This window comes from Pithys albifrons, chromosome 5 (genome assembly GCF_047495875.1).
Source record: "Pithys albifrons albifrons isolate INPA30051 chromosome 5, PitAlb_v1, whole genome shotgun sequence".
NCBI lineage: Eukaryota > Metazoa > Chordata > Aves > Passeriformes > Thamnophilidae > Pithys > Pithys albifrons.
In genome coordinates this window covers 28557114-28701292 of record NC_092462.1, presented here as the reverse complement: position 1 = coordinate 28701292, position 144179 = coordinate 28557114, and the positions used below count along the sequence as shown (strand labels likewise).

Below are 144179 nucleotides of genomic sequence, written 5' to 3'. Positions count from 1 at the left end.
CAGGAAAGCAAAGCAGCACAAACAGCAGCAGATGAGAAGCCCTTTTGGAGAATGTCTCATTTTTCCTGACTTTGTAATCAGTTCTTTGTGAGCACCTCTTGAGCCTCTCCAATTCCTAATCAATGAGGACTGTATAGAGCAGTGGAGAAGTGGCTGGTAGATGTATTGTAGTGGGTTTTTTTCCTACTTTAAAAAATTGCCCCATATGCTGGAATGATAATTTAGGAGAAAGGAAAGTAGGATTCTGTGGGAAGCAGGAGGAAGTCTTAGAAATTTTGTACAAATGCCCAGTAAGACAGGTACCTACAGGATGTCAAACTCTCCTGATCTTCAGCTTATTTCCTGCTACATTTGCTATCAACATCATTGTTATTTCTTGGCTGTGGCTCTGACTGGGAAAGGTACTCATGCAGGCACCTCATTTTAACACATGAGAATTCCCAAAAGGATTAACCAGGCAAAGAAATATTTGGTGGCAGTGCTTGCCCTCCCAGACTGCAAATGGTGATTCTCACTGCATCCTGTGGAGCTTCCAGTTTATTTAAAGAACGGTTTAAAATTGAAATAATTGCCTTTTCATTTCAATTCTCCACTGCACCTTTTCCCACAGCACCAGGCACTGAGCATCTCTCTATGTCTGATCCTGGTTACGCAGTTTGGACAGTGCTACATAGGAAAGAATTTTAAATACTGATCTTAATGAGCAAATATTAACTAACCACAGAAAGGCATTTTTAATCCCTTTGGATCTATCAATATAATCAACAAGACAATTAATACTTTTGCCTACTTTTTCATGTACACTAACAGGAAATAGTGGCCAAGAGACTTTTCTGGTTTTACTTAGCAATGCTATAGAAAAATGCTTGTTCATTCCTCTGATGCAGTCTCTACCGGCATAAGTAAATACAGGTCGGTTTTCAGAAATCATGACATAACCTGATAAATAACTGACAGCACTTTCTTTACGATATTTTGAATGAGCAATTTCCAAAAGGTCAGGAATCACTGTAGAAATTAAAAAAAAAAGGTCAAATTATAAAGAAAGCTTTTGCCTGATTAAACTACTTGAGAAAATGTGTATGGATAGGTGAAAAAACAAGGCTTCAGAGAAACACTCCACTATTTCTTAGTGTTATTTTTTACTTCCAGTGTAATGAAAATGTGCTGCTAGAAGTTATTGTTTTTTTCCTTACACACTTCAGCCTGCTATCTTAAGACAGATTTTAATGCCAAGTGTTGACTTTATGGAGCAGATTTTGGAAAACAGAATGCAAACACAGTCATAAATAATACTAGTGCATTAAGCACAGTTCTGGCTTTCCTTTTGGAACTCTACCTTTTTAACCTACAGAATTACCCAAAGCTGCAGTGATTGGCATTAGCTGGCATGCCTGAATACAAAAACATAATATTTGTTGCTTCTTTTAAAATGGTTAACATCAGTCCACTAGTAACAAGGAGGAAGAGAAAATCCATCCCAATGTCGATGTGAAAATGAATAGCAATACAGGAGAGAGGCTGTCATATTTGATTTAAGGATTATAGCAGGCTGAGCTACCTGCTGGGGAGCCCATGATAATGAGAGGGGAGAGAATTTCAATGATTTTTCAAAAGCTCCTGAGTAACTGAATAAACTTGACTGAAACTCAGTGGGTCCTGGGACCCCAAGGAGCCAACTGCTTTTGAAAGCTTTCCCCCCCCATCAACTCCAATTTTCAGCAGCAGCACTTTCCCATGTGCTTTGCTGCAGTGCTGACAGCCACAGAAGGATTAGATGCTAAAGAAAAATTAAATATTTGGCTAAAAACTCAGTCCTTCTGAAAATATATTGCAAAGCTAATCACCTCCCCTTTAGCTAAATAGTTGCATCATCTTTGCTGCAAGTATCCCTCTCCCCTCTATAGCTCCCTTTTTCTGCAGCCTCCTAAAACTCCTCAGGTCTCATCTCCTGAAAATTTCCAGCATTTCTCCTTTGGTAACCTGTGTCAGTAGCAGCTTCAAATTTGTCTCCCGGGTTTGCCTCCCCCAGGACTTTGCCTGCAGATAGCTGTGTGACAAAAGGAAACAAGCAGAACAGCCCATGAAATTATTATCCAGCCACGCTCCCTCCACCTGAGATGTGGAAGTCTCAGCCTGTCTTGAAATTCCCATAAAGCAGGTGCAGAAACTCTAAGAACTACTAAGTGGCAGATAGATATAATTACTCTCCATTTTGAGTGCATCAGTACTAAAATACCTCAGAGTGTAGTTCCACCGGCTTCATGGAACTTCACCAGGACAGTGTTTTTTCTCTCTTCACACACACCTCTTCCCCAGGTTTCCCGTGGAACCTTCTCACTTGGTTCTCCTCACCAATGCACACACTTCCCATAAAACATTCACCTTGGGCAAAGCCAAAGGGTGTCTTTTCACAGAATGCAAGATTCCCATCTTTTCACCTAGATTTTACAGACTTTGGGCAAAAATCCATATGCTGGTGGGAGCTGGTGCACCCCAGGGATGTTTCCAGCACTTAATCTTCATGCTACCACAGAGCAGGGGTGGCCCTGAAGAAATGAGGAGCTTCTCAAACTGTAATTAAGGGCAGCACACAGAAGCATTAGCCTCATGAATAAAAGAAATCCAGGAGGTTTTAGCAGGGGCAAAACTCAACCTGATTTATTGTGAGAGTGTATCCCTCCATTTTGGCATTTCCTAGGGATTTTCAGTCATTTCAGCTTCAGAAGAGGTTGAAAGATCCATGTGGCTACTGTACCTCTCAGGCTCCAGAAGAAAACTTATGGGCTTTTTTGCAATTTTTCTCTTCATAACTGAGGCAAGTGAAGGTGAGAGCTCAGGAGGTTAAAGGAGGAGAGTGGCACATTCGTGGTGTTTCTGCAGAGAACAAGGTTTGCGTGTATCAAACCTTCAACAAATGCTCCCACAGCTGAGCCAAACTTCATTGTGGTGTTGTGCCCATCCTCAGAAACCACAGGCAATCTGTTCTCAAGTGCCTTTGAGCAAACCTGCCATGCTCCCTGGTCAGGGGGGAGGTCAGAGAGAAGGGACTCCCATCCCTCATGATTAAAACATGACCCACTGACAAACCACTGACAGAGTTACCCACCAGAGATCCTGTGTAACACTGCATTTTACTGGTGTGGGAAGTGCTTTCGCCTGAGGTGGCTTTTGTGGAGGCCATGTTTGCGTGCAAACCTCCACTTACAGCAACACGGGGCAGCCGAGCCAATGTTCATACAAGTGTAAACTTACAGCAAAAGGCAGGAACCGCCAGAGACGTTAAAAGAGCTGCAGCCAGTCAGTGCGGCGAGCAGCCTCATCTTTTATTGAAGTCCTCTCCTCAAAGGAGAGCTAAAAATTCACTTGATGCCATCGGGAAAGTGTCTGTTTTGGCTGCAGAGAATGGTTCCCAATCACGGAAAGATAAAAACATCAAAATAAGCTAATAGAGATATGCCTTGAAATTTGGTCCCAGCGGACATGGGGCCAGGTTTCCTGGGGACACGTTAAGCACGGCTCAGGGTACTGCAGTACGCAGGCGCATTGCAGCCAAGTGGGGTTGAAGCAGACAGAGAGGACATGCTCCAGAAAGGGAAAGGAGAAAAGAAAGAAAAAAGAAGTAAGATCTAAAAATAGAAGAAGAAAAAAAAAGACCTCCTCTTCTTTGATCTCCCAGCCAAGTGTAGCAGAGTGTGGCTGTCAAACAGGATTAAAGGCTGGACATGGATGATATAAGAAGACTGGACCAACTTCCTCCTGCAACCTCCCCCAAACCCTCCTTGCATTCCTACTCTCACACAGTTTCTCTATTTGCCCTCTGGAACCTGTTAATGTATATCTTAATGTTGGGGTTTATCCTTCACTGTTTTCTCCTCTTTTTCCTTCTAAATGGCTTCTCAGCCAGGAGGTTGACACAATAAATTTGAGTTTCTGGGGAAACAAAACTTCTGTGTGTGCAGTGATGATATATTGAGCTCACTGCCCCATTTCAACCAGTTTGTCCTTTCTGCTACATGCTTCCTGAAAGTTTCCTGCAAACTGTTGTTGACATGAAAGAGACACCTTACCAGTGTCTCTACCAAGGGAAAGTTTATTAAACATGACAAAATCCACAGGAGAGTTGGACTTGACCAGGCTCCACTAGATCTGTGCTGATGCAACTTGTTTTTCCAAACATGGGGTAAAACTCAGACAGAGACTCTGCAGGGGCCCTTCCATCTCACACAATCCTATACAACACTCCAGCTCATGAGTTCTTGTTTATAATTACACAACTTACCTATTTTAAAAGATCATTTCATAAAATATCCTGCCAGAACCATGTAAAAGAGATTAAGAAAACATACATTACTGTAGTGCAGGTCTCTTAGCTCAGTACTCACTGTGCATCAGCCCAGGCTCTCCCTAGCACTTATCAAGCATCCCAGCACTTAATTACTGCAATGTGAAAAATCATGAAGCAGGATGATGATGCTTTGTGATGATACCTATGATCACATAGAAGAGATGGATCAAGTAGTCCCAAAGCAGACGTTAGTGAGTGAATCCTCCCACTATCCACTGAATAGTACTAATTTTCAAAAGTAAATTGACTCTAATTCTTTGTGCCTGACAATCTGACTGATTTTATTGAACTGCTGGATTTTGAAATAGAAAAGCCCTACCATACTTGCAATCCCTGTGGTTATTTTTAAGGCCTCTTCACAGCAAGCTCTGAAATGAAATGTTTTCAAGTTTTTATTCCACTGATTACTCTTTTTCTTTACTAATTATCCATATAAAATCAGACTGAAAACACTGTGACTGGCAAAATCACCTTTGTCTCTCACTAACATTGCTGCATTGAGCAACAGCAGGACTTAAAGGACAGGACTTTATGTTCCAAATTGCACCATAGTACGGCTGCACATCCTTCCACCTTTTTTTTACTATCATCACAAAAAAGATATATGATGCTGAATTGACTGCCACCTCCAGTAATGCCCTCCCTTGCAGATGTATGTCATGACAATTCCATGGGCTTTCCTGCCTGCTTTCTGATCCTCAGGTGGAAAGTGTTCTGTCTGTCATTATGATTACTTTTCTGGCTTCTAAAACAGTATCACTTGGCTCATCCTCTGTGAAACCTGCTGAGCTCTGCCAGCTTACACCAGCTGAGAATCTGGACCAGATTATGCCAACAGCTCCTATGAAAGCCAACTATAGACAATGAAAGAGAAGTATAAATAGAACTTTTTCTCTCCTCATCCATAAAGCAGTCCAATCCCCAAACCACATAACCATGAGATTGTTTCAAAAAAAATTATTTTAATTGCCTTTTGATTTATTCACATAGGGTCATATTTTTCAAGGTTTTTCTCAGAGGACCTGAGCAAAAATTTGCTTTATGGTCATGAAAGCTTAGGTTCTGCAGGACTTTGAAGTTGCCAAGTCCCATGACTTAACAAGAAGATCCCCAGAGTCAGCTGCAGGGCTGATGCTTACCAAGAACACAGGAAGGGAAACAATGCCAACACATCCCACTAGCCAAGAGTCTGGTGGTAAGAAACTTTGCCAAAACATGCAGTGCCCAAAAGCTTGCAAACCTGGCCTAAGCCAGCAGTAAGGACCCATCTCCTTAGGGGTGGGAGTGGATGTTGACATTTACTATTTCCTTAGCATGAGATTCTTCCTATTATTTAATTTAGAGAAGTAACTTCTGAAGAAATCTCTGTCACAGAAAATAAAAGGTTTAAAGTACTGCTGACACCTCCTGGAAAACCTTGAAAACATCTTTGGTCACTTGAAAACAAAGCAATGTCTCTATCACATTTTTGCTGCTTTTTTAATTTTTGCTAAAGGGCATTTGTGTAGGTCCAGCAGCCACGGTTAAAAAAAATTCTTATAACTAAAACAAAAATTATTATTCCTACAGTTAGCAATTTGTTTCAGATCTTGTTCTTCCATGCTACATTCTCTGTGTTTCCTTTAAACAAGAAGAAAATTAATTAAAAATGAATTCTTTCATGCTTGTCTAACTGTTCTCTGCCAAGGCAGCATTTCTCAGATTTCCCCCCAGAAGCTGGGGCAGTCAGCTGCTGAGTGTAGATGTGAAGGGAAGACAAGGAAAATCAAGAAGTTGCCTTGCCTAGGTGGTTTATAACTACACCAAGCATGATTTAAGGCCCCAGTTATATATATATATATATATATATATATATATATATATTTAGCATATACATATATACACACACATTTTTTAATGCTCTCTTCCTCCTGTCTTATCTCTAGAAATACATGCCACTCAGTGCATAGCAAAGCACCATCTCAGGCACAGCTGAGAATAAGTCATTTTGAGACATGCAAAGGTGCTCAGTGGACAAATAAAAGTCACCCAAGTCCATGATGCAACCAAGCTGCCGTTTTCTGTCAGTCTTTGACAGTTCCCCAGTCCTTTTAACACATCATCAATAGAACCAATTATTGAAATCATTATGAAGCAAGGCCTCAAATCCACTTCCCAAATTCAAGGGTAAAACTTAAAGCATTTAGTTGAAAGTATAAAATACTGGTTTTCTCATTCGTTTTTTCATTTCAGATCATTTCTTTCCTGTTTTCAAGCTCATGTCAGTAGCTGCAAGTACAATAAATATCAGGCTATATGTGAAAGTCAAGACTTATCTTGAAGAAACATGCATGTTTCAGAGAAGAGCTCTGTCAGAAGCTCCAACTTAGTAGACATTTCCTCAAATTAGGCAAATAAAAATGCAGCTGTAGTACTGATACATTGATTCTCCAACGTGAGCTGTCCAGATTTTTTTGAAAAACTTGAACTAAAAGATAACCAATATTAAAGAACCTCCTGCTGAATAGGTGTGTGCTGGTTTGTACCCTTGGCTCAGCCAACCAAGGAGAATACTGCCCCACTTTCCTTTCTCTCTTCATCACCATCAAATCAACTCCTCAGGTTTCCCTCTTGTCCTTTTAGCTCTCGGCTGCTGCTAAGCTTCCCAATGCTCAATTCACCCCCTAAGGATAAAAAATGCTAGCTGAAAACCTCAGAGCAGAGATCAGAGGATGAGAAATGTGACCCCAGCCAATTTTATAGCCCTTTAGCCCAGACATGAATGACTCCTCAAGTAACAGAAGGATCAATTCCACAAACTGATACATTCATCATATCACCAGAAACTCTGCCAAATAGATCAGGTTTTAATTTCTGTTTTGCTGATTTTATTTCTTTCACTTCAGAAAAATGTTCTTGTCCTTCCCTGTGAGTGCATACGCATTATTTATTTATCAGCCTATGAATATCAATTTGATTCTTGTCCATAATTAAACTCTGCTGCTCTATATCAAATATAACCCATCCCATCACTTCAAATATCTGTCACTGCCCTGCTATGGCTGTGTTGGCAAGAGTACTGCAGAAAGGGTGCCCATTTTTGGTCACTTCCTGGGCCCAGGACTGCCACTGCTTCTCCTTCTGTAGCTGGATTTTCCCTCCCAGGCTCCCAACATGTCTTCTCCTCCTGATTTTCAAATACATGCAGAGACAGGTATTTCAAGAAAGATTTACATTTGGAAGTTGGCTAACCCCACCTTCCTTCCAGCAATCTCAAGGGGATGGAGCCTGCAGCTCAGGCCTGAAATGGCAGGGAATAATACTTATTTCATCCGGAAGACAACAGCATCAGGCAACTGATTAAATACTGATATGGGAAGCCTGGCAGCAAAATTGGTAGCCATGCATGAATAAATATTTAATCAGAGGAATTAGTTTGTTCTATTACTGTTGCAAACTACTAAAGGGAGAAAGCTGGAGAGAGAGCTCATCGGTGCAACTCAAGATTTTTAGAGAAAGAAAACCAAGAAAAAAAAGAGAAAGGCAGAACTTTCTTTGTCCAAGTGCATTTGCAGCAGCAGAAGGGACCTGAGTAGGGAATGTGGGTTTGCTTTTTTCAGGTGCTGTGTGAGGCTGTGTGCTGATGCTGTTCAATTAACATGGCCAGCCAAAGAAGAGGGCTGTAACAGCTCTTTGTGCGCCTGCTCACCACATCAGGAAAGAACCTGTTTGTTCCCTCCTCATCAGTGTTGATTTACAAGCTCTTGCCCATATGTTGCCCCTCAAAAAGAAAAGCACAGAATAAAATGGTTTTGCAGAGTTTGCACTCAACATTTTGTGGCTCATACTTTGACATATGATCAGAGTGGGTAAGCAGAAAAGCAAAGCAACAGCACCTGTTTATTGTGAGCAAGCCACTCTCTCCAACTTTTCTATTTATGTCTCAGAATACAACATGGCAACCTACAAGGATTAGCAATTAAACTGTAAATGAGTCTTTTCCATTTCCTACCTAAGTGAGGATTAGCATATTTTAAAACGTGCACAGAGGCTTTGCACTTTCTGTAATGAAACCTGTTCAAACAGATAATTGATATGCAGCCACTAAATAAACACTAAATAAACATCTGACTGGAGGAACAATGTTGTCTCTCTTTTTTCTGTTCTATAATAAATTATTCTGCTCCTTTCCATAAACAATTCCTACCAGTGACAATCTCCATTGCAGTGGGCAATGTTGTCACCACAACAAAGCTGAAACAGGTAGAAAAGCAGAGCAAGCATCTGAGCCTGAGTAAGAAACATTTAAATCCTCCAAGAGGAGGGCAGGAGGCCCAAGCATCATCTCCTTTTGTCCCACAGAAAAAAACCCCTAACATTTGTTCTCCATGTCACAGCATTGAGGGAAACTCCTTATATCTCCTTGTCAAAGGCAGCTTTGCACCAAATGACCATACCAACATATACCCCAATCAGGTGCCTTCTGCTGCTAGAAATGCACTGGGATGACGAAAGTTCCTCTCCTCTCTTTTTTTCCTGATTTTTTCTTTGTTTTCATTTTCTTTCTCTAAAAAAGCTGAGCTGCACAAATGAGCTCCACCTCCAGCTTTTCCCCTTTGATAGTTTATAACATTAATGGAACCAAATAGCTGTTTAAAAAGACTCAAGTCAAGGACACCTCTTCTTGGGTTTTATAACTACTAGGCTCCCAGTGGGATCAACCCCCTTCAAGAGAACAACTTCTGCAGCCCCACACACTAACAGATCCCCCCTTCCACAAATGTCTTTTGTACACAAGCTCATCCAAACAATGCAACAGCAATTACCCAAATAACATTTCCTACCAAATCACTCAGGTTAAACCTAATGAGTTTGTGAGTACTTGAACAAACATGATCTATTGCATGGGGAATGGGACACCTACCAGGCTACTGTGTCCTTGCCTGGCCCAACTCCAATAGTAATTAATCTGTCATCTTTCGTTATACTGCTGCAAGGCATATAAATATATTCCAAGTCTCACATCTAATGAAACAGTGTCACTGCAGAAGCACTGGTGGTTTGATCCTAAGGGTCTCCAAATATCTGTTTGAATTCAAGGCACTTCAGCCTCCAGTCAAGATGGAATGTCCAGACAAGATTATTAGTTCAAATACATCAATGAAGCATTTGTTCATCAGGTTTTTTTCAGTTGATGATGCACAGAAACAAATTAATCACATTTTCAGTGCAATTTAGAGTAGAAATAGAAACATTACATGTTCAGTTCAAACATAGGTAGCTATAATAGGTCCCTATGAAAAAATGAAATAACTTCAAAATTAAAACCAGGCATCTCTGAAGTCCCTAAAAGCAAATTAAAAGTATGAACCTTCCTGGGAAAGTCCTAATTTTCCCCTCAGGCTGAACCCACATTCAGCCCAGCAAGCAAACAAGGCAAGAGCTTTTTGGAGCAGAGAAATGGGTGGCTGTGTGTGGAAGTGTCAGCACAGATCATGAATTTGCAGAAGTCAGTTTGATTGGAGTCAGTACACACCAGCTGACATTCATGGCAGGTGTAAAACCACATATTGCCTTTCAAAATGCAAAGAAGAGCTTAATGTAATTTGTGTGGGAGATTTTTTTTTAATCAGAAAGCATCTGCCATTCTCACCAGCACTAATAGCTGCCATGGTCACATGATTTAAATGTGTAGCTGTGCTACCTTCATCCCAGTCTAATAGTGTGGGAACCAATAATGCAGTTTTTGGATGTACTTGCTGCTGTCTCAAACTCTTCACCTTAAGCTAGATAGATAGAAATTAGTCTCTTTGAAAAAGAATAGTGAAAGGACAAGTTTTTAGTTGGAGCTGGAAAGCCCTGACAGGCTCAGTCATAGCCTTGCAAGTTGGGCAATATCAAGCACCGCAGGACCCCAGAAATTTTGGGTTGCTAATGAGGCACTAGACAGATCTGAAATACCAGTTAGCCATTCATGTTGTATATAAACAGCTTTTGAATACTTCTGGTAACAGTGATCTCATTTCATCTCTCAGGAAGCAAAACATCTCTGAGGTATCTCTTTTGGGTACACACAAGAGGACACAAATTCTGCTCAGGCAGAATGCTCCTGTCTTTCGTGCCAATGATATACCCTGAAAGTTTGCCCTTCAGCAACTTGTTACTTCACTCTGCAATATCTTTCTCTCTGTTGTCCCCCTATACGATAAATGGTGTGTACCCTGCATCCAGCAAAGCACACCTGTGACTGAGGCAATTACCTTTGGTGGGGGTGAAGCAGCTTCAGGAGCATACTTTCATACATCACTGACCAAGCAGCCAGCTGGAAACCCACTGGCATGAAGAGAAGCTGAGCTACAAAAAACCCCACTGTGGAGCTTTAGGGATTTGTTCAGCACAAATTATAACCGTGGGGGCCTCTAAGGAGTTACCACGCCCTTCTGCAGCACAAGCAAGCAGCTTGCAGGCTCACCTCTCCACAAAGTGTTGGCTTATCAGGCTTAAATTATTTTTCCCCGAAATTTCAAAGTGAACTGTAGGTTACATCTTAAAAATCATGTCAGGTACCCCTGCAATCAAATCCTATTCCTTAGTAAGAATATTTTCTATTTTAGTATAAGTCCATTTGGCTGTGCTTACTGGGCTTAAAACACTCAGGCCAAAGTACCTGCTTTTTCCCTTACTTCCTCCAGTACAGATCCTGAAGAATGAACTTTGTTTTTAACACAAGGTCAAATGAGTGTTTAAACAAGGAGACCATTTTTATTTCATATTTCTAATCACTTCCTAATTTTCGTCTTTGGAGGACATAAAGTAGGCACCTGTAGCATTTACTTGAAAGGAGCAACAGTCCAGAAGGGGTTAATCCAAGATGCAGAGGTTAAAACTTGGCCTGCTGACAGGCCACACAAAGGTCCTTTGTTATGTCATGCTTTCAATGGTTACTTAAAGGAAATTACATAGCATTAATTTGCAATGGCTACCTTGCTTTACTCTAATTAAATGCCTGAACACTTATTTTAAGATAAGTTTTTTTAAATATTAGCACAAGTTCAGGGTGATTTTTTTTAGAAGGCAGCAATACTATGTTTATTACTTACGTAAATTTCCTTAATTATACCCTAACTAGGTTATCTTCTTTATTGCATTTCAATCCTTCTAAGAGTCAGTAGCTCTTTAATTAAGTTGAAAGAGTAAGAGATGTCTTGTTAATTGTAAATTAAATAGATTTGAATAGACAATAGATTGCAAATGGTAGATGAACTTTCAAGTGCAAGCACTTCCTGTGCTATGGAGTCATCACTGGAAGGCTTCAGTGTAGCATGGGCTTTGCTTGGTTGGCAAACAGGGAATCATTCAAACTCTCTTAACCTTTTCTCCAGAGACCTTCCAGTTCACTACTGGTCCATCAACCTTTTAACAACTTCTCAATGAAAATTTTAAGAAAGATTAAAAAGAAAAAAAAATCATCCTATCAATCCAGAACTATGACAATGCTATGAGCAGTTCAAACAGACAGCCTCACTAAAAGTGTAGCTCAACTTTGAACACTAACTTATTAATTTTTTTCTGGCAGGAGCTTTGCAGGTACCCATTACACAGACTGCCATGGACAAGTTCATCTTTTTGTGCACAGCTTTCTTCCTGTGCCTTAAAAAACTGTCAGGGATGCTCTAAATTATAGATGTATTGAAAGATGCACATTCTCACATGGTTGTATCATATTGTTGGCATTAGTTCCAAGACCAATGAGTCAGATACATTTACATACCTAGAAATAAATTATCGTTAAAAGCTATTACTGATAATCATTACTGCTAATGCCCCAGTGTTTCCAGAAAGGGAAGCAGAACTGTTATTCTGCACTAGGACAAAGTATATACTGTGTATGCGGGTGGTTTTTTTCCAAATTAGAAGTCAAATTGATCATCTCTGCCATTAGGAGTTATGGCTCATGGAATTTTATCATTCCTATAATGTGCTGTGAAAATGCAATAAGGGAATAAAACTGAACAGCAACTTACAGTAATTTGTTATGAAACACAACAATATTGAATGTGTCTAGAGTATTGATAAACAGATTTATTGCAACAACCAGGGGATATTATGATCACACTAGTGTTAATCTTTGTACAACCAATTTTCCTCATGGTATATTAGGAAAGCCGGATGCCCATTAATGTAAATGAGAAGTGAGGGCAGACCTGTGACCAGTGTAAGCCACGATACCTTCTCAAAGTCACCAGATCTACTGCAACTTATTCAGGATCGTACACATCCCTTCCTCTACTTCGTATCTCTGTATAAGCAGCAAGAGGCATGAACTGGAAGCATCTTACACTTTTACTGATCAGCATTAAAGAACACGTATGTCAAAATCTCACAGTTTAAGATATTCCTAAATGTGCCCACTTGATTTAAAGAAACACTCTGCTTGAGGAGGATAAATCATCTTAGGCAAAATAATCCTATTTTTGTATATCTAGATAAAAAACAACTTATACCTCAGGAAGCCCAGGCGGCATACGTAGTCATACCTGTGAAGAGCTCATACACCCTTTCGAGGGAGACATAGCCAAGCAAAAGTAGCAAAGAGAAGACAAACACTGCACAAATCCATTCCTCAGCATTAATAGCACATGGGATTTTTTCACCTTGGCCGCCCATGGAGGTGGAGGTGGGTAGGAGCAGAAGTCAGTGTTTTACAAATTATTTTCCAAATAATAGTGGTTTTTCTACCTCACCAGCAGCTACTAGTGAATAATTAGCTTGTATCCCCTTGGGCTACTCATTGTAGAGATATTTTAGTTCATTCAGAAGCATTTTTAGATCGAAAACTCAACTTTTCTCCATCATATTGCAAGGAGAAGCAACTCAGGATGACTTATTAACATTCACAGTGACACAAATAAATGGGCTCCTTGTTGTAGCAGACAAACAAGAGTCCAACAACCTCAATGCCAAGTCTTAATTCAGCAGTGAATGTTGTGGAGGAAAGGAGATATTCACAGCTCACAGACATTTATGTAGAATCTAACAATAAAATTTTCAGGTTGAAGAAGCAGCAGTGCCTGGCACCATGGCTAAGAAAAGACCCACATGAAATGCCACTGTGCCATCATCATTAATAAAAATTGAGGCATTTTTCTGAGACTTCTGGAGGGTTAATGTTCACAGCTTGGGAAAGCAGTTCTGTCCATACTTCTCTGTCTTGTCCCAGTCCAGCCTTTGCCCTTCCCAAAGGCATTGATATGGTTGGCAGTGCCATAAAGACACTGGGACCTATCTACCATATAGGAACACTGGAGTAGGGCTTGATCAGTGTTTTTGGATCTGTTCCACCACAACTCCAACCTGGGCAATGTTTTATACATCTCCATAAAAGCCAAGTTAGCCTTTTTTTTTCAGCTACAGTATTTGAGCTCTTATTCAAGAATTGTGAAAAGGAAAAGATGACAGCTCTGTTAGACGTTTGATTTTCAGGCTGACAGTTTCCCTTTCATTTTAAGGAGCTGAAAAACATTTCCAGTGTCAGACAGATTGAGTTTTAACAACATGATAAACAGGCCCATTTGTTGATCTCAAGTCCTCGCTATCCATCTTCAATTAACATGGTAAAAAGGTGGCTTGCATCCAGTGTCAGACATTTTTGTAAGCAGCACATACCCTTGCAGTTGCAATCAATGTTTGCCATTGATAGATTAGGCAGGATAATTTATGGTATGACACCCAGCTCACATTATCAGAAGAAATCAGGTACCTTGTGAAAATATTGTTCTTTTTCAAAATACAAAAAATCTTTCTAAGGTTTATACTGAGGAAAGTAATCATGATATTGTAAGAGCACAAAAAAAATTTGTAATGTTTCACCATGAAAAAGTGCAACTGATTTTGGAGACAGCATAGATCACCACAGGGATTCTATTAACGCAGATGTGCCAAGGCCATTTCTGTCCAGGACCTCCTCATGACAGGCAGTCTGATTTAATTTCTTTCCTATTTCCTAATAAAATTAGGATTGGATAGTCATAATTTCAAATTTCATCACAACATGTGAGTTTTTACATAGCAAGAAAAGACAGAAAAACTAAATACATTTCAGAAGAAAGAAAGAAGATAGTTCCAACTAGGAAGTTTTCAGGATTAGCACAGTGGAAGCCTGTGCAAAAGTTATTTAGTAAGTGTGTGCAAACCAGACATGTAACATTCAAATGCTGGAAGAATATAATACTATAGATAGTGACATTGCAGATATTTTCTTCTGATTTCAGCTATTTAAGCAGTTGCCCTATCAGATGGAACACTGTTTCTTATCCCATCAAGGTGTTTAATGAGATGAAGTGCGGTTAGTGGGAGCTGAGCTCCCATAACAGTCCAACTCTTTAGCTCTACTGCACACTGAAAACTTTGTTCAAGGGAGGGCATTTTCTCGTCCTTGTGTGACTACCCATATAGACCAAAACAGCACAGAGAAATAATGTGCTATTTTCTTATTGGAAAGATGATTTTAATGGTACTATTGACTCCAACACAATAATGGCAACTTCAATGATTTTTGAGATTAAGGTGTATTTTTGATAGTTAAAACTAAAAATGGCTAAACTTTCCTGATGGAGTCAGCAACCCCTGATATGTTATTTATTTTAAAAGACCTGAGGGCTGCTCAGGTAATAGGAAAGATTTCAGTAGTCTAGTAACATCTAGCAGTGCAAAGTGACAAATGCCTACTCTAAATTCAGATTTTTTTGGAGAAAACAGTAACTACTTCTACCTCTTTTGAGCACAGACAATCCAGGAAAGGGTTTATAGTTACTAAAACCTGTTTTCTGTCTTTTTTGTACAATAGTGGTGACTTAACAGGCATTTTAAAATAAAAAGGAAAATCAAATGCAAATGCTGTTTGGCGGGTACACTTGCCAACTGTCTTATGCTGTAAATCAAGCCATCTGAATATTCAAATATCCCTGGTTTTCAGTGTATGCAGAAAATACAATCTCAGACCAAAATGTTTTGAGCAGAAACTAAAAGATGCATATTAGACCAACGCTCGCAGTCACCAGTGTCTAAGCTGATGGCAGCTCTCTTGGATCCCATTCAATTTCAGCCCACCACACAGAGCCAAGGTCCCTGAGGATGACATTCCCCAAGGTCAGTGGTCTCCATGGGTCACCAGCAGTGAACAAGTCCTCTTGATGCTGGTGTGTGGGACAGGGCTGAGCTGGGCAATGCTCTGACAGAGGAGCCAGGTAATTTCATTGTGGCACCACTAGTGGCATCTATCAACTTCCTCAGGTCAAGTTTACTCAGCTCAACATTACTATTCCATAGCAGATGGCTATGACCAGCGGAGCCCAGACAAACGTATTGCACAGCCCTGTGCCGCCTTAAACCCTCAAGCTTAAAGATTACTGAAGCAACATGAAATAAATAGTCCTAGGGTGCATATGACCTTGCACCCTGTCTCCAACAGCAACCATGAACAAATTCCTAGAAAATGCTAAGAACAGGATAAGCATATCAGAAACTTTTCCCAGAAATTCTCTGTTCCTCTATTTTTAACCAAAGAGATCTCTTGAACCACTTCATGTTTCTGCTCTTCAGTGGCCCTCAAAGGATCTCTCATCTAAACACTTAATCTCTTCTGAAAGATGTTCTATACAAAATTCAAGAAAGCCAATACTAAGCAGACAGGATGAGCAAAGCCTGGTAATGGCTGAGATCCATGTGGATACATGGCAAAAACATGAATCACAGAAATTGGATAAATGATAGGTTTGCAGCCTGGTCCTTCCTACGTTACAAACTGCTTCATCTTCAGAATGTGGAGTATGTTTAGGTCAAAACCAAATGTAAATAAAAGTATTAACCCTATTCAAAGCAGCACACTGTAAATAGCATCAAAACCAATACCAAAACAACTAGCTCAAGCAATAGAAAAATTACGAAATTCAATTTCTGTTTGTATTTAACTAATAAAGACTTGCAACATACCAACAAGTAAAACCAAAGGAATATTAGTTCAGCACAATGGAGAAAAGCTCCTTCCAGTGTACCACTGAACCTCTCTCCAACTAGTTTCTCACTATCTCAGCTTTCCACTGCAATAGTTTGTGCAAATAATACTGTATTGGTTTTCCTTTCCCCTTTAAGTCTTTCCCTGAACTTATCGTTCCATCAGAAGCTATTAATAAAAAGTACTAGAGAAAATTGTATTTCTACCATATCTTACATATTTAACATAACTCAGATGAACACTTAATCTGAACTGTGGTATCAAGTCATACTCTGGCACCATGTAATGAATTATTGCAAATGGCTTGATTAAAACAACCAACAAACTATGTATCACACAGACAGAACAAACTCTTCAAAGTCAAGTTTCCTGATAGCATGCATCTAATCCCCAGTTTCTCTTGTACCAGTGGTTTGATTTGACATTTGAAAGTGCAGATTATCATCTCTCTCTCACGAGTTTAGCAGCAGCCCTTACAGTGTTTAAGTTAGTTTTGCTAACTCCGTTAAAAAATGTAATAAACTAAACCCCAAACAATACCTAGTAATTCCCTTCTGCAGAAGTGTTGGAGATGGCGATTACATGGATATGCAGGAATGGAGGAGGGCAAGAGATCGCCGAACCGAATTCAACGTGTGGAAGGTCCAGGAGGACCATTCCTGACCCAGACCATGTCTCTATACCAAGGACTTTGCCTGTTACTGCTTCTCTCTTTTTCTAGCAGTTTCCCCCAGCAGGCAGGAGCTGTCACAACAGGTACAGCTGCCATTGGCCGGCTCCCTCCAAGGGGCGGTCCCGATCCTGCCTGTCCCCAGTTCACACCCCTTCAGTTCCTTCACCCAGTAGTGTGTAGCGGATTTGCATGCTCCGCCTCAGCTCCGCCCCCTTTCCAGAACATTCCCTACCCAAGGTTATATAAATCCCTCGTTCTGTTAATAAAGCAGATCAGTGGATCACCTCAGACCATCCCTGGCATCCTAGGTGTTTGTTTCTCCCTCGAGGTGGCAAACCTTACGTGGGGCCTGGGAACCTGCGAACGACAGCTCAGCGGACGGTCTGCGAACCCCCGTCGCTGGTCTGGTCCCTTCCATGCGACCAAGACTGCGACACAGAAGAGAAATCCTATCATTGATAGCTTTAATTATCTTGAAATAATTAGTCAAATCTTCTTTTCCCAAAGATGATACCTTTCAGGAAATTCAGAATTTCAGCTTTATGAAAACATGCCATTCAGAAATTATTTCATAGTCATCACCTATCCTCCTATTTTACATACATGAATTCCTTTCTTCTTACTGCTCCAATTCTCTGCCCTTCACAATTGAAATTGGGCCCTGTGAGGGTCTCTAAAGCATCAAGGCAGCAGCAAACTGCTCATCAACATGTCTCCTCACACATTGTACCAACTACTAGGTCCATGCTCATGCTGAGCCTGCTCCTCTTCCCCATTTTTTGTGTGGCTACTAGGTGGAAAGCAGCCTGGCTCATGACCCAGACACATCTGAAGTTCCCCATCAAAGTTGGTTTCCTGCAAGTCCCTCCCATTGGAGAGCTGTCATAGAGACTGACACTCATAAGGCAGCTTAAAGAGCAGCTGGGGACATTCACATATTGAATTCATGTCAAGACCAGAAGAGCAAGTGGAAAACTGAGAGGAAGGCTGAACTACTACCAAGAAGCAAGGGTGCCTATCATGTTATGAAAGTGGAATATTCATGGCCAGCTTTTGTAACAGCACTGCGGTTAACTCAACCTGTTTCTCCTTCTGAAATTTACAATCCACAAACCATGAACAGGATAAAGCCCTCATTGTCCTGGGTGATTATGTTGTCCCAAGCTAGGAGGCGGCATATTGCAAATAAATGTGACACAAAGCCCAAACTCAGGAGGAAAGCCAGGGCTCACATATCACTTGCTACCATGACATAAATTATGTGTGAAGCACCACAGATAGAAATAAAAGTATTTTTCAAACCCTGAAGGTGGAAACTTTCAAGCCCTCTATGAAGTCGCGTGATTATATCACTATGCTAACTTCATACATGACACAAATTTGCTTTCCCTTAAGAAGCAGCACACAAGGGGCAATTTATGGTTCACTCTTTATAAGTTTGTTTGTTTATTTGTTTTCTCTCCTGAACTGTGGTAGGGATGAGTCCATGGTAAGTACAAAGACAAACTAAGCAAAATAGATCTGTAGGCCCTTTTCTTCGGTTGCTAACACAAAGGTCTCATTTAAGGAAAATCATCGCAACTCCTCCCTTTGCAAACCATCATCCCCTCTATGCAGAGATCTCCAGTAATTTTACAGCCCGTTACTGCTTAGCTTCATCTTTAAAGTCCACCTACCATCTGGACGAACAGAAATCTCATGTGAAGGTGCATGTGCTGGAGGTATCTGGGGAAGCAAGAGAAGATTGGGTGCTGCATGGAAGCACAAATGCTAACTGATCATGAACTGGGCAGAGTCGTGCTGGGCAACACTAATCATTCAGGACAAGTGCACAGGGTAGGAGACTAGGAAGGGACTGATCAGAAAAAAGCCCTTGTCTGATTCAGGAGTAGGAGTTTTACAGGGAGCAGCAGACACACGGGAAAGATGTTTTGTCAGAAGTTCATCTCCATGGCTTTCAAGTAAATAAAAACACCCTTTGAGGGAGTTTGGGATCCAGTTGCTACATTCTCAAAAGTGCCATATCTCATGCAGGAAGGAGGATGCAGAGTCTGCATTGGTGTCATCACTCTGCCAGGTTACAGCTTCACAACAAACAAGAGAAGCCCACTTGCATACCCTCTCTCTCCTGTCCCACTGCTCACAGCCAGCTCAGCACTTATTAGCTGGGCACCGGTGCTATGGTGAAACTCAATGGCCTTGTTTCCCAGGGACAGGGACACCTGTTCCCCTTGACCTGGACACAAGTTCCTGTGTGCTCTCCCCCCATAGTCAAAGGGGAGAGGTATCACAATACAGGTGCATTTTTTGTTGCATGACATGGCATGAGAAAGCAGCACTTTGTCTGTGTGAGCAAGGAGACACAGGGAGCAGCAGAGACTATCTGTGCTAAAGCATACAACTGTCTAAATATGACAACAAAATGTTTCAATTATATGCCTAACACTGGGCATTTAAATCAGATCCAAGCAAAACAAAAGTGAATAAAAAAAAAATCAAACAAACAAATTAAGGCAAACTGACCATGCAAAATGCATTTACTCACAGAACTACATTTTGCAATTTTTACGGATATGGAGAGAATTTGAGTCACCTTAGACTCTTCAGCACAGCACACAGAATAAATATGCACTTGATAAAACATAAAAGACATCAATAAAACTTCATTACTGGTACTTAAATACTAATAGGAGATCAAGGAACCAAAAGTGTAGGGCTAAAGCAGCACTTAGGAATGATCACTTAATTTCATGTCTGTCATGGGCAGAAGATGCCACACAGTGGTTCTCCCATCTTCCTCTAAAACTTGTATAGACCTAAATCAACTATTTTCAGACAACAAGTTGTCTTGATTTGAAGATTTGAAGTCCGTAAAGATCCATTGCATCTTCTGGGAAACTGTCCTGATAATTAATTTCTGCCTTTTTGTTTTTAAGGGAAAAAAAAAAGGCATACCTTATTTCCAGGATGGACTTTTCTACTTTCAACTCCCACCTCCTGGCTTTTATTATACAGTTGCTGGCACTTAAAAAACCTGCTACTATAGGGTAGCTCTTCCTTCAGTGAACCATATATAAAGTAGACACACTCCAGTATCATGCTGCCTTTTACCATTCTCTTACTGGTTTAAATTCTCAGCCCTCCAAGACCCCCTCACCCAGGCGGATTCATGAAAAGCCCTATTGACCTTTGTGAAGAATAGAACTCTTCAGTAAAAATTACTGGATACCGGGTCCTTCTTTCTCCACCAGGAGAAATGGCGTGTCCCGGTCTTGTTTCCATTTAATAGACAATATGCCATTGGAGGATTTGGAAGAAGGATTTTCCAGGAGAAGAATGAGGGTCTATGTCCTAGGCCACCATTAGCTGTGGGACACATGGTTTGGGAAGGGTAGAACAGAGAGAAACAAAACATGGCAGTGTAGAGAGGCAGATCAAACCTAGGACAAGCAGCCAGGCAAACTGAATGCTGCATGCTGCATACCCCAAACACGGGGCTGGTCATTGCTCTGGAGCATAATTAGGGTCACACACTTTCACCTCATTTGATGTCTAGAGATACCTTTGCAGAGAACATTAAATCAGACCCATACAATTCAGAAAAAAAAATCACTACTTTGCAGAGGAAAAATACAACCATTCAGAAAGTTTCCCAAACAACTCTCATCTAAGCATGGATAGCAAAAGCTAGCTGATAAAAAAAAACATTTGATGTTACACTTTTTCTCTTCCAACCAAGCCTGGCAAAAAAATAACTTTATATATATTAGCACAAAATCCATACTTGCCAAAGCAAAAATATTCTATTTTTGAGAGCAAGATGAAGAAAATACCAAAACCAATCCTGGAATTGTTTGTTAATGAAATAACGCCAGTTCTAGGGTGGTCTCATGGGCCACCAGTTGATGGAGGAGATGCAAGGTAGTTTCCCAACAATCACCTTTTCCACTATATCTCAAATTCACCTTCTGACACCTTCTTCTCTTTCATGCCCATTCTGGAATAGGCAAGCCATTAATGAAAACACACCTGAACTTTGCTTCTTCCCAAGCTCTAATTTTCTGTGGGATGGATTTTCAAAACTTTTTACACATTAGAAGCCTATTATCATTTTTGGATGTGATTTAGGACCACTGGACTTTAGTTCCTCACTGAACAGGTCAGAGAAGCAGTGATTGTTTGAAGATGGTCACGGGGCCAAACTCAATTTGCAAAAGCAGGGAAGATAATTAAGTCATATTAATTTTTACTGATGTATGTTAATTTATGGAGATTTTAAATCACGAATCTGAAAAAGAAAGGGGATAAAAGGATAAAGGGATACAAAATCGAAGTACAAGCTCCACTATTCATAAATCAAGATACTGAACTAGAAGTCATGGTTACTGAGCTCTCTTTTCACTTGTGCCCCATGCAGAGTTGCAGGGTCATCTTTTGCAAGATACTTTCCTCACCCCACTTCTGAATACTATCCATAAATCCTTTCTCCCACTACTTCTCCTTAGGCTAGTAATTCCTCAGAGTAGGAATCACCTTAGCATGTTTTTCCGGCACCAAGCACAACAGCGTCCTGTCCTCTCAAGATAACAGCAGAAAAAAAGTGGTAAAAAACCAACAGTGTGCACAGCAACTTCTCCCCAAAGCATCAACAAACACAAAGGAAAAGGTCCCAGGACTGTTTGTAAAAGTGTAATTTCCAGCGTAAACTACTCCCTGAGGGAAAGATCTGCAGTTTAGAAGTTTCCATCCCTCTGAGTCATGCCAACCCAGCTGCAAGGACATATTTACTCCAGTGTGAAACACAACACTTGGCCAGCTGCAACACAGGGATGGCTTGGGGGCAGCCTGGCTGCTGGCTCATGAGGGTATTCCTGCCCAGACAGGGCTCCCCACAGTGCAAAGACACCTTGGCCTTTGGCAGGGGAGGTACTGTTTTTCATCCCCCAGAAGTGGACCCTTCATATCTATTCTTGGTGAACCCATCTCCTTCCAGCCACAGAAATGAAAAAAGCCCTAATCAACTGGTCTTCACCTGAGACCTTTGAAGTGCTTTAAAGTAAAAAGGATGTCCTCAAATGGTAGTAGATACAGGGAGGAGGGATTTTTTTTTCTAAGCTCAGGGAGTGTAAATCCACTTCCTTGACATCTTTTGGCTGTATTTCCTTTGCCACTATGAGCTTGCCTTCTACCTTCGCTGCCTTTTTATTTTTTTATCGAATCTCATGAGAGCACTAAGCTGATAGAAAGTATTTCTATTAAATCTGGCAACTCACAGTAGCGTATTAAGAGTGAAAAATTCCAACCTACTGAGCATGGAAGGGAAGAAGAAGTGTGAATTGGAGGCAATTACAAAATGTTAATTTGGGAGCAAAGGCACAACTTTTGAAGGAAGAAACAATATGAGGCAGACAAACAGAAAAATGTGAAAAAGTGTAGCATGAGCTTACCAAAGAGAGCTCATATGAGAATGAGTTGGTAACTTCCTCTAAAGAGATAACTCATTTTCTAGATAAAGGGCAAGCAAGAATGAAGACTATTCAAAGTTCAATAAAGCATTGGTTATAATATCACAGGCAAAACACTCAAAGTGGAGAAAATGGGGATTATCAGCGGGACTGAAAGCAGTTACAAAATCAACCAAGAAGCAACAGATTGCACTGGGGAGGGGTGAGCCAGTCTGGAGGGTAAAAATTGGCCACGGGAATAATTTTCTTTATTATTTAAATTAATAGACTCTGCATGACTTCTGGAGCATATCCATGTGATTTGCTGATGATACAATGTTGAAATGGACTGACATCCCGTGGCTAAACCGGCACACTTTGCAGCCAAAGTTAGCGGGGGGAAGGCCCAGGGGATGGAGCTTAGCAGGTTCTTGGGAAGTAATTTTGGATCACTGATGAAAATACCTTCCATGATTTCACTGTGTAAAATGATGTCAGAAAAAGCCTTGGGAGCACAGGCTGATCATAAAATGGTTTCCAATCACCTGTCTGAAAGTGCAGTTTGAAAGTGAAACCTAAGAAGCTGACAGTGGGTGATGGATAAGACTCCTGTGGGATGGGCACAGCCTGGGAAACAGGAGAGACCTCCAGTGCCATTGTTAGCCTCCTGTGGCCAAGACAGAAAAACTTATGGACTAGGGCTACTTGAGTAAGGCTAGCAACCATCCCACTTAAGGACAAGAAACTAAAATAATTTGCTATGTTTTGTGTTGCAAAACAAAAGCAAAGAGGGCACACAGCTTCTCCTCTTTCTTCAGAAAATTCCAAAGAGAGCTATTCAAACCAGTGTTAACACAAGCATGACTAGACCTGTCTTCAGCATAAATAAATTTAGTCCGAAACCATGACAGTTTCTAACAGGAGAGGTAGCAGATCCTTGTAGTAAGGATAAATGGGGATGTAATACATTTATAGTTTGGGAAAGCAGGAAATGTATCTACTTATCCCTATTGCAGCACCTCATTTTCCTTAAACTATGGAACCATCAGCACTGCTTCAGATAACTGAAATATATTGAAATTGTGACACGATTTTTTCCAAACATTTTTAAACACAAAAATTATTGCTGGTTTTAAACTAATGTTCTTCAAGACAGATGAATATTTTCTCCTGTAACTAAACCTGGATATTTAAGCCAAGACTCAGAACATGTCACTGTGAAGACTCTCCCTTATGCTTCTATAAATATAACTATATTGATACAATTAAGGCTGAGGCAACCTGCACTGAGAAAACCACTCAAAGATGAGGAACACACTGCTAATGGGGGAAAACACACAAAAACATCACTTTGTTGCTGATCCGTCTGTTTTGAGCCACCTGGGAGCCATGCAAAATGTCACCCAAGAGCAAATGGGAGAACAAGACTGACAGTTGCAACAAGAGCTGGAAAACTCAATACAGTATTAGACTGATGGAACAATATTATTTTTGCCCTCTCTAACCTTGTTGTGTTTCACCAGCTATAAAGGACCCATTGATTTTCTTCAGGAAATAGACAATCATCATCTGTCTATCCCTTTGCCGATGTTCCTGCTATGTTAGAGATGTCAGCCTACAGTGTATTTTCTTTCAAAGATACTTTACCTGGTACACATCTATGTAGACTTTCAGCATACGCTTTTAGCTTATATCTAACTTTGCAGAGGGATTTTAGACCCAGAAACATACTATTATTTTTAAAGTATATTAGCTGGTTTAACAAAAAGTGTTACTTTTTTTGCCAGCACCCTCTGATCATCAGACATGATGGCCAACAAGGCTTTAAGGCTGAAGAAGGTGAGCACTAGGAATATGCAAATTGAAAAACTCATAAGGTCATCCTGGCAAAGATACAGAATATGACTGAAGTTTCCTTGTTTCTCAAAAAACTGCACAATCACTCAGTAGAGAAGTGTTGAAGTTCTAATCATCACTTTTCCTGTATTTTGAGTAGACTTTCACAGCAAAAATTGCTTCTCTCCATTACAGAGCACAGTAACTCCTCTCCCGTTGTGTGCATAAAAAGAATTTAAAATAAACCAATAACAAGAAGACAGCTAACAACAGAACTTAAATCTAGTGTTTTGAACTTCAGCTCTTGGGAGAGGTTGGAGTTGCATTCCAACTTACAAGGATAAAACAGTAATAATTCTCTCAGGATATGTAAGGAATAGCAGAGGCTTTAGATGCCAGCACTCATTTCCTGTTTCATGGCAGAGGAGTTGCTTCATTTCTTGTTATTTATGAAATGTCCCCCGTACATTCTGTCAGTTTCCTCATGACCAAGTCTTCAGAGGAGTTCACAAAAATGTTCCAACACAAAAAACCTTCCTCATGAAAAATGGAGTTTCAAAGTAAATAGATAGACACACAGACAGACAGACAGAGAGACAGACAGATAAATTCATTGTTATTCAAGAAAATGCCACTTTTGACAGGAGAGTCAGATTTTCTGTTGATTAATGGAAAAATACTTCTAAATAAATTCTGGAAAATTTTCTGTCTTTAAAAACACACCTGCAGCAACAGAAATTTGGGGTTGTTTCCCCTTCATACATTTCCATCTGGACAAAATCAAGAAATGTCTAGAGGAGAAGGGGATGCACAGCCTAAATCTCTCCCTCTCTCAAATTTTGTTTTCAAGATTAGAGGAGAAAAATTAATTTTTACTTGTACTGTTCTGAAATTTCCACTATTGAAAACTATGAAGCCACAGAATTAAATAATCCCAGTCCCACTTATTATGCTGTCCATTTCCCAAGTAATGAAAAGACTTGTAAAAAGGTAAGCAGGAAAACAAAATACACCTAGATTTCAATAATAGCAAAGAGAAAAGAGGAGAGGGTGACCAACTCTAAAATGCAAGGACACAGAAGATAACACAGGATGTCTGGAGAGAAGAAATGCTCCAGTCCCCCCATTTTTCCTTCTACTTCTACATACACACTGATATGCATTTAAATAAGATTCATCTAAGAGTGCAGCAAGTAGATGTGAATATTAACCTACAATATAGTTCCCATTTCCTGGCTGAATTCGAAATGCTACAACCCAGCATGAAGGTTTGTATGCGCACTACATTGCTATATACAGGGCAGAGGTATCTCCTGGTCCTAAATCCAGGGAACGGCTAGAAGAAATCTGTTTTTCTTCATGACACAGGTTGGGATTTTGTGACATATCATTTCCATGTGTGCCGTTTCTCAAGGTTAAAACTGCTCAGTCACCCACTGGTTAAACCTGGAATCACTACTAAGAGGGATTTATTACCTCAGTGCATACATCTGCAGGGGTCAAAGCATGTATTGGAAAATACAGTGCTCTGAGCAGAGTGTTTTTTCTTTTCATTTAAGAAAGGAAATTCATTCATTTCAAGAATACAGCCTATATGTGAGCATATGTGAACAACAGCTGTTAATATCTACAACTTCATGTAAACATAAACAGGAATGAACACTACCAGTGAGTATTTTCAGGATGGGTAGCATTAGTAAACTAAAGAATAAACGTCTGGTTTTTTCTTCCCCTAATGTATCAAGTGTCAGTTCAAGTAAATATTTCCACAGAAAACATCTTTTCTAAGAAATTTATCCTGCTTTACTAAAGTTTATTATGCAAGTGTACATGTATTTAAATTTTCCAAGGTTTTGTTAGTTCAGTTTGGGAGAAGATTGATTGCAAGCAGCTGGACATACTGGATAGCAAGAATAATCAAAGCAAGGCAGATCAATCAATGCTCATTGCAAATGGGTTGCCACATAATAAATTCTCTTACTTGACAGCTGACACAGACTCTTGTCCCCTGCAAGGCTGGACTGAGTGGCAAAATCTGCTCAGAAAGCCCAGACTGCTGCCAATAGAACCCTTCATGCAGCCAGGCTGCAAATCACCAGGGCTGACCTGTGCTTCTCAAAAATATTGGGAAAAACTAGGCAGGGCTTAGTAAGCAAGCATCCCTGCAGCCAGAGTATTGGGCACCTGAACTCTTGGGCTCTGTGTTCAGCCTCAGGATTTAGAAATGAATGTTTATGTCTTTGCAAGCATGCTGCTATATTTGCTTACTTCTCACTCTTTCAGAGAGAATTCGTGCTACCCAAAGTGCTTGCTAGAGTATGGAAGACAAGCACAAAGAACAGATGCAAAGGGAAGGAAGTAAATGTCTGACAGAGATGCTTTATGAAATTCATGGTTTCAAAAGAGCTTTGCTGCACTTCTTAGGAGAAATTTCAGGGGGCTGAGTCCTCTTGGAAACTTGGCTCCTGAAGACTCAGTAATAGTAAAAAAAAACAAAACAGCTCACATATATTTTCTCCTGTGCTTTAGTTTTATTACTGACTTCATGGGAAACACATTTAGGCCAATTTGGACTGTTTCCCCTGTTCCCACCCCCTAATTCCTATGCTTTCTCTTGCCATCTAAAGATCAATACCACTAGCAAGAATTCTTCCACTGACGGCAACTTGGGTCTGAAATAGGGTTTCCATTTTCATCTCTTTCTACTATTTTGTTCCTTGGGAAATACACAGCCTAAAATTTTCAGTTAAGTCAGGCATAAAAATTGTAAATAAAGGAAATGAAGAAATTCCTGTCTCACTCCCCACCTCCCCCTGCCTTTTCTACCATCTTGGGTTGAGGTGGCAAAATGCCAACTGCCCAATACAGAGTCAGAGTTCTCTCCCCCTGACAAGAAAAGGGAAGAAAAAAAAACCTTCTGGACACCTAAACTTGAACTTAACTAGTTATATATTTATACAGAAAAGAGAAAATTAAAAGAAAACTACAATATAACACACACATACACAAGGTAGATATAACAAATAATTCCTTCACCTCCCCGCACAACAGAAAACTGAACTCTTCCAAACACAAATCCCACCATTCTAGCTACAAAACCACCCAAGAGAACTCAATCTCCTGAGCGACAGACACAAGCAGAGAGAAGACTAAGACTGAACATTTTTCTTTCCTAAGATACCATAGCAGCAAGCAGTGGTGGGGCGTGGTCCAGGAAATCAGCATGATATGTCTTTCCCAGACGAGCAGCCATGAGGAACTAAAAGAACTCCTCCTCCTCTACTGTATTTATATCTGTTTGCATCATCTGGTATGAAATATTTCTTTGGTTGCTTAAGTCAGGTGACACATGTCTCTCTTAATCTACATAAGACTATCTCCTAAACTGAGGTCTACCAAAAGGCCTAACTAAAACTACCGCATCTACCAAGGCAAGGTTATGTAGACCTCCATCCCCTTGCCTGGAGAAGGTGGTTCACTACTTCTAACAGGTCTCAATGGATTCATGAGGGAATGTGTTGGTACAGAAAAATCAAAGGTGAGCAATTCAGATCTATATAGACCCTGTGACTGTGAAAGCAGCTAAGAATAATCAAGGCCACAGCTGCTGCGGACCGGTAAAGAAGAAATCCATCCCTAGGAGTTCTTAGCAACTCTCCAAAAGTTTCTCATGAGAATTCCTCAGGTTTCCCACATCACATCAGAGATGTTCCAAAAAACAGTCAGGATGAGTTCACCAAAACATTGGACTTGTGAGATATGGATTATAACCAATTAGAATCTGCAGTTAGATGGTGTGACATTCAATTTAGCCAACTGAACGTAGCCTTAACCCTTGTCCTAGTTCAGCTGGAGGGACCAGCTAACCCTGTGTGGTGGTGATCAAACCTGTGTATTCCACTCCCTCTATTCATTCCCCAAGGACAATGGGCCATTAGCAGCAGCTGCCCAGGGAGCCATTATCACTTCACACCCAGCCTGAGGGGGGCGGAGCTGCCAATGGGCCATCAACAGCTCAACAACCCCTGGCTCTCAGAGTTAATCACCCATTGTGTGAGTCCCCGCCCAGGGGGAGGGACTGAGTGCTCCCTGAGGGTACATAAGTGGTGGGTAAGAAGACCTCGGGAACCTTCTCGTCGGATCCAGAGCAGCAGCAGGACCTCGACAGGAGGAGATCACCGCTCTCGCCCAGACCACAGCCCTCGCCTGCACCAACAGGTTTTTCTTTTCCTTTTGCTCTGGACTTGGGGGAGCCACAGGGGTCTCAGCACAAGGGCAAACAAACCCCCTTGGGTTTGTGCCCCAGGACACTGGGTTATACTGCTGGGGTATTGTGAGTTGAAAGCAATTTCCCTTGTGTATCAGTGTTGTTATTGTAATATTATTATTAAATTTTAGCTCTGACTTATAATCTCTCTCGTGGTGAGTTCATTTCCCCTGCTGGTTCACCTTTAAACCAGCACAACCCTATATAAACCGTGTGCAGTGTGTAATAAATGACATTAGCTTGACGTCATTGGTCTGGTGCGTGGTGTCCTTATTCCTCCACGTTATTTATTAATTTAGGAATGTAAGGTAAAGACCTTGAAGTGGCTAATCAAAACCTCTCTGCAGTTAGTTTAACCAATATGGTCCTCTGCAGATGAGAAGGTCTTCACTGAAACTTCACCCTCCTTCCTGCTCTAAAAAAAATTCTTAAGAGTTAAATTCCTCTGCCCAAAGTACAAATTAACATGCTGAAAAGACCGACTCTGATGGAATGGAAACATCAGGTTTATCTACTGAGCTCCAAAGACTCTTCTTCAACATGTATTTGCAAACTGACAGTTGCATAAGAGAAAAGAAGGCCTGAGAAGTGCATGTGTGATAATTACAGAGTAATCACGGCTGATGAAACTTGATGTTCTTCTATAATCACAGCAATTTTAAGTGGATTGAGTGCCATTTAAGCGACAAGAGTGCTATGATGGATGAAATATACGCTCCCAAAGTTACATCAGCCTCTTTGACATTCATAGCATGGAATGCTTAGAGTCATTTAATGTTTGTAAATCTTTAGAAATAAGTTAAATATGTTAATTACCACTGGAAAAATCTCTCAAGCTGAAATACTCAATGACTCTATCACAGTTGTCCTTAGCACTATATCCTCTTCTTCCTATCCACTACGTAAACATAACATATCAGGTCAGTGATTACATTCAGGATTTGCATTTATTTTCATCTGTTAGTCCTAGGTAAGTCAGCAAACTAGCATCCAGCTCGCACTGGCTGCTTTCCCCTTGCCCGTATTTTGGGCACCCTGATCTGGTGGCACTGCTCCTTCCTTAATCTGAGCAGGTTTGCACCTGTGCAAGGTGCCATGAGCTCCCACCCTTGTTCTCTCACATACATGAGCAAGGTAGACTCATAAAAAAGCTGCCCCAGCCACTCCACTGCACCAGCATGCTCACCAACTGAGCCACAGTGCAAGCCCAGCATTTCCATTTCCTCTCCCAGATGCATCAGATAATTTCTGGCTGTCACATGTGACAATGATCAGACACCAAGCCCAGCAAAGTGACTACACTGCTTTAAAAAATTCCAGTCTTAAAAACTGGGATAAAGGATAGGGGAGCACTGAGTGTTATCTGATGTGTTACTATATCATAATAAAAACAGGTGACAGGACAAGGCTGGTTTACCAGTGGCATCTTTTTATGGATATGGGTCAGAAAGAGGCCTCCTGGAGAAATACCATCTGCTAGTCATCCCTCAAGGGAAGCACTGTGGCCCTCCCGCTGCAAGCTCCAGAAAAAAAGATGGTATACCTCAAAACAGCTTCCACCCTCAAAATAAAAATCAAATTTCTTCACAAGAAGCATAAGTTAGTTGCTCTGTATCAGGAACAGAAGTTATCAGAATAGGGCAAGTGATCAGGTATGAAATAACTCAGCAAGATATTAATTTCTTGGCAACTCTGCAACAATTTAAAAAATTATCCAGGTGAGATTTCTCTAAGAATTGTTGGCAGTGAATAAGAGCAATGCTGGGTCAAGGCAATTGACTTCTTTAAACTTAAAAAATTCTGTCTGAAAATTACTTGGGATATTATTTAGCATTTTAAAAACAGGTAAGATATCAAAATGAAGCAGGACGTTTTGTAGATTACACCTTCGTAGTCCCTCAGTGATTACTTTCCCTTCCTTCATTATTGGCTTCTTTAGAAGGCAAAATTACTTCATTTTACTAAACTGGCAACCCCAGCTTCTTATTTTCAAGTAAAAGCAAGAGAGTTATGGGTGCATATGCATGACTAGTCTGCAAGAAGCGTGGGGTATCTGACTGGCAGGTCATGCTGCTAATTGAACTTTTCATTCCTTGAACTTTCAAGAAATTATCTTCAACAATAAGGCCTCAAACAGCCCAACTCTGCTAAGAGGATGGGAAAAGTCACGATGGAAAACCATAATCCATTCTAAGCAGCATTTTGGGTGCTGACCAGAAGCACAGCTTGCCAAAGCCAGCCCTTGTCACTGTTGCACGAAGTGACATGAAACTCGTGAAATGAGCTAATAAGTAAGTTAATGCACAGACTACTCCATTCTCATAACTGTCATTGGTTTTCACTTGCAAATTCTGAGCTGTAATTCACATTTTTACAATTTGAGCTTAAAGCCCCACTTGGCAGTATTCTCATTAAATCTAGGCATGCTCCAAGCAGACAGAAAAGCCCAGCTACCTGGCTTGAATTGGGGATGAGGCCTCTGAAACAGGAAAGGGACTAAAAATCATCCTGGTTTGGCAACAAAAAGCATGTGCATCACCTTGAACTTAAGCCTATTCCTAATTTTAAGCACATGCTCAAGTGCTACGCCACGTAAAAGCATAAAATCCCATCCTGCAAACTCATAGGCATATTACATTACAGCAACTTCACTGACACTGAGAAGAATTCACTAGATTTGGTGTAAACTATTCATGAGGACGTTTTCAGTATTGGGTACTACATAATTTCAGACCTATGAGAGATTAGTAATACTGATATTGCTTCAGAATATTTCCTTTGTAGGTTTAGCCTATTTCCATCATATATAGACTACATTTTATGAGGAAAGTACTGGCAACTTTGATATGAAGAAAAATCCTCTGGGCTATATCATATCCTATAATAAAATAAACTCAGATAGAAGCAAAATGGAAACCTGGAACAGGTAATGTAACTGAGCTGCATCATAGAAGCTATTTACAGGCTTGAAATAATCAGATCAATGTGAAAGTCAGAAAAAAACATTGCAGTTAAAGGGACAGATTTCTAAACCAGGCCAAAACAGGAGTTAGCGAAGGTTTCCTAAATGAGCGCAGTACCCATTTTTTAGGTTGTGCAGCTTTATATTAGGTTCCTACAATTCCTGGTGCTTGTTATGGTGACTGCTTGATTCTGAGCACTTCTGAAGACCCAAAGAGGTCTGAAATCGCACACTATTAATATTTTCCCTTCTGTCCTTTGGGTACAGTATCACTCTGCACGGAAGGCAGGGAAGCAGTCATATTGGCCTGTGTTGAGCTAATAAGAAAGAATAAAATTCCCATTGAAGGTAGTCACCACTAATGTGACTCATTTGTGCCTTTAACCCAAGTCTATGGACTATTCTGTCTGTGTGACCTCTCTAATCCTGAAGCAGCAACTTCATTTGCTCCACCCAGCAAGAAATAAATCACCAGTCCAGAAATGGTTTTAATAACATTAACAGAAATACCACCTGAATAACTAACTTTTTGATTATTTTTCCTTGAACAAATACTCCTGATGACAATGTATTTCTGAAACAGCAGTGAAGAAATTGTTCCCACACCTTGTACTGTTTAGTAGTTACACTAAAAATTATACAAGTACTTTCAAGACAGAATGGTCATAGAACTGCTTATGCAGTCCCAGTTACCCCAAAAGTTAAGCATGTACTTCATTCAAATTACCGTATTTGACTCGTTGCTCTTAATGCAGTAACACAAAATCTTGCTGCTACGTGAGGCATAAAGGACCACCATATCTAGTTTTCTCATGAAAAGCTTTATTTTTTGAGAAGAGAGAAAAAAACAGCCATATGGCTCATTAGATTTATTACTTAGGGGGAAAAAAAAGGGAGAGGGAAAAGTTGAGAATACTATAATGCCATTTGTCATTTTCCACAAGGATTTATCATAACTCTACTGAAATCAGGAGGGACTTTGACACTGACTTTAAGAGGGATAATATTTCACCCTGAGCCCTTAGACACTGATCGGATCAGGTTAAAGTTTCAACATGTCATTTTCCTATGTGTAAGGAGAAAAAAATAAAAACTCCAAGCCATTCCATTCTCACAGACCTAACAGACCTAACTCACCAAGACAATTTTCTAACTTCAAAGATTTTTCATTTTAATCCTTTTCAGAAACTAATGGCTTCATTTGATGATATTCAAAAACTTATAAAAGAAGTCTTGGTGGCAGATTCTTAAATGTATGTATTTAAAAGTTGCATCACAATTTCTTCTTCCTACCTATATTTGCTCCAGAGACAGGGTCAATCACCCAAAAGCAGAAAAAGAGATTAAGCTTAAAGAAAATAAGCATTTGCAGAAAATTAAAATGCAAGTTGTTTTCACTGAAAATTTAAAGTGGTAAACTATTCACTCAGTGAGTGAGTCTCAGCCATCAATGCTGTGGTAACAGTCTGCAACAGGAGAGCAGAAGTCACAGAGACTGCTAGTTGGGCTCTCTGCACTGTTCCTAAGAGTATCTCCTATGGTATTTTCTCAGGAAAAAATCAACAAAATTACTAAATTAAGCGCCAAATGAAGTCTGAGTGTTTGGGTCAGTAGCAGATCAAATTCTTTGGAGAAAAGCTGACTAGAGATGCAAAGGGAGGAAAATTCAATGATTTACGTACACCCTTCTAAGAAGGAGATCTGTTGTTGCCTCTGCTTGCTTGTGATACAGTCAAATTTCACAAGTGTTACTGCAGCCACAGAGAGCATGAAGGGCTTTTCTGCACAATTTAATAATGGTGTTCACTAACCAGATGTCATAGACACATGGCTTGTAAGTCCCTTGGAACAAAAGTGGTTGTAAGCACAGGCACACAGCCGCCAAAGCCCATGGCACTGTGCAGATTTTCCCTCACTGATCTGGTTGCATTGTGGACTTGTTATCCTTACCAAAGGCAGGCCTATCTTGTTCAGAAAAGGGGCTGCTATAATTTATTTCTCAGAGATGTTCAGATACAATTTCCTTGGACATAGCAGAATTTTTGATAAAAGTTAAAGGGATGTGAATCTGAAATCTGTAATGAGAAAATACAGAGTAATGCCTATACCTATTCTTCTTTTGGTCTTATGTCCAGGTAGAGTATATTCATACTGTACCATTTTAGATAAGGTATAATCTTTGTCAAACATGAAGATGGCTTTTGGTGAAACAATCATCCTTTACCACTTCAGTCTCATTTATAATGCTCAAAAATCTCCATTAGAATAATAAAGCTCATAGAAATAAAGCTCATACAAAACCTGTAAATAGTCCCAGTAAAATTCACCACAGTAATGTAGGGCAGAACATTCCCACGTGAAAAAGTGCACTGAAGTTGGGCTGGGAGCCTGAATGTGCCATGGTTTTGTGCCAGAAGTGGAAGGAAGAATCTTACTAGCATGACAGAAGTAGGAATTATTATTTTTGGAGATAACTGAATAAGTTGAGTATCAGTAAGGCTATACGTTGCCTGCACTCACACCAGAAAAATTCCTTTCAGGACTAGAAATCTCAGGCTTTATCCTCCAAACCACACCATGAACCATTCCCATTCTGATTCAGCAATTAAATTAGGCAATCAGAAATAAATACTTGAAGAAAACTACTATATTTGCTGAACCTGGAAAAAGCAGCCCCTCTTCCTGCAGTTGCAGACCTGCCCCATACATGTTACCACTGCTTGAAATCTGAGCATTTTCCAGCTTGTCTTGTGAGTGAGGCTGGCTTGCACAATGCTCCAGGTGGAGAAAAACCTGTGCATTTGTTTAGTTAAAAAATAACATGGCTGTGAAATTTGCTTTTGTGGCAGGGAAAAATAGAGGGCCCTTTTGAAAGGTTTCATTACAAGATGTGACATAGAGCCTCCTGAACTGGCACTAGTCTTCTAATTAATCAGTGTAAAGATTGTTGAAATCTTGACAGAAATCCCCACTCTGCCTGGTTTGATCCTGGAGGTTTTGACCTGGAAATGGAAAAAATCTGAATTTTGTTAGTTTCCCCTCCAGTCAGGTGAACTTGAAATAACCAAGCTTTCTCTAAAATATATTTTAAAATATTGCACAACTAACCATGCACACAGACACACACAATACACTTTCTACCTCAGAACTCCCCACAGTTTTTGGGGTACTGCTTTGAGGCTGAATCTTGTCAAATCAAGCAAAGAAAGAGAGGAAGAAAGCAGAAGGCATGGCTTGTAAAGAAAGTCTTTTCCAAGGAGGAAATCAAGCATGGATGTCTCTTTTATTGGTCCCCTGTGTCTGGGCACTGATGAAGAGCTCCCTGGAAGTAGCAAAGCCTTGAAACATCATATGCATGCAATACTTAAATTTTGCATTTAAAAGCTTTCCTGAATCAGGCCACCATTTTTTATGTCAAAGTAATTTCTTTCAAATAGAAGTTTTCTTTCTGCTCTTTACAAAAAATAAGAAATGTATTTTTCAAACCTGGCCCAAATGTTTTCCTTTTCTGGATAAAGTCACACTAAGGCAAAAACTTTTATATATCCACCCATATAACTGCTCTTTGGAATTCAATTTAATTTCTGCTCTCATTTTAATAACTCTTTAGAGAGCATAAGAAGTTTCTCATTTCAACTGTGCTTCACTTTAGAATCACATTATTTCCTCCCAGCCATCAGACTGGTTTGTGTTTATTATACTACTACTTTTCAGCAACATTTCTGGGGCTCTAGCTTTGGCAAAAAGTTTGGCTGTGATTAACAACATGCTATTCATTTGCCATCCACCCCTGGATGTGTCAAGTCCAGATTTTTTGTTTCCATTCTTCATTGTGTTATTGTTGGGAGGGGGTTAATTTATTTTGCAAGTCATCTAACTCTACTCTGAATGCTACAATACTTTGCAAACCTAGAAAGTATTTGGTTTATCTCTCACCAGGAGTTATAATTCACCCTTTGAGATTATGAAACATGGTAACTGACATGTTTAGCTGGTATTTAGATGAGGTAATATTCAACAGTTAGAAGATTTTTCCAGACAAGCCAACATCATATTGGCCAGCTCTCACAAGCCTCCAGCACCTCTTGTGAAAATCAGCAACAGAGACCCTTGCCATCTCCAACAAAACATTTTTATTGGCCTTTCCAAAGGCAGATCCATAGCACTGGGCCTACAATTTCAGGAAGAAAAAAATTCCTTGCAGGGAAGGGGTATGCAAACCAGGACACTGGAGCCATGGACACAACCAGGGGAAATCCAGATTGCCAAAACCAGTGTGGGGGTTTTCCTTAGGGCATACTTTTTGGGGGAGGAGCTGCTCTCACTTGTATGGTACATGCCAGAGGACCTCTGCTACTGCTTCTCTCAATTTGATTTTTGACTCAGCAGAGCTCAGCTTTTAATAAACCCAACAGACTTCAAGTGACATCAACAACAAATCTCTTTTTCCTCCTCTTTTTTTGTCTCTCTTTTCTCCTTTGCCCATAAATCAAAGAAGAAAGGATCAAATGGACAAAACAACAAAGTGGTAAAGTGCTCAATTCAGGGTTGTAGCCAATCTAATTAATTTTTCATTTAGGTCTGATGTATTAGAGGCCAATCAATCAAGGATTATGTTTACAGAGTTGTAGAAAAAGAGGAGACCAAGTTCTCATTTGTTGTCTGGGCTGTCCAAATTAGTCAGTTAAATGATCCTGGGGGAGATCATAAAGGATATGAATAGGTTCTTGTAAGTACCTTTCTTTTAATTACAGACCAAACAGTCAACACTTCCCTCAGTCCTTGACTTCCTGCCTGAAGGGCAGAGCTGGCTTCTTGGAAGCCAGATGGATGATGGGGACTTCTGCCACCCACCTTTGGAACAGTGCAGTGTTTCTTCATCTCTGAGAGCACCAAAGCAGCCCATCAGGAGCATGCAGTAGCTAGAGTCCAGCAGGTCCCACCAGACTAATTCCTTAATTCTCAGAAAAAGGAGCATAAAACTGCAATCACATTTTCAGGATTGTCTATATTTCCAAAAATTTTAGAGAAATCATAGTCAAATCTGGCTGTGTAGAATTTACACTTTTGACTTAAAAGCCCCTTTTTGGATGAGATTTAGCAGATGGTGCCCACAATTGCCACACTAATGCTTTGCTATTGAAGCTTCCAGTGCTTGACTTTAATCTACAGCTTCAAGAAAGGACTTCTGGTTTATTCCTCTCAAAGTGCATGACTTTTGCAAGGTACCTGTTTTGTCTTTTGTAATTAACTGGGCTACACACACAGTGTATGGCTCTTAATGATCCTTAATAGCGATGAGTCAATGGGGGGACAACTAAGTAGATAAATGACTTCAAATGAGCTGATAGAGAAGGATGATGAGATGAAGACAGTCAGATGATTTGACCTTTTCCTACAGTCATTTGACATGGTAGGTTTCCAAGGACCTTTATAGACCTAAGATGACCAGCACAGAAAAGTCACTTTCCATGTTCAAGAGACAAGCAGGATGCAGGGCTCCTACTGATATACACTGCTTGACCTGGGACAAGACAGAGCAAGTCTAAAGGCAGCTCCTCTGCCCTTCACTGGGAGTGCTGAATCACAGCCCTAGTGCCCATGATCTTTACTTTGTACAATGGATACGAGACAAAATAATTAGAGTTTTCTGCTGTAATTGTTTAGGGCAGAAGCAGTTTTGATGGCTCAAAATATTTCAAAGTCTGTGTATCACTATTATGACTTTGAAATGTCAGCAATTTACCCCATAAAAATCTCACATTAGTAAAAGCTCAGTATAGTAACTCCAAAGCAGCACAAAATGCCATTCCTTAAGATCTCTCCTCAGCTGCTGTTGCAGTGTGGCTTGTTACACAATGTATTTCCATTTCTGTAAGTTCACAGAAGACTGTCCTTTTGTGTTTGAGATGTGTTCAGTATCTCAGGGAATTGAGGGCACAGGGAGCAATAAATAACACAGAAACAGAGAGGGGACTGGGCCTGTTTTAATGTGACAGATTTCTATATTTGAGAACAGAGCTTGAGAGTGCCCATATTCGGCTTTTATTTCAAACTCATTGATTGGTCATGTTAAAAACAAAAAAAGCAAAAGGCAGCAATAGCCTCAGATAGCTGCATCTCCATGCCACCCAAAACATGTATTTCAGATATACCGACACAGAGTGCCACCCCCAACAGCCATTCTGTCCCATCCTTGTCAGACTGGAGCCCTGTCTCATTTAGCAGTTCAAGCTGATGTAGAGCAGCTTTCATGCAGATAAACTCTTGCTTGAGAGACACTAAAGCTTTTCTAGAAATGTGTGTGTCTGATTGCTTTAAGTAACAAGTAAAAAAAGAAAACTGCTGAAATTTTCTCAAATTATTATTTGTATTGTACCCACATCATCTTTTCCAGTAAGGTAACTGTACTTGCTGTAAAAAAGCTAATTTCAATTCTTTGAAAATATGGTCAAGTGTAATCACTGAATTCAAGCTGCCTTGAAAACTCAATACCTACAGACACGCTAAAACCATAAAATTCAGAATACTGTAGGTAACAAAACCAGACTTACACCAAAAAAATCAATTTAAGAATACCCATACTCACACACTGCAGTGATATGTGTGGTACGGACATCACAGGTCAAAACACACATCTTGATTTTTTTTAAAAAATGCTTTGGATCAGCACATGACATGGTCCTGTGTTTTGGGCAACTATTTCCATGTCAAGTAAATAAAAACTGAGTTTAGGCAAAGGCTGCTTGCTGCCCTTCGGGAAGATGCCTTAAATGACAATTAGTCCAGGAAGGCAGATGAGGAATAGCTGTAATTATTGCAGCAGGACAAAGGTAGGAAGGGTTGGGGCCTAAGTCCACTCAGAAGGGACTAGTCATAAATGACTTGTTTTTGAAGGGACAGTGATGTAGTGGTGGAAGGCATTCACTCAGGGCTTGCAATTTTTATCATTCTTTTTTCTGTTTCACTGATTTTTAATTCTTTTTTTTTTTTATTTTATACAAAGGTGCCTTGCCACTTTCGGGGAAGGTTCAGTAAACAAACCGGCTGGTCTCAGTTCTTAGGGCCCAGTTCTATTTGTGCCTTAAAACTGGATCTTGTGTGACATTAGAGTGGCTGCTCGTAGACTTTTATCAGTATCTGGGCAGGCACAATACATACTTAAAGCTTCTATTGCTTTAATGTGACTACTGTAATCTGGAGGTGGACAAGCCTCTGGTACCGTATGTCTGCAAACTGCAGGAGAGCTAACCTCTCAAATCACACCCAGTGATTCCCAAGATCATTAAGCAAGCAAATGGAAGAGAAGCAGCTTTTCCTTGCCTCTGAGGCCCTAGACACCAGCAGGAGCCCATTGACAGTTAGCTTTCCTCAGTGGCCTGTTCTGGGAAATGAGGAGTAATTTGATCCCACTCCAAGGGCTGTCATGAACCATGGTGTAGTTTTCCTTCACTAAATGCATATGATGAACCTGATCTACAGGCAGGAATAATGGCTCTGTGGCAGATGGGGATGTCTTTCGGGCTTATTGCAGGTGCATCCTCATGAGCATTTGTCTGACAGGGGAAAAATGTTAATCCACGGTTACTCTGTGCAAGGTGGTGGCTGTGTAAAACCATGCCAATGGAAAGCTGCAACATGATGCTGTGTGGTTTGATGTCCGCCCTAATAAGATTCATGACAAAATCGGTGGCTATCAGTCCCCAAAGCCATAATTGAAATCCCTATGGGCTCTAATAAGCAATCCTCTTCCAGTCACATTACAGTTGTAATGCTATATACGGGATTTAGCCTTTTAATTATCAGTCTGGAGTAGTTTTAATCCAGTGTTTGTGTTCATCAAAGGAAAGTGGTTTTGAAGTGACATAAATCCAAATTGTTGGGCTGAAAAAGTTAGTTTAATCCTTGAGCATTTATACTACTCTTTTTTTTAATAAGACCAAAAAACGGATTAAAATAAAGTATGAAAAAAAAGAGTTGGTGGAGTATTAATTCCCTCCCATTTGTGAAGCTATTGATCAAAAATGCTAAGGTGCCAGTAAAAAAATCAATCCAGCCCTTCCTGGCAAGAGCTGTCAGCAGTGTGTTGAAAAAACAGTGGGTTTTTTTTTTGTCTTTGCACTTGGGACCATGCAGAATGGGAACTAAATGCAGTTGTCAAGCTAAGTGCTTCATTCCCCTTGCTTTACTCAGTTCCACATATACCCTCTCTTCTGGAAGAACAGTTGGGTATTTCTCACCAAATCATTCCAGCAACTACCTAGATCCCTTCCTGCTTTCAGTCACTTTTGCTGGGGGGAATATCAGAATAGAGATAGGTCTCACCTATACTAAATTCTTATTTACTAGACAATGAAATACTTCACTGCACAAAACACAGGAACATGTCATCCAGCAATGTTTTCTGCCTCACTAATTCTGCATGCAAATCTTGCTATTTTTAAAATTCAGTTTAAGGTATAATCACCAGCTTTGGGTCCTCCAAGGAGCAGAGAAGGAGACATACTTTGAGAGGCATCCTTTACTCTTGGACTGCATCTTAAAGGCATTCCTAGTAAACATGAGGCCCAAGAACTTACTGTTCTTGAGAATAAATTAACATTAGAGGTTCATTTCTGAAAAATCTGAATTTTTCATGCTGGCCACATCAGCACATCAAGCAGGTCATGTTTATCCAAGAGGACAGCTAAATGATATATTTGACAGAGGACCTTATGCAGCTGCCCAGACTTGGTATGCCAGAGTTCTTTAGTTATGATTTTAAGTGGAAACCTGCAAAACTTTTTCTCATAACAGCATCTGAACCATACAAAGCTAAATTGTTTCTGTATGCATTTGCCTACTGCTCTTTCATCGTGACCATTCAATCTGTATGAATCAACATGAAGGAAAAAATGCCACAGAGATGAAAGGAAGATGAAAACCCATTCCAAGATGTGATAACCCACTTCAATATTCAATATAAAAAAGCAATTGCTACCCACTAAGAGCAGATGTTCCTTACAGTTCATAAGCACCCAACAAATGTTAAGTCCCTAGTCATACATACACTTCCTTACAGTTTTGATCTATAATGTTACCCATGTGAGTGATTTCAGATACTTATAATACAACTCATAAACAGGCACCTGTTGTTATTTGAATTAAAGCAGCATGTACAGATGCCAGGCAGAGTTTGGGGCTCACCTCTAATTAGGTATGGATAAGGCACCTCTATGCATACAAAAAATGGACTGACTTTCAAGAGCTGTGAGCTACAGAGGTTTGGGGTCTTTTTTCCTTCAGTTTCCATAGCAAAATGGACTTCATCTCTTGTGTCACAGGCTTGCACACCCTAAACATGTTCTGAGAACCTCACCTCAGAATAGCCAAGTAAACTAAGAGGCCTTAAAACCACCTTTGAGACCCTGCAAAGGATTTCCCAAAGAACCTGGCTGCCACATATCCTGATGTGTGATCTGTCTGTGGTTCTCTATTACTACAGCTATTTGCAAACACGCCCTGAGTTTAATTAAACTGGATATCACATAATGTATCTGGGTGTCAGCCACTGTACAGTTCCTGATGAAATCAGTACTCATTTAGTAAGGTAACAATATAGCTGAGTTTTTGCAACTGCTCAACAGTAGCACTAACTCCATGAAGTCAAAAAGACCAAATGTCCTGAAGCTCCTAATATCTGTTGTGTGCCTAAATGAAACCTAAACTCCCAAATTGGCCAGATGCTGTCAGGACTGCCAAATTTATCTTGAATTCTGACCCAGATTATACAAGGAAAGCTGAACCCCCTTAAGCAAAACACATGTATTTCATAGACTTGTGTTTTATAAATTTTTTCAAAAGCAGAGGAAGCCTCTGCCATTACTAACACAGTTCAAAGCCAGCTTTAAGGGAATGAGAATCTGGACAAAGGAAGCACGTTCCAAGCAGATCACCATATGCAACCTGTCATCAGAAGAGATGGATTAACCAGAACATGCATTTCTATGACAGCATAGCTTAAGGGGCTTGGTGAGCCCAAGTTCTTTTCCCCTCAATCTTGATGATCTCCATGAGAGATGTCTTTTTACTTCTTTTAGCCACATTCACATGCCTCGCAAACTCCACTGCAACTCCCATGCATCCAATGACCTATTGTTGTTCTCCCAATCCAAAATTCATCCACTCCCAATGATCAAATTGATCACGCCACTCACCTAAACAAAGAAAATAATTCATCCGGGTTTTGGGGTATCAACTCACTATTTTTCTGTCTGATATCTTCAAGAATGTGGTAGAAAGACTGTCATTGTAAGACTATACCTTCTATCCACACCCCATGTCAGAGAGCTTGTCTGCTGCTGGACAGCAAGAAGGTTTCAGAGATAATTAACCATCCAAGGCCATCCATTATTTTAATGAGTCTTCTGAAGAGCACTTTTCCCTGATAAAAGGCACATGGAAGACAGTAGCCCTCATTATCTTATAAACATGAGCAAACTGAAAAAGGGGAGAAAAAAATCCTTGCACAAAAATCAGAGAGAAGATGTAGACTGCCTCTGATGTCATGTTTTAATTCTGTGAAGGCAGAGGCAATGGTAATGTTGTCATTTTCCCGCAATGACAGATGGTGAAGACTCCTCTCACTGCAACGTTAACGGTGGCATAGTATTTGAAGCTATAGGCTTTACCAATCTCCATCTATTTGTTGAAGTCATCTTCAGAGAAGAAAGTTAGGACAAGGAGCACATGGGCTTACTGTCAGCAGCAGAATTAATGGCCTTTAGTAAGGTTCACTCCCGCCTCTTTCCTCCTGCTCTGTACTGAAGGCACATGTCAAGCTTTCCCCTCTGGAAAGCACTTTTGCGAAGAGCTGAGGGAATTGCTCTGAGCTAGACCAGCATAAGCAGCAGGTCTTTAGGGGAAGGGGGCCTAAACCATAGCCAGGCACAACACAAGGGCACAGCAGCGCTACTCATCATCTCCAGCTGCCTAGCAATGCCCTCAAAAATAACACAACTGCTAGCTGTAGCTGCGTAACTTCAGATTCTTTCTACAGAGGAAGACAAGGTAGGATGTGAGAAACATCCTTGGGAAGACAGAGAAAGGAGGGAGTCAAGGGAGAAAAAACAGCAGCTTTAACAGACTCAAAGAGCTGAAAAGAGCACAGATGGTGATCAGAAGAAAGGCCCCAGGAATCTGTTAATACGTTGCATTTAAGCAAGTGGACGCTGTGTGGACCTCTGAAGTTTAACACTCTGTCCTCCCCATAGCATTGGACATCTGGCAAAAGGATTAGAGAGATTACTGAGAGACACAAAACTCAACATCAACACATACAGATGCTGTAGAACTAGTCTGCTAGGAACCAAAATAATTATAGTTCATCCTTCCCGTATGTTCTGTTCTGGTAGAATCCCTCCAGCAGTGCTTCTAAGGTGGTCTTAAATGCTTTTGCAGCCAAGAAGGGACTCTATCAGCCTCTCCTAGTGGGCCCAAAAACATCTTATGCTGCATCCCAAACAAGGCAGCTGAGAAGCAGCCAAGAGTTAGGGCTGCAAAAGGCCCTTGTTTGGTTGCAGCTGCAATGAAAGAAATTAATAAGACAAAATTAATAAGCTCAAATGCCTGTTTTGTTTGCAGCAGATCTGCAGTGGGACTCAACTCAAAAGAGTCCTCAAAATGGCTACCAGTGGGCCCAGGGTAATTGTGCCAGACTGATTACTTTCTGAAAGGTTTGCTAAGCAAGAGTGATTCTGAGCCAAATCACAAAAAAAAAACAGACCAAAACCCAAACAACATGCTACAGAGGTCATAAAAGCACTGAACCTATTATCTCAGTATGTAATAAACAACATCCAAAGCAAAGAGATTATAAAGCGTAAGAAGAGCAGAAAATTCTGATGTGCCAAGTTATTTTCAGCTAATCTGCATTAATACGGTAAACCAGCACATTAGCACGTAGGATTAAAGTGGAACCCAAAGTCAGGCAGTTGGAAATGTTTTGTTGTGAGAGCAAAGATGATTGTTTCCAGCATCAGAACAGCAAACACAGCACAGCCTACTGAGGTAGCATCTTGCACTCATGTCTGAGGCAACAATCGTGTAAAATGGCTTGGCTGCTCTTCTCAGCTGCATGTTGAGTAAAGCAGGATAAGCACAGAAAATAATTATATGAACCATTTAGTTAGAGAGGTTTGCAAATAAACTCCTCTATTGTCCTGACCTCTCTTGTTCATTCCAAAAGCTTTCATGATGTCAGCATGGATTGCTTGAGGCCTTGCCTCTAGCCATGCCAACATCTCCATGTTGGCAGCCAAAGCACAGGGAAAAGACAGGGAAATGACATAATGAAGATGGGTTAAGAATCAACACAACAAGATCCACCCCTGTGTTCATTTCTAACCAACAGGAATCAGGTATTGAAGTGCCAAAGCACTGTAGAGCACTCCTTTCTCTGCTCGCAAGCTGTGCACCCACACACCAAAGCAGAGCAGAAAGCACCCAACACACCTCCTGTCCTCAGCATCTACCTAATGACTCAAGCATCTCCGTCAGTAACCTTCAGAAAGGAACTAGCAAGTTAAGAGCCAAAAATCCCCTGGGTTACTGACTGTGGATCCAACTCTTCCTCCTACAAAGTTCCCCAAGAAATTTAGACTCTGTAAAGAAAAAACAATTACTAAAATATTTGTTATGTAAACAAGATTAAAAAAATTGGCAAGTCTGATGAAAAAGCTCTGCCAGCATGAAACTAGAAAAAATTGTCTAATTCGTTTATGGTTTCATCATTCAAGTGTGCTTTTTTTAATTTCACTCCTACTGGGCATTTAGACACTACACAACATCAGTATTCATCCATCTTCCCTAGGTATACAAAGAACTGAAGTTATTCTTGCTATGAAGACATGAACACAAGCCTATTACAGACAGTTTCACGCTCAGATTACAGATTGTGGCCTGAGAAGCTTGTGAATTAGCTCTGGGCTTTATAATCACTGTTTGGATTCATCTGTTACTGCTTAAGTTTGTGCTCTTGGAATGGATAGACTCCCTTCTGCTCCTTTGGACTCACCTGCTTCTATGTAAGCTTACAGTATTTATTTTATATGTTGCCTGGAGGGGACATGCATGATGTCCAAAAGTATGCTCTTTGTTGGTTATTTGATAGGCACATAGGAATTTAGGTCAATAGCCAATAGATTATTTAATGCAGCCTGGTACAAAGGAAATAACTATTTATATAAGGCATTATATTAAGCAGATGTTCCCTTTTAATTAACTAAGATATACAGTCTGGGAACAGTTGCTATTCCATATGTGGCAATAAATAACTGGTGAAACTGTAAGTTGGAGGGGAGTTCTGATAAAGATGAGAACTACTTCAATGCTCCTGAATCACATCCTATGTAAAAACTAAGTCCAGGACATGTGCAGAACTGCAATGTAAAGTCCCCTGACTCTTGACTCACAAATCCTCTGTGGAGTTTTCATTCCAGTAAGCAAATGAAGTCCTACTGAGTGAGTTGGTTTGAGTTTTGTTTTGTCCCTGGGACTGTGACAGACTTTTTTTTCAAGGGGAATGCTAAAGCCTTTCCAAACAGCTGGGAGGATTTTATTATCAGAATATCTATGTGGCAGGAGGACCTGAAACAAATCTGCTTCTAGCTCTCTGTTTGTTTTGACCTCTTTGCACAGCACAGAGTCTGGCTTAGAAAAATATTCTCCAGCAGATACAGAGGCTGCAAAAAGTTTTCTCTTCATTAAAAAGAAGGAAGAAGGAGGAAAAGGGGAAAGGGAAGGGGAAGGAGAAGGGGAAGAGCAAGAAGAAAGCAGACTGCATGCCTGTGGTGGACTGTCATCAATGTGGCACAAGGCATGACACCCTGAGTAAATATATGCACAGATACAGTAGGTATTCATCATGTCCTGGGGAAAATTCCATTTCTCTGCAATTAGGTTGGACCTCAGCGTCATGGAGAGATTTTGATGCTATTATTTTTAGGCTTTGCTTAAGTAAATGTGCTTATCTACAGGGAGATGCAAGAAATGGGAACAAGGAGGTCTCTGAATGCAGCCTTTGTGGCATTCTGCCTAATGATTCACCTGTCTATTAGTCACCTAATTTCACAGTTCATAAACTTTAAAGGTTTCAGTTATGAATGGGTCCAGTACTTCTGGAACAGGAAAGTACTCATCTTCCATAAAGAACAAGAAAATAGGTTTATGTGATACTGCTCTCATCTGGTTTTAATTCTCAAATGCAATATGTGTTAGGAGAGAGGAAAGGCATTCAAGAAACTCCAGCAGCCCCAACACTCTGCCATCCAAACTGAAAAGATTCCTGACTGATCATCTTGTTTGCTAAGAGATCCATTGTGTCCATTTTCCTACACTTTCATAATTTTTATAGGTTGTATTTTCTTCTAGATAACAGCCTAGAGCTACAGTGTGAACACCAGACCCAATGTAAAGCTGGATATTTATACCACCACTCCCTCACTTATAGAAGTTTTTCCTTCACTGGAAAATGATTGTGTCTCCTTGCTGTTTTCATATCTAGTTACAGGATTTGAGCTGCACATTTACAACCTATGTTGCAAGAGTAATGTAGCTGGAAAAAATAAATCCTAGCATTTATTTGTAGACTGTGATCCATGTCATGGATGAGGAGCCCATGGCAAAAGGCTTTCTTTAACTGGAGAAAATAAAAAAAGTCAGAAGAAGAACTCATCTAGTTCACTACTCCTATTTCTCATGAGGATTCCTGCTCTTCTCTAATCAGTAGCTTTATGCAAGCAATAGTTTAAACAGGAAGAGTTAAAAGAAATTTTATTCCAGAAATGCTTTTTAAACCCTGGTAACAGTTCACTGCTAATTTCCCTGGGCACATGAACAAAATTACTTTGAAAATAAGAATCAGCTGGCAAATGTCAATGGCACAGTAATGGATACATCCTGGAATTTGCCCTATAGGCAGAAATTCATTTGCTGTCACCCCTCAAGCAAAAGCCTGAGTAAGCAGGTGGGTTAGTAAGGTAAAGGTCAACATCTGTGTTCTGCTTTGGGATAAACAGGGATACAAATGAATTCCTGAATGTCCCCAGACATTTTAGGTGTATTCTTACCTTCAGTCTGATATCAGCTGTCATACCAAGGGCTAGCAAATACCTGCTTTTGTTTGGCATGACCTACCACCAGCTAAAACATGGCTGGATGCTGAAAAGCTGGAGAAGCTTTAGCTCATGAAGGAGAAGGAACAATCCAACAGAGTCTGCTCTGTCAAACATGGAGAAGGGCAAGGGAGTGTTAAAACCTGTGATGACAAGGGGTAGCCTGGGATGGAAAGCAAGAGTTTGATGACTGAAGAAAATCAATTATGCTAAGGATCACAATGAATGGAGAGAGAGAATTATTTGTTGAATTGATTGAAATAACAAACGTCTGATGTATTATAGAAAACCATGTAGGAAACATGGAGAGCAAGGCAGATCCTACATAGCTCAGTTTTCAGCACTGTCTTCTCTGTGAACCAGAAACTCATTCCTGAAGCTCTTATGTATTAGACAGAAGAGCCTTTGGGTGATTGGTCAATATAAATCAGAAAGCAAACCATTACAGCCACAAACTTTTATCCTCAAAAAATATTTTTCCACACCTAAAAGCATGAGACGAGGCATAACACCCAGCAATTGAAACTTATCTCAAAATGCTACCTGGTGCACTGGCCTGGGACCTCAGACCTGGGACTATATAAAGTTTACTCTTCAGGAAGACACTGCCTGATTTCGGGTAAATGACAAAAATCAGAGTCTTCCATGGGTGAACCATGTGCCACCTGATAAGCAAATGGTAATTTACAGATCTTCAGGCTTTTTGATCCATATCACTTGAGATGTTGCAGTAACATTTTTAGAGATGCAGCATCTCCACTTTGAAAGGCAGGTGAAATGAGATTTCTTCTTTCTTTGATAATGAATGATAAATGAATGTTTAATATGCTTTGCTGACTACTGCTCAGGAAAAGAATAATTGCCATTTAGAGGTTTAGTCAGAATGTAGGCCTTCAAAGCAAGCGTCTCGATTTTTAAAAACAGTCAACCATTTAGAATGGCAGACAAGTCCCATTTTTCTAAATTCCACAGTAGGTTGGACTCATAAAACACTATTTTGGCTTCTGAGAAACATCACAAATTTGATGGAAGATATATTTCCAGTCTACCAATAGCTGCTGAGTTCTGCTCATCTTCATAGACAGGCTAAGTCATTTAGCACTGCAATGGAAAACAAATCTTTGCAAAGTTGAGCTCTTAAAGGTTAAAGAAGTTACAACATTTCAGTAATGTCGTGATTTCTTGAAAACATATGCAAAAAGTATCAGAATAGATGTTGTTTCCAATAAGAAAATAAGCTATAGGAAAGAATACAAATTGACAAGTGTCATTATTCTTTCCTTGACCAGTCCTTGGTATCTTTCAATTGCCCTACTTTTCTTTTTTTAAAGGATGTTGCCATAGTGATATTACAGAACCTGCAAATCTGTCCCTGCAATTCATCATCAGATATTAAAATATATTATGAAATGGGTTTTAATATATTATAAATTATACATACTGCAATACCAAATTCTATTATAAAACAGGCTTTAAATAACATATTGTACAGCTACAGTAGCTGTCCTGCAGTTCAGGTGGAAGATTGCTTTGTATTATAAAGTCTGATTTTTCAGTCTCACTAATGGCCCTGAGAAGAGGTCTTCCACTATGAAATTTTATCTATAGGGTTTTATTCACTGCTATGATCCCTCCAAGCAGCTGAGGCTGGAGGGAAACACGGTGCCTGGGCACCCAGTGTCATTCAAGATACTGTAGCAGAACCAAGACTTGCTTTTCTGGACAGCAGCTAGAGGCCAGGAGTAATGCCTCAGGGCAACTCTATTGGCACTAGATGCCTATTTTAGACTGAATTGAGCCAAAGAAATGTATTTTACTTTACTTCAAGGAAATAGAGGCTAGAAAGAAAACAATCGGATTTGCTTTTAAAATAGGTCTTGCCACAGCATTTCTGTTGTCTATGTTTAGATGAGAAGTGGGGAGGCACAGACAAAGAAGCATGAAATGGCCCCATAATTTTCCTTCCATCCCATGTAGGTGACAGGTTTATTCACTACAAAGTTTTAGTTTCTGGGCTTGACAGCTCACAAGGAAGATCTCTTCAATTCCAGGTCCTATCCAGAAACCATACAATCCTAAATCACTGGGAGTTCTTGCTATGCACACAAAGCAGGAACCCACTGCATCACCTTGAAGACAGCTGGTGTTGCACTCCAGCTGTCCTGCTTCCTGATGGAAGTATTAGTTCCTCCAAGGGGATTTTATTCTAACAAGCGACAGGAACAGGGAAGAGCTATAGTAGCAAAAAAACCTCACAAAAGTACAGACTGCTGCCTTACAGACACAGGTTATAAGCTCTGAGGGAGGAAACTCCCAGTGTCTTTCAGAGCCACATCTAGCTGCTTGCATGGCTGCAGAGCCAACACCTTGGTGCTACCATAGAGCATGTAACCCAACAAATAACAGTCATCCTTAACAAAGAGTTTCCATTGTTGACCACTGACATTGAAGTCTCTAGCCAATTTTATACCCACTTTACATTAATATTTTGAGTTTAAAAAGCACTGCTTGCAAGGATTTGGATTGTTTAAGTGTGAACACCAGCATGATCCCAGGAAACGTAAACAGGGACCCAAGAGTCTTATTGGTTCAGTGCCAGCTCCAAGCTGTTTTCATTAACGGCCAACTTTTCTGGGTGGTCCTCACTGGCTGGATGACTAGTGGCCAGCCTAACAGAGCTTGGTACTGGAGGATTTATGCTGTTCTTCAGCAAGCCATGTCAAATGTAGTTTTCCTGATTGCACTTCAGGACTGTGGCTTTGAAGCCAGCAAGTGATAAGGAGAAGAACACTAAATGGATCATGTTTCTTAGCAAGCAAATCACAGTCATTATGACTATTGTTGTCTGCCACCTTGAGACATTAGGGGCTATGCACTTCAGTAGATCCAAGTGGCAAGTTCTTTTCCCCTCAGAAATTTAGTATCTTATGTATAGATGGCTCACATGATACGGATTAACACCAAAGCTCTGCAGAGGGATCAGGATAGACTTGAGAGATGGGCTGATTCCAATGGGATGAAGTTCAATAAGGCCAAGTGCCGGGTCCTGCACTTTGGCCACAACAACCCCCTGCAGCGCTGCAGGCTGGGCACTGAGTGGCTGGAGAGCAGCCAGGCAGAAAGGGACCTTGGAGTACTAATTGACAGGAAGCTCAACATGAGCCAACAGTGTGCCCAGGTGGCCAAGAAGGCCAATGGGATCCTATCCTGTATCAAAAATAGTGTGGCCAGCAGTACCAGGGAAGTGATCCTTCCCCTGGACTCTGCATTGGTGAGGCCACACCTTGAGTACTGTGTTCAGTTCTGGGCCCCTCAGTTCAGAAAGGATATTGAGGTGCTGGAGTGAGTCCAGAGAAGAGCAACAAGGCTGGTGAAGGGACTGGAGCACAAGCCCTATGGGGAGAGGCTGAGGGAGCTGGGGTTGTTTAGCCTGGAGAAGAGGAGGCTCAGAGGTGACCTCATCACTGTCTATAACTACCTGAAGGGAAGTTCTAGTCAGGTGGGGGCTGGTCTCTTCTCCCAGGCACTCAGCAATAGGACAAGGGGGCATGGGCTTAAGCTCTGCCAGGGGAAATTTAAGTTGGATACCAGAAAACAATTCTTTACAGAGAGAGTAATCAGGCATTGGAATGGGCTGCCCATAGAGGTGGTGGATTCACCATCCCTGGAGATTTTTAAATGCATATTGGATGTGGCGCTGAGTGCCATGATCTAGTAAATGGACTGGAGTTGGACCAAGGGTTGGACTCGATGATCTTGGAGGTCTTTTTCAACCCAATCGATTCTATGATTCTATAAATTTCTGTGGCATTTACTGTTTTTCAAGCAGCAGGTGAGGGTTTTTTTTCCTGACTTGCTAGTGGAGCAGCACATTTCATTAACCTGGCTTTTATTCATGTCAACTCAAAAGGTCAGAACCAGTAGCCTCAAACAGTTTCCTCATTTCAACATTGAGGTTTTCCTGCTGATAAGCATTGGGCACTGCTGAAACCTCAAAAAATAAACATTATGCTCATGGGTCCCTTAAGCATGGTAAACTCTCCATTTATCTTGCAGCTGCCAAGCAGGAAAATTTTCCATGGAGTCCTATAGTTGCTCTTACAGAGACACCACTTTAGATTTAAGCTTTACCAGTCTTATCTTTAGATTTAATCACACACTTTAGGAACATGTCACACAAGACTCCAGCATTATTTGGATCCATCCTAACTCTCTTCAGGAATATGTACTTGACTGCAGGTGATCTGCAGGTTGCTTATACTCATGTCAGAAACCCATCCTAAATAAACTCTGAGCCTGAGATTTTTATGCTCTTACACCATCCAAAGATTAAAACAGACAACATCCCATTCAGAAGATCGCAAAGCGAGACAGCAGTCATTCAGTTTGCTTTGTTTTCTTGCCCTGCCTTATGAGCAAGACTTGTTCTCACTCCCTTAGACTATGTGGCATTGCAAGTCAGCATTTATTGCTTAAAGAGGGGTAAATAAAGACATAAACTTTAAAGGACATCAACGTAATTCTGAATAGACAAAATCCCAAAAGATTTCTCCTTAATCTGTGTTAGAGTTTAGCCTATTCATCAGCATTTCCAAGGTCCTCAGTCTACAAGCATCATTTTCAGCATCTCTCACTTGCTCAAACAAAATTTTTTACTTCTGGTTGACACCCAATTTCAGAAGCAAATCTCTAACTAATAAAGGAATTATGAATTATAGTATGCTTAAATAGAAATGTCAACTCAGAAGGCCCAAATTTAGGGGCAACTATGATACAGATCAGACCTCTCTCCAGGTGCTGAGTCAGGCATCCAAAAATCATAAATATTGAGAATTCAAGCTTGTTGTACAAACACTATCCAATGCAGGGATAAATTAACCCACTATTTCCCTGTTTCTCTTCAGCTAAATTAAAAATCCCATTTATGTTGAATCAGAAGTCTTCTGGAGGAGGAAAAATAAAGACAAAGATGAATCAGTGTTTTCGATCAACAAATTGCTCTGACACACAAAAAAAATACACTAACTTGAGCCAACACAGATGAGATAAACCAGCAGCCAGGAGCACCAACTGCCTGAGATGTCTGGGATGTCTGGAATGAACCACGTGACATACACACTAAATAAATCCACATGAGTGTGATGACATTTAAATTAAAGTAGGTGCCATTTAAATTGCAAGCCAACTCTAGTCAAGCATGTACCTTTGAAAGATCTGAGAAATTTAGCCAAAAGAGATAAGTGATGAAACCAGCAGTAATTTATGGAGATGCAAGGCTGACAAGTCTTCCAAAAGAATGTTCTGATCGTGTTTGAACACTTTACAGCATATAGGAACAGAGCCATGTATTTTTCAAGACAAAGAGAGAAAGCACAGTGGAAAAAAGAAAGGGTCATCAACATGTGCTGCTTGGCTTATATATGTCATCTCCTCTGACTACACTAAGACTGCAGACTAGGCAGGGTGCTTGTGCTGTCCCAGGCGGTCACTCAGTGGTGTCATAAGATGACAGGATGCAACATTACCACCTCCAGCACATTCAAACTCTCAGGTCAGCACTAGTCGTCTCCTCTAAAAATTGTGTGATTACAGATAAACACCTGAAAAAACAATCCTGCAAAACCATGAATTAACCTATGAAGAAGTCTGGTAACTGTCACAGTCACAATGTACTAGGCTTGCTTTGGGTGGAAGTGTGTGGCTTTGCATGTATTGCCAACTGCAGCTTCACTGCTTACCGAGGCTGGAGAAAGCACCAAAATAGTGACTGTGTGCTCAGAAATACATAAGAGAGTTTGGAAATAAGCATGAGTGATGTCAAATGATGGTGAACAGGTATGATACAATCCCACAAAACTGGTATGTGGGGAGAAGAACGTGGCTTGCACAAAGCTGCCACACTTTAGACTCACATTGCTGCCCACTCTTCCTTGCTGTACCAAGGACATTTAATGCAAAAGGGCCTTTTCACATTGCCAGTTGCTCATTTTCAGCATCTTTCATGCAGGCTTGAGCCCCAAAACTCTGTTACACAGAGACTGAGACTGCATAATAGGAAAAGAAACCTGGTAATGACTGTAAGAAACTTTTACTCTCACCTTAAGCCCATCTCATCTTGCCAAAGAGAGCTGAAATGACAGGCAGCTACGCAACTGAGTTTTTCTCTGGGTTGTTTTGTTGGGTTTTTTTAAATAAAAATTTCCATTATGTATTTGGGTTCAAGAAAGGGAGAGAAAACCCATTTCCTTTTTCCCTTTTTCCCTTAGCCATGTTCCCAGAAAGGGTTGAAGAAAGGCCGAGACCAAAGACTGAAAATCACAGGATCACAGGAAACTTGCTCTCAGTTGAAAGTCTTCTGCAATGTTGATAAATAACATCTCACAGCATTACCAAGGTTACTGCAGTGATGTGTACCCTTCCACAATGAGATCTGTTACCTGGGAAAAGCCCTCTGAAGGCTTGATTTCCTTTTCTCTCTCTTCAGGTGCTGCTAGTACCTATCCACTGCAATTTGTCAATAGCAGAAGAGAAGAAATTGCAATGCAGATGAGCCCAAATCACCCCAAAAGCCTCTGTGAGCACTGCATGGACAGAATGCTTGGGCAAACAGAACCCTAAACAGTACAAAACAGCACTTGCAGCCATTTTTCACATCCTTCAGGTCCACCTTGCCCCTGTGCAAGCAGCAAGCATGTCTCGCTCGGCTGACCAAACAGGAGTACCCAAACACACCCAGACAGCATCACCAGTGAGAAAGCAGGGTATTTGTTGGAGCAGATCCTGTTGGTGGTACAGTGACTGGCTTCATTGAGACCCAGAAACAAGAGCTAGCATGAGTGAACACACAGCTTGCTCTGTACATTATTTTACAACCTCTAAACTGCATTACTATGGAAATGAGACTGGCACCTCTGAAAGACTGAAAAATTCTGCGAAATTGCAAGTTGTTAGGAGGATATTTGTTGACTTTCTTTAAAAGGCTGTTATAAAAATGACAGCTGTTGAAATTATAAAGACATATTGTACTGGGTTTGTGCAGCCAGGTTTTGGTAGCAAGGATGATACAGCAGTGGCATCTATGAGAAGCAGCTAGCAGCTTCCCCTGAGTCCAACAGAGCCAGTGCCAGTCAGCTCCAAGATGGACCTGCCACTGGCCAAGGCCAAGCCCATTAGTGGCTCTACCCACAGATGCTGCAATAAGGAGTTTTAGAAGGGGGAAAAACAAACTCGACAACAGAGTTTGCAGTGAGAGAGAAGGAGTAATAATATGTGAGAGAAACAGCCATGAAGACACCCAGTCAGTGCAAAAGGAGCGGGAGCTACAGGCATTAGAGCAGAGATTCTTCTGAAGCCCATGGTGAAGACCATGGTGAGGTAGCTGTGACCCCTTAGCACATGTAGGTCCACAGGGGAACAGAGATCCATCTGCAACTCCTGGAAGATCCCACATTGGAACAGGGGGATGTCCAAAAGATGCCGTGATCATGTGGGAAACCCACACTGGAGCAGGCTCTTGGGAAGAGGCATTCATGCTGGAGCAGGTTTACTGTCAGGACTTGTGACTCTACAGGGAAATTACACTGAAGCATTCTGTTCCTGAAGGACTGTACCCCATTGAAGGGACCCACCCATGCTGGAGCAGTTTGTGAAGAACCGCAGATATTGGAGAAGTTGGTGGAGGACTGTCACCCATGGGAGGTTCCACTGAGGAGGAAGGAGCAGCAGTGACAGCATGGGATGAACTGATGGGAGCCCTTATGACTGTCCTCCTGTGCCATTGCAGGGAGGAGGTGGAGAAAATCAGGAGTAAAGCTGAGCCCAGGAAGAAGGGAGAGGTGGGAGGAAGGTGATTTAATTTTTATTTATCTTCATCTTACTTTGATTTTATTTGTAATAAATTTAATTAGTTTTCCCCACACCAAGCCTATTTTGCTCATGACAGTAATTGCTGAGTGATCCCTTCCTGTGCTTATCTCAAACCAGAAGCCTTTCGACATACTTTTTTCTCCTGTCCAACTGACCAGGGGAGTGATAGAATAGCTTTGTTGGGTACCTGGCATCCAGCCAGGGTCAGTCTACCCACACATGAATGATCTGTACATGTACACTTGCATCTCAAGAGCGACAAATGAGAATTAACATTTTAAGCCATCCTTTTTTTTCTTAAAAAAACCCGATGAGCTCAACTGTCTTTAAATCTAAGGTACATACTAATCTTTTCAGCACACACGATAATAATTGCTAATTACTTACTAATTTTTCACATATCTGTAGAGTTCCAGTGAAAGCAAAAGTTTTTATGAGTGAAACATTGCTGGAATATTAAGTGACTTAGGACAGAATATACAAGATGATCAAGAACATTTTCTTGATAGATATTTCTATTTTGAAGAAAAGAACCTGAAATTTTCCATATGATTACTCCTGTTTAATTGAATTTGGTTGGCAAATAGATGAAGAAAAGAAAAATCCTAGTGATGTCTAAGATACTCATTCATTTCTCCTTTAATTTAAATATTCAAAATTGCACTGAAATTACAGAATCCAAAAAAGGCCACAGAGCTTTGAAGTCAAATCATTCATCTCCTGCTTCTATCAGATTCTTTCACACTGGCAGCACTTCACTGTGTGAAAAGAAAAAGAAAAAAAAAGGCGAAACAGAGAAAGACGTAATCTCATTTAAATTCATATTATTTTTGCTATGGGGGGCTCAGTGGACAGCAGCTGGGCATCACTGCTATCAGCAGTGGGTGAACATCATGAAGGACAGTCATTGCCTCAATATCTTTATATTCTGGACAGCTAAGGCATCCAGAAAGTGATGGAAAAGGACATAGATACATATACAGAAAAGCCTGGGAGATTTCTCTGGCTATCAGTTCAGCCCACCAAACATGCTTAGGTCTCCCAAGAGAAAGCGTAGAGAGAAGGAGAAGGGCACTTTCAGAGTTCAGCTGGCACTAAAGAAAAGCCATTTTCTGAGGACTGGCACTTCAGTGGTGGAAATGAGCAAATTGAGTTTGTCTTGAAGGAAGAGAAAACAAAACTTTTTACCCATGTAGTAACCAAATAGCAGCTGTAGAGATTTCCCTGATCTCAGATTAATTTTTGGAGGATGCTGACTGTTGTCTGAGGGGATACTGGAGAGGCACAGCACATGTGGATTTCTCTCACTGTTTCTCATCAAAAACTGATTTTTTCTTGCAGTCCTAGCTTATGGTGTGAAAACTGTAACAACCCAGAAGCAAGACTCATGCAGCACACTCCAAAGCACTTTGTCAATATATTACTCCCTACATCAAAGCTGCAAAACCTTGTCACGACCAATGCTGTGGGAAACATTTCCTGATTTTATAGCAACAAAACATACAAGAGGCAGCCTTGAAGTGTTTACATTGCAGCCTACCTTACAACTTGTCCAAAAGACACACAGGTTAAGTTCCTCTTCTTGTCATTTCACACCACCACTCTTTAAAAAAAAGTTCAATTTCCTTATTGAGATCACAGGTAATGTAACTATTAAAATGGGAGAGGTCAATTACTCCAGTCTTAGCTCAAAAAATAAGGTTTTGTTCTGTCATATGTATTCAGAGAATGACAGTCATAGTAGGAGAATGTGGCCTTTGCAATGTCCTATGATGTCACTATCAGGATTACGGCAACAGATGTGAAAAAACATGCACTACTAGCTAAGTAACTCCCCAAAGTAAGGATTAAAGCAGTAGAAAAAGCTATTTTCCCAGACCTTGTTAAGCATTCAAATTCCCAGTGTCCCATTGTTTATAGCAAAATGCATAACAAGAAAAGTGACACGAAGATGAATCTGTCCAGGTGACTGTGATTGGCAATGAGCTGGTGAAGGACAGCCCTGAAAATGGATCTATGAAGAGATCACAAAACTAATTCCTTTTGTGATATAATCCTGACTCTAAGCTATAGCAGAAATGCTAATGCATTAATCTATGTCTCTAATGTCACTATTCTAATTCAATGCACAACTAGGGAGATAAATCTCTGCATACATCCTGCATAAATAGTGTGCATTGTTATGATTTTGTTAATAAACCGTGGAAAATTAACATAGGCATTGATAGCAGCTTCATATCCTAACACAAATGCAAATTATTGTTTTGTGGGATGTAATGCTGCACAGATATAGAGATGAGTTATGATATTACACTAATTTTTGTAGACAGCCTTGAGACACTTGGCAAACTAGAAATGTAATGTCCTGCCTGATCCTGTCCTTTCTTGATGCAGCTCTTCACCATGAAGTATAGTAGGATTGACAGTGGACCAGCAAAGGACATTTTTAGCTGAAGAAGCAGGGTGGAAGATGGCAATTTGCCTTTGAGTTGATGTGGCTGCAGGGTGGTGAGTTTGGGAGGCAGGGGACAAGCATGCAGATGTAAGTTGCTTCCTGCCTTCAGGGGAAATGTTGCTAAGGCCCTTACAACAGGGACAGACAGAAAGTGACAGGACAGATCATGTTTCTGTTTTATGCATTCACAGCAGCTCTTTTCTCTGTTCAATCCACTGGTACAGTAGCAGACCACTGCTCATCCTAATTTTACATGTGAAAAGTAGAGGAATGTTTTTGCTGATTGCAAAACACAATGCCAAGAAATCCGCTGGGCATCTAAGCAGGTCTGCTCCATGGTTGGGTACTCCAAAATAGCTGGACATGATACAAGAAAACATACCTTGCAGCAGAGGACACTGAGAGTAACAGCCTGGGAATGGGGCCAGCTCATTAACACCCTGCAGCACCATTTTATTTAATCCCATGGTCCTCCCAGTTTGACAGTGCCAGAGAATGAAACAGGAGACATCCTGGTATTATGATACAAATCCATGGTACCTTGAATACTGCAAGTAGGACTCACCTCACCTGCCAATAAAATTATGGCAGATCTAGACAAGGTATAAAGAGGGAAGCAAAAATTGTTAAAGGAGGGAAATGGCTTTTATGTAGAGAGCGACTTAAAAAGGATAGTACTCCAGCCTGGAAAATACAATGTGATAGGAGTCTGTAACAGTCATGAACAGCATGAAGAAGGATGTAGGGAATGACTGTTCGTCATTTTCTGATGCAAAAATTCAAGGCTATCAAAACATTAAGCTCAAGAGCAGACGAAAAGAGATAATTCTTTACAAGATGTATGGTTGAACTGTGTGGCTGAGCCATGAGATACTACAAAACCTTTCTGTAAATTTGAGAAATTAATGAAAGAAAAATCTTTCTCAAGTTAGGAAAGACAGAGGTGCTGCATGTGGCTTAGGAAATACTTCAGCTAGAGACCAGGAGAAAGCGAGGAGCTTCATCCCCTGTCCAAGCACTCTGACTGCACCAGTCTGATCCAGACAGCCAATCTAGCAAGGGGTGCTTCTATGCCACCACGCAGAGCAATATTTGACTCCTTATGCATGCTGAGCTTCAGCTCACAGAAAACGGACAGCTTCCCTGTAAAAGGTTGCCATCCTGCTACATGTGATTCATTTGCATGTGTAAGAGCAAAGCCCAGCTCGAGGGCAGTACTGAGATGTCAGCACAGTGTTGTGCAGTGTAAAGCACAGCATGGAGGATGCCCTGATCCCCAAAAAAAGAAATTACAGACCTCCAGCTTGACCTCAAAGAGGACTCACATATCATTAATAGCACTTTTAAGCTCTTTTGCCAATAGGGTCTCAGGAGTACACTGATGGAAGCAGAGAATGTATTTTGGGAAGAAGAAAGCATTTCCCCTAAGCAGAGGCCAACTGCGCTCATGCTGCTTATTTGTCTCCCTGAGGCTCATTTGAGGCTGAGCTCACATCCCCAGGAAAGGATGGCAGGGCAAGCCATGGCAGACAGGCACTGCCAGCATCTTTTTGCCCTGGTCACCCACCAACCAGTCTGAAAAACAAAGCATCCCATTGCCATGCAGCCCCAGCCAGGGAAAAAGGCTCAGAGCAGAGCCTAGATTTGTATAAATTTGTTCATGTTAATACAGTTGTCTCCACTGTACCCTTTCTACCTTTATGTTCCTGAGGTCATTGGGAGTTGCAGCACTGGGGAGATTTGCCATTAAGTGCATGGTGCACAGCCACTGTAAGTTTCCATTCAGGACAGCAGTGCTTTTGACATTTTTATTTTCCCCCTACCTAGATATAGTTCTTTCAATTGAAATAATTGTTCTGTTTAAAAAACAAAAGCAGGCATATGAATCTGTTCTCTTTGGAAAATCATCCTGGAGAATGCAGATCAACTATCTGATAAGATATCTTCTGCTTAATACAGTAATGCACATATTTGTGGAAAACCCCACAGACTTCCTAGTACTGATGGACTGCTACTCTTCTGGGATGCTGGAGCGTAATACATTGCCCAAGTTATTATTTCAGAGTCAGGACAATGTAAGATAAAATAGGCTTCCATTTTTGTGTCTACGTGGGTCTTCTCTATACCAGTGAGCTTAACTTGAAAAAACTCAGAGCAAGGTATTGTAACACAGATGCTGGCCTTCAGCTGTTTGTGGTGTTCACATTGGGCAACCCTGTATATCTGATGCTGCCAGCTCTGCTCTGCTGCAGCCTCACAACTGCTCTTGCCCAGGACAGACAGACTCAAATACAAAAGCTTCACTGCTGAGCATCATAGAGGTCCTTACAGTGTGGGACAGTGGCAGAGCAGTAATAGACTGATATTTGCTTTTACCATGTATGGTGAGGAAATGAAGAAAGGATCCCTCTACAAAAGCAAACCTGCTGCATTTGGGTAGCACAGGTCTGGCTTCATGGAGCCAGACTCTAGCAGCAGCTGGCTGTAAAGCACAGCAGCAAGCCTGGACTTACTTCCTTCCCTGCACAGAGGTGCAACTGCCAAAGAATTAATTTGCACTTGCTTTTGCATTCTTTGCCCAAAAGCTGTGCTACCATACTGCACAGAATTTAAGTCAGCAGGGTATGTTTGAGCTTTGCCAATACTATGGCAGGTTTGATTTATTCTCAACTATAACACCCACTCGGACTGTGGCTTCTGGCAGCTTGCTTTATTTCCAGATCAGTGAGAAATCATTGCCGAGAAGCAGACTTGAAAGTGGATATCATTTGCCCTCAGGCATGGGAAGCCCAGATTATTCACAAGCAGACACCTTTCTCTGAGTTGTGTTAGGAGTGCAATGGCTGAGTTTTACGAAAACTTTTAAAACTAATGCAGAAGATGACCCTCTTGTAGATGGTCATTCAGATGGATCTGCCCCATCCTGAGGATGGCTTGGATAGCACCAGGTATCTCAAAGAGTCCTACCTGGCTATATAAATGCAACTGGATTACAAAATTTAATTTAAATATTGAAAATCAGAAATTACCTTTTGTTTCTGCTGGGCTTCATCTAAAGCTTTTTTGAAGCCTTCTTGTAGCTCAAAAGTTTCTTTCAAGGGCCAACAGAGCACACAGTTCAGTGCAGTTTGTAAAGGTGAATGCAATACAGTTAAAGGTTATACAAAATTAACACGTGGGAGTTATCTCAGGTGAATGTATTTAATCATTAAATGTGTAATTCTAAGCACCTGGATTTTTCATCACCTTACAAACTCCAAATTTTAAGAGAGAAAAAGATATAGTAGCAGACATGTAAGAGAAACCCTGTATTTCTACATTGTGGGAGGCTCCTGTAATTTCAGTGTTTTATTTGTATTCAGAAGAAAGCATTAAGTGTTGAAGCTTGGAATATGAGCAAAAACACTCCAATGTTTCATTTGGGGCTGAAACATTTAATCCAACTTCCAAGTGTTTATTTGTCAGGAAAAAAAATATGCAAGAAGAAATGTCTAAATGGAAAAGTGGCTCATCAACTAAACAGCACTTAAAAAAAAATCAAGATTCTACTTGCTAGAAATCTATTATGGAGGAAGATTTCTTTTTTTTTTTTTTGACAAGTATGTGAAAAAATAAGCTTCTTGGATAGCTTCTTAGAGAATCAATTTTAGATAAACATTATGAAACCACAAGTAGCATGATAAACATGCATGCCATGTTTCTTCACCCAGCTGCAGCTGGGAAACCAAGCAATAAATACTATTTATTTATTTTAATAGTATGCTTAGTGAAAGTATTACCAATATTTCCTAAGCTTAAAATCATCCATGAATGTATTTTATCATGAGGCTCAGCATTTTTATAGTAATTTACAACTTTGAAAGGGTAAACTCTATTGCTCTCTGTCAAACCAACAACTGGGTAAGTGCAGAACGTTACCATACGAAGCATGATGAAATTTATTGCTGCAGTCATTAGTACATATTGATTTTGTTTATAACAACCCAAGGGGAATACTAAACTGATTACGCCCGTGCGAGGCTCTCTCTTGCTCCCTGACAGGAAGCAGACACGGCAATGGCAACTTACAAACCGCCACTGCTGCTTGCTTTCCTCCCAGGACTGGGCTTTGTGAGAGATCAGCATCTCTCCTTTTGTTACCGCATCAGGTTTTGCTTCATTTTGTGGCTACTCCATGTGCAGCTTCATTTTCATTTTAAAGAATTTGCAGCTCTCAGACAGCCTAGGCATTATAAATACTAATTCACTATTAGTCAACATATGATTAACTTGTATCAACTCCTTGTTGAGTGTGATTTTCACATTTTTTTGGTATTTTACAGTGTTAAAAGTTCGATGTCTAGCCTTGAATCACAGGTACTAACAGAAAAAATAATTAAGGATTTTTGTTTTAATTATTTCTGCAAAATAAAAGTTGACAGACTTTTGCACAGGAAAATCTGAAGCAAAATGTGATGTCTTGGTTTGGTGTGTGTGGTAAAGTAGCATTTTAGATGAATGCTGATTTAATTTTTGACTGATCAAAACCACATTTCATACTTATGTGGGAAAACTAGGTATGAAATTTAATTTAAAGAATCAAAGAGTTGATTTTCAATATTTAATTGAAAAATATTTAATTATTTTCAATCTGCAATTAGGGCAAAATATATGCTGAAATAGAGTTTCCCATAGTCACAGGATTTTGAACTTTGGAGGTAGCTCAGAAATTCCCTGTAATTAACCAGAAAAGACTGATACAGTTATTTCATTTTGTTCTTCCTACCATTTTTACTTAAAAGTTATTTCTTTAATTGAACAGAAAAGCAATTTCAGTATCCATCATATAAGTCCAGGGAATGGAGCATTATGAGCAAAAAACCGCTGATTTAACATGCAGAAAAGTTGAAATTACCACACTTGTGACTGCAGAGCCAGCTTAGGAATCACCTTCCTACAGCCCAGTTCAGCAGCTGGGAGGCTACAGATGTGTATCTGAAGCTTTGGAGTTGCAGTAAAACTACTTCAAGGTGTGCATTTTGCTTTTCCATCCTGTTGTTGCCAGAAGAACAATGTAACACAGCCCAATCCACAGATGAACCACTCTGCTGATAAGGTAAAGAATGGCCTAAGTACAGGAGAGCTATTGGCTCCAGCTGAAACAGCAAGAGTCACTTGCAGTGCCAAACAGCATGGACCCAAAGAGGAAAAAGTATCTCCAGAAAGCAAACCTTTTGCAGTCAAGGTAGTCCTGTTCTTCCAGATAAAGGAATACTCGCTGTGTTTTATTCCCCTACCCATCTGGCCTGTTCCATGTGAATTTCCCATCACACGCTTGCAATCTCCACCCTTTGCACAGGGAAAATACAGCTTAGTAAAGTGGCCTACAGTTGCTTGCAATGCATATTTCATGGTGGGTGGCCTTCATTTAAAAACCACCTCTGCCTCAAACCCCCTCAAGGTGCTTCTCTTACTCTCCTTCAGTCACCCCTTTTATTCCACTTAGTGCAAAGGACATTATATTAGTGTTCACTTGTTCATACTGTCATATATTCCCACACTGTGGCTATTGCAAGGGTTCCTTAGAGGCCATTAGGATGAGGGAGCACAGAAAAAAAAAATCACTGCAATTGCACAATCACTTTTTATAGACTGCTTCTGTGGGCACAGTCTTAATAGTCAGCACATTACTCTTGCAGCAGGCAGAGGGAGACAAGTCACACCAGCAGCTCAGAATGCTGCCTTTGGTCAGTTTCCCTCTCATGCCCCTAGGATGGCACACAGATAATTCTTACGTTTTTCTGTGGGGGGGTCACAGGAATCTCAACTCAAAAGGCAGAAACTCAGTTTACATAGCCTTAAGAAGTTGAAAAAGCTTCCCAGTAGAAGATGATGGTTGCAATTCTGCTCTATATTGTTCATTTCTTTGGTTTGTTTCCCCCCACCACACTGTGCTGCAGCACAAGCAAGGACTAGATAAAACAGCTTCTAACAGGAAGAGCGCAACAACCATCATACAAGGTCTATGCAGTGACCTAACTCTGCACCCACATGCAAGTATGTCCCCTTCAATAAACTTCCATGGAGCATCACACAGCAAGGAAGGCAGACACACATGGCACACAGAGCTGCAGGTGTGTGTGGGGGAGGGGGGGCAGACACGTGTGGGAATGGAAACTAGAAGCTGTGGAGCAAGCAATCATTTTAAGCCCTACTTTTAAAACCAGACTGATCTCTGTCCCTTTCTTCACACACATCATTATTTTTATTATAGGTGCTCAGGACAAGTCATATACACTGTGATGCTTTAGATAAGGGCACACGCTTTCCCGCTTTCCCAGAGATTAACCACCATCCTCAAGGAAATAACAAACATAGGCACCACTGGGAAGTTATTTGACTTGGTACATTTGTAACAGCATGTGTATGGTTGCATCATGCCTCTCTGCTTGGAAAGTAAACCACCTAAAATCAGGTTTTCATCACTCATCTTCCCAGGTGTACTTGCATTTCTTTTTGTGAGTGTGTTTTGTTGTTGCTTGCATTTTTTCACTGTTGCTGTTCTGTTTTCCTTCAGTTGCTGTCATTCTTCCCTTACATGCAGCAGCCAGCTGCTGGACATTCAAAATCCCTCATGAAGTTACTAAGTAATGTCACCACTTACTGTTTTCCACCTGCAGTCCCATCATCACTAATTACAGCTTCCATAAATTAGTTCATTGGTGACATCTAAATGAAGCCATTTACAAATTGCAGTAATGCCAAGCAGCCCAGCTCCCTGCTACTGGTAATGACTACATGCAAACTTCATCAGGCTGCACAGGAGGGATCATGTGCTGCATTCATTGTTGTTACTGTCCAGCCATGACAGCAAAGATTTAATTTTATCTCATGCATACAGGTTTTGCCTATGCTGCTCAAAGCAGAGAATGTGCACTTAGATTGCCAGTTCCCCCTGCATTCACTACAACCCAAGAGAAAAGGGGAAAAGCATCCTGGAATTGAAGAGCTTCAGTTTCTTGCAAAAGCATTTAGCCCATCTATACATAAACACAGAAACTGGTATTTTACCTGCCTTGCTCTCCCATACAACACTGAGATGCCTCAAAGAATTAAAGCACAACTTACAATAAAAACTATCACCTTGTGACTAGAAGGAAGAGCACACAGACAAAAACTATTTTGTAGCCTCCCTGTGAGATTTGGCACAGAATTGGACATCTTGGGAGGCCTTAATCACTGCAGACTTCTTTAAGCAACCATCAAGATGCAAGAAGAGGTTCATGCTGCCAGTCAAATTGTAGCCAGATACATCTCAAAATACTTCCCTCTATGAGGCACCCAATGAAATCCCTGTATTCCCCAACACTTCCTTAGACAGCACATGCTAGAGAGGTGCCCACACTGCATGATTTTGGGGCAAACATGCACAGGTCACCCAACCTGCACCACTTCCAAGCATCAACAGCCAGTGTCAGCTGTACAGCTTTGAAAAAAAACAAAAACCACTTGGTGTCACTAAGGACAGTTAACATTCAGCAACTGTTGAGGGAAGCTTTGACCCAAGCCACCTTATGCTCTGTCAAGACTGTGATGCAGAAATGCAAACTGGCATCTGGGGCTGGGAAGCCCTTACACTCTCATTGCATAAGGCTCCAGTACCATATTCCCAGCCAGCTAAGTCATATAAAATTAAACCATGTCTTTCACTACAGGACTGGCAAGCATAGAACAATCTGCTGCAGTTTTTTACCCCAAAAGTCACAGTTAATTCAGTAATCATTTGATGCTTTAAACTCAGCCTCCACAACCCACGTATCAAAACAGAATAATCAGTAGGCAGTCACTTTGGAAACATCCACACCACAGACCTTCAGTGAACACGTGGTAGAAAGAACGAGACAAAAAAAAAAAAAACCAAATACCAGTTTTGCCATGGATGCTGTTCTAAGAATTTGAAGTAAGGTGCTTTTTGAAAACAACCCTTCCAAAGATATTGATTGTTTCTTCCTTGCAGAAAATCCCAAGTCAGGGTTTCCATTGATTTATGTCACATTTAAAAGCCTAGTTCTCTTGAGTTATTTCAATATATTTCAAGCCAAGTAATTAATTCTTGTTTTTTAAAAAACTTTCTAGTGCATGAAAAGTTTTTGGCGCAACACATAGCACTAAGGAAACGAGTTTCTTAGAAAGATGCTAAACATTCCTATGCCAACATATTTCACAGATTGAACCGCTCTGATATTAGCAGCCTTTCTAGCACATGGAAGCATAAGTATGACACGTCTGGAACATTTTGTCACTTCAGTGGTGTTTGGATGTCTAGTGCAAAAAACTCATTGGCAGTCAGTCTGAAAGCATGTCCTATTCGCCTGTCACATAAGCGCTTCAGGTGCAGAGGTAACCCAGCTGAGAAAGGGTTAATTGTTTGATCACATAGATACAGGAACATTATTTTCTCCCTTTCAGCTAAAAAGTCATAGAAAAAAGGAATCAAAGGTGATACATTTTAGCAGCTGAAATACTGATACTTGCATAGAATCATAGAACAGAATCATAGAATCGATTGGGTTGGAAAAGACCTCCAAGATCATCGAGTCCAACCCTTGGTCCAACTCCAGTCCATTTACTAGATCATGGCACTCAGCACCACGTCCAATCTGCGTTTAAAAATCTCTAGGGATGGTGAATCCACCACCTCTCTGGGCAGCCCATTCCAATGCCTGATTACTCTCTCTGGAAAGAATTTTTTTCTGGTATCCAACTTAAATTTCCCCTGGCAGAGCTTAAGCCCATGCCCCCTTGTCCTATTGCTGAGTGCCTGGGAGAAGAGACCAGCCCCACCTGGCTAGAACTTCCCTTCAGGTAGTTATAGACAGTGATGAGGTCACCTCTGAGCCTCCTCTTCTCCAGGCTAAACAACCCCAGCTCCCTCAGCCTCTCCCCATAGGGCTTGTGCTCCAGTCCCTTCACCAGCCTTGTTGCTCTTCTCTGGACTCGCTTCAGCACCTCAATACCCTTTCTGAACTGAGGGGCCCAGAACTGAACACAGTACTCAAGGTGTGGCCTCACCAACACAGAGTACAGGGGAAGGATCACTTCCCTGGTGCTGCTGGCCACACTATTTTTGATACAGGATAGGATCCCACTGGCCTTCTTGGCCACCTGGGCACACTGTTGGCTCATGTTGAGATTCCTGTCAATTAGTACTCCAAGGTCCCTTTCTGCCTGGCTGCTCTCCAGCCACTCTGTGCCCAGCCTGTAGCGCTGCAGGGGGTTGTTGTGGCCAAAGTGTAGGACCCAGAACTTGGCCTTATTGAACTTCATCCCATTGGAATCAGCCCATCTCTCAAGTCTATCCAGATCCCTCTGCAGAGCCCTCCTGCCTTCCAGCAGATCGACACTCCCTCCCAGCTTGGTGTCATCAGCAAATTTGCTGATGATGGACTCAATCCCCTCATCTAAATCATCAATAAAGATGTTAGACAGGACTGGACCCAACACAGACCGCTGGGGAACACCACTGGTGACCGGCCGCCAGCTGGATGCAGCTCCATTCACCAGCACTCTCTGGGCCCGACCCTCCAGCCAGCTCTTAATCCAGGAGAGGGTACACTTGTCCAGGCCATGGGCTACCAGCTTTTCCAGGAGTATGTTATGGGAGACAGTGTCAAAGGCCTTGCTGAAGTCCAGATAGACCACATCCACAACCTTCCCCTCATCCACCAGGTGGGTCACCTGATCGTAAAAAGAGATCAGGTGGGTCAGACAGGACCTGCCCCTCCTAAACCCATGCTGGCTGGGTCTAATCCCTTGTCCACCCTGAAGGTGCTGTGTGATTGCACTCAGGATGAACTGCTCCATAACCCTACCAGGCACGGAGGTCAGGCTGACAGGCCTCTAGTTGCCAGGGTCCTGCTTGCAGCCCTTTTTGTGGATTGGGGTGACATTGGCCAACCTCCAATCATCTGGGACCTCCCCAGAGAGCCAGGACTGTTGGAAGATGATGGACAGCGGTTTGGCAAGCTCTCCTGCCAGCTCCTTCATCACCCTGGGATGGATCCCATCTGGTCCCATAGACTTGTTAGGATCCAGCTGGCTCAGTAAGTCAGTAACTATATCCTCCTGGAATACAGGAGGGGTATTCAGCTCCCTCTCCCTGTCCACCAGCTCCAGAGGCCAGTTGTCTTGAGGGCCACCTGTCTTACTGGTGAAAACTGAGGCAAAGTAGGTGTTAAGTACCTCAGCCTTCTCCTCATCTTCCTTAACTATATTTCCCTCCAAGTCCAACAGAGAATGGAGGTTTTCCTTGCCCCTCCTTTTGTTATTAATGTATTTCTAAAAGGACTTTTTGTTATCCCTAACTGAAATAGCCAAATTTACTTCAAATTCCACTTTTCTTTCCCTAATTTTTTTCCTGCATGACCTAGCTCTATCTGTAAATTCTTCGTAAGTAGCCAGCCCTTTTTTCCATAGTCTGTAAACTTTCTTTTTATCCCTGATTTCTTGCAGAATCTCCCTATTTAACCAAGCTGGCTGTCTTCCCCTCTGGCTGGCGTTTTGGCACACTGGGACAGCCTGTTGCTGTGCACTCAAAATTTCCTTCTTAAAACATGTCCATCCCTCCTGGACCCCCTTGCCTTTAAGGGTTGTTTCCCAGGGTATGCTCTGAATCAGTTTTTTGAATAGGCCAAAAATCTGCTCTCCGGAAGTCCAAAGTAGAGGTTTTAATGGTGGCTCTCCTTACATCCCTGAGGACTGAAAATTCTATTATTTCATGGTCACTATGCCCCAGGCGGCCTCCAACCACTACATCATCTACCAGCCCCTCTCTGTTTGTAAACAGTAGGTCTAGCAGGGCCTTACCCCTGGTAGGCTCATTTACCAGTTGATGAAGGAAATTGTCCTCTATACACTCCAGGAACCTCCTTGACTGCCTCTTCTCTGCAGTATGAAGCTCCCAGCAGATATCTGGCAGATTAAAGTCACCCACAAGAACAAGGGCTGGAGATTTTGAGACATCCGCCAGCTGCTTGTAGAATAATTCATCTCCATCATCCTGGTTGGGTGGTCTGTAACAGACACCCACAAGGGTGTCAGCCTTGTTGGCCTTGCCCCTGATTCTGGCCCACAGGCACTCAAGCTTGTCACTGCTGACCTCAACTTCAACAGAGTCAAGAGACTCTCTAACATATAAAGCCACCCCTCCACCTCTCCTTCCCTGCCTGTCCTTTCTGAAGAGCTTGTAGCCCCCCATAGCAGCACTCCAGTCATGTGATTCATCCCACCACGTTTCTGTGACAGCAACTATGTCACAGTTTTCCTGCTGCACTATGGCTTCCAGCTTCTCTTGTTTGTTTCCCAGACTGCGTGCATTGGTGTACATGCACTTCAGCTGGGCCACTGATTTCATTCTCAATCCGGGCTCTATGCCCTTAGGCCTATCTCTGGAGAGCCCAGTTGCCGTCCCTTCCCCCTTCAAACCGAGTTTAAAGCCCTCCTAACCAACCCTGCCAACTTATGGGCTACAGTTCTTTTGCCCTTCCTAGATAAGTGAAGCCCATCTGCTTTGACGAGACTGGTCAACACGGAGTTTGTCCCATGATCAAAAAACCCAAAATTTTGACGATAGCAGCATCCCCTAAGCCACCTGTTGGTAAGCTGGGCTTTCCTAAACCTCTCCTCATTCATCCCAGCTAGCACAGGAACTGAGGCAATTACTACCTGTGCTCCTGTCCCATGAAGAGATCGGGTCAGTGCCTTGAAATCTTTTTTAATTACTCTGGTACTCCTTTTATTAATGTCATCACTTCCAACCTGGACAACCAACAGCAGGTAATAGTCTGAGGGTTGGATAAGCTTAGGAAGTCTTTTGGTAATATCCCTCACGCTGGCCCCGGGAAGGCAGCAAACTTCCCTGTGGGATAGGTCTGGCCGACATATAGGGCCCTCAGTTCCCCTCAGAAGGGAGTAACCGATTACAACAACCCTTCTGTTTTTCCTCTTACCTGTAGTTGTAACCCATCCGGTAGACTGGGGGTAACCAGAAGACCTTGTAGACAGATCCTCCTCCTGACTGTCCTCCAACAGACTGTCCGAGTCCACGGCCATATACCTGTTTTTTAAGGGCACCCTGGCAGGTGAAAGGGGTCGAGAGGGGGTGTTTTTGCCTCTATGACCAGGCACCTGTTTCCATTCATCTCCATCCCTATGGTCTGTTCTGTCTGCCTGATGGCAGGAGGGGCTGGGCTTCACCACCTCCTGCTGGGCTTCCTTAGGAGTGGAAAGGGTGTGACTCCACCAGTCAATTTCCCTTTCACTCTCCCTTATGTTTCTGAGCCTATCGACCTCGTCCTTTAACTCTGCCACCAGACCCAGCAAATCGTTCACCTGCTCATATCGTATGCAGGTGCTTCTCATACTGCCCTCTGGTAGTAGGTCCAGGCTCAAACAGTCTATGCAGCCAGAGGCCTGAGTGGCTGCATCCTTTTTAGAGGGTTCTGTCTGTATTGACACCCCTCTACTGGTAACAGGAGCAACAGCTTTCATTTTTTTTGGAGGCATGACTGCCTTGAGCTGTGGGGAAAGGTAGAAAAGAGAAACAAACAAACAGGAAAAACAAAAAGGGCCACAGAAATACCTAGGCTTATGCCCTGCCTGTTCACCCTGCCTGTGCGAAGTGCCGTGCAAACTGACGTGCCACACCCTCACTGACGTGCCACGCCCCTGTTTGCACGCTCCAGGTCACTTGCACTCCCTAGAGATGTTTTTAAAGCCTTCTCACTCTCCTGCTAACGAGCAGGCCACGCCTCCAACTCCCCTCTGAGTCACCTGCTGATAGCTGAAGGAGCAGCAAACAAAGCCTGCCAGGGAATCTACAGGCTAATTTCAGCCTCTGTCAGGACTAATTCCCAAAAAGGTGTTCAAGTGCTTTGTTTTTACTGGAGCAAGTGTCCTCCATGAACTCTGCTCCCCGAACACCATTCATTTCCATTCTAGTCCAGTTTTGCAAGGGTCTAATCCATGCTACTGTTCCTATTCACTAAACTTCATATATACATACAAAATTTTTGAATTATTTTATAATAATTTGATTGTAAACTATAGAAAGGGTAACTTCTTCCCTCTGGTATCTGGTTACTAACTCTCTAGTAACTTCTAAGTGCTGTGATATTAAGTGATAGTTCTTTAGGATGTTTCATTATTCCCCAAAAGGACCCAAAGTGCTGCTAATGGATCCTCTGGCTCATGGCACATATTACTGTTAGCCTCTTTTGCTCCTGATTCTTATTCCAGTAACACGAAAAAATAGCACAGGTCCTTCAAATAGAGGAATTTTTTTGCCACATGAGCTCAGCCTGTTTCCGTTTGCAGACCGGAAGATTTTTGTAGTACACTGATCTCAAGTAATTCTAAATAGGTCTCTTTTGGATCTCGCTTTGTAGTGCAGTGAAACTACAGTTGCCTTCCATTCTTTTGTGTTATGGGAAATCAGATTATTGTTTCAAAACCATCCCCCCATGGCTGTTTTAGGTAGCTTGGCTATTCTTCCCAGTCCTTATACACATTCCTACCCTGTCTCCCTCTGCAGGGAGGAAACAAATCCCTGACAGTGACAGGCTGTTGATGAAGACTTCTCTCCTTGGAGTAACCCAGTCTCTTGCACAGGCGTGTCCTTTAGCCTGGAAGAGAAATACAGTGAAAAGTCTGAATTACATGACAGCAGAGTCTGAATTAAAAGCCAGTCATGAACACCAAGTACTTTTTCTGGACAACCTTGACAAAGATGGTCAGGTGTCTCAAAGCTGGATTTTATTTCACTTTTACATCTGTATAGATTTTAATTTCTGTAGCTTGAAATACATCTAATATGATTCCCAGTGACATGGTGTGTCTGGTGAAAAATGAGGATGATAACTTCCCAGGGAACAGCTAGTGTTTCAGACCAACTGCTCTGTTAAATGTCTTGTCTGCCAGATGTATTTCAGAGCTGCACTGCTGCATTTTATAAGCCATGGAATACAGTTTGTAAGAGCAATCATCTTCCCAAATTGGTCATTACCAAAGTTAATGACCTGTTTATTAGAACATCAACCTTGGCTTTGCCTCATGCTGTTAATTAACAAATCTGTCATTAACTGCTGGTAGCCATGACTTTGTACATGTGTGTGTTTGGGGGGGAAGAGGCTAGGAATCCTTCATCAAGCATATTTAAGGTGGTATCCCTGCATATTGATAAGACCCCATTCTTATATGGTTCTCACACACTGCACCTTTCACTTGAATTTCCATGAATTTGTCTAATCCCTTTAGGGACCTTTGTTAACTGTTTCAATCAAATTATGTATTCAGTTTGTGCAGGTGCTCCCCAGTTCTTGTATGTGATATATTCTCAATGAATGGCAGCTTTGCACTGAATTTACCCTTGCCATAACTGTGATCTGTGATCACTGTGTATTGGGAAGTGCACCCAGAGGCATAAAAGGCTAACCTCAGAGCAAAAAAAAAATTTATTATGAAAATTTCACCCGGTAATAAAATGGTTTGTTATGCAAGAGGTATCCATAACTAATTAGCTGTTTGTTATTTTCAAGAAAAATGCAATCTGCAATAGTGAGGTCTGGCATAACATCTGTCTCTTCAGTGAAGGTTTTGGAAACCATAATTCAGGTGAGAATTACAGGTTTTGTCTGCTTTTGTTGAGATAAATGTATTTTGCCACTCCTCTCAGCCTCTGGTGCTAATTACACTGTCATAAAATGCCCTGGATTAATGAAGTTTCAACACACATACTTCCGTTTCGAGTCCTTCCTTGGTTCTTCCATGAGCTCTTCCTCCTCTCTTCAAGTGAATCTTGTTTTTATGACTGCGCAGGTGGAGACCCCATTGAGAGTGACATATCAAGAGGCCCTTTGGGTAATTCCCAGTATGACAGATTCGAGAAGAGAGCCCATCAAAGGGGTTTGCAGTCTAGGGGCCATGTGATTCTGAAGGGTGTTGGATCTGTATGATTCTGTGAGGTGGCTGAGTTGGTCTCATGACCATTTTCCCAACAGGAAGATCTCCCTATCCATGCATTTCTCTACCTGTCTTGGCATCCATCGCACACAGCACTGATCCAGTTCATCTCACTGACACCCCATGAAAATGGATGTATTTCCACTGCTAGTTTTACTAAGAAGCACTGACTTGAGGAGGGTCTAGCAAACACACAGTCTTGGTGGAGTTGATGGAGCACATGTGAGTGAGTACAAGGCATGGGAAGGACAAATGGACGTGAAGGGGACCTGTTGACAGTGATGCATCAGAGTAGCTTGAGCCAGCCTGTAGCAGAGCTCCCTATAAAAATGAACTCTTATACAAAATAATGAACTCAGAAAAAAAAAGCTCCTTGGGCAGATAGCCAATTTTAAATGTGACAGGAATCTGTTTAAGTTGAACAGGACTACTTATGTATCTTTGAGTTGGTTTTCTGTACATGCTAAGGGAGTTTGGTACCCAAAAACCCTTTCAAACCACCTGAAAATTAAGTCACTCTTAGTACAATTAAAACTGTCCACCTGAGAGCTGCATGGGCTGAGAGTGCAGATAACATTTTCATGGTCACAGAGAAAGGCAGGAGCTAAGCATTCCATGGTGCTGCTCTGAGCAGGGCATCCCAGCACCCTGGCACAGATGACGGGAGATGACACTGAGGTTACCACACAGGTTGTTGCATTTTTAGACTCTGTAAGGATTGTTCCACCAGAGCATGGTGTTTTCTACAGAGAATCACTGACAAAGTGAACAAAGAAGAGAGAAGAGGAATGGACTGATGAGACCAGGTATTTCATAAAACGAGCAGATACAAGGCAAAATAATAAAGACTCACTCAAATGAAACCTCAATCCCTGAGTTCACTCAGCTGGCAGAAGACAAACCTTTTGCCTTCCATCAGCTCAGGTCCAGTTTTGGTTCACACTTGGAACAACAAAATAAATAGGGTATTTCAGAACAAGTGCTTCAAAGCTACTTTTACCTTTGAAGCTGACCACTGAAAACATTATCTTCTAACTAAAATAAAGAAAAAAAAGAAGAACAAAATAAAAATAGCATATTCATCAGGGAAGGAATATAACGAAAGACTCTGTGATGTAAGATAATGTGAAGGTACCCCTGAAATGCCAAGTGGTGAAAGGATTTCAGGAAACTTTAATCCAAAGCTGAGAATGCTAGACTTACAAGGGAAAATTCCTAACTATGCTTGAACACTGGGCCTGAGGAAGAGATTACCTCTCCATTCTTCTTTGGCTTTTATCATTGCTGCCTCCCCCCAGTCCTACCCACTCCAAATACAGAGGCCTGTAAAGTCTGTGGGGATTTAACTATCCTCATACCAGAGAGAGAACCTGAAAGCTTCCTTTGGAATGTATAAGGAAAAAGACATCCTACTATATTTGAGAAAAATTCTTCTCAGGCAGGAAAGTGTTACTGAGTGAAACAAGCTCTAAACACCTCACTATAAATCTTCTGAAAAAGGTATCTACACTTAAAGGCTCAAATCTTGGAAGGTGTCATGATTTAACCCCTGACAGCAACTAAGTATCATACAGCTGGTTGTTCACTCCTCCAACCAGTGGGATCAGGAAGAGAACGGGAAGGGTAAAACCTAGAAACCCTGTGTGTTGAGATAAAGACAGTTTAGCAGACAAAGCAAAAGTCATACACAAGGAAAGTGATGCCGAAAGAGTTTTTGTTCTGATTTTCACATTGTGTAGATTTTAGGAACACAGTAGTTGTAGATTTTTAGAGGGTTAATATTTCTAACAGTTTAAGTTTAATGCCTTTCTATCACTACCCCTGTCCCAGAACAAGGAGCTCAAATTCCTTTAGTTAATTAATCTTGTTTAGACTCCTTTCCAAGGTAAAGAGCTGAAGGATAACAGAAGGCCTACAAAACGAAACATAACATAGGTCAGAGTAACCCAAAAGCCAGAACTTGATGAACTCCAAGAGACCTTTGTGTGCCTGAAGAAGAAGAGTTGATGAAGACAGAGGGTCTTGACGACCCCAGACCCAATTCCAGGGGGTTGGACCAGGGGTGGGACTGGGGCTGGACTGAGAAATGTGTAAAGCAATGATTGGAGGGATCTTATTATAAAAGCCATGAAAACAAGAACTGACACACACTCCTGTGGGCTGTAGGCCCTGTGTTATTAAAGGACCTTTACTTTTTATCTTACCCTACACTAACGTGGCTCGAAGTCCTGTTTTTGGGGGGAAGGGTCATTCACGGCATCAAAAGCAAAACAAGGGATCAATTCACTGCTTCCCATGGGTAGGTAGGTGTTCAGCCATCTCCAGGAGAGCAGAGCCACATCATGGTGACTTGGGAAGACAAACACCATAACTCTGAACATCCCCCACTTCTTCCTTCTTCCCCCTTCTTTATCTACTGAGCATGATGTCATATGATATGGAATATCCCATGAGTCAGTTGCAGTGAGCTGTCTCAACTCTATCTCCTTTCAGTTTCCCATGTACCCATTGCCTCCTCACCAGCATGGCTATACAAGAAGTAAGAAGGGTCTTGACACTGTGCAAACGCTACTCAGCAATGGCAAAAACATCTCTATATTATCAGCACTGTTTTCAGCACAAATCCCAATCATAGCCCCATACTAGCCACTGTGAAGAAAACTAACTCTGCCCCAGTCAAAACCAGAACAGGAGGCAAGTCCAGTTTTAGGGTAAAAAAATTTAAATCAAAATTTTTTGTGACCTTGTTTAGCCTGCATCTTAGCAAGTCTGAACTCAGAGGTACTTTGTCAACTCCAGGCTGCTCTACACCTAATCAGAGCTCTGATCTCTTTGGAGGGCTGGTGTGATACCTTCTATAAATAACAAAATTAGAGAAGACATCAAAACAACCTGCAGCTTTGAATAGGTACTGGAGCTTTCAAATGGCAAATAATTAAATGATTCTTCCATTTGTGACAAAAATCCTACCACTCATATTCAGTGTTTGATGTGCTGATTATAATCAGACTTCTTACTGAATGCACTTAGAGCAGAAAAGAGGACAGAATGGAGCTGGTAGTATCATGTTTTCATCATCACCATCACGAGTAAATAATTTCCTTAAAACAGTATTCTCCTTACCAGCTAAGACCTTCTCATCTTAAGTGCATCCGGCATTGTCAACAGACCTTGTGTCTTTTCACTTGATTAATCATGGAGTTTAAAGAAGTAGTTATTTCCCTGATAAATGAGATATTATATACATTCATCTATTACAGAACTGCTGTAGATAATTAATCACTGCCATTGGCTCATTACAGCTTTTAAGGGTACGTGTGAATATTCTAAGTTAACAGAACAAAAACTCCAGGTGGAAAGTTAATAGTACTTTTAAAATCAAAGTGCCATTGCAGAACAGGTCAGCCACCACCTTTTAGATTTGGTACTTGTGCCACAGGATCTCTCATGAGGCACCATGCCCAGTAATGACAGGCCAAGGTCGCACCCAGTGGGAAGTGGAGCAGTTGTGCTGAAATCTGGGGAACTATCCCTGTTGGAGATGCAAAGCTCTGTGGATATTGCAAGCTGAAAAAGCGCCCTGCGTTGCCATTGCAAAGTGTGACACAAGGCTAAAAGCAGAACACAAAATGTGTCAAACACACATGATATCCCACAGGCAAACTGCCTCTGGCCCTTGGCAGTCAACAGTACGAGTGATCATTATATGCCTCTCTTCACTCTTGCAGTGGGTAAGAGTGGACCTGTTCAACAGTGATGATAAATGCTCACTTTAGGAGAGGTGATTGTCACTCTACTAGTTTGCTACTCCAAGCCCAGGTGTCTGCATTGTTTTCTTTCAAAGGGTTGTCTTTAAAAGCAGCAGCATAAGATCAACTCTGTCTTGCTGAGCTATTGGAGAAAGATTATAGGGAAATTTTTTATTTCTGCCAGCAGTGGGCTCATCAGATAGGCTGAAATCTCTCACCTGCATGTGCGCAGCTCCCTGGGAAGTCACAGACCTCACACCTTGCTAGCTGATGCTGTTCATCTTGATATATTACCTCCAACTGAATCTATCTCTGTTTCAAAGCCTTTGGGGAAAAGTGCAGATAAATGGTGAAAGATTTGTTTTCTTTACCTGTGCAGTTCATTCACTGGTTTGTACAAATGCCTGTGGGATGGTTTGAGTCAAGTTAGACTGTGTTCACTCAGACAACAGTCTTGGAGGGTCCCAAAGAAATGACCAAGCATGCTTCAAAAGAGATTTTTTTTCATAATCAACTTAGAGGCTTTTATTTGCAGGGTCTGTTAAAGATGAGGCAATAATAATGAACAGAAAAAGAAGTTTCAACATGAAACAGTCAGGACAGCATTCTAGGAGAATTATTGTCAAAAAGAAAGACTTGTTTAGCATGGTCCTCTGGATTTCTGAGTAGGATTAGCACTCTTTGTGTGGATAGCAAGGTTCATTGGAGGGTAACAGTTTTGTAGGGAACATTTATTTTTAGCCATGTATTTCAGAGTTGCAACAAGTTTGAAAACCTTATTCTGAAATTGGGTTGTTCAAGTTTTTGATTTGGAATTGTCTCAGCAGAAGGAACAAAAAGTAAGTCCCATTTTGGGATTAAAAAAAACGACACCTGTCACGTGAAAAGGAGGGGCAGAAATGCAAAGATCTCTTGTCCCACCAGTATTACTTACAAACGTCCTCAGAATGATCAAAGATTTATGAACCCAGCACTACCTATCTAACAATGGACAGAAAACAGGCTGGAAAGATTTTCAACCTTCCTCCAAGTACCACACTTTAGCCAGGCAGAACTTATTAGCTATAAGCGTCTCCAGAAAATCAAAGTCTTATAAACCCAACACTACCTGTCTATCAATGGACAGCACAAAGGTTGGAAGCATCTTCAAGCTCTGCTATGAGACCACACTTAATTGCCAGGGAGAGCTTTCTTAGTGAAGATATTAGCTATAAGCATCCCAGAACATCGAAGTCTTATGAACCTAAACACATTCTACAGAGACAAACACACCAAACTTAAGTTTCAATACAGCAGTGTACCTCCCTCACAAAAGACTTAACTAACAACAGAAAACTACTAACCAGAAACACAAAACCCTAAAATAGAAATATAGAACCCCCCTCGGAAACACAGAGCAACAAAATGACCTGCACACCACCTTCTCTGTAACACAATGCAAAAGGAAAGAATATAGCTGTTTCCCATTAACACACATGCTAAAAAAAGGGAACTACACACCTTAAAGGAAGACAACTAATATAAAGTAAGATACATACCTAGTAAGTTGTGAAGTCTAAGGCAAGTTATTGTTATTAGTATCAAAATAACAAAACGCAGTTAGTAAATAAGGTGCCTTTAGAGTAACGATATATCCCAGTGTAACTGGAATCAGAGTAGCTATGAGGTAAAAGTGAAAGCATATTATAAGAATATAAGGTAAGATATAAGGTATAGGTGTTGTAAGAGAGTAAATTATAAGACATAAAATATAAAGTATAGACAGTACATGGTTTTCTCACCCCTATATTGTCTGAAGAGGTGAGAGGAGACAGGGCAGCTGCTTTCAGCTACCTCCACAGAGACGATGGCATTTCTCCCCCATTTTCTCATGCCCAACTGCTTTTATACCTTTTTTTTTTCTTCCCCTTAGGTGGTTTGAGTGGCTTTGGTCAATAATTGGTTTTGGGGCGATAGCATAGGGCTGAAGGGCTCCCTGTATTCCAAGAAGATATCGCAAAGGAGGACCATGTCATCTTCACAACCCCCTTTGTTAATCTTATCAGTCTGGCTTTAGCGCTTTTGGAAAGCCACTGGGATGTCTTCGTCCTCTGACAATGGTTCTGGGAGCACCCCTGCAGGGGGCTGAGGCATTTTCCTTCATCTCATCAAGAGTTTATCAGGGGAATCTCTCCACAACGCCCCTCAATCTTTTCAAAAAAGACTGTTGAAATATTTGAGTTTAGACATAGGCAAAGTAAGTGATTGAAGAGAACAGAAGGTTATGGAAACAAGATGGTGACAGTGGGACCAAGAGGGATATTTGAGACAAGTTCTCCTTTAAATTACCGGAGGATTTTTTACTTACAGTTTTCTCTGTCAACTGTAGTAATCCTTCCAGCAGTGAAATGAGGAAGAGCTCTGGCAGCGTTGTAGCTCCTTCTCAGGAGAGCTCAGTGTGGGCAACTCAGGCCTTTATCAAGTGACATTAATGAGTAATCACATCTTCAAACAAGAGCAGTTTGCTCAAGTCTGCCATGCAAGATACTCTTGAAGTGACAAATGTCCTTTCTTTGACCTTGTTAAAAAATTCGGACACATATGTTTTCATGGGGACCCCATTCACAGACCAGAGAGGGCACCTGGAAATCATGAGAATACAAAGAAGATTTTGATTTTACTACAGCTGGAGCCAAAGAAGCAATGTGCAGAGCTACAAGGAAGAAGAAATAATGCAGGCAGCTCTGCCAGCTGATGATGTACCTAAAGTCCCAAAGACTTGATTTGTTTGAAGGCTGTTAAGGGATATGAACCCGTAGACTTAAAAGGAGCTGCCTTTTGAACAGCAAACAAAAACAAGCCAGCCCTCTGAAAGGAAGGAATAAAAGCTGCTTGATGTATTCTGACAGCAAAATTAGAAAGCAGACACATATAAAAGCCAATGAGCAAACTGCAAGTCAAGAAATATGATATGCCCTGTATTCTTTTAATAGTTTATTACTTAGCAGACTAAATGATATTTGACACTGATGTTTGAAAAGCCTCCTGCTGTTTAAGAGTACTCTGCAATAAGATGCTGTAATCTGTTAATGCACCACACTGCCACTATAACCCAGAGTTTGTATGGGAATATTTGCCTGCCCATCAGTCTGTCTGTCATTTTGCTTAAAAAAAGGAGAAGAAAATGTGACTTCTCTCCACCTTCTTTTCCCAGATTACATGCCCCTAGCCCTGACTGCGCTCTCTGAGAGAGTCCATCTGCCTGTGGTTTCCTTCCAGTTAGCCTTTCCCAGTGTTATGCAGAGCCTGCAGAGGGAATGGCAAGAATAGTTAGAAAATTGAAGCTGAGGTAGCAGGGCAGCAGCAGGTGGAATGAAGTTGCCAAGTCCCACATTCACGGAAAGAGGCTGTGCCACAGCAGAGAGTAGAGTGCCCTCAGGCAGGGGGAAAGGCTATTCTGCACGGGATTAGGGCTCCAACTGAAGGATGTTGAGGAGGAATGATGTTGCTTCAAACAACAGGCTGGAAAGGTGATCCTTGGGCAGCACTTGGAGCTGCCAGAAGGGATAGAGAATAGCCCCAGCAAAAGATGAACTCGACAAATAGACATGGGAGGCCTGATCTAAGAAATATTACCAAGTAAATGTCCAAGATATGGATGAGGCTTCAGCAAGACAGAAGGCCACATTAAAAAAACAAGAATGAACTGAAGATTTTAGTGGTTTTTGTTAAATGTCTGGATGCAGAACTGATGGAAAAGGTGGAACAGAGCTCTTATTTTTCCACCATAACATAATAGTGCTGTAAGCAACTCCTGACTGCATTTCTTTAATATTTCTCTCCTTCAATTATTATAGTAGTAGCTGCTGGAATTAATTATGATTAATTTAATTATAGGTATAAACCAGGTTCTTTTCAAAGTGAATTATAGTTTCCTTCAATAGTATGTGGTGGTTAAGCGCTGGTAATTAAGGGTTTGAATAAGGGCTTGACAATGCATTTTGCCATAATTGAAATTCCTCTGCAAACCCTGTAGTGTTTGCAATCCAGCACACAGACATAAGCTTTCTCTGGCTGGTTTTTTTTTTTGTGGCATTCTATCTGTCTGTCTATCTATCTATCTATCTATCTATCTATCTATCTATCTATCTATGTAAAGTAAGTTATCATGAAGGGCTGCCTTTTATCAACCTACTTCTGAATGCAGAAGATATCTAATAATTCATTTAACATGTTTATCTCTGTAGTTTAGCCTTAATAGGGCAGGTAGGGAGATGATGGTGCAGTGGGTTTGAAACTCCAGTCAGTTCCATTGGTGTGGAAAGAGGAGGGGATTTGCACTGAGCCTGAAGTCTCTGGCTCTGACCCTCCAAGGAGAAAGAGCTTCTCAAAAACTGCAGGGAGGACATTTGTCAGGGGAACCCAGTTGTTTCACAGAAGACATGTTCATGGACTGTGCATTTCTGAGAGCTCAGGTGCCAATAACACGTCCTGCATAAAGCACAAACCCACCTCAGCATATAGTGCCAGTGCAGTGTGAAGGGCTGGTGGTCGACAGACAGCACCTGCCTCTCAGGAATTTCTGCCCTTCTTGGACTGGCTGTGGGTAGGCCCAGCCAACCAGATGGGGTTTTGTGGCCTCTAATTCCTATGCAGAAATGAGTGGGTTAACCAGCTGTTTAAGGAACCATTAGTCTACTTAGTGCAGAGTTACCTATAATTTCCAAGTATCTCCTGTTGCAGGTTTAAGTATAATCCTTCATGCTAGATTCAGGTTCTGTTCACACTAGAATTTGTTACAGGGTGCAACAAGGAGATAAAGACGATTTCTGGGGTTGTGACAGGAGCTGGGTTTTAGTGGAAGCTTGAAGCCCAGCATGGAGTGGCAAAGGGCTTTGGTTTCTTCATAATCCACAAAACTAGGGGAGGTTTACACACCACATTATTCACTTTGTATTAGGCCAAGCAATCTGTTTTGTAAAAATATGCATCCGTTCCTTCCTATGGGATAAAATGACAGTACTCAAGTGAGTGAACAAGGAGCAGGGATGCAGTTCAGCTCAAGACAAAGGTGGTGCCAATTAGGTATGAACTCAAAGGTGCAGGATCATGGGGGAGGCAGCAAATGCCAGTCCCTTCTCCTGTCTTTTCCAGACTTTCCCCTCAGCCATGGAGGGAGGAAAAGTTTTCACATTGAATTTGCAGTCTTTTGTCAGGTTGTCACAACCTTAACATTATTTAAATGTAATTTTTTAGTCTATGAATTTGAATTATCCATGGATTCGATTCATTACCAACACATGCCTAGTAGCCAGTTTCTAAATTATGTTGCTGCTGACTTGAATTATTATAAATAAGACTGTGCCAAATGTCAATTGATTATTCAGGAGTAATCAATAGAGAGAGAGAAAAGACAGCTTTGGTTGACTAACAGCAAATGATTTTTATTCCACAGTCCTGGAATTTAGAGTAAGCCAGGCTTCACACCAGTCCCTCAACAAACAGATGTGAAAGAAAAAGGATGCTGGCCTCCTTACAAGTAAGAACCAGCAAGGTTGCAGTGGGACCACAAGCACAAATGTCCCTGGAAATGGCTTGCAACTAGTAAACCTCCAGATTTAGTTACAGAATTTCTCTTAGACTAGGTTGGTTTTTTCTTTCACCACATGCAGGAACTCCTTCTGGACCCTCTCTTAGCAGCATTGCAGTTGTGATACTGGTGTGGTAGGCTGGCTGTGACCAACTACCGGACCCCCACCCAGACACTCACTTCCCTCCCCAACAGGATGGGGGCAAAACTGAGGTGAAAAAAGAGGCTCATGAGTCAAGATAAAGAGAGTAAGAACATTTACCAGTGACACTAGTCACTGACAAAACAGTCATGACTTGGAAAAAATTAGGTTTATGTGTTTTCCCAGAAGTGCCACCACCTTGGCTGAAGGGCTCAGAAACAAAAAGGCAAGGAGAAGTACCTTAGCATAATTCAAAGAGAAGCTTTGCTGCCAGATTTTGCTCTTCTTTGCAAAGGGCTTTCACCCTGCCCACACACAGGCCATGCCCTCAAAACATGTCCTTTCATCACCCTTCTCAGCATGGGAATCTGACTCTAAAGGGGAAAGCAAATATTTATGTATTTTGTGTGGTTGGAAGGAAGACTGAATTAGTTGTCATGTCTTTCTATATTTGCATACAGTTGCCAATTGAACATATACCTATAGCACCTGTGCAGTTGTCAGTCACCTTGTCTAGGTGTAGAGTTGCATTTGCTAATGCTTGGAACAAAGACAGAGACTGAGGTCTGGGAGCAGGTTTCATTTTGCTCCTGGAGGTACATGGGGTTGCCTCCTGCACAGGCCACTGTGAGTGAAAGTATTTTAAACTGCAACATCAAAATTCACCCAAGAAATTCATTAGAACCCTCAGAAATACTTGAGAGAATAGCCAAAACCAGAGCAGATGATGGAGCTCTCTAGTGGAAAAAGTTGTCCTGACCTCAATAAGTCTCATTGGTCATGCAGCATTGATGGAAAAGAGCAGCAATTCTGTCACATATCTACCTACAACCAAATGTCCAGGATTATTTCTAATGAACGAATTAAAACATGAAGTTCATCCCTTTTGTAAATCCATGAATTTTATTACAATCACAGAGGAAAAACCTGGTATTGCTGTGACACACCTGCAGTCTTGTTAGTTCTCATTCTCACACTCTCCTGGTGTTTGCTGATTTCTAAAAGACTGCTGGAGTCCTGCAACTGCAGCGTTCCCTGTAGAGGACTCCAGCTCTCAAAATAAGGAAATAAATAGGAGACATATTTCTAGAGAAAGTATCTGCAAAGGAAACCTTAAAAAATATGAACCTAAAAGGCAATTTCTAGAGAATCCTTGAGCAGTGTGAAACAGAGATGATATTCAGCCAGGGTGGTGTATTTTCTTTTTTCTTTTTTTTTTTTTTTATAATGTGTGTGTGTTTTGTTTTTTTTGTTGTTGTTTTTTATGTTTTTTTGTGTTTTTTTTTTTTAATTAAAAAATCTCCCTGCAAGGAAAACACTAGAGGTTTTTAGCTATTTTGCAGGCAGACATGGAAATCATGGTCTGAAGAAGCATTGGCAGGCCTGAGATTTTTGACACTTGTGTCAAATCATATCACAGTCAAAAAAGTAAGCTTTGTGGTTTTAAATTTGGGGGCCAGTTTAGGAGGCTTAGGCATGGGTTAACTTTGGATGATGCTGGTGCAGTCATATTGGTAAGGGCTGTAAAATCACTGCCACCAGTGTGAGAAGTGCTGAAGCTCCAGATCCAGTGGGATCCATCTGTGAAATGCAGGGCTTGTTCACATGTGGGGAAAATGGGAGCTGTGTGACTGGGAGAATGACTGCAAGGAGCTGGGAGAAAAGGATATTGGATGAGTACTTTGGGTGTATGGGAATAACTTGGATGTACCACTTTGAAGTGAAGCAGATATATGCTTCTTGTAGGTGTGTACCAGTTGCTGGTTGTGTTGGGAAAGGAATTAGCCCTTCATTATTACTGTATGTTTTCTGGAAAGACTGTCTTGCTGTGTTTGATGTGAAATGGGGCAGCAGCAAAACCCACAGCAGCCTGTCTTGCCCTTGCTTAGGTGTGTAATGCAGCATTTGAGTGTGGATCTGTAAATAAGTCTGGATCTTGGTGGCAGTGCCATGGGAGCTGCCCATGGTGTGTGGGATACAGGGAAATGTTTAGTTGGGATAGAGGTGAGAAGTCTGCTGAGGTTTTGTGGAGTTCTGTTTTCTCCTGTACCCACAGTCCCTGTGTAGTGGAATGTGAAGCTGTACCCCTTCCTATGCTCTGAATTCCACCTTGATGCAGAATGGCTAGGTGGGTAGACCCCTCCTGTTTTCTGACAGCATCCATGTGACACTGTAGCTTTAGACTTTACCTCAAAGTGCACACACAAAAAACCTCAAGCATTCAGGGCAAACCTGCAGCATATGGCATGGCTGGACTGAAACCTCATCATAAAAACATCATTTTCTTTGTGCCAGTCTGATCTGGGACACTGACCCAGATCACCTTTGCATTTTCATGAGCTTTTGGGTTTTGTGTGGGTTTCTTTTTTGTGTTTTTCTTTGCATATTGAACACATAATGATTTTACAATAACTTTGATTATGGAGTGGGTACCATGCAAAATTATGCATCATTAAGTAGCCTGACACTAAGCCATTTTTGGTGCCACAGTATAAGAAAGATATTAAGCTATTAGAGAATGTCCAGAGGAGGGCAACAAAGGGGAAGCTGTGTGAGGAGCAGCTGAGGGCACTTGGTCTGTTCAACCTGGAGAAGAGGAGACTGAGGGGAAACCTCACTGCTGCCTACAGCTTCCTTTTGAGGGGAAGAGAAGGGGCAGGCACTGTCCTTTTCTCTGTGGTGACCAGCGACAGAACCTGAGGGAACGGCTTGAAGCTGCACCAGCAGAAGTTTAGGTTGGATATTAGGAAAAGATTCTTCACCCAGAGAGCATTTGGGCAGTGGAACAGGTTCCCCATGGAACTGGTAACAGCACCAAGCTTGACAGGGTTCAAGAAGTATGTGGACAGTTCTCTTGGCACATGGTTAGATTCTTGGACTTGTCTTGTGCAGAGGTTGGAGTTGGACTCAATGATACTTCGATGATCCTTGTGATCCTTCCAGCTCAGGGTTTTCTATCATTCTATGACTATAGATGCAACTATCCCACTGCAGTGAGATGGTTATATTGGTGAAGCTGGGCTGAATGGAGGGAGATTCAGCTTCTTTGTGTGCTGTTTATTAGGCACGTGTAGAATAGTAAACGTCCTTGAGGAAAGACTGACTGCTATAGGATGTCTTCAGGTGACCCTCATGGCATTTCCTGAGTGGCTGATGCAACATTCCTTGTGGCTCCACTCTGAACCCACCCTCACTATCACAATTTGAAGCTCAGGGCTAAGGATGGTGCTGTCTCCATGTTGTGTGCACCTTTTGGCAGGCTCCCCTTACTTAAACCTTTGTGAAGAATGTGACTGACAAAAAAAAATTGAGTGTTTTTGGACAGGGTGAGGGTACTTGTACTTTGCACTCCTGTAAATGGTTAAGCATAGGTGGAAATAGCTTCCCTTAGCATTGAAATAAAGATACAGGTTGGGATATTTAACAAAGAAAATTCTTGCAGATGATGATGAGGTGAATGGCAGCCAAACCTTTCTCAGGCTCACAGAATCAGAGCTGCAGGTTTCCTCTAGGTTAACAGCACATTCCCTGGCAGGCTTTGTTTGCTGCTCCTTCAGCTATCAGCAGGTGACTCAGAGGGGAGTTGGAGGCGTGGCCTGCTCGTTAGCAGGAGAGTGAGAAGGCTTTAAAAACATCTCTAGGGAGTGCAAGTGACCTGGAGCGTGCAAACAGGGGCGTGGCACGTCAGTGAGGGTGTGGCACGTCAGTTTGCACGGCACTTCGCACAGGCAGGGTGAACAGGCAGGGCATAAGCCTAGGTATTTCTGTGGCCCTTTTTGTTTTTCCTGTTTGTTTGTTTCTCTTTTCTACCTTTCCCCACAGCTCAAGGCAGTCATGCCTCCAAAAAAAATGAAAGCTGTTGCTCCTGTTACCAGTAGAGGGGTGTCAATACAGACAGAACCCTCTAAAAAGGATGCAGCCACTCAGGCCTCTGGCTGCATAGACTGTTTGAGCCTGGACCTACTACCAGAGGGCAGTATGAGAAGCACCTGCATACGATATGAGCAGGTGAACGATTTGCTGGGTCTGGTGGCAGAGTTAAAGGACGAGGTCGATAGGCTCAGAAACATAAGGGAGAGTGAAAGGGAAATTGACTGGTGGAGTCACACCCTTTCCACTCCTAAGGAAGCCCAGCAGGAGGTGGTGAAGCCCAGCCCCTCCTGCCATCAGGCAGACAGAACAGACCATAGGGATGGAGATGAATGGAAACAGGTGCCTGGTCATAGAGGCAAAAACACCCCCTCTCGACCCCTTTCACCTGCCAGGGTGCCCTTAAAAAACAGGTATATGGCCGTGGACTCGGACAGTCTGTTGGAGGACAGTCAGGAGGAGGATCTGTCTACAAGGTCTTCTGGTTACCCCCAGTCTACCGGATGGGTTACAACTACAGGTAAGAGGAAAAACAGAAGGGTTGTTGTAATCGGTTACTCCCTTCTGAGGGGAACTGAGGGCCCTATATGTCGGCCAGACCTATCCCACAGGGAAGTTTGCTGCCTTCCCGGGGCCAGCGTGAGGGATATTACCAAAAGACTTCCTAAGCTTATCCAACCCTCAGACTATTACCTGCTGTTGGTTGTCCAGGTTGGAAGTGATGACATTAATAAAAGGAGTACCAGAGTAATTAAAAAAGATTTCAAGGCACTGACCCGATCTCTTCATGGGACAGGAGCACAGGTAGTAATTGCCTCAGTTCCTGTGCTAGCTGGGATGAATGAGGAGAGGTTTAGGAAAGCCCAGCTTACCAACAGGTGGCTTAGGGGATGCTGCTATCGTCAAAATTTTGGGTTTTTTGATCATGGGACAAACTCCGTGTTGACCAGTCTCGTCAAAGCAGATGGGCTTCACTTATCTAGGAAGGGCAAAAGAACTGTAGCCCATAAGTTGGCAGGGTTGGTTAGGAGGGCTTTAAACTCGGTTTGAAGGGGGAAGGGACGGCAACTGGGCTCTCCAGAGATAGGCCTAAGGGCATAGAGCCCGGATTGAGAATGAAATCAGTGGCCCAGCTGAAGTGCATGTACACCAATGCACGCAGTCTGGGAAACAAACAAGAGAAGCTGGAAGCCATAGTGCAGCAGGAAAACTGTGACATAGTTGCTGTCACAGAAACGTGGTGGGATGAATCACATGACTGGAGTGCTGCTATGGGGGGCTACAAGCTCTTCAGAAAGGACAGGCAGGGAAGGAGAGGTGGAGGGGTGGCTTTATATGTTAGAGAGTCTCTTGACTCTGTTGAAGTTGAGGTCAGCAGTGACAAGCTTGAGTGCCTGTGGGCCAGAATCAGGGGCAAGGCCAACAAGGCTGACACCCTTGTGGGTGTCTGTTACAGACCACCCAACCAGGATGATGGAGATGAATTATTCTACAAGCAGCTGGCGGATGTCTCAAAATCTCCAGCCCTTGTTCTTGTGGGTGACTTTAATCTGCCAGATATCTGCTGGGAGCTTCATACTGCAGAGAAGAGGCAGTCAAGGAGGTTCCTGGAGTGTATAGAGGACAATTTCCTTCATCAACTGGTAAATGAGCCTACCAGGGGTAAGGCCCTGCTAGACCTACTGTTTACAAACAGAGAGGGGCTGGTAGATGATGTAGTGGTTGGAGGCCGCCTGGGGCATAGTGACCATGAAATAATAGAATTTTCAGTCCTCAGGGATGTAAGGAGAGCCACCATTAAAACCTCTACTTTGGACTTCCGGAGAGCAGATTTTTGGCCTATTCAAAAAACTGATTCAGAGCATACCCTGGGAAACAACCCTTAAAGGCAAGGGGGTCCAGGAGGGATGGACATGTTTTAAGAAGGAAATTTTGAGTGCACAGCAACAGGCTGTCCCAGTGTGCCAAAACGCCAGCCAGAGGGGAAGACAGCCAGCTTGGTTAAATAGGGAGATTCTGCAAGAAATCAGGGATAAAAAGAAAGTTTACAGACTATGGAAAAAAGGGCTGGCTACTTACGAAGAATTTACAGATAGAGCTAGGTCATGCAGGAAAAAAATTAGGGAAAGAAAAGTGGAATTTGAAGTAAATTTGGCTATTTCAGTTAGGGATAACAAAAAGTCCTTTTAGAAATACATTAATAACAAAAGGAGGGGCAAGGAAAACCTCCATTCTCTGTTGGACTTGGAGGGAAATATAGTTAAGGAAGATGAGGAGAAGGCTGAGGTACTTAACACCTACTTTGCCTCAGTTTTCACCAGTAAGACAGGTGGCCCTCAAGACAACTGGCCTCTGGAGCTGGTGGACAGGGAGAGGGAGCTGAATACCCCTCCTGTATTCCAGGAGGATATAGTTACTGACTTACTGAGCCAGCTGGATCCTAACAAGTCTATGGGACCAGATGGGATCCATCCCAGGGTGATGAAGGAGCTGGCAGGAGAGCTTGCCAAACCGCTGTCCATCATCTTCCAACAGTCCTGGCTCTCTGGGGAGGTCCCAGATGATTGGAGGTTGGCCAATGTCACCCCAATCCACAAAAAGGGCTGCAAGCAGGACCCTGGCAACTAGAGGCCTGTCAGCCTGACCTCCGTGCCTGGTAGGGTTATGGAGCAGTTCATCCTGAGTGCAATCACACAGCACCTTCAGGGTGGACAAGGGATTAGACCCAGCCAGCATGGGTTTAGGAGGGGCAGGTCCTGTCTGACCCACCTGATCTCTTTTTACGATCAGGTGACCCACCTGGTGGATGAGGGGAAGGTTGTGGATGTGGTCTATCTGGACTTCAGCAAGGCCTTTGACACTGTCTCCCATAACATACTCCTGGAAAAGCTGGTAGCCCATGGCCTGGACAAGTGTACCCTCTCCTGGATTAAGAGCTGGCTGGAGGGTCGGGCCCAGAGAGTGCTGGTGAATGGAGCTGCATCCAGCTGGCGGCCGGTCACCAGTGGTGTTCCCCAGCGGTCTGTGTTGGGTCCAGTCCTGTCTAACATCTTTATTGATGATTTAGATGAGGGGATTGAGTCCATCATCAGCAAATTTGCTGATGACACCAAGCTGGGAGGGAGTGTCGATCTGCTGGAAGGCAGGAGGGCTCTGCAGAGGGATCTGGATAGACTTGAGAGATGGGCTGATTCCAATGGGATGAAGTTCAATAAGGCCAAGTTCTGGGTCCTACACTTTGGCCACAACAACCCCCTGCAGCGCTACAGGCTGGGCACTGAGTGGCTGGAAAGCAGCCAGGCAGAAAGGGACCTTGGAGTACTAATTGACAGGAATCTCAACATGAGCCAACAGTGTGCCCAGGTGGCCAAGAAGGCCAGTGGGATCCTATCCTGTATCAAAAATAGTGTGGCCAGCAGCACCAGGGAAGTGATCCTTCCCCTGTACTCTGTGTTGGTGAGGCCACACCTTGAGTACTGTGTTCAGTTCTGGGCCCCTCAGTTCAGAAAGGGTATTGAGGTGCTGAAGCGAGTCCAGAGAAGAGCAACAAGGCTGGTGAAGGGACTGGAGCACAAGCCCTATGGGGAGAGGCTGAGGGAGCTGGGGTTGTTTAGCCTGGAGAAGAGGAGGCTCAGAGGTGACCTCATCACTGTCTATAACTACCTGAAGGGAAGTTCTAGCCAGGTGGGGCTGGTCTCTTCTCCCAGGCACTCAGCAATAGGACAAGGGGGCATGGGCTTAAGCTCTGCCAGGGGAAATTTAAGTTGGATACCAGAAAAAAATTCTTTCCAGAGAGAGTAATCAGGCATTGGAATGGGCTGCCCAGAGAGGTGGTGGATTCACCATCCCTAGAGATTTTTAAACGCAGATTGGACGTGGTGCTGAGTGCCATGATCTAGTAAATGGACTGGAGTTGGACCAAGGGTTGGACTCGATGATCTTGGAGGTCTTTTCCAACCCAATCGATTCTATGATTCTATGATTTAGGATCTGGAGTTGTGGTACAGAGATAAGAGGTATATACACACATGACCCTAAAAGTTCTGCAGCTAGTAGTGCTGTCTACAGTAATGCTGTTAAGACATGGCATTTAAAAGGCTAAAGGAAAGCAAACTTTCCCAAAGATATAAAAACTGAGCTAAAGGGAAATCTGCCTGTGACACAGAGAAATGGCATTTGCTTATGGCATGTGCTTTAGACTAGAAGTGAAACTACCATGCTTTACCAGCAGGAATATAGGTTGTGTATTTTTCTTTTGTCATATTACTCTCTTCCATTTCAGTCTGGCTATGCAGTGGCTTTAAGGTGAAAGTTATTTTGGAAGAGGTTACATAGGTAAAATTTAATGGAACTGCAACAACCCCCACCATTAGGCTCAGTCATTAGGCTCCCATCATCACTCAGTCTCTATGATGGACAGCTACAGAATCATGAGTTATCTTGGGAGTTGTGCCAGAACTCCTCCAGCACTTGCATCCTTGCACAGTTATTTGAGTGCACAATGACTGTTTCCTGCTAAATACTCCTATGGGTTCTTCCTTCCTGAAAAGGAATGAAAAGACATAGTTAATCAACTTTTCAGTCTTCTCACAATAGCTCAGCATCATGAAAAGCTACATAGGCAGCTATATGGATTTGGACTGTAGGACCAAAAGAAGCAAAGAAGATTATAGGATTGCTTTCATACCTGAAGAATTAGACCCCAAAATGCTACATAATTTTAATTAAAAAACTTTAAAATACATACTTCTGACATTCAGTGAAATCCAACTGATTTTGCATCAAAATTTCCTTACTAGTATTTTATTTCTTGAAGTACTTTTAAAGGGCTGAATAGACTAACATTATCAATTTTGTCCTACAGCTCTCTAGAAATCCTAAGATGACTTATATCTTCCTTATTCTGATGAAAACATTTTTCCTTTCTGAAGATGTAACATCACTCTAGAAACAAAAAAATATTGATAAATTGACATGCATAAAAATAACAGAGGTGTTTTCATAAACATCTCCCTTCTTTAATCTGTGATACAAAGAAACATGGGAACCAACATAGATGAAGACTAAATGGACAGAGGCTGACTATATCCATCCATCGATACAGCACTGAAAACTCATCTTGAGTGCAGATGGGAATTTACAAACAGAAGACAAATGATCCCATAAGGCAGAAGAGAATGTTACCGAAAATAAAAGTTAGAGATGACAAAGCATCTGCTATTACCTGATGTAGCAATCAGAGCTGACATATTCCAATTGTCCATCTTAAAAAATGGGCTTTATCACTAAAAAAGGTCTCAATTCATTATTTCTTCATTGATGTTATGTCAAATATGTAGGTCACATCACCAACCTGCTATCTAAAAGTGAGAAAAAAATAGAGAACTTGGTTAAGGACAAAAAATGAACAAAACTTACGGGCATGGTGGAATTATTTTTAAAAGTCACAATCAAGTAGAAATAAAATTTGGCAAGAAGACAAAAGTGAGCAAACACTCTCTTTCTCTTGTTAAGTTTCTGACTATATAAATCAGCCTAATATTTGAAAGTGACTGGCATGTTTAGGTCTTTTCATCTTTGTAGGCTGAACTTGAGGGACTAATAAATAGGCCAAGCCTTTGTACCATGCCCCAAACTGAAGCTGAGATAGATGAAGCTGGATATATTCAGAATAAAATAAGACATGCAGCACTTAACAAAGAGGTGTATCTCCCTTGGAGAACACCTGCTGATGGAGATAGTAGCTTCAACTGCTTTTGAGTGCATGGTGGAGGTTTTTGACATATAGACCTTTCCATTCTTATAGCTTTTGATTTTGCTCCACAGGAATCCTTTCTTGTCATTGAACAAGGGAAAGACTAACTGTAGAAATTTAGCATTGTCAAAGACAGACCAGGACCAGAATTTATTTACTCCATAAAAGACAATGCTGGATGAAACTAGATGCATAGTCCAGTATCTTGTACACTCCACAAAGCTCTTAGCAATGGCTTATCTGTGTTCATATGGAAATTTACATCGATTTCACTGGGTAGAGATTTAAGACACCACCATGCCCCAGCTCTCATGACTCATGCAATATTTGTTGTCTTTCTTAAAAACACCAGCTCCTGGACTCACATGATCACACAGGAATCTCAAATTCAATCAGCACTCTCAGCTATGCAGAAAAGCTTGCAAAATCAGTGCACTCAAAGGGAACAAAAGTCAGCAGAAACCCCCCCACACACATGATTTAGAGGGAATTTAACCCTCAGATCTGCTCTCTCCTTGCAATCACCATTCATCCAATTCAGGTGAAATAGTGCTGGTCAATTTGCTTAGCCAGGGAAGGGAGACAGGTGAACAGACACACATTTGCATTGCTACCTGGCATCTAGAGACCGTCACTTTGCTTTACACAGAAAAGGACTCCATCTGCAATATAACGAAACCTGCAGCCAAATGAAACAGGGAATAGGAGTAGGATTTACACTTTTATGTGGAGGGGGGAAACAAAAATTATACTCTAGTTTCCATCCAGACTTGAAAAAGACACATTTTACTCAGAAATTGAACAGAGGCTTGACACTGGTAGCTGTGTTATTTCCTATTCTTAGCAAAGGTAACAGGGGTGGTGCCAACACCATTAAATACAAGCAGTGAGTGCAGACAACAAAGAAGAACATACCGCAAGGTTGCATCCATGCTCCAGAAATACTGTGCTTGGCCAGTGATTTGCAGCTCTGATATGCACAATACAGCATTTGGCTCTGAGATTATATCTGTGGTCATTGTAAGAAACAATTGGATCGTGTCTGGGAGAATTGGGATTTTTAAAAAGGAAATTAATCTTCAAAGGATTCAATGACCTTTGCTAACTTCCGAAAAAGAAATTAACTCATATGGATTTTTATATTCAATGTGCATTATTTGCTCATTCTCTCTGAGGTGATTTGCTCCACCCCCCCCCCCCTCAGTTTTATTTGCATAAAAATCATTCTGCATGAAAAGACAATCCAGCAGGCTTTGTATGTGCTTATACAGAATTTTGCTGTAATATTTTTGTAGATTTGGTGGGGTTTTTTTAATGTTTGCAATCTCCCATCATTTCTGTTCCAGAGAAACAATTTATTTTCAAACATAGCTGTACACAGTCCTCTCAGACACGACCTGACCTATTCCCCAGCTTTCCACTGTCATTAAAGCCAAATCACATTTATATTTAACAGCTTAATTTTCCAAATTGGTTTTATCAGTGACCCTCTTGCCCTGTGAAGGCAGCACAGGGCAGGGAGATGAGACCTGAACCATGTGCCCAGCTGCATTGCTGACCTACTGGCTGACACAACAGTGCATCCCTGTGCCTTTTTCTCCTCTAAGCTTTAGCTGATTTAAGATGGTAAATCCCTCATAGCAGGAACTACCTTTTACTGAAGGGCACATGAACCACTTCATGTCCCACAGAAGGACGAGGTGGCCAGTGGTGGAGGAAGCTCAAAGTAGAGGTGAGTTAACAAGCCCGAGTTCGTGCCAAGAAAGGCACAAATTATCTGCGAAGTATAAACTACAATAAGCATTGCGTCTCTTGCATGGCTTGCATGATTACCTAAGCTTGACAATGCTTTTCTTCTCATACAAAGAACTGTGGGTAATTTTCTGCTTTTTGGCCGTTTGATACCTAGGTTATTTTTCATTATTACCCTGAGAGGAATCACCAACTGCTCTCTCTTTCCAATCCTACCACTTCCTGCCCCAGCTTAGCTACAGATATTTTAAGAATATCTCAAGTTTTTTTATTTTTATTTTTTTTTAATTTAAGACAGAAAAGAATAAAGAATTGTGAAAAAAAATCCAACTTATGAAAGGGGGCATTTTAAAAATGTTACCCATGACAAACAGGTTGAAGTCTTTTTCTCTCATTACAGAGCAGAAATCTGATATCTTTCTTGAAGAGATTCAGGGCCAAAATACAAATAAATTTTGAGATGAAATTCCAGCAGTAAGTGTAAAACAGTAGGGAAAATGCTCCTTGGTGAAGCAGCAATGGCAGTACAACAGTATCTGTTTTCCTATGTGTAGATACAGAGAGATGGACCCCTAGATGAACCAGTTAGTGTCACACAGAAACTACTTCCACTCATAGCAATAAGCACGTGCCTACATTTAAAAGATATATACCCCAACATACTAATTTTGAGATGTGCTAATGAGGTCTCAATTTCCAGGTTATGCTTGGATGTCAGTCTTGCACTGACAAGAACACTGCCATGGAAGGGAAATATTTTAATTTCATGTGTGCCAGAATCCTGTCAGTTTTCAGACATCTCTATTTCTCCTCTCACAAACCCTCTTAAAATTTTTCCCGTGGGAATATTGCTCAACTGCAAAGTGCCAACCAGGAACTGGAAAGAAAAAACTGACTGAAAAACATGTAGACCTTCAAAGCCAGGAGAAAATTATACTTGCTGGAGATTGTGGCACTGAACAAAAAAAAAAAAAAAAAAAAATTGTGGCTTATCTGCACAGAATAAGTCGCAGGTTTCATTCTACCAATCTTTGCTCACCCTGATCAGCAGCTAATTGCTGAAGTGCTGATGATCTCTGTGGCAGTGAGTGCTCAAAGATCAATAGTTGGCCTCAGTCAGTCAAGCCAGTTATTCCATTTCAGACTACGGAATTACTGATGCCCTTATTTTTCTTTGCAGCTGTAGTTTTGGAGTTGGTAGCACCCCTTAGGGGTGAGACAGGAGCAATGTCACATGAGACAGGGACACATGCCTGTACACGTGCATAGGCAACATGACCCTACAATTCAGTGTTCTAGACAAGACAGCTGTAAGCCCTAAACATCTGGGCTATATTTGGCATAGGGAAGAACAGATAAGGGAAGCAGGGAGAGAGGCAGTCAGGGAGGCTGGAGTGTTTGGCAGAATCTGGAATGGACAGAAATGGCAGATGAGCTCATGGGATGGCTACACTAGGGCATGCTGCAATAGCTTGAATATGCCATGTGATATGCAATATACGACATATGACATTCAAAGCAGTCTAAAGGAGGGATCTATGTGCTGGGCTTGCTTTTGCAGTTTTCACATTGGAGGGTTCTCTTTGCTTTGAACAAAATAACCTGCCCATTAGAAAGCATGTTACAGTTGCAAATGCATCTGAAATTTCTATAATGAGCAGCAATTCTTTTTGCTTCCCCCCCCCCCCCCCAAAATAGAAACAAAACCCAAAGGAAATTAATACAGAAAATTTCTCTTTTGTTTAAAGGGGAAATGGACATTTTGACACAATGCCATCTTTCCAAAAGCATTCAAAAGTTTTTCCTTCCTCCCAGAGATGTTCCAAAGCTGAACTGTTTGTCCTTCAGACTGTCCCATCTGCAGCTTTGATAGCTTTTTAATGTATTCTCTACATAATCAATATTTACATTTCAGTAGCAACTAGAAGCTTCAGCAGATACTGTAGGCTCCATAGTGTTACAGTGAAAGAGAGCTGTTCCTCTCTAGTCAAATAAGAAAGACAGACTGTGGAACAGGAAATACAAACAGGTAATAAAATTATTTACACAAGGTGATTCTTCAGCTCAGAGACAAACCTGGGATTAAAGATGAGGTTCCCAGCTTTGATGTGGAACTTTCAGGACTCCAAACAAAGTTATTCAAGATCAAAGTTTTCCCCAAGGTCTAAGTTTTCTCCAAGTCCACAGAGCTCTCAGTCTTTTCTGAGCTCAGTCTTAAACTATTTATTCAGAATGGAAAGGTGAGTAGAGTTCACATTTAAGCCACTATGTAGTTTTAGGCACTTCTCCGGGGACACCCCCTTGTCGTGGGGGAGAAGCTTGCGTGCCCTCGTGGGTTGAGAGCTATGCTGGAGGTGGTTTGTGCCGCCGGTAGGGTCTCCCATGCCAGATAGGTCTCAGCTGAAGGGTCAGACAAAGTGTGTCCACGGGCAGGATGGGCTCGCTAGCCGTCTGGCAACCATCCTAGGAGAAGGACAACTCCAACCCCAAACCCGGGCAGATGGAGCTCGTTTAGCCCTGTAAGGCCATCCATCTAAGAGACGGATACTCTAACCAAACCTACGTTCTGAGGTATTCGCTGTCACCATTCAAGCTCGCTAGGCCGTGGCAGATGAACCTTAGGAGTAAAGGGTGGGGCCAGTTCTGTGCACACTGTGCCTCACCTAAAAAATCCATTGCGCAGGCTCAAAGGGTTCACCCACATTGCAAAGCACTGTAGCGACAGGTGAGGGTCAAAAACGGCAGGTGATAGGAAGCAGCTGGAAGCCGCAGACCCAACCCTGCATGCAGGCGGTTCAGGATATGGGTCATTAGAGACTTGACCCCGGAGATGACAGTCTCTTGCGGCAGCATCCTGAATGACCAAGCAGCCTTTTCTAGGGACAGCACTGCTTGCTCCACACGGAGAGGGGCCTAGCAAAGGTGGCCTAAACAAAGCTCATCTCCACACTCGGTTGGATAACCTCAGCCAACTGGCATCTTCCATGTGGTCAAACAAAAACAAAGAGATTTCAAAGGCATACACCTGCCTGCAAAGGTGTGCTCAAACTAACACTCACATGTTGGAACATCAGAACCATGCTTGATACTGGGGATAGTGAACGTCCTGAGCGTCGTTCTGCTCTAATTGCCCATGAACTGTCACGGCTCAACATTGACATTGCTGCTCTCAGTGAAGTTCGTCTTCATGAGGAAGGCAGCCTTAAAGAACATGGTGCTGGCTACACACTCTACTGGTCAGGCAAACCCAAAACCGAAAGACACCTTTCAGGAGTTGATTAAAAGCTCCATTGCCTCCAAACTTGAAAATCTGCCGACAGGTCATTCCGATCGCATTATGTCCTTACGCCTCCCTCTACACAACAAGCAACATGTTGTTCTTTTTTAGCGTATATGCCCCAACTCTCCAAGCTGACCCAGCGGAAAAAGACAAATTCTACACAGACCTGCGCTGCCTCACCCAAAATGTTCCTGCAGATGATAAGATCATAATCCTTGATGACTTCAGCGCCAGAGTAGGTAAGAATTCTGAAGCCTGGAAAGGAGTCCTGGGCAAGCATGGCGTTGGAAACTGCAACGACCACGGACGCCTCCTGCTAGAGTTTTGCGCAGAACGGCAGCTCAGCATCACCAACACTATCTTTCAACAGAAAGACAGCCTGAACACAACCTGGATGCATCCTCAATCCAAGCACTGGCACCTCACTGACTATATCTTAGTACAACAGAGAAATGTCAGTGATGTCTGTCATACTCGAGTGATGCCGAGTGCAGAATGTCAAACAGACCACCGCCTTGTGCGTTGCAAACTTAACCTCCACTTCAAGCCCAAACCTAAGAGAGGCGGCATTCCAAGGAGGAGGCTCCAAGTCAGCAATCTTCAAACAGCCACAGTGAGAGACAGCTTCCAGGTAAACCTTCAAACTAGACTTAAAGATAATCCCATAGATCCCTCTCCTGAAGCGCTTTGGCAACATATTAAAAGTTGCATCCTGCAGTCCTCTGAAGAGTCCCTATGGTTCTCCTCCAAGAAAAACAAAGACTGGTTTGATGGGAACAATCAAGAGATCCAGAAATTGCTGAAGAAGAAGAGAACTGCTCACCAAGCACACCTTGCTCAGCCATCTTGCCATATAAAAAAAGCCGCCTTTCGTCTTGCATGCAGTAAGCTCCAACAGAAACTTCGAGACATCCAGAACAAATGGTGGCTCGACCTAGCAGAAAAGACACAAGTATGCGCAGATTTGGGTGACCAAAGAGGATTCTATGAGGGCCTGAAAGCAGTGTACGGACCCACATACCAGGTTCAAAGCCCTCTACTCAGTGCAGATGGTCAACTGCTTCTAACAGATAAAACCTCCATCCTGAACTGATGGTCTGAGCACTTTCAGACTCTCTTCAGTGCCAACCGTGTAGTCCAAGGCTCAGCAATTCAGCACATTACACAACAACCGGTGAAACATGAATTGGATGCAGCCCCTACTATGGGAGAGATACTCAAGGCCATACAACAGGTGAAAACTGGCAAGGCAGCTGGGGTTGATGGAATTCCACCTGAAATCTGGAAGCATGGAGGTCAAGAACTCCATGCCAAATTCCACAAGCTTGTTGTGCGTTGCTGGGAACAAGGGGAACTACCACCAGATCTCCGTGACGCAGTCATCATCACCCTGTACAAGAAGAAAGGAGAAAAATCAGACTGCTCAAATTACCGAGGTATTACTTTGCTCTCCATTGCTGGTAAAATCCTTGCAAGAATACTTCTGAACAGACTAGTACCTGCTATTGCAGATTTTCTACCTGAAAGTCAGTGTGGTTTCAGAGCCAATAGGAGCACCACAGACATGGTGTTTGTTCTCAGACAACTGCAAGAGAAGTGTAGGGAACAGAACAAAGGACTCTATGTAACCTTCATTGACCTCACCAAAGCTTTCGACACTGTGAGCAGAAAAGGCCTGTGGCAGATCTTGGAACGTTTAGGATGTCCCCCAAGTTCCTCAAAATGATCATCCTGCTACATGAGGATCAGCATGGACAAGTCAGATATGGCGATGCACTCTCTGAGCCCTTTCCAATAACTAATAGTGTGAAACAAGGTTGCGTTGTTGCACCAACTCTATTCACAATCTTCTTCAGCATGACGCTCCAAAGAGCCACAGCAGACCTCGATGAAGAAAACGGCATCTACATCCGATATCGTACCGATGGAAGCCTATTCAACCTAAGGTGACTGAAGGCCCACACCAAGACCCTGAATCACCTTGTCCGTGAGCTGCTTTTTGCTGATGATGCCGCCCTCGTTGCTCACACAGAAGCAGCTCTGCAGCGCTTAACATCCTGATTTGCAGAGGCTGCTGAGCTTTTTGGGCTGGAAGTCAGCCTGAAGAAGACAGAAGTTCTCTACCAACCTGCACCTCAAGAAGTCTTCCATAATCCTCACATCACCATAGGCAATTCAGAGCTTAAGTCAGTTCAGCAGTTCATCTATCTGGGAAGTATCATTTCCTCAGATGGTAAGATCGGCAAAGAGATAAGACAACAGGCTGGCAAAGGCATACAAAGCCTTCGGAAAACTCCATAAAAGAGTCTGATCCAATAAACACCTGAAGAAAAGTACAAAGATTAGTGTCTACAGAGCCATTGTACTGTCTACTCTTTTATATGGGTCTGAATCCTGGGTCATCTACCGCCACCACCTGCGGCTTCTCGAACGCTTCCATCAGCGCTGCCTCCGTTCAATCCTAAACATCCACTGGTCTGATTACGTGACCAATGTGTCTGTTCTTGAACAGGCAGGGGTCAGCAGTATCGAGGCCATGCTGATGAGAACACAGCTGCGCTGGGCAGGGCACGTCTCCAGGATGGAGGATCACCGCCTTCCGAGGATTGTGCTCTATGGAGAACTCACCACCGGCTGCCGCAAGAGAGGAGCCCCGAAGAAGAGGTACAAGGACTCTCTAAAACAACACCTCAGCCTTGGTCATATTGACTGCCACCACTGGTCCACTCTGGCCTCCAATCGGGATTCATGAAGACACACTATTCACAACGCTGCTGCTTCCTTTGAGAATGCACGGAGAGTCAGTCTTGAGGAGAAAAGACAATGCAGAAAGAACCGTTCCTTGCCAATGTCACCTAGGGAGACGTTCCGCTGTGCCTTTTGTGACCAGACCTGCCTATCCCGTATCGGCCTTTTTAGCCACCAGCACGCTTGCAGCAAGCGTGGGTAGTGCCCTTCTCAAATCTTCGTTCACGAAGCCTAGCCATGATGATGAGTTTTAGGCAGGTCACTTTACTCATCCTTGTTTTTGCCCTCATGCTTAGAAACTACACCAAAAAAGTAGATCACAGGAATGTTGGGAGGCCTAAATCCACTGCCATGACTGGAAACACATGAGATAGATGGACTGACATGGACAGAATTGCAACTCACTTCAGACATTCACAGTACCAATAAGTCACAGATGTACCAAGGTAAGCTTCTTTTATGATCAAGAAAGCAAAACCAGCTGCTTTTAGGATGCAATTCATCTGTACTATTAAGGCAACTAAATTAAATCAAGATCATCTGAGAATAAACAGCAGGAATTATTAGAAAAGCATTTGCTAGACTGATGTGTGATATGGACATGGATATGTGACTTCACCCCAATAACATTTTTTATGATGTGTCTCTTTATGTGGATACTGCATAGTAGTCCATGGGGCATTCTTACACTTCTGGTGGTCTCTGCCCTTGATGAGGTCATGTAAAAAGGCACTGTGCTTTCCACCTCTGTTCCATGTTGACTGCTGTAATAAAGCCATCGAAACCCTCTACAGACGTGGGAAAGCTACAGAAAGGCAATTTTGCACTTTTTGTCAGATGGGAGATAGTTGAGGTCCAAGTCCAGTTGATTGACAGATTGAGCAGATCCTGTATGTTTAACGGAAACATTGAGCCTACATTACTTCTGTTAAGATAAGTTATTCAGTGGTTCAATGGCAACAAAAAATTTTAAGACATTGTGAATCAATACCTTACTAATTGTTATATTAATTACTGTCTGCCATCATGTGCTGGTTTAAAGGTAAACCAGCTGGAGAAATTAACCCAGCTCAGGAGAGATTATAAATCAGAGTTACAATTTAACAAAAGTATTACAGTAAATGCAATGACACAAAGAGAAATTGGTTTTAACCCACAAAACCTAGAAGTATAACCCAGCACCCTGGGGCACAAGCACAATGGTGTTTGTTAGCCCCTGTGCTGAGCCCCACATTGTTCCCCTGAGTCCCAAATAAAAGGAAGGGGAAACCCTGTTGGTGCAGATGATGGTCGCATCTGCTCAAGAGTGGTGGTCACACTCCTGTCGAGGTTCTGATCCTCCTCTGGATCTGACAGTGGTCCTAGAGGTCTCTAAATCCCAAGGTTATATACCCTCAGGTTCAGGTGGGAACGCCCAGTACCTCCTCCAGGATGGGGAGTTCCACAATGGGTGATCTAACTGTGAGTCATGGGGTATTTTTGGAATCATTGATGGCCCATTAGCAGATATAACCCCTCAGGCTGTGTGTGAAGGTGCTAACGACTCCCCGGAGGGGAGTTATCACAGCTCCTGTCTCACAGGCTTCTTCAACACCCAGCTTTCAGCCTAAGGGGTCAGGTGTGCCCTGGGCACCTGCTGCAAATGGTCCATTCATAACAGTTCATGGAAAATTACATAAAGGATGTAGAATACACAGCTTTGGTCACACCCACACAGTGATAAACTGGTCCCGGCTGCTGAACTAGGACACATCATCTTCTGAAGTACTTTCTGTAGTTTATATGTTTTGAAAGTTACCTAGCCATCTTGCTAGAAGCTTGTGGGCAATTTTGTCCATTTGTAATTTTGCAACTAGGGAAGAAATCCTCCCTCTGAATAAATGCACTTTTACATTTTTCAAGTGAACTTCGTTATCCACAGGGGTTTTTTTTTTAAGTTTCATAATATGATGACCTAAAAGATGGGGTGGGAAATAAACTGTCAGGGTCTGATACCTGTAGGTGAAGAAGAAAGAGGGAGTGTGCCTTTGTGAATAAAGCAGAGGGCAAATATTCCTAGGAAATATACATTACAGGAAGGGTTAGAGGGCAGGTTGGACTGTGGCCCAGAAGACCTTCTTCATGGCAACACTCCACTATAGCATTGAAAGGGAAGTGAAGACCAGCATTCCATATCATTATGTCCTAGTCAAGGTCAAATTACTATGAGGATTTTGATTAATGCATAAAACGCAATCAAATTAGCTGAGTCGGCACACAGCTCTGATGTTCATTAAAGAAGCTGCCATGCTCATTAGATACAAGCAAGCCACCTAAAAGGTCAAAGCTAATTTTGGAAGCCCTGCTAAGACTCAGGGTGGCAAAGGAGGGTGAACCTGGCATGACAAAAGGAGAAAGAGACAAATGGTCAGGCTATGACTGAGCTCAAAGTTAGTCCCAGCTTGTAGCAGGACATGCACCCTGAAATGTGACAAAGACAATGCCCTATTTGTAAATGTATCAGTGGTGGGCTGAGACGGGTGCCAGGCCATGTGGCTTCAGGTGTGGCTTCAACCCTGAATTAACATCCTGATGGTAAGGCAACCACTGGAATCAGGTGACTGTCAGTCAATCACTTTATACTATAAAAGTCCAGTCCACTTTCACACAGTCAGATTTTTCTGATGTAATCCTTCTTGGAAGCATGAATGGAGATTTATCCCTTGCGTGGAGATCCCTTCGAGGGTACTCCTTGAGGCTGAGAGAAAGAGATCTCCCCATGAGTGAGTGATAGGAGTGAGTTACATTGATCTCTACTTAATTATTTCTTTTTGCTTGTTCTGAGTAAGATATTTTGCCTGATCATTTGTAACAATAAATTATAAATAATCTCAGTTTGCCATCATTAAAATCTGTGGGACAAAGTGATTCAATCACACCACTATAAGTCCTTAAATTTAAATTATGTACAAAATCTGAGGCTAAGATTGGATCCAGGTGCACCTAGGCTCCTCTCTGAGGAGTTTAGACCACAAGGGTCCTCCTTTCTGCACATCTTGACTCAATGGCAGGACTTTTTTAATAAACTTTTTTTAGAAGCTTCCACTCCCACCCATGACACAGCTAAAAAAGTGTATTTTGAGAAAATATAGTTTGAAATGTTTGCAAGAATAAGAAAAAATCATACTCAAGCTGTCCTTAATTTTAAAAGTAAAAGGAAGGAGCGTATCAGCAGAGCTCCTTTGACTTTAGCTTGACTACACATTACGTTTAGGTAAAGTTGTAATTATGGGCAGTGCAGGTGAAGAAATTACTCAAAACTGCTGTAAGTATTAAACTTACACAGGTGGGAAACCATATTTCTCAGGATTTCCATTAAGCATTGAACAGCAGACACCAGACTAGGAATAATAAACTGTAAGGAACAAACGTATATGGTAAGATTTTACTGGAATAAAGGCAAGAAAATTGCTGAATTAATGCTGACCTTTGTAAAATAATAAAGCTACAAAACCATAGAACAAAGATTATAGCAATAATATTTAATGACCACTGAGGCCCTTTCCCCCTGCTGTATTTCACATGTAAGATATAGTGTGACATTATGGATGAAGAGATTTCCCAACCAGGCTCTCCACTGTGTTACCTGTGTCTGAAAGTGCTTGAAGATGTTAGGTTTTTAGCAAGCATTTGCCATATTCTGGTCCAAATGTATCCATATTTGAGTATTTTGGTCAAAAATGGCCAGGCACTCCAATCTTTTTATATGTGTAGACATTGGGTGAGAAAAGAAATTGGATGTATATCCTAGGAGGAAAAGGAATAACCCAGGCACTGGAGAGAGAGGTGTTCAGGAATTCCTTACTTTAAACCATATTTTTCTGGTCTTTCTGGTCACAGTTCATTCTATGAAAATGAATTATGTTGATTTTAACTTAATATAGTCAAATGATACTGTTTGGGAGGTACAGATTGAAACAAAAAGTCAATTTGAAGCAGTACATTGAAACAATCCAGTCTAAAAAACTAGCATGAGAATATTCTGAGGTCACCTGTTATTTCAAAATGAAATTTTGAAATGCTTCCCTTCTCCTTTCAGTTTACTGTCAGTCTCCAGTGAAAAACAATATGCTGTTGTATAAACTCTTCAGCAGCTTCATTGATGAGTTAAGTTTGAGGAGCACTTCTCCAGCCCTGATATGAAACTGGGGTAACACATTTCCCCATGCTCACTGCAAAGGCAGGAATGTGCTGCAGTCCACAGGCTTAAGCCATAAAAGAAATTTGGATTTGGCAAAAATAACACAAGGCTGAAACCTGCTCTTTCCTTTACTAAAATTTCCTGCAGTGAGATCAAACTCTACTCACAGTATCTATTGTAACAAAACAGTAAAAAAAAAGTTATTAAATAGAAAAGCCTTCCCTGTTCATTTTCCTGTTTGCAGTGACTAAAGAAGATGCATTTAATATAATATCTTCCAGTCTTTCATGCGCATATCTGCTGCACCTCCTCATGAACATTGCAGGGGGAGGGGGACCATCACCCTAATTTTGCTATTAAAATGCTAATAATCTGGAAGTCTTTTTCTGATTCATCCAGTTCTCCCAAGATTGGTTTGCTTAAACTGGAAACATAGCAAAGTAATGTCACCAGCTGAGCTATTCACAAAAATTAGCTCTGTGGCTTTAGAAGCCTGTCGCTTTACACAGTGACAAGTCACATAACCTCTTTTCCAAAGTAGCTTTGTGTGCATGCATGTGAGTGACTGCATGCACAAATATATGTTTCACAGAAATATATATACATATGTATATATGTTTCAGAAAATAGGCAGTATCAGGAGGAATAAGATTACAGTTTTGTGGCAAAAAAGCAAGAGTTCTTTCTACCCTTTGTTCACCATAGCAACTCTCTCACATGCAAACACACACATACACATACAAAGGCAGGAAAAGAGGAAAAAGAAAAGCTCCTACATCATTTTCAACCAGGTCTTCTCCAGCAAGAACAAAGCTTTTATATTCTAGATGGGGATAAAATACTATTCTAGCAGTACATTCCATAGGCATGCATGGACTTGTCAAAGCAAGTACACATTTTCATTTCCCTGCCTGGGAATTTAGCACAGCCTATTAGGAAATGCCTGGTTACTTCTAACACAAACATTTCTGTGTCTTATAATGGTTGTCCCACTAACAGCTTCCTACTTCCTAACTTCCTAGGAAATTAACAGCTTCCTACTTAACTTACCACAGCACAACATGTACAGTTATACACATAGAGAGACATCCTATGTACCAATTTATACTTGTTTTCCAGCAAAAAGAAAATTGAGGTAAAGGGTGACAAGAAAGGTGATAGCATCGTATTTTACTGACCATGACATGTTTTGGCAGCCCTTTAAGAACCCACATGGTAGCATCAGAATCACACTTTGCAGGATGCTATACTAACACATACAGAATATTTGTAAGTCCGTTCTACATTTCTAATCCTTCCTGAAGACCCCACAGAGCCTAAGGAGATGAGCAATGCTTTCTGAGGTCACATGAGAAATACCCACTGGCATCATCAAGCCCAAATTAAGCAAAAAATGTCTGTGGTTTACAAATAGGTCACCACAACACAGGAAGGTTAAAGGACCCACTCCTGGATACACAAAAAGTTGCTTACAGAGAGACTTGAACATAAATCTCCCAAGCCCCCCTTGACATCTTAAATGCGACCTATTTGCCCTCAGATGGGAACCTATATTGCTCTGTCTGCTACTTTTCTTTGTGTCTCTTTTTCTCATTTTTTTGAGAGAGCCACTCCACTTTCTGAAATATACTACTAGTATTATGGAAGAAAATAATGTATCATTCACCCTCACTCAAGGCCTAATGTCAGCAATGTTCTTTTACAGCAGCTATACCTATAATATTTTGAGTACCTGTAGAAAGCTGTAGCAGGGCTATGACTGAAGTTATAACTTCAAGTAAAGTCATTAAGAAAAGGCACATCTTAGCAGCTTTCTTGGCCAAAAAAATGTGAATGTAACTTGCTTACTCCCTTGTATCACCTCCTTTTGTCTTATTGTCAGTGTGCATGCCTGGTGGTCCAAGGAGACTTCAGTGGTGAGGATGCAGAGAAACCAAGATGACACTGAGTAGATCTCATAATTTAAAAAAACTCCAGGGAGGCTGAGGTTGTGGGAGAGATGTAGCTCATTATTTAATGAGCCTCTCAGACCCACAAAAACAGCACTGGCAGCTCACTGCTGTGCAGCAGTTTACAAGGGGACTTTGTAGCAGCTTCCTTACCAGAGCCAAAGCTACTAAAGCACTTACCAATTTTATACTGCTTACTGTAGGCATGGTTCAGCTGCTGATCTACCTGTTATTTCTCCCTCGCATATTAAGTGTGCTAGCTTGCCAAAGCAAAGCAAGTCAGTCTTACACACGGGAAAATATTGTCTGTTCTACTGATGTTCTAGCACTCAGGAGAGCCTGTTTATTTGCAGAAGAATGATTGATGGCAATAGAAGTGCATTTTCTTTGGGTTTCAAGGTCACAAGACAAGTCTAGCTAGCATGCAAATAGCTGAAGCCAGAGAAGGTCCATTTCTATTTTGATGCACACACTAAGTATTACAAATAAATCAAAATATCAGGTTTTACTCTTTCAATATATAACATTTGCAGCAACACTAAGATCCCATAGTCTTAATTACTATAATTTAACAGGTTATTCAGCACTGCTCACTGCATCTCTGTGACCTCGAGCTACTGAACTGTGCATGCAGAGAGATCTCAGGCACATCTACACAAATTGCGTTTCCATGTTGGGTTGCAGATAGACCCAGGGAGAGAGAACCAACTGATGTCCCTCTCTACAAGCTGCACACTGAATTTCTAGTTTCCTCTCCTAGAAGAATGCTTAGAGTTTTTTCTCTCCACAGCCCCCCCATCTTTGATTCAACACCACATTAAATTGCCCTGAACTTTACCTCATGCACTTTTTGGAAATGCATCTCTGCTCAGTAGAAGACTAAAAAGGAGTGGTAAGTAAGAGCCCATTGCCAGCATGCCAGAAAAAGTGCTGCTGTCTTCAATATGCTCACGCACATCACTTGTTTATATGTTGTCATTCATGCTCTTGCTTGTCTAACATGGTGATTGAGCATTTCCTCTGAGTAAATGTGTGCATATCTTCCTTACTGAGGCATACATGGATGTACAAGGTCTCCTTGAGGATGTAAATTCATTTTCCTGTCTTTTTAGCAGAGTGGCTGATTTCAGTGTCATTAGCTGATCTGCACTGAAACTTCCTTAAGCCATTCATTGAGGTAAATGTCTAGGAAGGTGTAACTAATGTTTCTTGCTCCCATCTAGGCTGAACCAGTTCATTTACTCAAGTCAGACCTTAAGAGCAGTAGCCTACTTACTTCACAGCCAAGAATTTTAGAAAGAGGTGGTCAAGGGGCACTCAGCAAAATCAGCATTGATTTTTCAACACTCCTTGGAACACAACCAGGTCTCATAAGGCCAGAATAAAATAAATACAAGACCTAGGCCTAAAAATTATTAAAAGGAATACTATATACAGGCCTGTCAGTCAAAATCAGTCTGAGCAGGTGAGAGAAAATGAAAGAGTAAAAGGATGAGGTAATTAACCTCTCTTAACATGGGTTTATGAAGGCAAAAGACCCTGTCACATTAACGTAATACTAATTTTGAAAAAGTCCTAAGGTTGTATCCTACTCAGACTTTTGTGCTCTAGTACCACAAAGTACTTCAATCAGTAAAGTTTGGAAGCAAATGAACAGATTGAATGGATTTTAAAGGAATTAATTGATGAGCCTTTTTGGGAGGGATGGGAGAATCTTCAGCAGACAGGAAGATGCTGCTAGGTGGGTCTTAACACATACTCACTTTCAATTCTTAGTTACCCTGAAGACGGGAGCAAAGTTTCAAGGAGAAACTTCCTCCTGTTTTTGCCTCCAGCCAGGCTGGAGTGTCATCATGTGAGACTAAACCTGTCAGCTTGAAACATCCAGCTTGTTTTCTGTGCCAAAGAGGTTATAAACTTGAAAACAACTGGAATATCTCCAGACTGCTGCTGTCCCAGCAGACTTTTCTCTGCTATTCATTTCTGACTATTCTTAATAATTTATCTCTGTGTCTTGGGTTTGATTAATACTAATTGACTGTCAAAAATGCAGTTGAGTGCCCAGTGCTCTCTATGCTGTCCTTAATGGGAACAGGCTGTATGAAAAAGAGTTTGTTTCAATGAGTTCCTGCCTTGTTTCCACCTAAAGCATCAGTCCCTTACAGAGTCTCAGCTCCATGGGGTGGGCAGGGGTCTGTAGCCAGAATGACAGAACCAGAGCACAGCGGCTATTGCTGTCCTCCATGTACACCTGCAAACTGAATTCATGGTGAGATGTAACTTTTTCGTGCCTTGTTCTCAAGCCTTACATTGCTCAGCACCAGTGATTTGGCCTTTGTCACTGCTTAGTTATTTTCCACAGCAGCCATCAATAAACAGTGATGTGGGGTCCCTAAAATGCCCTGAAGGTTCCGCTTTTGGTCAAATTCAACTGGGCTCATTTGAAGTTATTGTATCTATGAAAAATGATGCATTTTTTTGCTGCAAACAGCTTGAACAATTACAATTGAATTTATATAAAGACTGGGTTAGTTTCTGAGCTGATGACTCATGTTTGTGTCAATTTCTGATTTAATATTATCCTTGTAAATGGCATACAGGTTTTTTCGTATTTAATTGTCATGGCTGAGGGGATTTAATCTATGCACCAATTCAATAAAATGTTATCATCAGACAGCCACATGAAATGCAATCTGAGTGCCACTGCACACATGGCTACAAGACATAAATGTGCACTCCTGCTTTTGGGGGGAGGCATTCTGTAGGGGATTTGTTTCACTCAAAGAGAAAGAAGCAACTAAAAAAATGAAACTGATGCTGCATTCACAGAGCCAGATGTCTTATATGCAAACAAAAGTCACAAGCAGTGAAATGAATGATCCCAGTCCACTGTGATATTTAATAGATGCAAGTTTGATGTTAAAAAAAATCAGCGGGCAATTCCCACATATACGTGTTCACCAACAGGAGGAAGAGCAACTGGGATGCTAATGGCATTATCCCAGTCCTTCTGAAGGCAATGAAAGTTATTTTCAGGCACATCACTGGGATTTGCCTCATGTCAAAACCCTAAGGTTTTGAGGTGCTAAGAACTGGACTTTTTGGCTGTTTAATTCACACCAGTTGGGTCAGATATGCAAAAGAGTTCAGCTCCTCCTGATGTAATTGTGACAGATTTTTTCCAAGTGCCTCTTTCTTGATACATAATGTGCTAAGAACTGCTGAAGATTTGGTGACTCTTGTTGAAGCCAGTTAGGTTTAGAAGTGCCATCATTACTATTACCTTGCAGGAAGGGCATTTTCTTCAGCTTTGGCATCTGTTCAAGCCACTGAGTGGGTTTTGGGCTGAGCAGGCTGCTCATGCTGAGGGATGCTCCCTCCCTGCTGCCTGGGCATGACAGCATATCTGCAACGTGGATTGCATATGAGTTGCCCACAACCCGTGTTAGAACTGCCCATCACTCATTTCCAGTGTTTGTGGAAATCTCTGCAAGTTGCTGGAAGAAGACAGGCTATTGCATCTGCACAAAACCAACTGAGAGTATACTCCTTCCCAAACCATCTACTGTACAAATGAGATCAGACTGTTCAGACTCCCATATGGAGGGGCCCAGCTTTTGCAATTGCAATGCATCAGGAGATAATAGTGAGTTAATATAGGGCAATGGTAATGAACAATAAAGAATGCTTTATATAGTTTTATAATCATCATACGGCACCATTATTCCCAAATGCACCCATAAATCTGCCAAAAGAGGCAGCTCTACAGCACAGACACTTTTATATGTATTTAAAAAATGGGATAAAAGTCATATCAATCCTTAGCAGACCTAATTTAGCATCACACAACATTTATCATAATACCAGTACCATTAAACTATGTACCCACTGCACTGTCAGCTGGCAGCAGTTTATTGCAGGCCAAAGAGAACTGGCACACTGTCCAGACAGGCTTTGCCAGCAAGAATAAAGCACTTCTAAAGTGAAGTAGGGAAACCAAAATTTTCCTCTGTGCCATGGTCCCTGATAAAGAAAGCTAATGGAGGTCCAGTGACCACAGAGATTTCCAGTGTGGTCTGCACAAAGATGTCATAAATGCAGACAACTTTTAAGAAATGCAATGTAAGCTGGGATGCAGCCCAAGTGGCAAAATGAGATGGTGCTGCAAAGGGATTTGTCCCCACCAAGTAAAGTGCTTGTGATAAAATCCAGTACACACACATAGCAGGACTGTTGACCACACATGCTTGAAGTAAATCAGGTCTGGAATATTTTTTCCAAGCCCAAGTTTTCACAAATGATAACACCAGTGCTTGCTATCAGAAAAATCCTAGAGCTCAGGGCTTGAGTTTCCCCAGTTATGCTGCAGAGAGGTGCTTGAAAATTTACTTACTTATTTGAGAAAACCTGAACTTTAAGCTAATCACAGGCTCACTCCAAAAGATCTGTTTTCAAGTGAAAACCAGTGTCTCATCTTACAAACTCAGCAAATGGAGAATTACATATTGATTCCTGGAAAACACATTCCCAACAGGAAACCAGAAAACAGAGCTCTCACGTACTGCTTCCACAGGCCCTGAGGTGGTGCTTTGAGACTGAGATATTTAGGCTTTTGCCTGTCTCAGTATTTTACATTTCTATGTTTCACATAGGCCACAGCATCATCTGTATGGAAAGTACTGAACCAGTTTTCCCTGGCACACATTTGAAAGGGAAGGCGTGCACAGCATAAACAGTGTGTACTGACACAAAGCGTTGCTTCACACATGCAAATATTGCTTGGATTTTACTCTTCCAACTTAAACTCTTCCTGACTGTCAGTGTAATCACAACCATTAATCAACTTCTGTAGGTTCCCAGCCGGTGCAGAAACCCTCATTTCTGACTTTCCAGAGAGATCCCTATTTATTTTTCAGGATTATTTGCAAACATTTTCATCTGCTTCTTAAACACCCAAGGTACCTCTAACTAAATATTTTCACTCACTGGTTTGTGACCTAAGCCAGAAATCTGAGGCTATTTTAAGCAATGCTTTAATAGTTGTATGTATTCAGTGAGCTGAGCAATCATCAGAAGAGTGACAGAAATGCAGAACTGGAAGGAACCAAGCCCAGCTTTAAAAATGGAAACTGAAAAACAAAGTCCCTGCTAGTATCGCTGCAGGCAATCCAAAAGGCATGTCTGAGCTGCTTCTAATCATATCAGCCCTGCTTCCCAGCAGGAGGTGAGGGACAAAGCATGACACTAAACTGACAAACATACCTTTTATTTCACATCAGCCAGACTACCATGCTGAGAGACATGATTCAGGCTTTTCTTAGGAAAAATCACTATGCCTATTGGGAGCATCATTTTAGCAACTGATCAGTGTGATCCCAATTAGAGAGAGAAGTCAAAGTATGTGACAAACCCCTCAGCAAGGGTTGGATCCTGCACCACAGCCTGCAATCACACTTTCCTGTGCCATGATTCTCCCTCCTAGAAATGTATTCCCCCACAAAGCTGCCTGCCCATGTGTGGTGCTTCGCCAAGAAATGGGTCCCACACCACCGGAGCAGGTGGGAAGGATGTGACCTCAGTGTTGCCTGGAGTAAAAGGAAACTGTGGAAAAGGGTCACAGACCTATGCACTCCAGAGTCTGCTTACGGTAAGTGGTTATACGCAACAGTGAATACATCAAAAGTAATTTTAATTTAAGTCAGACAAATTTGCAGCAGCTCAGCAAGTGAAAGCATACACGAGCCAAATGGCCCAAGTCCAGATTAAGCAAGACCACATGTTGCATGGAGATGTCTGCAGCTATCACAGCATCCTGTAGCTGGAAAGGACACTTTCCATTAAGAGCCACCTTGCTGCAACTTTTAATCACTGTGTGCATTAACTACCTCACCTTTACAAGACAAAAGGGCACTTCATAAAGACAGCCTAAGTTGACCGCTTGATCATTTAATTCCTCATGTTTAATTATTGCAGTTTGAATCACAGAGGTATTGATTTTTGAGAAAGGCCCACCAGACCTTTCACTATGCTCTACCTCAAAGTGAACGAACAAGTGTTGGGGAATGAAGTCTGCAATATAAATAATTTAAAGTGATGTATCATCCATGGACTACATTAAAGAAGAATCTAGGTAAAATAGGAATACAAGCCATGGCGATATCAGCGATGAGGACAAGCTGTCAATCTTTTATTTTCCTATGAGTAAATTTTAGGGGGTTTCTTCAATGGCCCAACTGCAAACATCAGAATCTCAATTTTTGTTAAAAGAAAATAATAATTAAAAAATTCTTAGGGCTCCACAAAAGAAAAAATATAAAAACACACCATGAAAAATCAAACAAAAGTAAAAAAAAAAAAAAAGAAAAATTAAATAAAACATCCAAAGACAGAGAATGAGTATTCTGACAAATAAACTAAGATTGCTATGCAAAAGCCCTGTTTTTCAGTCTACTTCTGTGACGAGCATTGACCAGTGAAATAATGATCCACTTTGAGCCGGTGGAATGAAGGCACAAAAGCGAACCACTATTGAGGAACTCGCAAGTACTTATAAGGTACTGCGAAGAAGGTTCTGGAACTTGCACACAATTGGGTGAGGGCAGGGACAGAGTGGCTAACTCGCAACTGGATAGCCAATGGGGAACAACGTCAAATGACAGGAGAACTAACTACTAGGAACCCAGGAACTGGGGCAGAGGTGGAAACACATAGGAGGGGCAGGTGTGGCACCAGCAGCTGCATGGGCAATTTGAGGCAGAGGCGATCCTGAAATGGGGCCTCCCTATCTCGGACCTCCTGGCAGGCCCTGGCTGCTGCTGCTGGGCAGCAGCATCAGCAGCAGGGGTGGCCGCATTGTCAGTGCAGGGCAGGGACACCCCCCGGGCAGCACAGCCCCGACCCAGGAGACAGCCCACATGCCTAAGTGGTGTGATGACTCATCAGGGATAAAGCCTCTGGAGTAATACACTGTGAGAGGGTGACAATAGAACCTTTTGAACTAAAACCTTTACAGCAAAATGCATAACTTTTACACTCCAGCAAGTCTCTCATGTATGTAGTTGGCCTGGTCCTTGCTGCTCTTCAGCACTGTTCTCCTCAGAGGTCTCTTTTAATGTTCTCCCACACTTTTAAGCACTTGAGATTGGCAGGGTGAGAACATAATTATAAAGGAAACCCAGTACCTTCCAAGCTCATCATTTGCTCAAGAAGCCCAAGTCCAAACAAATTTAGCAGAATGAATGATAAGGGGCAAGATTTTGAGACCACAGCAGTAAAATAGTAATCAATCCCTTCTTTGTGTTATTTTGTAAAGATTTGTACTACTTTTAAAAATACCTTTGTTTCCTCAAAGGACTCAGTTGCAGAATTATTGCATGCCAACATAAATTATAGCTGGTCAACAGAAGCAAAAGCCTTAAGAGAGGAAAAGACTTGTTGCAACTTATGGCAGTGGGAAGTAGCCAAGATGGTTTAATATGGGAACCTATGCAATGCCCTGCACCACTCTGGTCAAAATCAATGGGCCTGAAGTTTAGTAATCTGCCCAGGAATCAGCATAAGTGGTAACACATCAGCACTGTGGTTTCTAATCAATGGTGCTAACATCATGTATGGCAGATCTTCAGCACTCTTAGTCCAGCAGGCTAAGAGGATACAAGGGGGAAAGGATTGTGCAAGGCCATGGGACAAGCCCTAAGTTCTAACCTCAGAGTTATGCAACTGTAATAAAATACTCTCAGCAGGGAGTCCATTTGCTTTTAAGGTGCCAGTTAACTTTATGGTAAAGTAGTATTTGAAAATGTTAAATGAATAACACCTGAGAGTTGAGAAACAGGGAGAAATATGTTAAAATCTCAAAAGTTTGGGGATTGGCAGTTGTTGGGTTTTCCCGTGCTTTTTCATTTTCACATTTTGAGGGAAAAACCTCAGGATTTTTCTGCTCAATGTGAAATCAGTGTGTATTGGAGCATATTTACTTCTGCAGAACTCATTTTCTGTGTTAACTGTGTAACATTCCAGCTCTTTAGATCTGCAGACCACAAGTGAAGAGCAAGCAGTGATATTCATGCAAGGTCATAGACGCATTTAATGGAAATAAGAGGTTTTATGGTTCCCTGGGTTGCTACACACTTTGGGGTAAAATCACTTTTGCCTTTATCTGAACTAACTCCCAGATGACTTCCATCAGGAACTAAGAGATCTCTAAAGGTTTGTGGATTAGTGTTTTCCCACCTTCGTAAAGGCGGTCCCATGGTGTAATGGTGAGGACTCCAGACTCTGAATCACAAGGTCATGAGTTCGAGTCTCAGTGGAGACTGTACCAGGCAGTTCAAGCCTCCCTGCCATCCCATCCCATCAGATCTCGGATGCTGAGCAGGGTCAGCCCTGGTTAGTACCGGGGGCTGTGACAGTCCTGAGGACTTCACTGTCACTGTCCAAGCTCGCTCGGCCATGGCAGATGGACCTCAGGACTTAAACGGTGGGGCCAGTTCTGTGCACGCTGTGCCTCACCTAAAAAATCCACTGCGCAGGCTGGAAGGGCACACCCACGTGGGAAGAGCCCTGCCCAAATCGGCGTTCACGAAGTCTGGCCATACATACCTTCGTAAAACAGGTTTCTGCCAGTTTGTCAGGCTGGGATGCTCAAATACAAGTGGAAAAGGGAACTGTGTCAATACCTTGAAGCAAATCAGTCCCTCCTACTATCTGTTACTGCACATCCCTGATAGCTCAGGCAGGCCTAAAATTTTAACTGATGTCACAGAGAAAAGTAGTCACCTTGAGCTGAGTTTTGCCTTCTCCATCTGAACATGGGCCAACCATAGCACTAAGAATTCTTAACAGGCCCAGCAATTAATCATATTTTTCAGCTCTGAGCTAGGTATGGAAAGCAAGCAGGTAGTCAGTAAAGAGAAGACACAGTGTCTGTGATGAGACAGGATAGGACGTGTTCTTTAAAGAGAATCATCAGAGGAAGTAGAAAGTTGGAGAGTTGTTACAGAGTCTCACACAAACTCTAAAACTTCAATATATATTTCTCTTACTTTAATCCCTGTTGAAAATGATGCATTCAGAGCATTTGGAATAATTGTACCAACATATACATTTCTTATAGGTAACAACGGCTGTTTCAAAGGTTAAAGAACCAGGAGGGCTAATTATTATTGATATTTAAAACACTGTGTATTTTAAAGGGGTATATATTTCCATAGACTTTTTAGTAAGGAGTGAGTGAAAAATACTTGCAACGTACTTGCAAAGCTGACACCTTTCAGCTCTCCTTGCATCAGGCATCAAGTCATGAACAATCTATTCAAACAGCTCTTCCACCTTTTTTCTAGTATTTTTTCAAATGTCTAAGTATTTTCTACTCTTACAGGTGGGAAATGATTGCATCCATAATTAGAATCAACTTATTATTATCAGTTGCTATAATCAACACAAATGGGAAGTTTTTCTTCCTGCTGCTCTGCCACAACTTTACTAAGGAAATGTGCAACATGCAGCATTTCATGTAGTAATGTAACAGCAAATGCAATCTATTAAGGCCCCTGGCACAACATCTTACTGCTGACCTGTTCACAGACAGGGAACAGGTACTTAGTGCTAAAGTCAAGCAGTGCTTAAAACATTGCTATTTTAGTTCTCTCCACATCAAGCAAATTGAAGCAATCCATATATAATCAATGTAAAAGACTTGGAGATACACAAAGAGCTATGCATTTGATTTCATCTTGGTGATATGAAAAGGAAGCTCATGGCATATAGGAAATGACCCAAAATTACATTCAAGAAGAATGAAAGTTGTTTGAGGCAGATATTTAATTCTATTTGGAGCACGAAGGATAAACTGAAAAAGGCAGATAAGGACAATGACAGATATACATGCATATACACAAACGTGAGGAGCTGAATATGTTTATTTTTGCATTTATTTGCAATAGTTTTCTTCAATGGAAATAAAATAATGCAGTCCAGTCTATGACACTGGAACCAGTTTTGCAGGAATTAGATGAAAAGGACAAGAAAACATAAATTGGTACTTACGTAAGACTGCAAAACATCCAACAGATAAAGAAAATTTAAGACTCAAAAGACTGAAAATCATTAACAGAAGGGTGAAATAATACAGATATGCATTTTATCTATATTCTAGTATATAAAAATACATTCTATGTTCTGTATCTATATATTTATGGAGATACATGGAGCAGAAATGAAAACCAAACTTACTCAGGATATTTTATGCAGTAAATCCCAAAAAGCTGGGTCCTAAAAGAATCTTAACTGCTCTGGTTTTAGAAATTAAAGACCAAGGGTGACAAAAAGTATTTGAAGCCTGCAACATTCCTCTTGTACCCTTCCCTTTCAGCTCCTGAAAACAAAAATATTATTTTATGAGACTTCAGCTATAATAGTAATGAAATTACTAAAAATCTTTACAAATAATATCTCTCTCCTCCTTACTTCCCCACTGAAATTATCTACATAAAGACTCCCAGGCACAGTCATAAGAAAAGCTATTTAGATTTTTAAAATTTGATCTTCTGGCACCTTACTGTCAGCATTCAAACTTCATTCATCCTTAAATTTGGGACTTGTCCAAATAATGCATCTCACATTTGGACCTTGACAGACTGAGGGACATGCCTGAAAGCGAAGTATCAGTGGTGCAGGTGGCCCTTTGTAGGTAGCAACGGCTGTGTCTTGACTGCTAATTTCAATTTTACAGGCTGCAACTGAATCCCTGAACAGTTCTGTTTTCTTTTCTCTTTAGTAAGAAGGAAAACCCCACATGTTACTGCTAGAAGCAAGCCAGAGTCTGCAGCAAGTACCTGGTAGTGGGGTGACTGGAGCTATTACACAGGAGACAACTATTGTGCTCTTTTAAGGTGAGTGAGGATTATGCCAAGCCCTAATGCTCCATACAAGGGAAATGAAATCACTCAACATATTTTACAGCTCAGGGAAAATGTTGCTTTGTTTTTCCTCAGATGAGGTATTTAGCTCTGTTAGCTGGACATTATTAGATTCATTACCATATCAAGTCCAAGAGAGCAACTGGTTTAACTCTGAATATAGTCAAGGTGCTATTTGGAAGGAGAGGGAGCAGTGTACACATTTGAAATGGGCAGGAATTTTTTAAAACTGCATTAACAACTCTAACAGAGTTGAGTCAGTAAAGCACATTAGCAGAAAATAACTGTCTTGATAGTTGAGAGGGAGACATTACATTAGAAAACATCATTCCATCATTCCAGTTTTAAAACCTACATATAGTTAACATTGGAAAGCTAATATACAGAGAAGAGAGTTATACTATAGCTCCCGCTTCTTACCTAAGAGCAAGCAAAAGTGTTCAGGGCCCTATGCAATTTGGACTTAGCTGTGGTATTTTCAAATGTTTCTTGGGCTCTGGATTTAATAGTGAGTCTCTAAGTGCACTGCATTTCCTTAGGTGTACTAGGATTGGTTATGTTCTAAATCCTTCAAGTTCAGAGTCCAATATCTATAACAACCTCCTTTCAAGTAGTTACAGAGAGTCAGAAGGTCCCCCTTGAGCCTTCTTTTCTCCAGATTAAACAAGCAACCTGAGCTCCCTCAGCCACTTCTCATAAGGCTTGTGCTGCAGACACTTCACCAGCTGCGTTGCTGTTCACTGAACACACACCAGCACCTCAAAGTTCTTCTTGCAGTGAGGGGCCCAAAACTGAACACAGGAGTTGATGTGTGGCCTCAGCAGTACTGAGTACAGAGGGACAATCACTGCCCTGGTCCTGCTGGCCACACTATTGTTGATACAGGCCAGGATGCCATTGGCCTTCTTGGTCACCTGGTCACACAGCTGGCTTATGTTCAGTGACTGTCAACCAGCATGCCCAGGTCCTTTTCTGCTGGGCAGTTTCCAGCCACACCTCCCTAAGTTCTGTAGCAATGCCTGGGGTTGTTGAGACCCAAGGGCAGGACCCAGCACTTGCCTTACTGAACCTCGTACCACTGGCCTTGATCTATCAATCCAGCCTGTCTAGATTCCTCTGGAGAGCCTTCCCATTCTCCTGCAGGTCAACACTCCTGACTAACCTGGTGTTGTCTATGAATCTTCTGAGGGTGCCCTCAACACCTTCGTCCAGATAACTGATAAAGATACTAAAGAGAACTGGCCCCAACACTGACCCCTGGGGAACCCCACTAGTGACTGCCCACCAGGTGGATGTAACTCCATTCACCACCACTCTCTGGGCCCAGTCACCCAGCCAGTTTTTCATCCAGTGAACAATGCACTCATCCATGCTGTGACCATCCAGTTTCTCCAGGAGAATGCTGTGGGAAACAGTGTCAAAGGCTTTACTGAGTCTAGGCAGACAACTTTCACAGCCTTTCCCCCATCAAGTGGGTCACCTTGCCACAGAAGAAAATCATGTTGGTCAAGCAGGACCTGCCTTTCATAAACCCATACTGGCTGGGCTGGGTCTCCTGGTTGCCTTCCACATGGTGTGTGATGACAGTCAATATGATCTCTTCCAGAATACCAATATATAATGTAATAGCTCTTGAGTACAGTCAAGTATGGTGTCCCATAATACACTTTTAGTGTCCTTTATAGCATCAGCGAGTGCTTTGTCAAGTCCCTGCATTGCCATAGTAACACCAGGATACAGTAAGGGACAAGGCTGGCTAAAAAAAGAATTAAACAACAGGCTGTAACTGAAGATTAGATTGTGAAGGGGCTGATTTAATGCTCAAGGGAGGAAAAGGAGGAGCTGCTGTACTGCTGGGAAAGCAGGAGCAAAGGAAACCAAAAGAACCCAGCACTGACTAGATAGTATGAAGGACAGTCTCAATCCCACTTACCCAGTAGATCTGTGAGCCGCTTTCTGCCTTAAGGACTGAAAATCAGCACCAGCAGTCTCTGATGCCAGGACTGAAATGGTCATAGTGTGACATTTAATTCAAGAAGCAATGGGAATGACCCTGCTCTTATGAATGGCTCTAATATCTGTTGCAGGACTCAGGTGTTTTGCATCCTCTGAAGTGTTTTCTTTCCAAAAGGCTCAGAGAGCAGATGCTGTGGTGCTAACCAATCCTAAAAGCATACAACGCTGAGAACTGAGAGGGGGGAAGCAGGACTAATGAAACCCTACAAATGTGCTTGATGGTTCCCACATCCAGGGCATCTTTCTGAGTGACAGATAATTCATCTTTTACCAGCTCCTATTGCCTAGAGATCAGTCTCTTGGTTGTTTGCAGTGCAACCTACGTAAACCAAAGTATTTTCAAACAGGAAACCAGATGTGATGGGGCCTGCCCCAGCCTGTGACAGGGACACATGGGTTAATTATGATTGATGGCCTATCACTCTTCATAAAGCACCCACTTGCCACGTCAGGTGTTTTTACTGTAATTTACGGAGGGTTGCTGGAGATGGGAGCAACCTATATCTGGGGTCAAGGAGAAAGGGACAGCAGTATGAAATAGCCAATTAAGTTTTCCCTGCTTGCCAGGAGGAGGAAACAAAAATATACATTAAGCAAAAGCCACATAGTGATCTTTTTCTTGTGTTTTCGTGCTGTCTGTGGTCCCACAGTGCCAATGATGCTCATATTGAGGAAAAACAGCTGAGGAGGTGGCTGCCAGGTTAAGCTGTGGCTCAACATGGATGAAGCTGGGATGGGGACACAGAGTTACATGACTGGTGGGGACTGCTGAGGAGCACATGATCACACAGCTGTAAAACCAGCAGCATTTCAGACATGACTTTGCCACACAATTAACATTGCTTCTCTAGGGGCTGCATGCTTTTGAGCATCTCTACTTCCTAATGCATCTTTGTAAGGGACAATTCTAAGATGTTTATGTGAATTAGTGTGAAAACACACGAACCCTTGGGATTTTTCTCACTTCTGTCTAGTAATGGATATATGTGGCATGTGTACACACACACACGCAGAGAAGCACAGATCCCCTGTGCTCAAGTGTGGGCTGGTTTAAGATAGAAGGAAGGCCTGGACTTGGTATTGTGCAAGAGAAACAAAAAAAGGTGTAAGCCTCATATTTAAAATATGTTTGCTGCTGCATGACATGCTTTATATGCCTTCTTTTGCATACTAATCCCCTCTACAGCACCTTTCACAGAAGACACATCTAAGACACTGACATGAGCTAGTGCTGCTGTGCTGGAACCTGGTGAAAATAAGAGCAAGAAGCGCACCAGCGTGCCAGGAAGTAAAGATTAGGTGCTGTTCCCTCCTTTAACTATTCATGGTTATGTAGCACTTCTGAATTGAGTATGGCTGCATATGATGACTGTAGCTGTCGTCTTCTGTGAGTTACAAATATGGATCAATGGTAAATGAACTATTGTGCTGCATTTTATCTATTTTTATGAGTTAGACCAACTTATTGTATTTTAATGAAAAATCAAGATAATAAAACTCATAAATTAATAAAGGCAATAGGATCTACACAGCCTGGTATTGAACGAGCTGGGTAATTTCATGTGTGGGGTTATTTATCCTCCCGTTGAGTAATTTTCTTTTTTTTTTCTTTTTTTTTCCCCCCTACTATTTAAACTAATCAGAGCCGTTTCAGGGAAGAAACAAGGTAAAAAGAGGAGCCCTAAAATTGGTTTGCTCTCTGGAGCTTTCAGCTCAGTGCCAGGACAGAAGGAACTATTAAACAGTCCAGAAGGCTTTTGCACATTGTTTTGAAGTTGCTTGTATGCCATTAAGGATAAACAGAGCACAGCTGGAGAACACCTTTAGCTATTTCCTACAGGTCCTCAACTTGAATTACCCAGCTTACCTCAGCAAATTACATGTCCAGCAGTACATGCATACAGAGTTGCTACAGGGGCTGATTTGGGAGTGCTGGATTTGAAAGGCCTGTGCATCTGCACATGCACAGGGTACTCAAAGGAGGAAGATCCTCAGTGTTCCCCCAGGTGAGAGTTGTACTCTGGGCAGTGCCTGATGCTTCTGCTGCAGGGAGATGGGGTGGTGCTGGATGGGTCTGGGGAGAGCAGAGAGGGAAGGGGAGGTTGTGAAAAGTGTCCTCCTGCCTTCCCAGCCAGCCCTGTGCACTGCAGCACTCAAAAAAAGCATTCAAGTGGAGATGAAGGAGCCAGGTTGTGCCACCTCCTCACTTATCCTGGAACTGCATGAGCATCTTCATTTGGATATTTTTTCAGAAGTTCAGACGTTGGCTTGGCCTCCTGAAACTCAACAAATAAAGAATAAAGCTCATGTCAAAATCGTAGAATCACTGAGGTCAGAAAAGATCTCTAAAGATCATGGACTCCAGCTGTTGCCAATCAACAAATGTCCAGCCAAGTCCAACCAATACCTGTCTCAAAATGTGGCTTGCCTACATGTTTCTCCAACTAAATTTCTGATATATTTTGTCCTAACCTTGCAGCCCTGACATTCCTTTACAGAGAAACAAGAAGTTCTGAAACCAGGGATAATTTTTAGCAAATCATCTGGGGGGGGGAGGGGGGTGTCTATGTGTGTATGTAAAAATAAACAACTTCCAGAGTAGTTGCAGAAAAGTGAACAAATGAACTACCCGCTGTTTTCAGCCAGTCATGAATAATTCAAATTCCCCTGTGTCGGTGGATCTAATTAGTAATCATCCAAACTATTCTTAAATTATCTAGTTTTGAGTTACTTGCATAGCAATGACATTCATTTCCGATAGTATTATTAATCCATTTGCCAGTGTGAGTTGCCAGGGCAGAGGCAGTGGGAAGCCATACCATCAGTTAATGTTATTAATGTTTCTTTAACAATTAACCTATCCGGTGCTCAGGGACAAACAGCATATGTCATGTAGAGATATTTTTAAAGCTCTGTGGATATGTGCCATACGTCCTGCTGATTCCACCACCTTGAAACGCAAGGAGCTGTCATTAGTGAAGACTTGACCCTGAATGTGAAAATTGCATAGGAACCAAGAGAAAATATGAAATACTAGAGTTACCAAGATATCAGAAATAACTGAGGTGTGACTCACTCCAAAAGGTGACTTTGCAAATGCAAGGCTCATCGAAGTGCTTCTCACTGTTTTCCACTTAAGTAAAAAGCATCTGTAATTTGTTTTCCATGTTGCTAATTTAAAGGCTCCTAAATGCAGCCCATCTCTGAAGGTCACTTGAGAGTTTCATTTCCCACTTTGCCTATCCTGTGATCTGCAATCAGTTATTTTGAAAAGGTAAATGGCAGCTTCAAAATGGCATGGTAACAAAAGATGGCACAGCTGAGAGTGGTCAGGAAGCTGTATAGTTTTATTTAGTATAATTCAGTATACAATGAGTGTATCATGAACTTTCCCTGTCCACCAGGTAGTAAAACACCTGCTCCAGGATTGATATGTAACTGTGCAAGGTCAGAGTGAGACCTTTGCTTAAGGCAAATAATCTCGCATCTATTGCTGTGGGAGTTTCATATCTTATTTAGAAACATCTGGCACTGGTGCTTGTCACAGTAGGGATACTGGGTTAGGTGAAGCTTAGATTACATGAAAAAATGTTTCCAAACTTGATTATTTTTAAAAGGACTTTTAAAGTTACTGATCCAACATTCCTTTCTGTATATCCTATCAGACAGACGGTGCCACCTTGCGAAAACATAATAGTTTATCCCACAGATAAGTCCTGGTTCTCAGTCAAGCAGCATATGGGTCTCTGGGTTGCTCATTGTCTCAGCCCAATTTCCAGGATCAACCAATTAAATACCAGGAGGAATGTGCTAGCGGCAGCTACCAGCCCTAACTCTGTGCAGAGTGCAGCACAGCCACTTAAGGAAGCCACTCTGATGCAGCAGCTACCATGACCGCAAATACAAGCAACTCACTTCTACAGATTTTAGTAATTTCTTCATAATTTTAAAAGGGGTTAGCTCATTTTGAAATGAAATCTCACTTTCTCAACCACTTTGGGGTCTCCATTGGAAACTGGTATTTGCAAGCACAGGACATAAATTACTTTTAAAATCAGTGAAACCTAGTATTCAAAAGACAAAGGAGAATTGGACTTCTACCAGCTCAGGAAAATCAAAGAGACCTGTCATTATTTAGAATTGTTTTCTCATTAGCATAATATATTGCGCTAAAGCTGGCAATGTGGAAAAGTTCTGGATGATGAAATAGCATAGAAGAGGGCACAGCACATTTTCTATTAAATAAAAAAGTAAGTACATTGATGCCACAAAAGGAAAAGAATAAAGTTGTAAACATATTTCCCAGACTACAGCTAACAGCAGGAGTTTATGCTCTTTTTGCAGTGGCCAAGTATAATAAAATTGATCTGTTGACTATACAGATCCATAAAAGACTTTACACAGAGTTATAGTTATTGCCAGTTGGATCAGAAATAAAATTCTCCTGAAGGAAAGTGGCATTCATTTTCCATTACATATCATGGCAACTGCATGGTAAAAGGGGTCCACGTTTCCTCAGAATCTGGCATTTTAGGATATGCTGCTTTTAATCAGTACTCAAGGACCAAGTATAGGAAGATGGGTGAGATGGAAAGGACTGCAAAATCCTTCGACATTCTTCTCCTCCCAGTAACTGCAGATTGTATATCTTCCCCAGGCATTACACTTGGCAAGGAGAAGCAATGGGAGATACTCTCTCCTAACACCTCCAGGAAGACAATAGGGCAGAGAACTGCAGATGCAAACAGCTTAAACCATCATCAGCTGGTAGTGACATTTAGCCTCCATGTCTCTTTGTCCTCAGTCTGAACCAAATGTTCTCCTCAGAACTGTGTCCCTCAGAAAACCCCACCAGACTAGGCTTTCAGCATTGTTACTCCACATTATCAATTCTGGTCTACTATTTGGGACAAATTAATTAAATCCTAAAGAGAAATCTTTAAAAACTCTCACATAAAAACTCATTACCATCCAGCATGATGATATATGGTTCATAATCTTGACCCAGGAATCATCACTGCAGATAGACACCCAAATGAGTGGGTAATCAAGGAGCTTTTCTTACAAAATCTGTGAAAAAGGGATGTTTAGCCCAGAAAAGGAAGGCTACCTTCTCTCAGGACTAAAAATACATCCCTTTGATGGATCCTACCTCCATTGCACATGCAAGGTTAAAAGACCTGCAGGAAGCAAATGCAGAACAAGAAACTGAACCTAAAGCTCCAAAATGCCTAGCTAATGCCCTGACCACTGGAGTAGCCAAAATATTAATGCATGCTTCTTTTACCCAGCATTAGTCTCACTGTGAATAAAGAAAATCAGTATATAAAAGATGCAAAAACATAATTCATTATTTCATAACACAACATATACAAAATCTTCCCAAATGCACCGGCATTTAGTTTGAAATATGCCAAGGTTAATAGCTGTAATGTAAAATCGTTATCTGCAGCAGAGTATTAATTAGGGCCCTCATGCACAATGCATTAACAATTTGCATGCACAGAGTGCTGCAGTGGTTCTCTGCAGGAGGCTGGGAGCACATTATAGCCCTCAGAAATCTGGAAGGCTTCAGGGAAAGCTCTCCTGCCCTGTGCAGTTTTTCTGGTCCTCACTGCATTTCTGGGCAGACAAGATTTGGTCATTTGCACTCCTCTTGGTGCGCAGGAGCCCTGCAGGCACTGGGGATGTACCTGAGTATCGGCTACCACAGGCAGCTTTCTTCCAAATTGTGCTGAGCACCTGTCAAAACTCACAACACTAAGCCTTTCCAGCTTGCAGTGCTGTACATTTTTGGAAGAATGTAATTTTGATGCAGAAAAGGTCTGATTTGTTTAACACTACTATTAACAGAGCTAGACAGCCCTCATCCTCTCAGATCAGTAATTCAGCAGAAGCCACTTCCACAAGTCTGAGAGGGAGACAGATTCCAGAATTTCTGTCATTTTTGTGCATTTTATAAGTTTGAAGGGCCTCACAGTCTCCCATGCACGACACTTGAACACTCAGCCTTACAGCGTAACTCTAGGACAAAGCATCAAAACTCTCACCAGGGACATGAAACTTGTTCAGTTGCAGGAAAGGAGCACATTTCTGCTTACAAATATTCACAGAGAGCACATGTGTCTCTCCATCCTTCTCTTTCCTACACTGATTAACCACAGTATCTGATTTTTCTTCTCATCTGTATCTTTCCCAATATTTTCCTGTACAGGTTACTGGTTTGATTTTTGGAGGTTGTTTTCCTTCAAAACTCAATGTAATGAACAGTATTTTTCCAAACAGCTGTTTTCCACATCCAAAATAGAAAGAATGGTTTTAGGCAACCACAACACACAATTGGATGTCTCAAGCAGTGTGCCTAGGTATTTATAAAGTCTTCCTGAGATCACAAAACCACAAGAAAAGGGTCTAAATGGGGCTTTGTGAGCCATCATGCATACCTTTTCCCCCAACGCAAGCTGATCTTGATTCAAACGGCTGATGCAGACCATCATGTAGAAGAACACACACACCTACAGAGGACCTTTGACTTCATGGACTTTCCATCAGACTGGCAAAGAAACCTGGGAAATGTTGCTTCTTTAGAAGAAAAAAAATCTTCTTTATTTTTAATCCTGGAGAAGATATCGAAATTCTTTATTTCAGACAGCTTTCATCTGAAATGAAGAAGGTGATGTCCTAGCAATTTGCACATATCTTTTTCTATCTTCCAGCTAAAATACTACAGCTGATTTAGCTGTGGTGAATCTGAGTGTCTTATTAATGTGATGTGTCTCCAAGCTAATGGTTAACATATCAGTCTTTTTACAAAGGCTGTTACCTTGTTGCAGAACTCCAGATATGGCTGTGGACTTGCAAACAGCCAAATACAGTCCATGAGGCAAAATTCCTCTAGAAAATTCCTGCCCTAATCAGGCCTGTGTTTGATACAATGAGGACAAAACCATTTTCTTCTGGCATTTTTAGGCTAACTTATGACAGAGTTCATTCAAGCTACAGCATATGCCAGGATGTTTGCAAATGATTCTGGCAAGTTGAGTGACTCCAAGGTTTGCACAATGCCAGGAGTGAGCTGCCCATGAGTTTTAAGATGGATCTTGATAGACATATAAACAGGACTGTATAACAGGGTTGCAAGCAATTATTGGGGCAGATAAATCACGACCACCACCCAGCCCAATTCCCCAAAGGGGTTTAACTTGTATCAGAGCACCGGGAAGGTAACACCAGATGTCAGGTGTATTCTACTCCTAGCAGGTGCTAGAAGATATTTAATCAAATGCTTTCCCTCCCTGCTTTTATTCTTCACTAAAGCTGCTTCTTGGGCTCCTTTTGGAGGTCCTTTTTATCCCCAGCCAAAACCTGCTAGAGAGTGAATATTGGTGAGGCTTTGGCCAGGGCTCAGACAACTGTGGGTGAAGACTCCAGCCTGAGAGGACTGGTGAGAAAGCAGGAAAGTTAATCTCTGCATGTAGATGACTGCCTACCTTATCACCTTCTGAGTCATGTCTCTCCAGAGACCATTTTGACTTTTTTAGGGATTTGTTTTATTTTTCTTCTAATAACAAACATACAGATGTTTTGTGTTTCAAATTACTCCTATTCACTTTTCTTTCATTTTTTTAACTCGTTTCCAGATTATTTAGGGCAGGGAAAGCATCTGACATGCACAAAAGATGTCAGTCAATGACCTTTCATCCTTGAACTTCATGAAAAGAAAAATAAAACCCTCCAACTCTGCTCTCCCACTCAATGATAAAACCCTGTCCCTTTTCCTCTTTGGGGCATGACCCTCAGTGTACCCTTTTTCACACTTTTGGCCCCTTGCATTGGTCAGCATTCCCAGACTTCAAAGTCCCCAAGGTGTCTTTGATCCTCTCAACCTCTTCCTGCCACATACTTCCCTCATGACCCAAAAATGAGGCACAAGATGAAAGGTGTGGAGACGAAAGAGCAGGAGAGAGAGGTGAGTCACCAAGCAAAGGTGGATGAAGCAAAAAATGCCAGACCACAGCCTTCAGTACAGGCATGAACAGAAAACACTGTTCCCAATAAGAAGTCACTTTGCTGCAAGCAGTTTTTAAATGTGTAGGGAAGGGATGCAAACAACAGAGTTCTGCCAGCTACTGCTACCCTGCTCTGATCCATCAGGGTCATATCAGTGAAAAAGCAGAGAGCAAATCTGCAGGAGGAAGAGAGCACCACAGAACCCTTGCAGTCATGAAGTCAGATCTTAAAAACTGCACATTGATGGACCCTGATGAAGTCCATGAGTATCACACAATTTCCGTGAGCTTTTTGCATTTGCCTTTTCAAAATACTCACACCATCTCTGGTGCCTCTGAAACAAAGTTCTTTCCAAAATTTCCAAAAAGTAATGGAAAAGTTCAAAAATGCAATCAGAGGTCCCTGGAGCACATAACGCTTTTTAAGAAAAAAGCTGTCACTAACAGGAGCCACAAATGAAGTTTCACATGTAAATTACAGGCCTTCCTTTCAACAGCACTAGTCACTGCTGGGAGCTCTGCATAGTTTTGTAAAATCAAACATCAGGATGAATTGTCTGAATATACTCATTTTTATACTAAGAATCTATTCACTATGCCAAATTCGACTCTCATTTCTACCATGGGTTACTTGAAATAGTGAAGTCACCTCTTTTAGCTGGGTAAGTTCAGGGTCGTCTGGTTGATCTTTTTGAATAACCGATATTCAAATATTTTTCAGCATCTCTTCTTTCAGACATAGGATTTTCCTTTAGAATTTAAATATCAAAAATGTAGACTTTTGTTTACTTTTCAAATGGCCTAGGATTTTCTTGCATACCATGTGTGTAGTGTCAGGCTTTTGTCTGCACAAAACCATTTTGATAATTCCTTTTGGTGACAACAGCTTTTTGATGACAAAAATGTTTTGGTAATCATTTGATTGATGCTGTCAGTAAAAAAAACCACACAAACTTATTTAAAAGCTTACATTTTTTTGACAAATTTGGGCAACAATTTACTTAATGATTTCAAACACTACAGCTTGCTTTAAAGTACTTCCCCTCTCTAGTCTGTGCTTACATGTCTTGTTACATCCCTGATCTATGATTGCAGCAGAGAAAAAATGTCAGATTTTCCCTGCTTCACAGGAAAAAAGAAATCTGAGGACAACAACCCTGGCAAGTCCTGAAAGACAGAACAATTGGATTCAATATGGTGACCCAAATGCCTACTTGATTCTGCAAATATCTGTGGCATTTTCTGCCCTCAAACCCCAGCAAAAATGCATTCCAGATACACATACTTACTTTCCAGGGTTTTTTCAAAAACCTTGGGGTGTTTTTGCTTTTTATGAGTGGATTCCTACATTAAATGTAGGAAAAATACTCCAGCACACTCAGAGAGTGCCTGTGAAATTACAGAGTTGCTGAAAAGCCTTTCTGGAAGGACTTCATCCATTAGAGCAATTCTCTACTCTCTGCCCAAGCTTTGCAAAACTACCTGGGTCAGTGATAATTATCATCAAGGTAAGTTATATTCCCTGTCATGTCACATCACAATTAACCAAGCAGTCATAATCATCATCTATCTTGCTAAGCCTCTGAATGGGCAGTTTGCTATCTGCTGTTGAGAGATAAGATGGATGCCCACATAGCTGTGAGAAACATCCTATTTTCTAGCTACACACAATCCATTTCAAAGGCAATAAATGTCCAGCATGTGCTATTCTGCTCTTTGCCATAACCTTTCTCTTTGTGCAACCTGATTATCACAGGTGGCTTCCTCCTGGCAGCAGCCTCATTTATCCACTTGCCCATCATTTCTCCAAGTGTGGGCATGCAGCAGGAGATACAGAAGTGCCTGTCTGCACTTGGAGAAATCATGTGCCAGCGTATGAATGTATCCCTGCAGAGTTGCCTATCGGGATTAATCAGCAGAGGCAAGAGATGGCAATGCAGACGACTCTCTGATGCATAAAAAGCAGCTTAGCCCTTAGCACAAGAGACTGCCTTCCTGCTTCAGTGCCCCCACACTTACACTTCCATGAGCTGAAAGTCTCTAAACACATCAGATTTACTTCAGTGTATTCCTGTGTCTCTCTACCTTGGCTGCCATCTGGCTTACGGAAATCAGCACTGCTGAAATCAAAATGTTTATAACCAACCTACACAACTCCCACCAAAAGCAATCAATCCAGTACTATCATTCCACTGCTCATAAACAGCCTCAATGAGAGCAAAAATAAAAGCTCACAAATGGTAAACTTTTATAAATATTTTTGATTATTACTTACTGGCCTCTTAAATCTCTTGCTCATTAGACATTCAGACTAAGAGGACACAGAAATTTTACTCTTAGTGCCATAAATCTTTCTCATGTTCTTCCTACGGTTATAATAATAGAAATTTATTGTGGCTTTTGTTTCCTCCCATATTCTGTGTAATTAATCTTGCTGTGTTGCCGTGTATATTGAGAGACAGTACATTTTGTGCCTGCCCATTTCTATTTTTTTCAACAGCAAGTCCCATCTGAGTTAATATATTGTGTTATATTATATATACCCACTGACCATAACTCAGAACACAACACATTTTCATTTTGTTGCCCCATTATTTTTGCAGTAAGTCGATACAATATGAGGTGAAGCGTGCCTTGCTCAGCACTTATTGATCTGTCTGTTTGCTCATTGCTTACATCAAAACACCACTTGTCAGTTCTGGCTCTGTTATGATTATCTTATCATGCAGGAAGCGACAGCCTCAAGACTTAACACTAGTCAACATCCAAGGTCAGGTGACACCAAAAAACAGCCCAAATACTTTTGAGCAAGGCAGAGATGAACAACTAATGCTTCAGGACCAAGTCTCCTTTTCATGAAGGGCACCTCTACATTGCAATCAGGAAAAGCAACTATTGTAGACAGAGAAACACTACAACCAGTTCTTGAAGCACTGAGGCTCGATGTAGGGTTGGTGGTAGAGTCACTGTTTCAAAATGAGAGGAACCCCATGGACCACAAATGATATTTATTAGAAAAGGAATTTGGAGAATACCCAAAGCTTGTCCTTCTTCCTATAAGGAAGGCTGACCTCATGGGAGATTCCAGTGAAGCAGAAATGTTGCACATTGGTTTGGACATTTTATCTCCTCAACAAGTGTTTTGCACACTAGAAAACCATAGCCTTGCTTGTTATTGAGGACATTTAGCCAGTTGTGTGTCAATGGAGAATATCAATATCACTTTGGATCAGTCTCAATTGTCCAGTATGCCATCTTTCTATATATTCAATGCAGCAAGATAGTGCATGGTGTTCATTCATCTTGGCCTGACCTCATATGATGTCACATATGAGCAACAAAAATCATTGTCCCCTCTTTCCTCTGTGTTTCTCCCTGCCTGCAAAGTTCTACTCTTAAGTTGTTAAAGAGCTTTGAAACATACATTTGGAAAGGCAGCTGTGCTCTTTCATAACATGCAGCAGGGCACTGCCTGAACAAATGAACATGGCTGGTGAACCCCTGCTTAAATAATCGAACACTTTTGTCTTTGCAAACAAGACTTGTGGAGAGACAGATGCCAACAGCCAGTGTGCTGATGCATTTTGGAGTTTGTCAGCAAGGAGAAAAGTAGGGCTGTGAGAGACAGCAGAGCTTCTTCAGGTTTTGGGTCATGTTGTTCTAAATTTTCAGACAGGAAAGATCAAAAGTTATGGCTGGATTACTGATGGACTAAAATAACCTACATGCATACCCAGCAAACAACAAAGACGCAGTAGCAAACTCCACTGCACACTTGTCCTACTACAGGAGAGTCACAGTTTTAAACAAGCAGGTTTCCTGTACTTAGGCATGTACAAAGGGTGCGCTTTTGGTGCTATGCAGGAACCTTGTCACTGCAAAGGAACAGCCTCTGGAGAGAGAAGAACTTACAAGGTGGTTCAGAGCAGAGAGAACTAAATATCCCCTGACACAGAGGCACTCTAGGTTGCTTTGCAATGGCAGAGTGCAGAAAAGGTGAAAACACCTCTACAGAATGTGGGCATTAGCCATTGCCAAATTACCATCTGTGTCAATCCTGTGCTTTGGAGGCATTAGGCAAGATAAAGTGATGATGCCAACCACCATAAGCACCAAAGGAGTACCCCAAGCATCATAACATACCCTTGCATACTCTATCAAACACTCTCTTTTTTGTCATCCCTCTGTGTGGAACAACATGTAGATGACTTTCTGGTATAACAGCCAAGGTTGGCACATGATGACTTAGGGGACATATGGAGTGCTCCTTCACCATGTGAGGTCCCATGCACTGTGTCAGGGAGCTATGTGGAGGTCATAATTTCCTCTGTTTCTTTCAGCATAAGGCTGAAAAACAGGTTTAGTCTAACTCATTTACATTGTACAGTGCCAGCACTCAGGACCTCCACAGGCCACATAAACAGAGACCCAAATTATTTCTGTAACATGCTTATAAAGAGGAACTGAAGAGCATTTCCATGCTTTGCATGGTTTGCATTACCGGTGTGGGTTTTTAAATAATATAATCCAATACATTACAGCTAAATCTGATGAGAAAACAGCTGACTAGAGTTCCCAAAGGAATTTTTTCATGAGTTCCTTGATTTACAACTGTTTGATTTCACTTTCACGTGCTGGATTTCTAATTGTAACCTATCCTATCCAAGTTTCAGCCTGCTGGTTACAGACCAAGGGGCACTCATACCCTTTCCCCTTACACAATTCTGCCCTTACAGTAAAGCCTCCTTATGACCCACAGAATCCTGTGCTTTTCCCTTTGATGTACACAGTTTCCCCACCATGTCTCTCAAACTTCCTAGCTCCAGCTTTTGAGTTTCTCATTTTCCAGAGTCCTTTTTCTCTATCAGAGAACTGTCTTTGTCTTTGTCAGAGAATGTCTTTGACTTCAAGGTTCTTCAAAGGTGCTTTGCATTCCCCTAATACAGTTTGCAGAAAGCATAGGCAACATCCTTTAAACCCACTTCTCTGCCAAAACCATGAGGAGCTGCTGGAACTAAGGTACTTGGATTCCCTGGTGTTTCCATCCCCTGGGACAACAGCAGGGAAGGGTGCTAATGATAAAATATCAATTTTGCAGATGCAATGTGCTTCTAGAGCGTTATAATCTAATTGGTACATTATTACTGAAGCATTTTAACAGCAAAATCAGTGACAGGAACATGCACGCTGAACTGCTTGGTCATTTGGGGAGAGTTCATATGAGCTGTGGTGGCTGTGCTCATTGCTGTGAAATCTGAGAAAATTAGATAGAGGTGAGCTAAAAGAGAGAAATTCCTGAACTAGAGCTGAAGTCTCTGTGGATCGCAGAAAAGCCCAATTAATTTTCTCTCTTATTCCTCATCTTTTGGGATTATTTGCTTTTAAAAACTGCAGTTTGGAACCTCTAATACAAATGCCTAATTTCTCAAAATCCCAGAGAGGTGGTATGGTTTGGGGAGTCTCCACTAAAATTGAACTTGCATGTAAATCAGTCACTGCCAGCGTGCACCAGCCACTGAGGGTTTGCTGATGCCATTTGGGACTTTAGCCTTTGGCCTTGTCTGTGTGATGTGGACACCTCCAGCTTCGTGGCACTTCTGACACTGAGGTGGTCAGAAACCACAGCCCAGCTGACAGAGTGCAGCTGAGTCTTCATTTGAATACTCACAAGGGGAAGAAAAGCTCTTCAATTCAGTTCATTCCTTCTATTATTCTTCTTTGCACATGCTGCGTTTGTTTTTGTCATTAGGTTTCCAGTGTCCCTAATAAGATATTAATGAGATGCTAATTCAACATGCAAATTACAGGAGACTGGCATGGCAAGGTTGCTATATTTAGAGCCAGAGAAGGATTTTAATGGCTGTCTTCACCCATCTTGTGCCTTTTGTCAATTGCTTTCTTACTCCAGTGAGCAGCCTTGCATCCCTGAAGTGTCTGGGTGACCTTGGAGGTTAGGAAAAGAGACAAAAAATCTGGACTATATTACCATAGTAGCAATGAGAAAACATCACTATGTTCCAAAGACCCTGTCAAAATAAAACCCTGTTTAAAAACAAAACAAAACAAAAGAAAACAAAACAAAAAAAACCCCAACCAACCAACCAAAAAAAAAGGAAGACCTTAGAGCCTTGCCCATTCAGGATCAACAGCAAGGAGAAGGAAGAAATGAGATGCTCATTGCCACATTGCAGAGTTCAGGAGTGATACTAGTATGCAGATATGACTCCATCACACAGCTCAGTCTGGAGGAGTGAAGGGAGAGGAATGCATTGCATAAATATTCTGTGGTCCAGCACAGGCAATGTCACCTGTCCCACAGCCTGAAGCACAGACAGGGGCTCTGCTCCTCCATCCATATAAAGAGTGGGGCTGAGATGTCTGCTTTGGGCTCATTGCAAGCACACCAGTAGTTTGCACTCCTAAAAGAAATGCTGCTGAAAATGATACCCTAAGACAGGAAGCCAGTTGAGTGCTCACATATTGAGGGATGCTAAATACTCAGGATGACACCATCCATTCCTACCAACTTTACATTCCCGTGACATGCATCTCTCCTACAGTCAGTGAGAAAGAGCAAGTACTCACATCAAACTTGAGGGCCTGCTCTGAAAGCCATGCCAGACCAAGAGGTTTCTATTTTGTCACCTGGAAACTGAGAATTAAGGATGAAGTCTTCTATATATGGATGTTATAGCACCACAGACTGCAACAAGAGATTTTTAACCACAGTACCTCTAAAGGTGCTTAAGCCTCAGAGAAGACCTAGGTTCTAAAAGTAATGCATCCCTTCTTGCCAGAAGCTGTTACTAAGTACTCTACTTCAGAGGTTATCATGACAGGTTTGCATCATCAGAAGCTTGATAACTAGGTCCCACTGCATTTTAGGGTCAGCTTTCAGAGTGCTGGGACACCCTGCCCTGAAGCAACAGAATTTTGCTTATGATCACAGCAAGGACCAACTTTGGAGTGCTTTTAAGAAGAAATTGATTTTTTATTATTATTCTTATAACTGAAAAGTGCCATCAGCAAGCTCACTATCTCATTTGCTGTCACTATGTTATCATGTGTTCATCAGATGCCCCCAGCTTCATTACAAGTGCACACCCAGTCCATGCCATTAGTCATTTCCATGGTTACTCACAGTAAGGCATTTTTGTGCTTCTCAAAAGCCTGAAACATCCTTTTCCAGTCATCAAGGGTACATGTAAAGGGACACCCAAATGAAATGGTTTACAAAGTTACTGAGTCCCCCAAACTGGACTCTCAGGTTGTGGAAGTCAGTCACAGCCCCTGAACCACATGTCCACTTGGGCAGGCATTGCCTTGTTCAGTGCTTGCAGACAGCCTCATGTACCAGGCGTCTGGCTCACAAGCAGCACTTTTATTATTGCTCTATTTTTAGATATTACCCTTAAGTTCTGGCTGGACCTTTACTTGCAGACAAATGGCCCCATGGCCCTGATGCTTCTTGAAGGTTTTGATCATTCGCATCAGCTGAGAAACCGGCTCCTATTTTATGGATTTTTTTTCCCCTCTGAATCACAGTCTCCAGACTAAAAGGGTACCAAAATCTCTGCAGACTTCTCCCTCCCACAGTGGTTTCAGCTGTTTTTATTGCTCTGAGGCACTAGACAGTTTTGTTAATAATGGTAAATCCTTTTAGCCTCTGGTTAGTGCAGGTTGTGCTGTGATTGACAAGGTAATAAAAGTGTTAATGAGAGAAACTGGCACAGCCAGAGATCAATAGTTGCCAATAAGAAAAACAATTCTGATACTTAATTTTGTAGAATTCCCCCAAAGCGGTTGAAAATACATCACAATCAGTCTATTTTATTGTTTAATAGATGTTCTCTCCCTGGTGGTCTCAGATAGAGATCAAATTAACTGGAGATTGGGTGAAATGGCAAAGAAGGGAGGAGAATCCTTGTTCCTTCCAAGTTTGCAGGACTGCTGGGACATGGAGCTCTAAGGCAAAGCCATTTTTGAAATAGATGTGTTTGGGGCTACCTTTTCCAGCCAGATGACTTCCCCAAATCCCTCCTTTGTGTGCATTTTTGCCAGAGTACAAATATGAGGGGGAGGGAGGAATAACATGCCAGGCCAGCTGAAGTGGCAGTGGTCACATCTAGTTTATGACCACAAATTCAACCATAAGCAAAAAAGCTGCATCAACAGTGCTGCGCCAAAGGGCAAAGATACAGGGATACTGAAGAAGCCAGGGAAAATGCCCTTTAAAAAAAAAAAAAAGTTTTAACATTAATGTCAACATGGGTTTCTGAGAGCTAATCAGAGTGGTAAAAGCAGATGAAGCACATACAACTTGTAGCATGGATTAACATCAGTTGCTTGCTGACAGGCTCCTGTACACGGCACACCCTGTGTGGCCCTAAACACCCTGTAATACCATAAATCTTCTCTCACAAATCTGTCTGGTACCAGATGCATATAAAAGACTAATCCCATTTCAAGGGCAGCTGTTAAACATAGACCATGTCCTGGCAGTGGGAAGCACCACCAAACTGGGGATGCAGTGAGAGGAGGGAAACAATTTCAAAAGGGGCATAGATAGGCTGTGTAAGTCAAATGGAAGAGAAACTGCTATGCATTAGTGAAAGTATGGAGAAGGGCTGATCATTAACAACACAAAAATGACTGTGAATACATTACCCAGAGGTGGCTGGATTATGCATGAATGCTAAGACTCTTTGGATAGCTAACCAACAACAGCTTGTGCAGTCCCACTGGTTGTGCACAGGGGGTATTAGCAAAGTCAAAGTCAAAGATGAAAGGAAGCCTCTTCACGCGGGCTGGGCTCCCAGAGGACACTGTGAAACAGAGGGCTGTGAAACCCCTTCTCAGGCAGGACAAAGAAATTGCCAGCTGCAGTTCTGATAGCAATAATTTTTGATACAAATACATTGTTATCTGACACAAAATTTCCATTTCTATCCCTGCATTATGAGGGGCTCAAGTACTTTTTTTGATCTGTGGAACACAGAGGAGCAGCAAAGGACACTGGTGCCGGGCTGACTTTGGGTTCTAAGCCTAAGTCATCAAAATTGGTGGCAAAATGTCACCGGTCTTGAGAAACAGCAGAACCTGGGCATAGTTGAAAGCCTTTAGAAATCACTCCATCCATTATTTTTACGTGTAGGAATAATATGCATGCTCTAATATAGGCTTTTCTACCATTACATCTCACAGGTGTCTGTGGGCTTTTGGGCAGGCACAGGAAGGTTGGCCAATGCAGACGCTCTGACTTTACATGGGGAAAGCTCTTTACAGTGACAAACCCAGACTAATTTTTCAGCTACAGAAGTATGCAGACAGCAGCATACCAGAGGAGTGCTCTTTCTTGAAAGTGTTGGTGTTAGCTCAGAGGTGCTGTGAGCTGCACTCTCACCTGGCAGGAGATGAGTTGTGCCTGAATTTTCCAGCATGGGCCCTTGAATTTGCAACTAAAGCTACATGGAGGCAATCTGCAGGTTCAGTTGGGCACACAGATCTTCAAATGCAGTCTCTGCCCAGGCAAGTACAGACTTCTGTGGAGCAAAAAGGGTAGCTAGATCCAAATCTGTTCTTTCTTCCCCATCGCATCTCATAGCATAATTAAACAAATATTCCTGGCTGTAAAGAGAAGAGAATAATAGGAATCAAAGAGCATGAAGGGAGAGATCAGTATGAAAGGATACCCGGATGACACCAAGGGGTTTGGCTTATCCCTTTGGCTTTATCCCCCTTTTCTCATCCTGTCTGTATTAATTTGGTGCTAAAACCTTTTTGTCTGACTGCATTACTATTAATGGCAACTGGTACCCCAGAGGTCAGGGTGGCACTGCAGCTTGCTATTCACTTTAATTATCGATGCACATCACCAGCTTCAGAAATAACAAGAGATAAGGTGAGGATTATTGAATCCCATCTTATGCTGTGTGTTATCGTACACTCTACATCCTGATTGGTTTCTATCAGCTTTTCTCAGCTCACAGCGAGAAGGGAGGGGGAAGCAAGAAGGTTTTCCCTTTATATTTTAATTTTGCTCTCATCTTTACAAATTTGGCCAAAACAAGTTCTGACCATCACATTAATGTCTACATCTGTCCAGTGACTTGGCTTGAAGCCACAATATTTAGATATTTAGCTGTTTAGATATACAAATATCAAGGTACTTAGCTCTTTAGAAACTCAACCATTTACATGTCTCTGTAGGAGTTGTTGCTGTGCTTCCAGACTTCCACTGAAACAGTTCAGGTTACAAGTACATGGCTTAGTCTCATTTGGCAGGACCAGATCAGACTAAAGAGAACTTAAAGTTATAGATAAAATTCACCATTTGCTGATAAAACACGCCATTCACTGTCATTTTACCCAGACTAAACACTGAACTTAGCAAGCTGAATCAAAACAGGGAAAGACTTTTCCAATCAATGAAAAAAATTATTAAGATCTCAAATGCATGAAGTATTTTCCCAGCAGAATCCTCCCAACCCAAAGATCAACCTTTTACATGGCATATTCAAAGAAAGAGAGAATTTCTGGATGGAAAAAAATTAATAGATTCTCTGCATCTGCGGAGACCCCCTCCACATAGTGGGCACTCCATTAAAATAATATTAATGTATTATTTATGGAAATGTATGCAAAAGCCAAACAAGAGAAGCTGTCCATATGCACTAAACACCCGTTCTAGTTTTGAAGGCAGCTGAGAAAAAATGGTAGCCTTCTATCTATCCTGTCATTTATGAGCCCCATAACTCAGATCTCAAGTTCCAATATGTGCATGCTCCCAAACATAACTCATCAAGATTAGAAGAAAGAAGGGTTTGAATTAAGCTTTCTGTGGGAGACGCTGCTCATACCACTATGTGGCTTTTCCCCATTTTCATGCAATGCACACGTACCTTGTTAGCATTTCTTTTAATACTTCCAATTACGATCAAGAAGCAGGTAGACCTGCCACATGAGTTAAAGAAAAGGTCTTTGAAAACCCACTTTCTGAACTGAAGCAATGAAATATATATATACGCACAGCTCCAAACACTTGGATCCCCTTCAAAGCTTGATGATTACCTCTTACAGACGCAATGACAATAGGCGCCTTTGGCAATCCCACGGTACCCTTCTCCTTCTGAAAACTGGCAGAATGAAGGAGAAGAAAAGCCCAGAAGCCTTTTTTAGCCTCCTTATTTTTCTTTGTCACATCATTAAGGGTTCAATGAATCTCCAATTAAATTTCCCTGACTGCTGTCACCATTTTGATTGATAGATGTCCTTGGATCAACCTCAGTAGGGCATGCTGTTGCACCAAACCCCCCCTTTCCACTCACCATCCATTATCAGCCCCTTGTCATCATTACCTTCACATGTCAGTTCATTTACCACAGAAATGGTGTCACCAACTGATAGGGGCAATAGAAAAACATTTGTTACAAATAAGGAAAAACTCTAATAAATCAGGTTGTGCTTCAGTCTGAAACTCGTGGAGAAACAGTATTTCTCCAGTATGTGTGTTCACCAGTTGCCCTCTAAAATATTTTTTGCTGTCCTTATATGAAACTCTAAACAAAACACGCACACACAAATACTCATTTTCAGAAGGAACAAAAAAACAGAGCAGAACTATGTGTAGATAAAACAGGTTTTATAGCTTTAGATTTTCTTCATTTTAACCCCCCCAAAAAAATCTGAACCCTTGAGTTAACTTCAAGACGCTGACACTCTAACAATATTTAAGCTACAGAAGCTAAGAGTCCTTGCTAGTGACTCTGTCTGGAGATTTTCTACCAAAACAGTTTTTCATCTGAAAGAAAATACTTTGTCAAAATTAAAGCCATTTTTATGAAAGTATTATTTCTGATGAATTCCTGATTGGAAAAAAGAAATCAGGGAGAAGAATATTTTAAGCTTCTTGAAATCTCAATTTTTTTTTATTTCATGTTGTGAAAATTTATAAGTAAAAAGTATCACTAAAAATGAAATTTACAAAGCACAATGTAAAATTTTTCCTTCTGCTTTTTGCAGCCTTGGGATAGAGTTTGGCTCTATTTGGGAATTCCTCTGAAACTCACGAAATCTACATGGGGTGGGAGCGGCATTTCGTGTTTGTCACCAATGCAAGGAACAGTGCATGCAGACTTCAGGTTGCCTAGGTACTGTCCCAGTGACCAAGCTAGAACAATACCCAGGTTTTTGCTCCCTATTTGTTCAGCATCTTATGGAGTAGGAATCTGTGATGGATGTGCTTGTCTCAGAGTGATTTATCATATAAAAAGGTCTTTATACATTTCACACCAAGGACTGTATCCCCAAGGACTGACACAGAACCACTGCTGCAATTCCTTTTCTTTTTTCCTCTGGTCACCATGAAAGTATGGAAACATCCCTAGGTGCCCGACAACTGACAAGCCAGCAGGAGAGATCTGTCCTTCAAAAATAAATAAGTAAAATCAGAACAGCCTGGCTAAATAATTTGCAAATGAACCCTAACTGCAAGTGTGCTGCAGGACACCATCATCCCCATCCTGACAACAGGTCCTGGTAGGGGGAGAAGGTCAGCACATATTGCTCTAAAACCTTTAGAGCTCAGAGAGCCACAGCTGCCTCTCATATGAATGAATCTCATCCTTTGCCAGGGGTTTACCCAAGACAGTAAGAGGTAGACATGTCAGTGCAACACACTAGGCAATTTTACTCAAGCTCCAGTCCAGTCCTTACCTCTAGTTCACATGAGCTCCATCTATTCCAAGGGAGACAGCCAACCTCACAATGGGGAAGACTAGCTTTTTCCTTAGGGAATGTTTGGAAGACCATCTAAGCAATTAAAAAGCTTTGCTGCTATTGAAATGAAGAGGATTAATGCTCTTAAGCCCCAGGGATCCTTGGTTCATCAATCCACCTGCACACACTTTTTCCTATCTGCTGGTAACTGATTTTAGCTTATGTATTAAGGAGCAGCAGAACAGTGAGTTCACATGGGGCAGCAGCTGCTTGGTGAGCAGAGGCTGCAGATTTGCAAAGGCTGCTCCAGAGCACCGAAATACTGTGCAATTTGCACTGATTTATCATGCAATTAGCAATGGGTATATTTCAGTCCACTACAAGAGGCAACACTGGCAGAGCTCAGCGTCTGGAGCTGACTTTGTACTCAGAATTTTGTCTGAATTCTTCTATGCACTATTGAAAGCCTCTAACCAAGCAAGTAATTTTGTAGGGTAGAATCATTTCCCTTTGACTAAAAAAAAAAAAACAAACAAACTTCTCCCAGCCCTCACAGAAAAATGGGCAAAACACAGGTGCAGAGAAAGGAAAAAATTAAGTTAATCCTGGAGGAGAGTGTCCAGAGGTGAACAAGAGCCCTTTACCATCAAGCATGGGATGTGATGCTGCTCTTCCTATCACAGGGGAAAACTCTGCTCCCATAATGTGTCTTTTTCCAGTATTTGTACATTTCTTCCTTTCCTTGCTAGCAAACTGAGAAGATTAAGATACAGAAATGCCAAGCTGCTAAGAGGGCCAGACCAGACATCAGAGAAATAATGATGAAATAAAATCTGACTGCACATACCTTTTAGCAACATAGATTACAGGAGATGCCTGAACTGCAGTTATAAAACTAGGAAAAAACACTGAATGGCTAGCACAGCCATCCACAGCACTGCAGGCCTGGAGCAAACCCTGGGCTGTCCCGGGGCATCACGTGCTGTGCACATCTTCCTCTTGCTTTTTCTCAAGTCAGCAGTTTGACCATATGAAGAAGAGTTTACTTAAAAACAAACTGAGAAATAATTCAGCCTTTTTAAATGTGCTGGATTAAAGGTAAACCAGCAGGAGAAATGAACCGAGCTCAGGAGAGATTATAAATCAGAGTTACGATTTAATAAAAAATATTACAATAAATATAATGACAGAAAGAGAAATTGCTTTTAACTCACAAACCCCAGAAGTGTAATGCAGTGCCCTGGGGCACAAACACAAAGAGGTTTTGTTAACCCCTGTGCTGAGCCCACGCGGTTCCCCTGACTCCAAAGCAAAAGGAGGTAAAAAACCTGTTGGTGCAGATGATGCTTGCAGTCTGGTGAAGAGTGGTGTTTGCAGTCTGATCGAGAGTGGTGGCCTCCTGTTGAGGTTCTGGTCCTCCTTTTGGTCCAACGAGTGGTTCCACAAGGTCTTCAAACCCCAAATTATGTATCCTCTGACCCAGGTGGGAGCACCCCAGGGCAAAGAGTTACACAAAGGGTGATCTGACTCTGTGAGTCAGGGAGTATTTTGGAATCGTTGATGGCCCATTAGCAGACACGCACCCTCAGGCTGCGTGTGAAGATGCTAACGACTCCCTGAAGGGAAGTTATCACAGCTCTTTTTTCACAGGTGTCTTTCACACCCAGCTCACACCCTGAGGAGTCAGGTGTGCCCTGGGCAGCTGCTGCAAATGCTCCATTGTTAACAGTTCTTGAGAAATGAATAGAGGGTGTGGAATACATAGCTTTGATCATCCACACAGTGATAAACTGGTCCCACCTGCTAAACTAGGACCTTAAGGAAAAAAATAAAAAATAATTATAATTCCCAGCCTCAAGAGCGAATTTTTCAAGAAAGATCAGCACACACTTCCCTCCCCTAAAGCCAAGCTGTTGTCTCAGGCTCACCGTCTACACAACAGCCACATGTGGGTCCCAGAGCTCCATGACACAAGACAAGGGCAGCTTGGAGGAGAAGCTCAGCTGCTGAAGGACATTTATGGGCAAAACTATCTGGAAAAGCAGCACATGTGCACTGTCCTCCCACCACCATCCATGTGGCTTGGTGTCAATGGCAGGTGCCTGCCTGAGAAGTGGAGCTGCCCATTGAGTTCTGATGGCTCCATGGCAGCCCCCACAGCCCCTTGGCAGTGCCTCAGAGAAAAATGCATTCAAGAAAGGGCAAAAAGCTGCAAACAGTGAGCCATGACGGAAGAAAGAGTTAAAAACAGCCCTGCAAACACTGAGAGGAGAGCAAAAGGAGGAAGGGGAGGAGGTGTTCCTGCTGCAGCCTGTGGAGAAGCCCCATGAAGAGCTTAGGGGTATTTCCTGAAGCTGTGATTTATTTAAATTAATCATCATTAAATTATAATTTCTGAGTGATAGGAAACAATTAAAAGTTATTCCTGAAGACTAAGCAAGCCTATGTGCCATGAAAATGAGTTGCTCAGCATCAGCACTACCAAAAATGAACTTCACTTTGGAAGTGAAATATGTCTAATGAGTATGGTTAAAACAAATGTAGGGTTTATTTCTGGAAGCGAATAAAATAACAATTTTCTGACTGTCCAGTAGCTGTTTAGTAGGGTATCTGTAGCCAAATTAAGAAGTGTAAAGGGGAGCAGATCCAGAAAGAGGAGTTGCCAAGTTCAGCATGGTTCAGCCATTAGGAGCTACCAAAAAAAAATAATAGATTGCAAAGGTCTTCTGAAACTATTTTACTGTGTTAAATTGAAAGGAGATGTTGTATTATTTCCCCACACAGACCCGAAACTAAAGCTCAGTCAGGAAGAAATTTAAGGATCTGAAAGCTACAAACAGTGGGCAGGGAACTTCTTACCCAGCTACATCTGCAGCCGGGGTGGAAACTTCTAATCTGAGTCCTAACACACATTTCAGAGAGCATACAGCTCTGCTATGAAGACTTAAGGCAAAAGGACATTCACCACTTCTCGGTGAGCTGCTTCAACAGTTAATTCATTCGTTGTTAAACTCTGCCTTTTGTTTTGTAGCCTTCAGCTTTCAGCCTTCAGATCTCATCACACCCTTGTGGGCTGACTGAAGAGCTCTTTAGCTAAAGAAAACATGGCTATATGAGTCTTTTATCAAATCACTCTTCAGTTCGCTCTTTGTCAAGCTGAATGGGCAGAGCTTCTGGACAGCTCCCACATCTTTCATTTTGAAGGGCAATAACAGAAAATGCAAGATGTTATTCCAGAAGCAGCTTCATAGGGGCTCGATACAGACCCGACCTTCTTGGCTCTGCATCTTTTAAAAGACCATCATATTTACACAGCAGTATCTTTTTGAGAACAAATATTCACACTAAAAGCAAGAATCTTGGCATCCCCCCATACTGGCACATGATGCCAGGTATTTCACAGCTCTGCATCTTATAGCATTCAGTGCAGCTCGCGCGCTGATCAAAAGGAGATTAATACAGACCAAGAAATCTTATCTGGTTGCCCCTGCATCCATCATGATCCATTAAAAGAAGAAAAAATATCAAAAACGGGAAATAAAGAACAGTAGACCAATGTGGGGAAAGAAAGCATATCAACAACTAAAAAAACCCTACAAGAAAAGGTATGTCCCCAGGTGTTTGTCTTGCTGGACATTTCCAAAGTCATGGATTGGTTAGCACTGTTTTTACAGGGGCTGAGTAAAGCAAATGTTGGCCAAGGCTAAAGGGCCTTTCCATGACAGATTAGGAAAGAGCTTGAGCTGGGTATGCTCAGCAAATCATTGTTGCTCCCTGCCTTTTGCAGCGCTAGACAAATAGGTAACAGCACTGGGAAGAAGAGAGAGAACAATTAAAAACATTCAAATACACAACAGAGAATTTCACTAACTTTAAAGCACTGCTTCATTTAGTGCCTGGTTGTTTGGGGTGTTTAACCTTAATCTTAACCCACTTAACTCACTAGCATTTTCCTTCAAAAAATAACTAAAATGAAGGGTTTCCTCCTGGCTGTGGATATGACAGAAGGTACAGACTGAAACAGTTTGATGTCCATTTCACTGCAGTATTGGGCGAATGTCGCAGGTTTGGCCTAGCTGTTGCCACCCCTGGACTGGCCCCCCTTCCCCCTCCCAGAACCTTCCCAGCAAAGGAAAGGAAAAAAAAACCTGAAAAGAAACGCACTCTAAAGAAACTGAACTGAATAAAAAGAATAAATTATATTTACTAATATTTACAAACCACACTGTATACACAATACATAGGATCCCACCCCCCAGGGGAGAGGGGAAGGGAGAAAAGGGGATTGATTAGCCGGAAAATAGGGAAGACACCAACTCAACCCAAAGAAACTGAATGAATCAAAAGAAACACAATTAAAAACCTCAAGGAAGGGGAACAAGAATGAAACAATCTCACCCAGGGCAGGAGAAACACCAGGGACCAGAGGGACCAGACTTCAACCACCTCCCTCCAGCTCCTCAGCCAAGGACCGGGAAGTAAGAACCAAACCACTCCCCCAATGCTACGTGGAAGACACGTGTGGAATACTTGTAACTTCCTTAGATACAATGGTTACTGAGGAAGCCATGGGTCAAACCATTACAGCGAAAAAAACACGGATAAAAATAAATGATGCATAATTATTATCACCATTAACACCCTCTGTCATCACTCAAGTGTGCTGGTGAGTATACTGTTTATATTTTTTAATATGCATATATATATACCCATATATACACACAAAAACCTGGATATAACCATCCCCAGACAGCAGGTTATTCAGGACAGAGAACCTCTCTTTGCTCTGCAACTGCAGCACCACAGTCTCAACTCTTGGAGCTACCAGCTGCCCTTGTAGCATACCCACCAGCAGTCATGGGAGATAAAAGATGCAAAGCAGCCCACAGCTTCCAGCCCCTTCAGTCACCTGAGGGGGCAGAAGAGCTCCATAATGTGACATCAGAACCAGTCTTCTCTTTATAAGCATAAAAATAATGGTTTAAATATATGATATCCAGCTTCTCTAGGGAAAGGCCTCCTGTTTTATTCTACTCCCATGATGTCCCACAGCTGTGCCTTTGAACTAGACCTCTCTTTTTCCATTGTTAAAGAGTTGTGACATTTTCTTTATTTAGCACTTAAAGTTTTCTTTAAAAATACAAAAGATTGAATTTGTAAATCTTAACCAGCAACAAGAACCATCTGTGCACATTTATGAAGTACTCTGGCTGGTGATATGTTAATGATGGAATATGGCTTACATGCGTATTCCTGCTTGGGATATATTTTTTAAGTGCTCTTCTTCTCCAGAGGAGGCAAATGACTAATTGCTTCTGTTGTTTAGGTGCTTGAAGTGGAAAATGCGCATTTCTGCTGTTCTGCCTTGATTTCTAGGTGCTAAACCCACAGACATATGATAAAAATTACGAAATCCATAAATGTTTGGACTTCAGCAAAAATTCCCTTCCTTCCCCCTTGCCCCAAGGCTAGGAGTAGTTGCTGCCTACATGTGTATGTCAAAATCTCCCAGATGTTTTATGATTCCCTGTT

General features: G+C 41.7%; 1 long non-coding RNA gene across 1 annotated transcript; it reads right to left on the bottom strand.

The window, feature by feature from the left end:
- Window positions 1–89211: 89211 nt before the first annotated feature.
- Window positions 89212–143098, bottom strand: LOC139671854 (uncharacterized). The gene is made up of 3 exons (XR_011697798.1): window positions 143046–143098; window positions 90547–90682; window positions 89212–89864 (listed from the first exon to the last, which is right to left on the bottom strand). It is a non-coding gene; the product is annotated as an uncharacterized lncRNA (long non-coding RNA).
- Window positions 143099–144179: the final 1081 nt, after the last annotated feature.